Source organism: Perca fluviatilis, chromosome 14 (assembly GCF_010015445.1).
Source record: "Perca fluviatilis chromosome 14, GENO_Pfluv_1.0, whole genome shotgun sequence".
NCBI lineage: Eukaryota > Metazoa > Chordata > Actinopteri > Perciformes > Percidae > Perca > Perca fluviatilis.
Window position 1 is genome coordinate 28183253 of NC_053125.1, and position 138239 is coordinate 28321491.

The following is a 138239-nucleotide window of genomic DNA, read 5'->3' on the forward strand; positions in this document are numbered from 1 at the left end:
TATTTGAATGCCTGTGGGGCTCGAGCCGGGTTCGGTTACTGCTGTGTCAGACGCGAGCCGGGTTCGGACAGAAAAATGCGCCCCTGGGGGGGTAATGTGGAGTTGGAGGGGATATGTGGCACGCATATTTAGCGGATCAGAGAGCCACTTCATCCACGCTTCTGGGACGCGCTGTGGCATGGCTGGTGGATATCAAACATTGATTTGAATGGCAGCGATTGCCCGTGGCGCCTCCTGAACGCAATGCAGACGTGTCTGGTGGAAAATAGGGTTACAAGTTTGTTATAAGTTTTAAAAGATCTGCTGTGAGTAGATTGCAATGACATTGCATTTTTATTCAGGGAACTTCATCGGGCAACTTTTACTGCTTGAATAGTTAAAAAATTAAAATAGACAGATAGTCTTTAAAAGTAGTATTTAATATGACATTTTTTTTGTGATACATGTTTTTATTAATGTACTGAAATGTAAAAGAGGTCTGTGGTGTCCTGGTCACATGTTGAGTGTTTTTATAAATGACGTTTAGGGCCTTATCGTGCACCAAGCGCAATTGACTTTGTACACCGACGCATGTATCAGTCCTATTTTGCACCCGACGCACAGCGGACTTTTCCCTCAACAGACGCACGTCGGTAAATTAGGAAATGTATTTGCGCTCCCGGGGGCGGTTCAGCGAAAAGAGGAGGCGTGTTCAGGCGCAAAAGTTCCCTAGTGCTATTTTGCAGTTTCAGAAAACAGTTCCGCCACAGACCAGGAAAAACCTGGTCTAAAGTCAGTGGTGCGTTATTCAGATGCTATTTTAAGGGCGCATACTTGGCCGTAATGTAGAGTGTGCACACCGTGCATACACTTTGTTTCTCTCATCTCACGGACCCAGCAGGTCCCTTTTTTGCAAACCATACATAAATACAAAGAAAATATGACCTTGTTTTAAAAATCATTTCCATGAATCGTGGATGTGTTGATGACATGAATGAGGAAATATTAGAGGACTTAAGGAGATGTGATGTTGAACTGCATGTGCCGATGCCACTTAACCCAAATGCCCCAGGTGCAGCACGGGAGAGGAGAGACAGAAGAGCTGCATCGTCTATAGTGAGGTCATCCCGGTCTAATGTTAGACTACATTGCAAAAATATCACCATGCATTCATAACCTCGTGATTCAGTGAGAGTGAGCCGGAAAGTACAGTATGTCTTTGTGACATTTCTTTATTTACATTTTGTCAAAAAGAAAAATCAATAGCAAACGTCGGTCTCCTTGGCTGTGAACTGCTCCTGGTGTGCGCCGATGAATGTATTAAGAGCGTGCGCCTAGCAAATCCGCCATTATAATAGCAATCCGCCATGGAACAAGTGCGCCTGCTTTTAAAGGGAATGTGAGATAACGCTCCAATTGTTTTTTTGCACGTTACGCCCAAACCACACCTATGAGTAATGTAGCTACCTAGTAGCTTCTAGACCAACCCATTTTAGATTTGCGTCAGGCGCAAGACTCATTTATCCCGCCGGCATAATAACAACAGCGCCTGAGATCCACCCACAAAGCTACTTGCATTTGGCGTTTGATACTTGCATTTCAGATTGCTAAAACAGGGCCCAAAGTCTCATTTCATTCACAAAGCACATGGCCGGTTACCATGGATACTACAGCTGTCTGTCAGGGCCACCTGAGGGCTGTTTGTGTCGGTGGAGGTTAAAGAGAGAGAGACGGAGACACATCAGAGAAGCTTTATACTTTTGATCGGGTAGGTTCAGTGTACCAAGTAATTCACCCAGTATATTAGTTTTCTAAAAGTACATTGATGTTTAGGTTGATAACTTCAATTATATTATTATATTATTCCCATGCATTGTAACGACCGTACGGCATTTTGCATGTTTTGACAGAAAGTTTGTTAATGGTCCTTTTTGACTGTGAGTTTCTGCATACTGAGGCTAATGTGGCTAGCTATACATTGGAAGTAATATTACTCTGTGTCTATCATGTGTGTATGTTTAATCTCAGTATAGTTTCAATATATTGATGAGACAACAACGTATGTTAAGTGAGTATTCCCGAACGTTAATTAGCTGTCGTTCCATGTGTGTGGACATTCTGTTTGGCGTGCCTTGCTTGCTAGCAAGCACCGATAGTGTACAATGGGATACTGGCGTAGTACATGGAGCCTATGTAACGCAATACATTCTTTAAATTTTGCTTGTGCAGATGCTGTAAATGTGTACACCAAAGCCTGAAAATAATGTTTGGATTTATGTTCCAAAGGTATGTGGCTCCATAATGTAATTAGGTTTTAATAATGTGCTGTAACTTTTTGCACTTAGGCTGCAGTTATGCCATTCTATACGAGAAGTTTAAAAGTTATGATTCAGATAATAGTTTTGTATGATTTTTTCTATTACTGAAAGAGTAATTAGCAGAGAAGCTGTGTACTTTTGATCAGATGCTGTAAATGTGTACACCAAAGCCTGAAGACAATGGGCCTCATTCACCAACCGTTCTTACGAATAAATGTGTTCTTAAACCCTTCCTACGCACTTTTTTACGAAGATACTGGCATTCACTAATGTTTTCTTAACTTGGATTTGTTCTTAGCTAAGAACAAAATCTACGAACACTGAAAAGCACTCTTACGCACATTTGAGTGATGACAATTTGCTCCAAATGATTGGTTACTGCATTTTATTTAATTCTACAGTCGTTTACAATGATAGTATTGTACTGTAATGTATTTCTGATCATTTGTTGATACAAAATCATATTATTCAAAAAAGACACTAACACTGCAATTTACATCAGCAATTAAAATAATTAAATCTTGCGTTATTTGGTGATTGATCGCTATTTATAGGGCCAAAATGCAGTGGTAGAATGTAACAAAGTACAAATTCTTCGTAACTGTACTTAAGTAAATTTTTCACGTATCTGTACTTTACTTAAGTAGACTCAATAGTGCATAGCCTACTTTTGACTTTTACTTTGTTACATTTTGCAGCAATTATCTATACTTTCTACTCCACTACACTTCTACAATGTTCCGTTACATTTTCTGATCAGTTTCTCCCCTGCCAAAACTTCCTGACCATCACACGTTTGTCTCACCCGTAAAGTTTGGTTGCCGTAGATACTGTATATATGGGGCACCGCTGATCCAAGCTGTCTCTGGTGCTCCAGAGCCCTGGCGCAGCGCCGCTGACCCTCGGTAATACAGCCCCGGTAAAAGTGAAAATGAAAACGGACTTTTCTTAGGAACCTTCTTAAGAACATATTTAAGAGAAAACTTAGGAAGATATTGGTGAATGAGGCCCAATGTTTTGATTTATTTTCCAAAGGAAAAATAAAAAGGAAGAAAAATTCAACATTTCGCCTCTGTCCCCCTGATGCTTGACCATCATTACATTAGCACCTCTCTCTCTGTTCATTCCATAGACAGTAAAATCAATGGACAAAGCTACGCCGTAGACTTGCAACGGAGACCAGTGAAGGCTATTAGAAGCACTTTTCCGGTGATGGCTGAGTGTTACTGTGCAGCCTCAACCTGAGCTTGAATCCGTAGATGTGACGTGAGCAACGTGTCTGAAAGTTGTAAGTCTTCTGGTAGCTGTGACAAGAAAAATCTCAATCATTCCCAATTATGCAGAGACGGAGAGCGTAGGTATATGTAAGGAGATAAAATAGGCACAGGCTAATTACTGCTAACTAAAATGCTAGTTAACATTACTAATTAAACTTAAACAGCGAATGCAAGTCGAAACTGCCTTCAAGCTTCTCCTGTACTATACGATATTTCCTCTGCTATGTGACAGCAAGTTGCGTGGTTATGACACGATCGTTTTCACATTAAAACATTTCTTTAGGAATAAACAATGGACTAATAAAGTCTTTAAACACTTCAGATGTAAAGTTATTCACTGTCAAAGTGACACCAAAATGAATGGTAGTCAATGGAATGCTAACAGCAAGTGATGGTTTAGTAGCATCAAAATGACTCCATAGGAGGTACGCTTTGCTAAGGCTGGCTTACCCCTTGGTTCATTCTCTCTCGCTCCACCACTTTGTTTTATCTAACGTTAGTACCACTCTCTCTCTCTCTGTTCTTTCTCTAGTTTGTTCCACCACTTTGTTTTATCTAATGTTAGCACCGCTGCACATGGCGCTCTAGCTAGGATACTCTAGCAGAAGCTGTTGTTATAGAAACAAAATATGTTATAGCAACAAAAGCCCGTCAACAGTGTAACCAGGAAACACATGACTATATAGATCTATAGATTTAAGGAAGGTCACTGAGTGACATTTTTACCCTCTACCGACAGAAATAGGGCTCATAGTTCCTGATGAGCTGCAGTTGAAGAGAAGTTAGAGAAAGACAAACTACTCTCGTCTTGCTGATTCCTCCTGACATGACTCCAGAGATAAAAGGTAATGTCTGAATGTGTTCATGTTGTTGCCGTCCTGTCTACAGATTTAGTGTGAGAGGGTTGGTGGATTAGACACAAAGTTAACAGATAATAATGTTGTAGCTTCGCTCAGTAAAGAGACAATTCAACAACAACCGTATCAGTGGTGGAATGTAACTCAGTACATTTACTCAAGTACTGTACTTAGGTCCAAATGCTGAGGTTATTGTACTTTACTTGAGTCTTTTCTTTTCATGAAACTTTCTACTTCTACTGCGCTACATTTAAGAGAGAAATACTGTACTTTTTATTACATCATACAAAACACATGTAGTTTATAAAATCTGATGTTTTATTATAAATTAAACTAGCCAACAATATGACAGCCTACAAGTCCAGCTGAGATGATTTAGACCATTAAACACACAACTGGTTGGATCCTGTACACTTTCTAAAATGGGAGGATTATTTACTTTTAATACTTTAAGTAAATTTTCCTGATGATACTTACAGACATTCACTGAAGTAACATTTTCAATGCAGGACTTTGACTTGTAAAAGAGTATTTTTGCTGTGTGGTATTAGTACTTTTACTCAAGTACAGGATCTGAATACTTCTTCCACCGCTGATCCTAACATGTGTTTGGATGCTCCAGGTGGAGCTTCATGAACTTTCCTGCATGTGAAACAAAGAGCTCCTCTGGATTGTTTTTTTGTTGTGATAAGTACAACCTGTGATTGTTTGTCATCACTATTTCCTTTGTCCTTTTAGCTCAGGATGTGGAAAAACTGTTAAAACTGAACTGCAACTGAACAGAACAAAATCGTTTTTGATGGAGGATGGACTGACCTCACTCTGCCCGATAATTTGTAAGAAATCTCACCCCTTCAATAATTTCAATAGATATACTTTTCTTTCTTTTTCTGGTTTTCCTTTGTTCATTCAACCGTTGTTTCATGTTGTTCGCGAGTTAGATTAGATTCAGCTTTATTTGCAAGTACTGAGACCACAAAATGGAGTTTAGCATCTAAGCAGAAGTGAAGAGAAAACAGTAAAGTTCAGAGTATAACAGGAAAGGGAAGCTGAATCTGAATGAGCTAAGATATAAACAGTATCCACAAAAAGATATTTAGTGTGTAAGTACAAGTACCGAGTTTATTGTCTTTGATTCTTCAAAAGTGCAATCAATCCTTTTCCTTTCCATCTATCATCTAATTGACCCGAACCATGGGAGCAACTTTGGGTGCAATGGGGGCATTGAGACATTAGCCGCTTTCTGACATGAGGGATTTTTGCATTTCCTAGAACATAACGTTCCTAGAACCCTTTTGTTTGGCATTTTAGGCCTTTATTTGTATAGGACAGCTTAGACTTGAAAGGGGAGAGAGTGAGGGGGAATTACAGGCAGCAAAGGGCCGCAGATCGGAGTCGAACCTGACGCCGCTGCGTCGAGGGGCAAACCTCTATATGGGGTTAGCTCTGGTTAGCTCTACCAGGTGAGCTAACCAGACGCCCCCTAGAACCCTTTTGTTCTTGAGTGCTGACTGGACCAATTTGGGGATTATTAAAGGTGCCCTGCCACACGTATTTCATTACTTTGTGGTGATGTCTGATGTTCTACCGTGGCCTCTGTAAAAAAAATTTGTGGAAAAAATGCCTTGGTTACCTTGTTTCAAGCCATTCTAGCGTGGTATAGAAAGCCTGCAGGACGACTCAGCTAGATTTCTGCCAGTTCTCATTAATATTCAACAAGCTAAGCTGTTTGAATCTGATTGGCTAACAGCTAGCCAATGAGAGCCTGGCTTTCAGAATCCTTTACCCAGCCCAACTGGGCGAGCTCATGAACAGTAATGAGCTCAGGCAACATGATGTCAGACTGACCAGCTTTTGTGAAAGGCCTGATTTCTCTGCTTATTTCTTGTCAGTGGCTAGAGCTGACAGATGAGGAAGCAGTTCATTTTCACATTCACAACATAACACAAACACATATGGACCTAACAGATTTAAAAAAAATACAAGGAAAAAACGGTTTTGTGTGGCAGGGCACCTTATAAAAAAAATTAAAAAACAACATTTTAGGCCTTAACATTTATTTTAAATTACCAGCATTTAAAATTAGCTGAAGTATTGTGTTCTAGGTATGAAAATATTTTAAACAGGTCTTAATTTCCCTTTGACCATGCAACGCTAACTTTAATGTTCATTGAAAGGCCTTTTCTCAGCAAAAGTCTGTTTAAATGCCGAGGGGAGCTGCGTTTGCAATACGCTCGTTTCTTTCCTCTTAGCAGCGATATTCACATCCGCGTGATGCCATTTCAAGTGAGTTAGCAAGTTTGAAGTGTTGCCAGCAACATACCCGATAACTAATGAGAAATTTACAGTTGTATTCTCATTCTGTTATACTAGAAGTGTCAAACTCAACTTTGGAATTACGCAGTCTCATCCTCAAGCTTGGCGAGGGCTTTCCCCTTTCTACTCATGAAACAATTCTCTTCACGCTTCTCATAAAATATGCGCAACACTTTACTCTGGCTTTGCCAACATAGAGACAGAGCACATCATGTCATACTCTGACATACTCTGTGGCCACGCCCACCGGAGGGGAACACAACTCTCCGCTATCCATTGACTTGTATTACATATGTTTTTGTGGTATATAAATATGTCTCTCGTTATTTGTACTTTTACTTAAGCACTGAGATTCAGTACACCACTGCAATGTACAAGTCATCTGGGACTCCAACAACCATCTCAATGCTTCCCAGGAGGTGCACAGGAAGTGTCATGTCCTTATATTTGCGGGGCATTTTCTTAAGCTAATTAGGAACAACTAGCACGCGCTTTCAATTACAAAGACGTGGGATTCATCAATCCTAAGAACATAGGTGCGAACAATTCTGCTGTTTAAGAACACTTTTTTTTGTCTTGTTGGACATCCTCTTGTCATGGAGGGTCAAAATTTGCTGAACCATGTGCTTTATACAGAGGCAACGATCATGCTCCGGATTCACCCATATATAAAACGTTTACAACCCGAAAACAAATTTTATCTTTTATAGAAGAAATTAAATACTCAAAAGAAAAATGTCAGAGAAAAAAAATACCAAACATTTAGTGGAAAAAATGTTCATTTTAAAATGTTTAAAATGTACCGTAGAGTAAAGCTTTCTTCTTTCATCCTCCTCAGATGTGCAGCGTTGAAAGAAAAACTTCTCCACCTCAAAGTTAGATCCCAAACACCATCATGCAATATACAGGAAGTTGGCCTCTGTTCCTTGTTCCTCTTCTGTCTTTCCTGCTTCATTACAACCCCTTACTGGCTTTTTCACTGAAAAACTGCACGATTGACTACTCTGAAGATGCAAATGAGCTGTCGGTTACATGTGAACGGCGCAGCCTCACTGCTATTCCCGACGACATTCCCAGAAATGCATCATCACTGGATCTCAACTCAAACAGCATTTCAAAGATCACCGGGACAGATTTAAAATATTTACCAAAGCTCACCTATGCATCTTTAGGATTTAATTTGATTTCCCACATTGATGATGGAGCTTTTGCAGACTTGGAAAAGTTAAAGGTCCTCTTCCTGTCCAACAATAATCTTACAAAAGTCACAGACAACATGTTTCAAGGACTGTCCAAACTAGTCAAGCTATTTATGGATGTTAACCGTATCAGTTATATCTCCCCTGTGGCCTTTCAGTCCCTGGTCAGCTTAGAGGAATTAGATCTGGGCTCTAATTACCTACAACAAATAGCAGATGTTGCTCCCATCTTTAAACTACCAACTCTAAATAAGTTGTCTCTTGAGAACAACAAGTTCACCTCTTTTCAATCAGACGACCTGCCTTTAAACATCTCAAAAATAAAGACCCTTTATCTGACTATGAATCCTCTGAGAAAGTTCAGTCTTACAAAAGACGTCTTTCCTCATTTGCGGTCTCTTCAGTTGAGTAACTGTAGCAGCAGTGACATGGAATGGGACGTATCAAACAAGACCTTTCTGAGAAACCTAACTAGTTTGTCTCTAGGTGGAAGTTATATTAGCTTTGAGTTGTGCCGCATGGCGCTGCAGACCACTGAGTCACTACAAACACTTTTTCTGACATTGATGAAGGCGAGGATAGATGAAGGTCTCATAGACGTCGCCTGCCAAATTCAATCTCTGAGAACTCTTTATTTAGTGTATAACCACATTGTCAGCGTAGACGACAACCTGCTGAAGTCTTGTTCTCAGATCACTGACCTCAGTTTATCTTCTAACAAGCTGTCCGAAATGTCAGAGCATTCACTCAGATTTAATTCACAGCTCAGGCATCTGGATTTGGGCGGTAACCAACTGTCCAAAGTGCCCCTCGCACTCAGAGGACTCTCCACACTGGAAACCTTGGATCTGAGCTACAACGACATAGCTGAACTCGACTGCAATACATTTCTGAATTTGACAAGATTAACAACACTTAATCTTTACCAAAATCGAATTTCAAAAATTAAAGGATGTGTTTTTCAAAACTTGAATGATTTGATAGAAGTTAATATTGGAGAAAATGCTGTTTTTACTTTTGACAATACCTTCAAGGTTGGCTTGCAGAAACTTGAATCTTTGAATTTAAACAATAATCGTCTCTTACATCTCATGTCAGAAGACTTTAGCAACCTTTCCTCCCTCCGTTCTTTGGATTTAGAAAATTACAAATGTTACAATGTGAATGAAAGGGCTTTCCAAGGACTTGATAATCTTCAAACTCTTATTATTACACCTGGAAATTACAGAAAAGAGATGTTCATAGGACTCGCACAGTTAGAGAATCTGACATTACATCTTACCGCAAAGTGGGAACTGAGAAGTTCTCAACAAAATGATTATTCACCTTTCTCAAATTTACCTAACTTAAAGAAGCTTATACTCAAAGATTACGACATATTTGATGCTCAGGACATTACACAAGATCTGCTCAAGGGCCTGAAATCTTTAGAGTTCTTAACTTCTGACAATTTCTTCAAGAAGTCGTTGCACCCAGACACATTTAAACACACTCCCCGACTGAAGGTTCTTCAGATAATAAACAGCGATCTGTCACATTTAACCCCTGAACTGTTCTGGCAAATTCCAAACTTGCAGAAACTCGATCTCTCCAACAATAAATTGAGATATTTGGATTTCCTCGGCGGGGCGAACCTGCTGACCCTCAGATGGCTAAAACTCATCAGGAATGAGTTGTCGCTCATCAACGAAACGGCCCTCCAATGCCTCCCTGCGTTGACGTACCTGGACCTGAATAATAACCCTTTAACGTGCGAATGCTCCAACATTGGCTTCAACCAATGGGTGCAAAGCAACAACCAGACACAGGTAGTTAATGGCCACCAGTATACTTGTGCCTTTCCTGTGAGCCAAAAGGGGAACAAGTTCCTGGACTTTGATACTAGCTCCTGTTGGATAGACCCTGGCTTCTTCTGCTTCATATTCAGCACTTTTTTCATTCTGTTTACTCTCCTCACATCCTTCATTTACCATTTCCTGAGGTGGCACCTGGCCTACGCCTACTACCTCTTTCTGGCCTTCGTCTACGATAAGAGGAGTAGAAGGAAGGGCTCTCCACACCACTACGATGCTTTTGTCTCCTACAACGTTTACGATGAAGCCTGGGTCTACGAAGAGATGCTTCCAGTGCTGGAGGGGGAGCAAGGATGGAGACTCTGTCTGCACCACAGAGACTTCGAACCAGGTCTTTTTGTAAATAAAGTGTGATTTCATTATTGTTTTATCAACCTGGACCCTACTTTGCATTGCTGTCTGAGTGAAAGCAATGCATGGAATGCATTTTTGTTTTTTAAATTGGTCCCGAATAGAGACAGAGCGCATTCATATGGAGGATATATTTATTCATAATTCAAATTGAAAGTCCAAAGAGAAAATGAAGCAAGAACAAATTAAAAATATTATTTTACTATGCAAAAACTAACTATACTAGGAAAAATAATGCCATAATTGAATTTTAAAAAGAAAAAGGAAACTGAAGTTGAAATGTAAAATGATTTATCTTTTGAATTTTGCATTTGACTTTTCCATCCGGATTTAACATTTGGCTTTTCCCTTTGGATTTAACATGTGGCTTTTCCATTTCAATTTAACATTTGGATTTTTCATTTGGACTTGACAGATGTCAATGTAAGAGGATGACGTGATGGGCTCTGTTTCTATAGAACGAGAACGCTGTTACTGGCAGTGAACCGGGCTGCGATGTGACCCATTAGGACAAATGAAATCCACATCCTCAAGTTCATCCTCTAAAAGTGATATTTTTGCCACTGAACAGGCTGAGAATATTATTCTAAGTGTCTGACAACATTATGGAAAGGATCTCTACAGAGATAGACCTTTTAGTTAAAGAGTAGGACCCTTTTTGTTCAACCAGAAACAGCTCCAAAATCACCATCACCAAACCCACCAGACTCCATGTAAATAATCACTACTTTTAGCGTGTATAGAGCCAGCATATTTTCACATGTAAATGGGTGAATTATGGATTTATTTTAACCAAACCAGAGTGGTGATTGTTGGAACAATGGAAAGACGAACCAAGACGGGCTGATAGTTTTAAATTAAGTGTGTTTTACGACAATAAAATTAACCCTAACTCTAATAAATCAAGTGAGAAGTAGGGTCATTTTCTAATACACTTCTTTAAAATCTGCTGGCCGTTAAAAAGCATGCAGGTTTCAGCCATGGCCTCAATTTTCAGACCTGAAGGCCACTTCCATTTCTTTTTTACAGTTATGGACAAAAGGTAGGAAGGAAGAGTCCTGAACTTGCAAAGACGACGCCTGTTTCTCACGAAAACACAAAACTAATGGTGCATTAGAGAATTAAATAAGTCCTTTTCATTATTCAACTTAGAGCCATGTAGAAAGAGTTACTAGGCAGTTTGTCGGAGCAGCTCCAAGTGGAAAAAAACCTTTTTTATTTAATTCTTGCTAGTGTAAAGGCGGCTGTTGTTTTCACAGGTAAGCCCATCGTAGAAAACATTACAGACGCCATCTACGGCAGCAGGAAGACCATCTGTGTGATCAGCCGACACTACCTGCAGAGCGAGTGGTGCTCCAGAGAGATCCAGATGGCCAGGTAGGCTGCACCACCTCTAAGTCTAGGTACTAGTGATGCTAACTTTGAGTTTCTCTTAACTGATAGTCGACGCTTGTTAAACAATCATTAACCGTTAACCAACAACTAAGAAAGGGAATCAAATTTCATACTTTCCGTGATCCGTGATCAACTACGGACTTGTAGCAGGTGGCACTTTCATGGAACTGTATGTGCGACCAACCCATAAAAGTCTACAGCAGCCTGCAGCGTGCTTGGGTTGTGGCTAGAAGGGATACAGCTACGGCCGGAAGTTATGGAAAATCTCTCAAAATCTATCTCATTAACGTTATAGTAATATAATTTTGCCTAAACTTAACTGTTGTTTTTGGAGCCTAAACTTAAAAGTTGTGGTGGAAGTTTCATGCAGCAGAGTGAGTAAAGAAGTCTTCAATAACAAAAGTTGAGGAAAATTAAACTGTCTTGGAATGTTTTCAAGCAATTACTTTCAAACAGAAACACAACTTTCACAAAACATAAGAGTGCAACGTGGAAGAGTCATAAGTATTATTGCTCGAGAGTGGACAGCTGGTTTTACCGCACTGCTGCAGAGTGCAGAGAAAGAGCTCTCAAAGTACATGCAGAATGTTAGCATCCTTTATACACAGAAAGAGGAAGCACCCACATGGTCATAAGTGGAACCCTTAGAAAATAGGAACCGTCTAAGATAACACAAAAAAAAAATTTTATTTGCTCTTAGTAACCTTTTTCAATACAACAGTGTTTGTGTTCTTGTTTCGAGAAAGCATAATTCATAACTATAACATTTTCCATTACACTGTCATTTTGGCGCTTAAACTTGACTGTCATCTTGGTGCCTAAACTTAATTGTCGTTTTGGAGCCTAAACTTAACTGTTGTTTTGGAGCCTAAACGTAATGTCAGGATGGAGAGAAGCTTTGGCCACAAATGCAGTTCAAACAAAGAATTATTTCAGCCAGGAAAAACACTTCAGGCAGCACACAACACAACATGAACCACACAAACAGAAAGTAAGAATCCGACAAGAGACGAAGACAGAACAGGTCCTAAATGCACCAGGTAACGAGGACTAACGAGGGACAGGTGACACAACAGGTGAAACACATCAGGGCGGGGAAGAACAATCAGAACAGGTGGGAAAACACAAGACAGGAAGCAAAACAAGATAAGACTAGGGAGGAAAACAAGACTTCAAAATAAAACAGGAAACAGATTCTAACAAACGGGACACTTAATTTTCGTTTTAGAGCCTAAACTTAACTGTTGTTTTGGTGCTTAAACTTAACTGTTGTTTTGGTGCTTAAACTTAACTGTCGTTTTGGAGCCTAAACTTAATTCTCGTTTTGGAACCTAAACTTAATTTGGAGCTTATGTCGTGTGTTTTGGTGTCTGCAGCTACCGTCTGTTTGACGAGCAGGATGATGTGCTGATCCTGCTGTTTATGGAGGACATCCCTGCCTGCGAGCTGTCTCTGTACTACCGAATGAGGAGTCTGGTGAAGAGACGCACCTACCTGAGCTGGCCGCAAGCCGGTCAACACACGGGAGTCTTCTGGCAGAACATACGGCGATCTCTGATGACACCTGGAAGTCCTACGGACAACCCAATCAGGGGTTTCTTTCAGAACCAGGAATAAAAAACAAACTGTTTGTTGTTTAAACTGTCACAAATTAATGTGGAGGTGGAGGAGATATCTGGTCCCAGGTATATATAACAAATTTCAAACGGAAATCCCTGCATAAAAAACTGAGGTGTGGGACTTTGAAAGACACAATCAATAATGCATTATGGGAAATGTAAGATCCAGGGCTTTTAGAAGCTTGACCCATACGACAAACTAAAGCCCTGTTTGCATGGAATTAGTGTTACCTGGTGACCACTAGTCATTTGTAATAAAGACGGAGGTTGTCTGTGATCTTAATCTTGTGCAAATCGGCCATGTCTGTAATTTGTAAAGGAATGAATTCCCCTGCAAATGACCTACCATATTTCGCCGAACACCAAGGTCCTGTGGTAACATTAGTTCAAATCTATAGGTCTGTGATTTGGCCGGGATGAACTCCACTTTTTTATCTAACGTTAGTGTAACAGAGTTAAAAATGTAGTGTATTGTTATATATGATTTTCGCCAAAAATGAACAGCCTTGTTTAATATGTGAATGGGAGCCATCCTTGACCATTTGGTGTACTGCAGATCTGCTGCGTGTAGTCTTGCGTTACTTCCCTACCCGATCAGAAAAGCTGTATACTTTTGATCGGGTAGGTTCAGTGTTCAAAGTACTTCACCCAGTATATCGTTTTTTTAAAAGTAAATTGATATTTAGGTTGATAACTTCGATGTATCTCTCGTGTTATGTTATTCCCATGCACTGTAATGACCCTACTGCATTTTGCATGTTTTGACAGAAAGTTTGTTAATGTTTCTTTTTGTGAGTTTCTGCATACTGAGGTTAACGTGGCTAGCCGTCAACTCTGCTAGTCACATCCATACATTGGAGGTAATATTTCTGTGTCTATCATGTGTGGATGTTTAATCTCAGTATAGTTTCAGTATATTGATGAGACAACAGCGTATGTGAGTATTCCCAAACGTTAATTAGTTGTCGTTCCATGCGTGTTGACATTCTGTCTGGCGTGCCTTGCTTGCAAGCACTGATAGTGTACAATGGGATACTGGTGTAGTACATGTAGCCTATGTAACGCAATACATTCTTTAAATTTTGCTTGTGCAGATGCTGTAAATGTGTACACCAAAGCCTGAAGACAATGTTTTGATTTATGTACCAAAGGTATGTGGCTCCATAATGTAATTAGGTTTTAATAATGTGCTGTAACTTTTTGCACTTAGGCTGCAGTTATGCCATTCTATACGAGAAGTTTAAAAGTTATGATTCAGATAATAGTTTTGTATGATTTGTATTTCTATTACTGAAAGAGTAATTAGCAGAGAAGCTATATACTTTTGATCGGATGCTGTAAATGTGTACACCAAAGCCTGAAGACAATGTTTTGATTTATTTTCCAAAAGAAAAATAAAAAGGAAGAAAAATTCAACATTTCGCCTGTAAGTCTTCTGGTAGCTGTGCCAAGAGAAATCTCAATCATTCCCAATTATGCAGAGACGGAGAGCGTAGGTATATGTAAGGAGATAACATAGGCACAGGCTAATTATTGCTAACTAAAATGCTAGTTAACATTACTAATTAAACTTAAACAGCTAATGTAAGTCGAAACTGCCTGCGAGCTTCTCCTGTACTATACGATAATTCCTCTACTATGTGACAGCAAGTCGCGTGGTTATGAAATGATCGTTTTTACATTAAAACATTTCTTTAGGAATAAACAATGGACTAATAAAGTCTTTAAACACTTCAGATGTAAAGTTATTCACTGTCAAAGTGACACCAAAATGAATGGTAGTCAATGGAATGCTAACGGAAGGTGATGGTTTAGTAGCATCAAAATGACTCCATAGGAGGTACGCTTTGCTAAGGCTGGCTTACCCCTTGGTTCATTCTCTCTCACTCCACCACTTTATTTTATCTAACGTTAGCACCTCTCTCTCTCTCTCTCCTTTCTCTAGTTCACTCCACCGCTTTGTTTTATCTAAAGTTAGCACCACTGCACATCGCGCTCTAGCTAGGATACTCGAGCAGAAGCTGTTATAGCAACAAAATACGCTCCAGGATGCTTTTTTGGAACCAAAACGCTGCCAGCTTCTTTCTTTTTTTACTACAAAAGGGCCCTAGTCAGCATTTTCTTGTCAAAAAAGTCGCCAAGTGTGAACATAGCCATAGTTGTCGTAAGTCGGCTGATGGTATTGCTTGCCAACACTAGATGGCAAATGGCCAATTCCTGTTCATGGGTGAACACACATTGCCTCCCACCTACAGAAGGTCGTCTGGCAGTTCTGTAAAAAATGCAATAATTATGTCAATGGTCAGGTTCTTCTTTACATACTGTACTGCCATACTCTACACAGTAACATACTGTAACATGTACTTGATGTGTCTAACTTGTGACTTTCCATCTTTCAGTCCGTCAACAGTGTAACCAGGAAACACATGACTGAGATCCTTAGATTTAAGGAAGGTCACTGAGTGACATTTTCATCCTCTACCGACAGAAATAGGGCTCATAGTTCCTGATGAGCTGCAGTTGAAGAGAAGTTAGAGAAAGACAAACTACTCTCGTCTTGCCGATTCCTCCTGACATGACTCCAGAGATAAAAGGTAACGTCTGAATGTGTTCATGTTGTTGCCGTCCTGTCTACAGATTTAGTGTGAGAGGGTTGGTGGATTAGACACGAAGTTAACAGATAAAAATGTTGTAGCTTCGCTCAGTAAAGAGACAGTTCAACAACAAACGTATCAGTGGCGGAGTGTAACTAAATACATTTACTCCAGTACTAAGTCCAAATGTTGAGGTACTTGTACTTTACTTGAGTCTTTTCTTTTCATGCAACTTTCTACTTCTACTCCGCCACATTTCAGAGAGAAATATTGTACTTTTTATTACACTACCTTCATCACACAAAACACATGTAGTTTATAAAATCTGATGTTTTATCATAAATTAAACTAGCCAACAATATGACGGCCTACAAGTCCAGCTGAGATGATTAGACCATTAAACACACAACTGTTTGGATCCTTTACACTTTCTAAAATGTTGAAGTAACATTTTCAATGCAGGACTTTGACTTGTAAAAGAGTATTTTTGCTGTGTGGTATTAGTACTTTTACTCAAGTACAGGATCTGAATACTTCTTCCACCGCTGATCCTGACATATGTGTTTGGATGCTCCAGGTGGGACGGAGCTTCATGAACTTTCATGAACTTTCCTGCATGTGAAACAAACAAAGAGCTCATCTGCATTGTTGTTTTACGTAAAACCTGTGTCGTCACTATTTCCTTTGTCCTTTTAGCTCAGGAAGTGGGTACACTGTTAAAACTGAACTGAAACTGAACAGAACAAAATCGTCTTTGACGGAGGATGGACTGATCTCATTCTGCCCGTTACTTTGTAAGAAATCTCACTTCTTTCAATAATTTCAATACTACTACAATACTTACAATACTTTTCTTCCTTTTTGTGGTTTTCCTTTGTTCATTCAACCGTTGTTTCATGTTGTTCACCAGTTAGATTAGATTCAGCTTTATTTGCAAGTACTGAGACCACAAAATGGAGTTTAGCATCTAAGCAGAAGTGAAGAGAAAACAGTAAAGTTCAGAGTATAACAGGAAGGGGAAGCTCTGAATGAGCTAAGATATAAAAAGTATCAACAAAAAGATATTTAGTGTGTAAGTACAAGTACCGAGTTTATTGTCTTTGATTCTTCAAAAGTGCAACCAATCATTTTCCTGTGCATCTATCATCTAATTGACCCTAACCATGGGAGCAACTTTGGGTGCAACGGGGAGGGAGGGGGGGGCATTGAGACATTAGCCGCTTTCTGACATGAGGGATTTTTGCATTTCCTAGAACATAACGTTCCTAGAACCCTTTTTTTGTTGTTTGGCATTTTAGGCCTTTATTTGTATAGGACAGCTTAGACTTGAAAGGGGAGAGAGAGAGAGGGAATGACAGGCAGCAAAGGGCCGCAGATCGGAGTCAAACCTCTATATGGGCGCCCACTCTACTAGGTGAGCTAACCAGGCGAACCCTAGAACCATTTTGTTCTTGTGCTCCAATTGGACCAATTTGGGGGATTATTAAAGATGCCCTGCCACATGTATTTCATTACTTTGTGGTAATGTCTGATGTTCTACCGTGGACTCTGGACTCTGAAACATTTTTTTGTGGAAAAAATGCCTTGGTTACCTTGTTTCAAGCCATTCTAGCGCGGTATAGAAAGCCTGCAGGAAGACTCAGCTCGATTTCTGCCAGTTCTCATTAATATTCAACAAGCTAAGCTGATGGAATCTGAGTGGCTAACAGCTAGCCTAATTAGCCTGATTTCTCTGTTTCTTTCTTGTCAGTGTCTAGAGTTGACAGAGGAGGTGGCAGTTTATTTTCACATTCACAGCATAACACAAACACATATAGACCTAACATATTTTTAAAAATACAAGGAAAAAACGGTTTTGTGTTGCAGGGCACCATTTAAAAAGTCAAAAATTTCAAAAACAACATTTTAGGCTTTAATATTATTTTTAAATTACCAGCATTTAAAATTAGCTGAAGTATTGTGTTCTAGGTATGAAAACATTTTAAACTCGGGGTGATCGGGGAGCCCTTGTAAGTCAGCTTGCCCCGAAGCCTTCTAGCCTTGTGTAAAACCAACTCCCGGGTCTGGAATCTGTGGAAACGCAACACCACAGCTCGAGGCCTCTCATCAGGGCCCGGTCTCGGTACTAACGTTCGGTGAGCTCTTTCCAGATCCGGGGCTGAGTCCTGTATTTGTTCGCCAAGAACCTCAGCTAGGAGTTGAGGGAAAAAAAGCTGTCGGTTGAGCACCTTCATTGGGCCTCATTCACCAACTGTTCTTACGAAGAAATGTGTTCTTAAACCCCACTTACGCACATTTTACAAAGATTCTGACATTCACTAATGTTTTATCTTGGATTTGTTCTTAGCTAAGAACAAAATCTACGAACACTAAGAGCACTCTTACGCACATTTGAGTGATGACAGTTTGCTCTAAATAATTGGTTACTGTATTTTATTTAATTCTACATTTGTTTACAATGATAATATTTTATTGTAATGTATTTCTGATCATTTGTTGGTAAAAACACAAACACTGCAATTTACATCAGGAATTAAACTGATTAAATCCTGCGTTATTTGGTGACTGATTGCGCTATTTATAGGGGCAAAATGCAGTGGTAGAATGTACAAATACTTTGTTACTGTACTTAGGTACATTTTCCACATATCTGTACTTCAATTAAGTAGAATCAATAATGCATACTTTTGACTTTTACTTTGTTACATTTTGCAGCAATTTGATACTTTCTACTCCACTAAATTTCTACAACGTTCCCTTACATTTTCTGATCAGTTTTCCCCCATCTTCCTGACCGTCACAAGTTTGTCTCACCAGTGAAGTTTGGTTGCCATAGATACTGTATATATGGGGAATTGCCGATCCTTCATCGGCTTCGAAGCCGGCTTCGGTGCTCCAGAGCCCGGGCGCAGTTCCGCTGACCCTCCGTAATACAGCCTCCGGTAAAAGTGAAAATGTTTGTTTTTCATTATTCCCATTTTTAAATCATAGTTTCCATCTATTTCTCTCCACAGCGTCGTTTACTTCTCCGCCAGGTTGCGTAGGATGCTGTTATATCTTATTTATTTGGCTGGATCTCTCACATCGCCTCCCCATTCCCGCTGCTTAACACACTTTGTTTGCAAATGCTTCCATGGTTATAGAAAATAAAACCGTCTCAAAATAAATCCATGAATAAAACATATTTCCATTATATGCTGGTTAGGATAGGAACTTTTTTTAAAAGGCAGGCCTTGTTTGTGGTAGTTTTTTTTCATTTAAATTGATATGCAAATAACATTAAGAGAATAACTCGTTATGCAAGTACTTTGACTTTAAATACTTAAATACCTCAGATATCTCAGCTAGCCAGTTTTCATGTCCTGGCTCGTGGTGTTAGCAAATGTATCGAAAGATGAAAGACGCTGTTGGTGGTCCAATATAGTAGTCTAGATCCAATATATTAGTCTAGAGTTTGGAAAATGCCATGTTGAATTCGGCATGGAAAGACTTGATCTCGGTTAGAAGCGAGGCCTTGTGCTCAGCTAACATGGCCATTAGGGTGGCTACCACAGTGCACGGCAATGAATCATCGTTCTTCAAGACGTCTTTTTTTATCTTGCTGGACATCCTCTCGTCTTGTAGGGTCAAAATTTGCCGAACCATATGCTTTATACAGAGGTAACGCTCATGCTCCAGATTCACCCATATATAAAACGTTTACAACCCGAAAACAAATTTTATCTTTTATAAAAGAAATGAAATACTGAAAAGAAAAATGTCAAAGAAAAAAAAGACCAAACATTTAGTGGAACATTCATTTTAAAATGTTTAAAATGTACCGTAGAGTAAAGCTTTCTTCTTTCATCCTCCTTAGATGTGCAGCATTGAAAGAAAAACTTCTCCACCTCAGAGTTAGATCCCAAACACCATCATGCAATATACAAGAAGTTGGCCTCTGTTCCTTGTTCCTCTTCTGTCTTTCCTGCTTCATTACAACCCCTTACTGGCTTTTTCACTGAAAAACTGCACAATTGAGTACTCTGAAGATGCGAATGAGCTGTTGGTTACATGTGAATATCGCAGCCTCACTGCTATTCCCGACGACATTCCCAGAAATGCATCATCACTGGATCTCAGCTCAAACAGCATTTCAAAGATCACCAGGAGAGATTTAAAATATTTAACAAAGCTCACTGTTGCAATATTGGACTATAATTTGATTTCCCACATTGATGATGGAGCTTTTGCAGACTTGGAGAAGTTAAAGTTCCTCAACCTGTCCAACAATAATCTTACAAAAGTGACCGACAAAATGTTTCAACGACTGTCCAAACTAGTCAAGCTATCTCTAGAGAGTAACTGTATCAGTTATATCTCCCCTGTGGCCTTTCAGTCCCTGGTCAGCTTAGAGGAATTAGATCTGGGCTCTAATTACCTACAACAAATAACAGATGTTGCTCCCATCTTTAAACTATCAACTTTAAATAAGTTGTCTCTTGAGAACAACACGTTGACCTCTTTTCAATCAGACGACCTGCCTTTAAACATCTCAAAGATAAAGACCCTGTATCTGACTATGAACCCTCTGAGAAAGTTCAGTCTTACAAAAGACATCTTTCCTCATTTGTGGTCTCTCGAGTTAATTAATTGTAGCAGCGACATTGAATGGGACGTATCAAACAAGACCTTTCTGAGAAACCTAACTAGTTTGTTCCTAGGTGGAACTTATATTAGCTTTGAGTCGTGCCGCATGGTGCTGCAGACCACTGAGTCACTACAAACACTTTTTCTGATATCGATGAAGGCGAGGATAGATGAAGGTCTCATAGACGTCGCCTGCCAAATTCCTTCTCTAAGAACTCTTGATTTAGTGTATAACCACATTTTCAGCATAGACGACAACCTGCTGAAGTCTTGTTCTCAGGTCACTGACCTCAGTTTATCTTCTAACAAGCTGTCCAAGATGTCAGAGCATTCACTCAGATCGATTTCACAGCTCAGGTATCTGGTTTTGGGCAATAACGAACTGACCAAAGTGCCCCTCGCACTCACAGGACTCTCCACACTGGAAACCTTGGATCTGAGCTTAAACTACATTACTGAACTCGACTGTAATGCATTCATGAATTTGACAAGATTGACAACGCTACAAAAATTTCATTTCAATAATGAAAGGATGTGTTTTTCAAAACTTGAATGATTTGAAAGAACTTAATATTGGAGAAAATGCTGTTTTTACTTTTGACAATACCTTCAAGGTTGGCTTGCAGAAACTCAAATCTTTGAGTTTATACAATAATCGTCTCTTAAAGCTCATGCCAGAAGACTTTAGAAACCTGTCCTCCCTCCGTTCTTTGGATTTAGAAAATGACAAATGTTACGATGTGAATGAAGGGGCTTTCCAAGGACTTGATAATCTTCAAACTCTTATTATTACACCTCGACATTACAGAAAAGAGATGTTCATAGGACTCGCACAGTTAGAGAATCTGACATTACATCTTACCTCAAAGTGGGAACTGAGAAGTTCTCAACAAAATGATTATTCACCTTTCTCAAATTTACCGAACTTGAAGAAGCTTATACTCAAAGTTTACTACGTATTTCTTGTTGAAGACATTACACAAGATCTGCTCAAGGGCCTTAAATCTTTAGAGATCTTAACTTCTGACAATTTCTTCAGGAAGTCGTTGCACGCAGACACATTTAAACACACTCCCCGACTGAAGGTTCTTCAGATAATAAACAGCGATCTGTCACATTTAACCCCTGAACTGTTCTGGCAAATTCCAAACTTGCAGAAACTCGATCTCTCCAACAATAAATTTAGATATTTGGATTTCCTCGGCGGGGCGAACCTGCTGACCCTCAGATGGCTTAAACTAAACGGGAATGAGTTGTCGGTCATCAACAAAACGGCCCTCCAATGCCTCCCTGCGTTGACGTACCTGGACCTGAATAACAACCCTTTAACGTGCGAATGCTCCAACATTGTCTTCAACCAATGGGTGCAAAGCAACAACCAGACGCAGGTAGTTAATGTCCACCAGTATACTTGTGCCTTTCCTGTGAGCCAAAAGGGGAACAAGTTCCTGGACTTTGACACTAGCTCCTGCTGGATAGACGCTGGCTTCTTCTGCTTCGTATTCAGCACTTTTCTGATTCTGTTTACCCTCCTTGCATCCTTTATTTACCATTTCCTGAGGTGGCAACTTGCCTACGCCTACTACCTCTTTCTGGCCTTCATCTACGATAAGAGGAGGGGAAGGAAGGGCTCTCCTCACCACTACGATGCTTTTGTCTCCTACAATGTTTACGATGAAGCCTGGGTCTACGAGGAGATGCTTCCAGTGCTGGAGGGGGAGCAAGGATGGAGACTCTGTTTGCACCACAGAGACTTCGAACCAGGTCTGTTTGTATTTAAAGGGTGATTTTGTTATTGTTTTCTCAACCTGGAACCTACTTTTTTCCATGCATTGCTGTCTGAGTGACTAATGTGAATTTTCTTTTTGAAATTCGTCCAGGATAGAGACAGAGCACATTTATATAGAGGATATATTTATTCATAATTAAAACTGAAAGTCCAAAGAGAAAACGAATCAAGATCAAATTAAAAATATTATTCTACTACGCTACTAGGAAAAATCATGACATAATTGAATTTAAAAAGAAAAAGGAAACTGTAAAAGCAAAGTTGAAATGTAAAATGATTTATCTTTTGAATTTAACATTTGGCTTTTCCATTTCAATGTAACATTTGCCTTTTCCATTTGCACTTGACAAATGTCCATGTAAGAGTACGACGCAATGGGCTCTGTCTCTATAGAACGAGGATGCAGTAACCGGCAGCAAATGTAACCCTTTAGGACAAATTAAATACACAATCTCAAATTTCTTTGTCTAAAAGTGGTATTTTTGCCACTGACAGGCTCAGGTTATTATTCTAACCCCTGCAGAGATATACCTTTTTGTTAAAGCGTAAGATCCTTTTTGTTCAACCTGAGCAGATTGTGAAAAACTCAGAAAAGTCCGTCTGGCACCAACAACCATGCCACACTCAAAGTTGCTTAGATCAAACTTTCTTTCTCATTCTGACATTCAGTTTGGAGTTCAGGAGATTGTCTAGACCTGGACCACACCCCTAAATGCATTGAAGCAGCTGCAATGTGATTGGTTGATTAGATAATTGCATTAAAGAGAAATGTAACAGGTGTTCCTAATAATCCTTTAGGTGAGTGTATATTGAAATGTAAATGGTGAATTAAGGATTTATTTTAACCAAACCAGAGAGGTTATTGTTGGAACAAGAGAAAGATGAACCAAGACGGGCTGATAGTTTGATTTTGTTTCTGTTGACTTTAAATTAAGTGTTTTTTACGATGATGAGATGTAGAGTCATTTTCTAGTAGACTTCTTTAAAATCTGCTGGCCGTTAAAGAGCATGAAGGTTTCTGCAATGGCCTCACTTTTCAGACCTGAAGGTGACACCTGTTTCTTTTTTACAGTCTATGGACAAAAGATAGGAAGGAAGAGTCCTGAACTTGCAAAGAAGACACCCGTTTCTCAGGAAAACCCAAACCAATGGTTCATTAAAGAATTAAATTAGTCCTTTTCATTATTCAATTTAGAGCCACGTAGAAAGAGTTACTAGGCAGTTTGTCGGGGCAGCTCCTAGTAGAAAAAAAGCCTTTTTAATTGCTGAGGTGCATTGCTAGTCTAAAAGCGGCTGTTGTTTTGACAGGTAAGCCCATCGTAGAAAACATTACAGATGCCATCTACGGCAGCAGGAAGACCATCTGTGTGATCAGCCGAAACTACCTGCAGAGCGAGTGGTGCTCCAGAGAGATCCAGATGGCAAGGTAGGCAGCGCCACCTCTAAGTCTAGGTACTTGTGATGCTAACTTAACAGTTTTTTTTAACTGACAGTCGATGTCATGAATCATTAACCGTTAACTAACAACAAAGAAAGGGAGTACAACTTCATACTTTCCATGATCCGTGGACAACTACGGACTTGTAGCACGCGTCGCTTTCCCAGAACCACATGAACGACTGACCGATATAAGTCTACAACAGCCTGCAGCGTGCATGTCTGAGTCTGCCTGGTTGTAGCTAGAAGGGATACAGCTACAGACAGAAGTTATGTAAAATCTCGCAAAATCTAATTGATTAACATTATAGTAATATAATTTTAACTAAACTTAACTCTCGTTTTGGTGCCTCACCTTAATTGCTGTTTTAGAGCCTAAACTTAACGGTTGTTTGGGTGCCTAAACTTAACTGTGGTTTTGGTGCCTAAACTTAATTGTTGTTTTGGAGCCTTAACTTAATTGTCGTTTTGGTGCCTTAACTTAATTATTGTTTTGGTGCCTCAACTTAATTGTTGTTTTGGTGGCTAAAGTTAACTGTTGTTTGGTGGCTAAATTTAACTGTTGTTTTGGTGCCTCAACTTGACGGTCGTTTGGGTGCCTAAACTTAACTGTTGTTTTGGAGCCTAAACTTAACTGTCATTTTGGAGCCTAAACTTACTTGTCGTTTCAGAGCCTAAACTTAACAGTCGTTTTGGTGCCTAAACTTAGTTGTCGTTTTGGTGCCTCACCTTAATTGCTGTTTTGGTGCCTCAAATTAATTGTTGTTTTGGAGCCTAATCTTAACGGTCGTTTTGGTGCCTAAACTTAATTGTTGTTTTGGAGCCTAAACTTAATTGTCGTTTTGGTGCCTTGGCAGCGCCGCCTCTAAGTCTAGGTACTAGAGATGCTAACTTAGAGGTTTTTTTAACTGACAGTCAATGCTTGTTAACCAATCATTAACCGTTAACTAACAACAAAGAAAGGGAGTCCAACTTCATACTTTCTATGATCCGTCGACAACTACGGACTTGTAGCAGGCGTCCCTTTCCTAGAACCACATGAACGACTGACCGATATAAGTCTACAACAGCCTGCAGCGTGCATGTCTGAGTCTGCCTGGTTGTAGCTAGAAGGGATACAGCTACAGACAGAAGTTATGTAAAATCTCACAAAATCTAATTCAATAATGTTATAGTAATATAATTTTGACTAAACTTAACTCTTGTTTTGATGCCTCAACGTAAATGTCGTTTTTGTGCCTCAACTTACTTGTTGTTTTGGTGCCTAAACTTAATTGTTGTTTTGAAGCCTAAACTTAACTGTCGTTTTGGTGCCTCAACTTAATTGTTGTTTTGGAGCCTAAACTTAACTGTGGTTTTGGTGCCTAAACTTAATTGTTGTTTTGAAGCCTAAACTTAACTGTCGTTTTGGTGCCTCAACTTACTTGTTGTTTTGGTGCCTAAACTTAATTGTTGTTTTGGTGCCTGAACTTAATTGTCGTTTTGGTGCCTCACCTTAATTGCTGTTTTGGAGCCTAAACTTAACGGTCGTTTTGGAGCCTAAACTTAACTGTGGTTTTGGTGCCTAAACTTAATTGTTGTTTTGGAGCCTTAACTTAATTGTCGTTTTGGTGCCTTAACTTAATTATTGTTTTGGTGCCTCATCTTAGTTGTTGTTTTGGTGCCTCAACTTAATTGTTGTTTTGGTGGCTAAAGTTAACTGTTGTTTTGGTGCCTAAATTTAACTGTTGTTTTGGTGCCTAAACTTGACGGTCGTTTGGGTGCCTAAACTTAACTGTGGTTTTGGTGCCTAAACTTAATTGTCGTTTTGGTGCCTAAACTTAATTGTTGTTTTGGTGCCTGAACTTATTTGTCGTTTTGGTGTCTCAACTTAATTGTTGTTTTGGTGCCTAAACTTAATTGTTGTTTTGGAGCCTAAACTTAACTGTCATTTTGGAGCCTAAACTTACTTGTCGTTTCAGAGCCTAAACTTAACAGTCGTTTTGGTGCCTAAACTTAGTTGTCGTTTTGGTGCCTCACCTTAATTGCTGTTTTGGTGCCTCAAATTAATTGTTGTTTTGGAGCCTAAACTTAATGGTCGTTTTGGAGCCTAATCTTAACGGTCGTTTGGGTGCCTAAACTTGACTGTGGTTTTGGTGCCTAAACTTAATTGTCGTTTTGGTGCCTTGGCAGTGCCGCCTCTAAGTCTAGGTACTAGAGATGCTAACTTAGAGGTTTTTTTAACTGACAGTCGATGCTTGTTAACCAATCATTAACCGTTAACTAACAACAAAGAAAGGGAGTCCAACTTCATACTTTCTATGATCCGTCGACAACTACGGACTTGTAGCAGGCGTCCCTTTCCTAGAACCACATGAACGACTGACCGATATAAGTCTAAAACAGCCTGCAGCGTGCATGTCTGAGTCTGCCTGGTTGTAGCTAGAAGGGATACAGCTACAGACAGAAGTTATGTAAAATCTCGCAAAATCTAATTCAATAACGTTATAGTAATATAATTTTTACTAAACTTAACTCTCGTTTTGGTGCCTCAACGTAAATGTCGTTTTTGTGCCTCAACTTACTTGTTGTTTTGGTGCCTAAACTTAATCTGTTGTTTTGAAGCCTAAACTTAACTGTCGTTTTGGTGCCTCAACTTAATTGTTGTTTTGGAGCCTAAACTTAATTGTGGTTTTGGTGCTTAAACTTAATTGTTGTTTTGGTGCCTGAACTTAACTGTCGTTTTGGTGCCTAAACTTAGTTGTCGTTTTGGTGCCTCACCTTAATTGCTGTTTTGGAGCCTAAACTTAAAGGTCGTTTTGGAGCCTAAACTTAACTGTGGTTTTGGTGCCTAAACTTAATTGTTGTTTTGGAGCCTTAACTTAATTGTCGTTTTGGTGCCTTAACTTAATTATTGTTTTGGTGCCTCATCTTAGTTGTTGTTTTGGTGCCTCAACTTAATTGTTGTTTTGGTGGCTAAAGTTAACTGTTGTTTTGGTGCCTAAATTTAACTGTTGTTTTGGTGCCTAAACTTGACGGTCGTTTGGGTGCCTAAACTTAACTGTGGTTTTGGTGCCTAAACTTAATTGTCGTTTTGGTGCCTAAACTTAATTGTTGTTTTGGTGCCTGAACTTAACTGTCGTTTTGGTGCCTAAACTTATTTGTCGTTTTGGTGTCTCAACTTAATTGTTGTTTTGGTGCCTAAACTTAATTGTTGTTTTGGAGCCTAAACTTAACTGTCATTTTGGAGCCTAAACTTACTTGTCGTTTCAGAGCCTAAACTTAAGTCGTTTTGGTGCTTAAACTTAGTTGTCGTTTTGGTGCCTCACCTTAATTGCTGTTTTGGTGCCTCAAATTAATTGTTGTTTTGGAGCCTAAACTTAATGGTCGTTTTGGAGCCTAATCTTAACGGTCGTTTGGGTGCCTAAACTTGACTGTGGTTTTGGTGCCTAAACGTAATTGTCGTTTTGGAGCCTAAACTTAATTGTCGTTTTGGTGCCTTGGCAGTGCCGCCTCTAAGTCTAGTTACTAGATATGCTAACTTAGAGGTTTTTTTAACTGACAGTCGATGCTTGTTAACCAATCATTAACCGTTAACTAACAACAAAGAAAGGGAGTCCAACTTCATACTTTCTATGATCCGTCGACAACTACGGACTTGTAGCACGCGTCCCTTTCCTAGAACCACATGAACGACTGACCGATATAAGTCTACAACAGCCTGCAGCGTGCATGTCTGAGTCTGCCTGGTTGTAGCTAGAAGGGATACAGCTACAGACAGAAGTTATGTAAAATCTCACAAAATCTAATTCAATAATGTTATAGTAATATAATTTTGACTAAACTTAACTCTTGTTTTGATGCCTCAACGTAAATGTCGTTTTTGTGCCTCAACTTACTTGATGTTTTGGTGCCTAAACTTAATTGTTGTTTGAAGCTTAAATTTAATTGGTTGTTTTGGGGGTTTTCTTATTTTTTTTTTTGGAGCCTAAACTTAACTGTGGTTTTGGTCGCCTAAACTTAATTGTTGTTTTGGTGCCTGAACTTAACTGTCGTTTGGTGCCTAAACTTAGTTGTCGTTTTGGTGCCTCACCTTAATTGCTGTTTTGGAGCCTAAACTTAAAGGTCGTTTTGGAGCCTAAACTTAACTGTGGTTGTGGGGCCTAAACTTTTTTGTTGTGTTGGGGTTAACTTAATTGTTTGTGGTGTGTTTTTATTTTTTTTTTTTTGCTTCCTCTTTTTTTTTTTTTTTGTTCCCCCCCCACAATTTTTTTTTTTTTTTTAAAAAAAAACACAAATTCAACCAACCACCCCTCTCCCTTCCAAAACCAAAAAAACCCCACTTTTTTTGCCCCTAATTACTTTTCCTTTTTTAACTTAATTCCCTTATTCACTTTCTTCCCCTCACCTACATTTATTATTGTTTTGGTGCCTCATCTTAGTTGTTGTTTTGGTGCCTCAACTTAATTGTTGTTTTGGTGGCTAAAGTTAACTGTTGTTTTGGTGCCTAAATTTAACTGTTGTTTTGGTGCCTAAACTTGCCGTTCGTTTGGGTGCCTAAACTTAACTGTGGTTTTGGTGCCTAAACTTAACTGTTGTTTTGGTGCCTGAACTTAACTGGCTTTGTCGTTTTGGGCCCCTAAACTTATTTGTCGTTTGGTGTCTCAACTTAATTGTTGTTTTGGTGCCTAAACTTAATTGTTGTTTTGGAGCCTAAACTTAACTGTCATTTTGGAGCCTAAACTTACTTGTCGTTTCAGAGCCTAAACTTAACAGTCGTTTTGGTGCCTAAACTTAGTTGTCGTTTTGGTGCCTCACCTTAATTGCTGTTTTGGTGCCTCAAATTAATTGTTGTTTTTGGAGCCTAAACTTAATGGTCGTTTTGGAGCCTAATCTTAACGGTTGGTTTGGGTGCCTAAACTGGACTGTGGTTTTGGTGCCTAAACTTAATTGTCGTTTTGGAGCCTAAACTTAATTGTCGTTTTGGTGCCTGGGCAGTGCGCTATCTAAGTCTAGGTACTAGAGATGCTAACTTAGAGGTTTTTTAACTGACAGTCGATGCTTGTTAACCAATCATTAACCGTTAACTAACAACAAAGAAAGGGAGTCCAACTTCATACTTTCTATGATCCGTTGACAACTACGGACTTGTAGCAGGCGTCCCTTTCCTAGAACCACATGAACGACTGACCGATATAAGTCTACAACAGCCTGCAGCGTGCATGTCTGAGTCTGCCTGGTTGTAGCTAGAAGGGAACGCTACAGACAGAAGTTATGTAAAATCCTCCGCAAAAATCTAATTCAATAATGTTATAGTAATACAATTTTGACTAAACTTAACTCTTGTTTTGGTGCCTCAACGTAAATGTCGTTTTTGTGCCTCAACTTACTTGTCGTTTTGGTGCCTAAACATAATTGTTGTTTTGAAGCCTAAACTTAACTGTCGTTTTGGTGCCTCAACTTAATTGTTGTTTTGGAGCCTAAACTTAACTGTGGTTTTGGTGCCTAAACTTAATTGTCGTTTTGGAGCCTAAACTTAATTGTCGTTTTGGTGCCTAAACTTAATTGTCGTTTTGGTGCCTAAACTTAGTTGTCGTTTTGGTGCCTCACATTAATTGCTGTTTTGGAGCCTAAACTTAACGGTCGTTTTAGAGCCTAAACTTAACGGTTGTTTGGGTGCCTAAACTTTACTGTGGTTTTGGTGCCTAAACTTAATTGTTGTTTTGGAGCCTTAACTTAATTGTCGTTTTGGTGCCTTAACTTAATTGTTGTTTTGGTGCCTAAACTTAATTGTTGTTTTGGTGCCTGAACTTAACTGTCGTTTTGGTGCCTAAACTTAGTTGTCATTTTGGTGCCTCACCTTAATTGCTGTTTTGGAGCCTAAACTTAACGGTTGTTTTGGAGCCTAAACTTAACGGTCGTTTGGGTGCCTAAACTTAACTGTTGTTTTGGTGCCTAACCCTAACTGTCGTTTTGGTGCCTCATCTTAGTTGTTGTTTTGATGCCTAAACTTAACTGTCATTTTGGAGCCTAAACTTACTGGTCATTTTGGAGCCTAAACTAAATTGTTGTTTCGGAGCCTAAACTTAACAGTCGTTTTGGTGCCTGAACTTAGTTGTCGTTTTGGTGCCTCACCTTAATTGCTGTTTTGGTGCCTCAACTTAATTGTTGTTTTGGAGCCTAAACATAACTGTCGTTTTGGTGCCTCATCTTAGTTGTTGTTTTGATGCCTAAACATAACTGCGCCATAGCTTTATCCCTTGTAACCACACAATGGCCGATTCAACGCGCCAGTTCATGAGGTGACGTGAAGTGCTTATAACTTATTTTGTTTCCAAAACTGATTGGAGCTTATGTCATGTGTTTGGGTGTCTGCAGCTACCGTCTGTTTGACGAGCAGGACGATGTGCTGATCCTGCTGTTTATGGAGGACATCCCTGCCTGCGAGCTGTCTCTGTACTACCGAATGAGGAGTCTGGTGAAGAGACGCACCTACCTGAGCTGGCCGCAAGCCGGTCAACACACAGGAGTCTTCTGGCAGAACATACGGCGAGCTCTGATGACACCTGGAAGTCCCACGGACAACCCAATCAGGGGTTTCTTTCAGAACCAGGAATGAAAAACAAACATTTTTGTTGTTTAAATTGTCACAAATAGTATATGTCAAAAGGGATTTAAATGGGCTCTTCTTACCTGCAAAGGTCATTTGATATAGGGGATGGATACACGAACCGAGGACCAGACTGTTTGAATAGTATTCATACATTCATATTAAAATAGACAGATAGTCTTTAATAGTAGTATTTAATATGAATATGATATCTGATTAGTTTATTGCACATTTTGCCCAAACCACACCTAAGAGTAATGTAGCTACCTAGTAGCTACTAGACCAACCCATTTTAGATTTGCGTCAGGCGCAAGACTTATTTATCCCGCCGGTATAATAGCAACAGCGCCTGAGAGCCGCCCACAAAGCTACTTGCGTTTAGCGTTTGATACTTGCATTTCAGATTGTTAAAATAGGGCCCAAAGTCTCATTTCATTCACAAAGCACATGGCCGGTTACCATGGATACTACAGCTGTCTATCAGGGCCACCTGAGGGCTGTTTGTGTCAGTGGCGGTTAAAGAGAGAGAGACAGAAAGAGAGACAGAGAGAGGGAGGGAAGGAGAGAGAGAGAGAGAGAGACAGAAACATAGAGAGAGAGACAAAGAGAGAGAAAGGGAGAGGGAGAGAGAGACAGAGAGAGAGAGAGAGAGGCAAAATAAATAGAGAATTATATATATTATCATTTTTATTTCTCTATTTTTTTATTTATTTGTATTTTTTATATTAATGTTGAGGGACATGCACAGAATGTTAGAATTAGTTTATCTGCATTTATATCATAATTATCTTGTTTACTTGTATTATTATATCAGATGTATTTACTCCTTGTTGTTGTTTATATGTATGTATATATGTTTGTTCTTATGCTTTGGCAACACAGATGTATTTTTTGTCATGCCAATCAAGTATGGAGCCAGGACAGTGACAGTAACCTGTAGTATTGAAAATAAAAATTGGCATTGAAACAACAAATATTGGAACTGAAAAATGTTGAACTGAAATATAAAACACAAACATCAAAAAGTATTAATCTCACAATGCTATTATTTTATTTCACTTTGACATTTGTTTGGATTATGATAGGTTTTTCAATGCCAATCTACATTTTTTCTTGATGTCTGACTTTTTCAGTGACGTTTTTTTTTACGCTGTCAGGATTTTTACAATGTCACTGGTTTTCAGTTTCAACTTTCTGTCACTGTTTTGGCGTAGGGAGGGGGGCCTGAGAGGAGGGACAAGGGGCGTGGTTTACAGGTAATTTGCATAGGCTACTGGGAGAGACCGCACCTCCACAGGCATCCTCACCGATCCATGTGTTATAACCACACACCACCGCAATGGCTTCCACAAGTTCACCTGGAACCTCCAAATCTATGTAAGTCTGTTTATTTCTGCCATTTTATTTCACGTAGAAGCAGGCTGGTTTACTGTTAACTTTAAATGTAGGCCTAATCTGTGCTGTTTTGACAGAGGTTAGAACTGTTCTCTTAATACATCCATGGTTAGCACACGTCAGCTAACGTGTGGCTAATTATAGATAAGTCTCCCGCCGGGGATGTCAATCTATCTTTTATAATCTAGTATTTATAATAACAGTAATTCCTGTCCTTTAGGAGTCCTTAAGGCCAGTGTTACTGCTGGTGCACGAGGCTTGACTCGCTTGCATCTCTCATTAGCTCCGTCATGGATGTCTTAAGAGAACGAGCTCAGCTAACACTGGCACGGAGCGTTAACGCCCCTCCCCCATAACTATCCTCCAATCACAAGTATAGCTGCTGACTGACAGGTTTCTAGGCAAATCACACAGGCAGAACGCGTTTACTGACATCTCCTAAAACTGGGAAAACACAGTTACTGAAAAACTGCCTTAGCTGAACATAAGTTAACATTATCATGTAAACAGTCCAGTACAATATTTTATAACTGTTAAACTGATATTATCGGTTAAAGGTTTACTTGGACATACATGTATAAACTTGTTTGTAAACAAAAACTAGTATGTCTAAGGTATTTCTGGCTTAAAGGCATAACCTTTACATTTCTCATCCGATTTCACTAAGTTGTGTATAATTACAGGCACCTTCGCCTGGGAGGCAGCTTATGGAGAGACTGCTGAAAAGGCTTCAGGAAGTTCTGCAACGTCAGCCTGTGGATTTTGACTATTTACACTTACACTGTTTTTAGTCATGAAATGGGACTTGTACCCTTTCGCATAGGCCAGTACACATTAACCCTCATATGCATTATCATTGCATTTACTGTAATTTGTTATGAAATAGAGTCAAATTCTTACTTGAATATATGTATTTATTATTCACTGAAAATGTATAGATTTAACTGTTTTGCTGGAGTCCATACTGTAAATGCATGTCATTTCAAAAACTGTTAAGGATTAAAATCAGTACTACATATAAAGTAGTAGTGGTATTTGTCATTTTAAAATAACAAACAAAATGTTTTTCCTGTGTTGTCCTGCCATGTTTATGTGTAAAGAATCACATAGTTAAGTGCAGTCATGCAAAGCTATCCGCCATTGGCTGCCCTCAGTTCTGCCACAGTCTGCGGCCTCAGAGGGCACTGGATGGGTGGTAAAAGTACTCCACTGGCAGACTCTTCTGTCACTCTGTCATGGTCCCCCTCCAAGAAAAGATCTTGTATATCCTGTAATTGACAAGTAATGTTAAAAGACTGAAGTTGCTTTTAGAATACTTCACTAAAAATTACTTTTTTGTAAATTAAATGCACACTTTAGGTGTGCATTTAATTGGTTATGCACATATGGCCATAATAAACACCAAAACAAAATTGAAAAAAAGGTTTAATTGAACATTTTGAAGCTGCACAGGGTCCTGGAGAAGTCTGGTAAAGTGTCAAGGTCCCTCTGGAGGCGTGGTACAAATATATAGTGGGTACAAAATAAATGCAGACTGTTGGAGGGATTTAGCAGGCGACCCTCTTAAAGACTGACTCATCAGTGCACTATTAATATCACTTTAAACCCCCCAAGTGGGCTAGCTGATGTGGTATTAGCTAGCGTTAGCGCTTGTTCAACAGGGAGACTTACTACAATTAGCCACAAGTTAGCTGGTGGTGCTAACTTGTGATTGGAGGATAGTTATGGGGGAGGGGCGTTAACGCTCCATGCCAGTGTTAGCGACAGGTAGAGAGCTGAGCTCGTTCTCTTAAGACATCCATGACCGAGCTAATGAGAGATGCAAGCGAGTCAAGCCTGCGTGCACCAGCAGTAACACTGGCCTTAGGACTCCTAAAGGACAGGAATTACTGTTATTATAAATACTAGATTATAAAAGATAGATTGACATCCCCCGGCGGGGAGACTTATCTATAATTAGCCACACGTTAGCCGGTAGTGCTAACCATGGATGTATTAAGAGAACAGTTCTAACCTCTGTCAAAACAGCACAGATTAGGCCTACATTTAAAGTTAACAGTAAACCAGCCTGCTTCTGATGAAAATAAAATGGCAGAAATAAACAGACTTACATAGATTTGGAGGTTCCAGGTGAACTTGTGGAAGCCATTAGCGGGTGTGTGGTTATAACACATGGATCGGTGAGGATGCCGCGTGTGCAGGGGCGTCTCTCCAGTAGCCTATGCAAAATACCTGTACCAACCACGCCCTTTTGTCCCTCCTCTCAGGCCCCTCCTCCCTTCGAAAACAGTGACAGAAAGTTGAAACTGAAAACCAGTGACATTGTAAAAATCCTGACAGCGTAAAAAAAAACGTCACTGAAAAAGTCAGACATCAAGAAAAATGTAGATTGGCATTGAAAAACCTATCATAATCCAAACAAATGTCAAAGTGAAATAAAATAATAGCACTGTGAGATTAATACTTTTTGATGTTTGTGTTTTATATTTCAGTTCAACATTTTTCAGTTCCAATATTTGTTGTTTCAATGCCAATTTTTATTTTCAATACTACAGGTTACTGTCACTGTCCTGGCTCCATAATCAAGCAACATGAAATTGAAATTGAGAGAGAGAGAGAGAGAGAGAGAGGTTTTAAAAATGTTTTTTCTTTGTTTCATAATGTCTTTCCTACTTTCTTTCTTTCTTTGTTAGTTTATCTCTTTGTTATTTTATATCTTTCTAATTTCCCCGAGAGGGATTAAACATAAACTGTGTGAGTGATGGAGTGTTAATCATTGAAACCCTGGTGTTCATTTTATTCAGTGTATTATTATTATTATTATTATTATTATTATTATTATTATTATTATTGACATTTGTATTCTTGTCTTATTGTTGTAATTTTTAGTTTTGCTCAATACTTTTTTATCTTGGTCATATTTAGTTTGTTTTCATCTGTTTTCATTTTGTTGTGTGGACACTTTTGGCTGTATGAAAAGGTCTATAAATAAAAGTGAGTTGAGTCAAAGTACTTCTTCATTTATTTCTGCTGTTGTTTCTCTCTCTCATCCTGTCCTTGTTTCTTTCTTTCTGTCCTTGGGTCTCATTTATAAAACTGTGCGTAGATTCTATTCCGAAAGATTTTGTGCGCCAAAAAGTCTGAATTTTCGTACGCAAAAACAACATTCTGATTTGTAAGAACTTGCGGTGCACACCGGTAGGCTCTCTTCTTGTTATAAATACTAGAGATGTTCAGATACCGATACCAGTTTTGGTATCAGCTCCGATAGTGCCTAAAACGCTGGTATCGGGAAGTACTGGAGTTTATGCACCAATCCGATACCACGTAATAAAGCCCTAAAGAAAATCTACATTAAAGTAGTCTATTTATGTTCGTTTTCTGTTATAACTGACTGTCAAACTGTCAAACCACTCTCTCTCTCTCTGTTCTTTCTCTAGTTCGCTCCACCGCTTTCTTTTATCTAACGTTAGCACCGCTGCACATAGCGCTCTAGCTAGGATACTCTAGCAGAAGCTGTTGTTATAGCAACAAAATACGTTATAGCAACAAAACACTGCCAGCTTCTTTCTTTTTTTACTACAAAAGGCCCTAGTCAGCATTTTCTTGTCAAAAAAGTCGCCAAGTGTGAACATAGCCGTAGTTGTCGTAAGTCGGCTGATGGTATTGCTTGCCAACACTAGATGGCCAATGGCCAGTTCCTGTTCATGGGTGAACACACATTGCCTCCCACCTACAGAAGGTCGTCTGGCAGTTCTGTACAAAATGCAATAATCATGTCAATGGTCAGGTTCTTCTTTACATACTGTACTGCCATACTCTACACAGTAACATACTGTAACATGTACTTGACGTGTCAAACTTGTGACTTTCTGTCTTTCAGTCCGTCAACAGTGTAACCAGGAAACACATGACTGAGATTTAAGGAAGGTCACTGAGTTACATTTTCATTCCCTACCCGGCCTACAGAAATAGGGCTCGTAGTTCCTGATGAGCTGCAGTTGAAGAGAAGTTAGAGAAACACAAACTACCCTCGTCTTGCTGATTCATGCTGACATGACTCCAGAGATAAAAGGTAACGTCTGAATGTGTTCATGTTGTTGCCGTCCTGTTGTACAGATTTAGTGTGAGAGGGTTGGTGGATTAGACACGAAGTTAACAGATAAAAATGTTGTAGCTTTGCTCAGTAAAGAGACAATTCAACAACAACCGTATCAGTGGTGGAGTGTAACTAAATACATTTACTCAAGTACTGTACTTAAGTCCAAATGTTGAGGTACTTGTACTCTCCTTTAGTCTTTTCTTTTCATGCCACTATCTACTTCTACTCCACTACATTTCAGAGAGAAATATTGTACTTTTTACTCCACTACATTCATATGTTACAGCTTTAGTTACTAGTTGCTTTACACGATTAGATTCCTGCACACAAAACACACGTAGTAAAATCTGATGTTTTATTATGAATTAAACTAGCCAACAATATAACGGCCTACAAGTCCAGCTGAGATGATTTAGACCATTAAACACACAACTGTTTGGATCCTTTATACTTTCTAAAATGGGAGGATTGTTATTTACTTTTAATACTTAAATTACATTTTTCTGATGATACTTACAGACTTTTACTGAAGTAACATTTTCAATGCAGGACTTTGACTTGTAACAGAGTATTGTTACAGTGTGGCATTAGTACTTTTACTCAAGTACAGGATCTGAATACTTCTTCCACCGCTGATCCTAACATATGTGTTTGGATGCTCCAGGTGGGCAGTGCTTCATGAACTTTCCTGCATGTGAAACAAACAAAGAGCTCCTCTGCATTGGGTTGTTTTGTGATACGTAAAACCTGTGATTGTTGGTCGTCACGATTTCTTTTGTCCTTTTAGCTCAGGATGTGGAAAAACTGTTAAAACTGAACTGAAACTGAAAAGAACAAAATCGTCTTTGACGGAGAATGGACTGACCTCACTCTGCCCGATACTTTGTAAGAAATCTCACTTCTTTCGAAAATTTTCCACAAAATGGAGTTTAGCATTTAAGCAGAAGTGAAAGAAAACAGTAGAAGTTCAGAGTATAACAGGAAGGGAAATCTCTAAATGAGCTAAGATATAAACAGTATTAACAAAATATATTTAGTGTGTAAGAACAAGTAAAGGCAGGGAGATAGGAAGCAACAGCAGTAACATGCGTTTTTTTATTTAAATTTTATGTCTACTAAAATCACATGGGAAAAGTAACTACATTTACATACTGTCAATACATTTTTTATTTTAAATCGAGAATCGTTTTTTTTTTTTTATCGAAAATGGATTTTGAATCAAATCTTGACATTTTCTGAATCATGCACCCCTAGTATTTATGTAGTGTTTGTTTGGAAAACAAATTTTGGCCTTAAAATCTTTTTTTTTTAAATTAAAATTTGCCTAAGTATTGTGTTATGGTTTGAATTAATAAATAATAATAAATAAAAATGGCAACGAGGCACCATTAGTGATTCTACCTTTTCTTATTATTACACATCTTTCCTCTGCCATGGGAGTCTTTGGCAGCCCATAGAGAGCCCATAGAACCATACAGTAAAAAGTTGTCAGAAAAAACCACCAATCTAAGTAAATAGGTACAGGGTCCAATTAGGAAGAGGCACAATACATTTGGTGACTTTAGACCTATAGGGGCCGCTGTAATTAGGAGAGTTATGTTTTGGCCTATAACGTTTGATGTGTTTGGAATTAAAACTTACTAGCGGTGTCTGTTAATACGTTGGGAGGTCCTAAGGCCGACACATGCCAATTGTGACGCCAACATAATTGATCCGGCCGCCATATTGAATTTCATCAAAAAGAGTTTTCACAGGTCAGAAAATTTCTCAGATTTTCCGCGAAACTTGGCAAAGATGATCTTCAGACCAAGCTGCACAAACGTTATTCCATTATGTATTGATATTCAAAAGCATATCTCAGGGAGGCTTTCATGTATCAAAACCAATTTCAATACTTGGACTTGGGACCCCATCCTGAGAACGCATTATAAATTTGGAGTCTTTTGATCACTAGGTGGGTGCTATAGGATATGAGTTCAATTGGTTGGTATCGATTGCGATGGGCCATTCACCACCATGCCGTCATTGCTAGCTTTATTGGCCCGTCCTTTCCCTTCTTTTCCACCCCTTCTCCCTTCTTCTTTCTCTCCCCCTCTCTCCTCCCCCCCCCCTTCATCAATTCTTTTTTTTTTTTTTCCGCTTTTTCATTAAGCTTTTTCGCCAGTTATTCCGTGTTTTAGTTTTGTTACTATGCAGTCATTTTTTTCATGAAGAGACATTCATATTCCTGGTACGGTTTGCCGAGTATAAAACGTATTACGGCGACCAACCGTTATCAAGACATTAAAACTATGTCCCGTAGGGGAATTTTTTTAAAAAAGAGGGAAAAATTAATAGAAGGAAAAAAAAAAAAAAAAAAAAAGGGCCTCTGTGCTTGTCTTTGCTTTTAAAAAATGGCTTTAAAAAAAGGGACATGAAGTGGAAGAGGGGGAGGGCGAGGAAAAAAAAAAAAAAAAAAATTTAAAGAGGGAGGGGGGGGGTGAGTTTATCAACCTGTCCAAAAATAATCTTACAAAAGTCACAGACAACATGTTTCAAGGACTGTCCAAACTAGTCAAGCTATTTCTGGATGTTAACCATATCAGTTATATCTCCCCTGTGGCCTTTCAGTCCCTGGTCAGCTTAGAGGAATTAGATCTGGGCTCTAATTACCTACAACAAATAACAGATGTTGCTCCCATCTTTAAACTACCATCTTTAAATGAGTTGTATCTTGAGAACAACACGTTCACCTCTTTTCAATCAGACGACCTTCCTTTAAACATCTCAAACGTAAAGTCCCTGTATCTGACTATGAACCCTCTGAGAATGTTCAGTCTTACAAAAGACGTCTTTCCTCATTTGTGGTCTCTCGAGTTAATTAATTGTAGCAGCGACATTGAATGGGACGTATCAAACAAGACCTTTCTGAGAAACCTAACTAGTTTGTCTCTAGGTGGAACTTATATTAGCTTTGAGTCGTACCGCATGGCGCTGCAGACCACTGAGTCACTACAAAAACTTTTTCTGACATCGATGAAGGCGAGGATAGATGAAGGTCTCATAGATGTCGCCTGCCAAATTCCTTCTCTAAGAACTCTAGATTTAGGGTATAACCACATTGTCAGCGTAGACGACAACCTGCTGCAGTCTTGTTCTCAGGTCACTGACCTCAGTTTATCTTCTAACAAGCTGTCCGAGATGTCAGAGCATTCACTCAGATTTAATTCACAGCTCAGGTATCTGGTTTTGGACCATAACCAACTGTCCAAGGTGCCCCTCGCACTCAGAGGACTCTCCACACTAGAAACCTTGGATCTGAGCTCCAACTACATCACTGAACTTCGGCGCAACGCTTTCCTGAATTTGACAAGATTAACAACGCTTAATCTCTACAAAAATCTCATTTCAAAAATTAAAGGATGTGTTTTTCAAAACTTGAATGATTTGATAAAAGTTAATATTGGAGAAAATGTTGTCTTTACTCTTTGACAATTCACTTTCAAGGTTGGCTTGCAGAAACTCAAATCTTTGAATTTACACAATAATCGTCTCTTAAAGCTCATGCCAGAAGAATTTAGACATCTGTCCTCCCTCCATTCTTTGGATTTAGAAAATCACAAATGTTACGATGTGTATGAAGGTGCTTTCCAAGGACTTGATAATCTTCAAACTCTTATTATTACACCTGGACATTACAGAAAAGAGATGTTCATAGGACTCCGCGCATTAAGAGAATTTGACATTACATCTTACCCCCAGAGTGGGAACTGAGAAGTTCTCAACAAAATGATTATTCACCTTTCTCAAATTTACCTAACTTGAAGAAACTTATACTCAAAGATTACGACACATTTCTTGTTACTGACGTTACACAAGATCTGCTCAAGGGCCTTAAATCTTTAGAGATCTTAACTTCTGACAATTTCTTCAGGGAAGTCGTGACGCAGACACATTTAAACACACTCCCCGACTGAAAGTTCTTAATATAATAAACAGCGATCTGTCACATTTAACCCCGGAACTGTTCTGGCAAATTCCAAACTTGCAGAAACTCGATCTCTCCAACAATAAATTGAGATATTTGGATTTCCCGGCCGGGCGAACCTGCTGAGCCTCAGATGGCTAAAACTCAACGGGAATGAGTTGTCGGTCATCAACGAAACGGCCCTCCAATGCCTCCCTGCGTTGACGTACCTGGACCTGAATAACAACCCTTTAACGTGTGAATGCTCCAACATTGGTTTCAACCAATGGGTGCAAAGCAACAACCAGACGCAGGTAGTTAATGGCCACCAGTATATTTGTTCCTTTCCTGTGAGCGCAAAGGGGAACAAGTTCCTGGACTTTGACACTAGCTCCTGTTGGATAGACGCTGGCTTCTTCTGCTTCATATTCAGCACTTGTCTGGTTCTGTTTACACTCCTCGCATCCTTCATTTACCATTTCTTGAGGTGGCATCTGGCCTTACGCCTACTACCTCTTTCTGGCCTTTGTCTACGATAAGAGGAGGGGAAGGGAAGGGCTCTCCTCACCACTACGATGCTTTTGTCTCCTACAACGTTTACGATGAAGCCTGGGTCTACGAAGAGATGCTTCCAGTGCTGGAGGGGGAGCAAGGATGGAGACTCTGTTTGCACCACAGAGACTTTGAACCAGGTCTGTTTGTATTTAAAGGGTGATTTTGTTATTGTTTTCTCAACATGGACCCTACTTTTTCCATGCATTGCTGTCTGAGTGACTATTGTGAATTTTCTTTTTGAAATTGGTCCAGAATAGAGACAGAGCGCATTGATATGGAGGATATATTTATTCATAATTCAAATTGAAAGTCCAAAGAGAAAACAAAGCAAGATCAAATTAAAAATATTATTTTACTACGCTACAAGGAAAAATTATGCCATAATTGAATTTAAGAAAGAAAAGGGGAAACTGAAAAAGCAAAGTTGAAATGTAAAATGATTCATCTTTTGAATTTAACATTTGGCTTTTCCATTTCGATTTAACATTTGCCTTTTCCATTTGGAATTGACAAATGTCAATGTAAGAGTACAACACGATGGGCTCTGTCTCTATAGACCGAGAATGCTGTAACCCGGCAGCCAATGTAACCCTTTAGGACAAATTAAATCCACATTCTTAAATTTCATTGTCTAAAAGTGATATTTTTGCCACTGACAGGCTCAGATTATTATTCTAATCCCTGCAGAGATATACATTTTTGTTAAAGAGTAAGATCCTTTTTGTTCAACATGAGCAGGTTGTGAAATACTCAGACCAGCCCGTCTGGCACCAACAACCATGCCACGCTCAAAGTTGCTTAGATCACCTCTCTTTCCCATTCTGACATTCAGTTTGGAGTTCAGGAGATTGTCTAGAACTGAACCACACCCCTAAATGCATTGAAGCAGCTGTCATGTGATTGATTGATTAGATAATCGTATAAAGAGAAATGTAACAGGTGTTAATAATCCTTTAGGTGAGTGAATTAAGGATTTATTTTAACCAAACCAGAGTGGTGATTGTTGGAACAAGAGAAAGACGAACTAAGAAGGGCTGATAGTTTGATTTAATTTCTATTAACTTTAAATTAAGAGCTTTTTACGACGATAAAAATGAACCTTAATTCTAATAAATCAAGACCAGGGTTTAAAATGATTAACACTTACTCTCTGTCTCTCTCTCTTTCTTTCTCTCTCTCTCGCTCTCTCTCTCTGTCTTTCTTTGTCTCTCTGTTCTCTCTCTCTCTTTCTCTCTCTCTCTCTAACACCCACCGACACAAACAGCCCTCAGGTGGCCCTGACAGACACCTGTAGTATCCATGGTAACCGGCCATGTACTTTGTGAATGAAATTAGACTAAATGTCATTCAGAAAACCCCTCAACATGTGACCAGGACACCACAGACCTCTGTTACAGTTCAGTACATTAAAGTGCCCATATTATGAAAAAAACACTTTTCTGGTGATTTGGGGTGTTCTTTCGTCTCTGGTGCTTCCACACACATACAAACGTTGAAAAAATCCATCCATGCTGTTTTGAGTGAGATACGGTTTCTGAATGTGTCCTGCTTTCAGTCTCCTGGTGAGCTGTTCAAAATGCGGCCTCGGACTGTGACGTCACAGTCCGAAATGAGCTGGGTAACCACAACCCTTAGCTCGTAGCGTTAGCGCGTTAGCCGGCTAGTGAGAAGTAGGGTAATTTTCTAATGGACTTCTTTAAAATCTGCGTGGCCGTTAAAAAGCATGCAGGTTTTCCAATGGCCTTACTTTTCAGACCTGAAGGCCACGCCCATTTCTTTATTATTATTATTATTATTCAACTTAGAGCACGTAAAGAGTTACGAGGCAGTTTGTCGGAGCAGCTCCTAGTGGAATTAAGGCTTTTTAATTTAATTTCTGAGGTGCCTTGCTAGTCTAAAAGGCGGCTGTTGTTTTCACAGGTAAGCCCATCGTGAAAACATTACAGACGCCATCTACGGCAGCAGGAAGACCATCTGTGTGATCAGCCGACACTACCTGCAGAGCGAGTGGTGCTCCAGAGAGATCCAGATGGCCAGGTAGGCAGCACCCTCCTCTAAGTCTAGGTACTAGTGATGCTAACTTTGAGTTTTTTTAACTGACAGTCGATGCTCGTTAACCGACGTTAACCGTTAACCGACAACAAAGAAAGGGAATCTAACTTCTTACTTTCCTTGAACCGCATGACGACTGACCGATACCAGTCTACAACAGCCTGCAGCGAGGTTAAAAGGAACAGCCAGATTATAAAAAACAAATTAACCGTTTGGCCACCAATTTTTTGGAGCCAAAAATAACTTACTGGTCAAAACTTGGTTTGGTCAAATTATTTATTGCAAATTTTTTGTGCCACTAATTGTTGTTTTGTGGAAATATTTGGGGAAATTAATTTTTTTCTCAAATGGGTCAAATTATTTTTAAAATACTAAAATTACAACACTTAAACAGTTTTGTGCCACTTAATGTTTTGGTGCCCAAATAATTGTTTTTGGAGAATACGGTTTTGGCAAATTAATTGTTGTTTTGGGCAAATAATTGTCGTTTGGTGCTTGGCGCCAGCTAGGTAGAAAATAGAGGTTTAAATCAAGTTAACACATAACCGTACTAACACAAAGAAAGGGACAACTTCATACTTTCTATGACCGACAACGATTGTAGCAGGCGTCCCTTTCCTAGAACCACATGAACGACTGACCGATACCAGTCTACAACAGCCTGCAGCGTGAATGTCTGAGCCTGGCTGATTGTGGCTGGAAGGGATACAGCTACGGACGGAAGTTATGCAAAATCTCGCAAAATCAAATTCATTAACGTTATGGTAATATAATTTTGCCTAAATTTAAGTGTCGATTTGGGGCCTAAACTTAACTGTCGTTTTGGAGGCTAAACTTAATTGTCGTTTCAGAGCCTAAACTTAACTTTCGTTTTGGAGCCTAAATTTAGGTAATGGTTTTGGTGCTTAAACTGTAGCTGCGCCATAGCTGTATCCCTTGTAGCCACACAACGGCCGATTCAACGCGTCAGTTCTCATGACGTGACGTGACGTGCTTATAAATCATCTTGTTCCCAAACTAATTGGAGCTTATGTCGTGTGTTTTGGTGTCTGCAGCTACCGTCTGTTTGACGAGCAGGATGATGTGCTGATCCTGCTGTTGATGGAGGACATCCCTGCCTGCGAGCTGTCTTTGTACTACCGAATGAGGAGTCTGGTGAAGAGACGCACCTACCTGAGCTGGCCGCAAGCCGGTCAACACACGGGAGTCTTCTGGCAGAACATACGGCGAGCTCTGATGACACCTGGAAGTCCCACAGACAACCCCATCAGGGGTTTCTTTCAGAACCAGGAATGAAAAACAAACAATTACAACTAGCAGATTTCAAAAGGGATTTAAATGGGCTCTTCTTCTCTTCCATTTGATATAGGCGATGGATACCCGAACCGAGGACCTGATGGGCCGGGTTCAGACAGATATTTAGAAATAATGTTCGGTTTCGGGTCGGCTCGGTCACATCAGCGCGATAAGGCATTTAACATTTTAAATTTAAAAAAGCTTTTCATGTAGGTGCATGCCTGTGTTAACATGCGCTTGTTCCCCCGTGTGCTCTGACGCAAACGTACATATGTGTCATTACTATGAGAAATAAACAAGATTTTAACTGGGTCGGGCTTGGACAGAAAAATGCGGTCCATCACCACTCTAATTTGTTAGTCCTGGGGGGGTAATGTGGAGTTGGAGGAGATATCTGGCGCGTATCTTTAGAGGATCGGACAGCCGCTTCATGCACGCTTCTGGGACGCGTCTTGGTGCGGCTAGTGGATATCAAACATTGACTTGAATCGCAGCATTTGCCCGCGGCGCCTCCCAAACGCAACACAGACGTATCCGGTGGAAAATAGGGGTACAAGTTTGTCATAAGTTTTAAAAGATCTGTGGGTAGATGCAATGACATTGCATTTTCATTCAGGGAACTTCATCGGGCAACTTTTACTGTTTGAATAGTATTCATACATTCAAATTAAAATAGACAGATAGTCTTTAATAGTAGTATTTAATATGCAACACCTTTTGTGATACATGTTTTCATTAATGTACTGAAATCTGGCAACTTTTACTGTTTGAATAGTATTCATATCAAGGCCCGCTGAGTGCTGTTTGTGTCAGTGGGGGATAAAGAGAGAGAGAAAGAGAGAGAGACAAAGAGAGGGAGAGAGAGAGAGAGGCAAAATAAATAAAGAATTTTATATATTATCATTTTTATTTCTATATTCTTTATTTGTATTCTTTTTATATTAATGTTGATAGACATGCACATAATTTGTTAGTATCTGCATTTATATCATAATTATCCTGTTTACTTGTATTATTAAATCAGATGTATTTACTCCTTGTTGTTTATATGTTTGTTCTTTCACTTTGGCAACACAGATGTATTTTTTGTCATGCCAATCAAGCAACATGAAATTGAAATTGAGAGAGAGAGAGGTTTTAAAAATGTTTTTTCTTTGTTTCATAATGTCTTTCCTACTTTCTTTCTTTCTTTCTTGTTAGTTTATCTCTTTGTTACTTTCATATCTTTCTAATTTAAACATTAACTGTGTGAGTGATGGAGTGTTAACCTTTGAAACCCTGGTGTTCATTTTATTCAGTTTATTACTATTCTTCTTGACATTTATTGTCTTATTGTTGTAATTTTTAGTTTTGCTCAATACATTTTCATCTTGGTCATGTTTAGTTTGTTTGTTTTTATCTGTATCACTTTACGCTGCATGAAAGGTCTATAAATAAGAGTGAGTTGAGTCAAAGTACTTCTTTATTTATTTCTGCCGTTGTTTCTCTCTCTAATCCTTTCTGTCCTTGTTTCTTTCTTTCTGTCCTTGGGTCTAATTCATAAAACTGTGCGTAGATTCTATTCTGAAAGATTTTGTGCGCCTTGATGTCAGAATTTTCGTACGTGAAAACAAAATTCGGATTCATAACACCCTGAGGCGGACACCAGTACGCACTCTTCTCGTTATAAATACAGACATGTGTTACCTTATGCGGTCGTGCACGGGCTAGATGTTAGCCAATCATATTCAAACAGCTTAGCTCGTTGAATATTAATGAGAACTGGCATAAATTGGCATACATTTAGCTTATTCACCGTGTTCATTTCACGGAATTTGGCGATCCGTTGGCGATCCGCGTTCATTTAACGGAATTATTCCGTGGCAGTTTCACGGATTTTGTTGCAATTCCGTGAAAAGGGATTTTGAGTTAAGTGCCCGTGTTCATTTCACGGAATTCTGTGAGATCAGGTTGGTTGTTTTTTGTACACGCTGTGACTCTACAAATCACAACATGTAAATAGGAACATGTTGGCATTGTTTTGTCACTTTTGTCCCAATTCGGAGCAGTAGGATTACTGGAACCATTCACCTGCATGTTATGTGCTGGCCTGCTGCCGCTGGAGCCGTCAGACAGCGTTACAGCGCGCACGAGATGAGAAGGGTATGTATCGACTTGTCTAACTCTGGGGGTTACGGTGAATAAGCTAAATTCCCAATAAGTCGGCGTGTTCCTTTAAGCATTTTGTTAATACGTCAAATATCCACATGTCACTTTTAGCCCAGTCTATATCCTTGACGTTCCACTTGCAGGATTTGCTCTGTTACCGCTGGAAAATCCGCCGGATTTCACTCATTTAGGCCCGATGTCCATTACCTTGGGCTTCCTTGGGGTTGGCGTTCTAACCTCCGGTGGATTTATGAGGACTATGGTTAACTGCTCCTCAGATCTCTGCAGGGTAAATCCAGACAGCTAGCTAGACTATCTATCCGATCTGAGTTTTCTGTGGCACGACTAAAACTACTTTTGAATGGACATTTGTTCCACAAAAATATGTTCCATCCGAGACTATTTAGAATCGGCCCCGCGGCTTTTCTCCGGTGATTAGATAAGATAATTGTGATTGGTTTAAAGAAATGACAATAAAAATGACAATAAACCAGAACACGTTTTCCTCCCATCCCCGAATGCTATGTGGAGCAGCCAGACATGCAGCATGTGTTGTAGGAGGGTCTGGCAAAGCAAGACTACTTTTGGCCGAACTATATATCTGTAAGTTAAGCTAACACAGGTAACGTTGGACATAAGTTGGGTTACTGTGATGATGCTGTAGGATTCCACAGTCTCCCCATGCTGATTTCTCACATCTGTTTCCACTCTTGTCTTCATAAAAGTTCTTTTTTTTGGGTCAGAAGCTTATAAAAACTTACGTTCTGGGGTCTTTACATTGTTGGTAGTGAATATCAGCACACTGCAGACGGAATAGACGAGGAAGAAACTATGCCGCTATGTTGCCAGGCGAGATCAGCCTCAGGGGAAGTGAGCCATTTCAGTCTGTCTCCGGTACTAATTAACAACTTGGCCAGGTAGTACAGTATGGGACTGAGGCCGAGGTTGTAGAGTTGTTTCAACACATCTCTCGGAGTGTTGCTGGACAACCTCGTGAGAGTAGTCTGGTTAGCTTGCCCCGAAGCCTTCAAGCCTCACGTAAAACCAACTCCCGGGTTGGGAATATGTGGTACTGCAACACGGGGGCCCGGTCTCGGGACTAACGTTCGGTGAGCTCTTTCCAGTTCCGGGGCTGAGTCCTGTATTTGTTTGCGAAAAACCTCAGCTAGGAGTTGAGGAAAAAAAGCTGCCGGTTGAGGACCTTCAATGTTCTCAGGGAGGCCGACTATTCTTACGTTATGTCTTCGTTGTCCGTTTTCAAGATCGATGAGTTTAGCTTGTAACTTAGCGTTCACCTTAGATGTCTCATTTAGCTTAGGGAGATAGGATGGTGAGGGAGCTAGCAGGGATAGCATGGTGAGAGAGCTAGTGGGGATTGGATGGTGAGGGAGCTAGTGGGAATAGCATGGTGAGAGAGCTAGTGGGGATTGGATGGTGAGGGACCAGGGGATAGATGGTAGGAGCTGGCGAGGAATAGGAAGCAAATGACAGGACAGAGGGAGCAGACAGGAGGTGAGAGCAGTGGGGTGACAGGATGGTGAGGACAGGATGGCGGTGGAAGTGATAGGACAGCGAGGAGACAGTGGCACAGGAGGGGAGGAGATATTGGAAGGGGAGAGAGGGGGGGATGGTGATGGAGACAGTGAGGATAGGATGGTGAGAGGATAAGTGGAGGAAGGATGGGGAGGAAGATAGGATGTGAGGGAAAAGGGGATAGATGTGAGATAGGATGGTGAGGAGGATAGTGGAGAGGAGGGAGATGGACAGGATGGTGAGGAGATAGTGGATGGTGAGGGAGGATAGTGGACAGGGATGGATGGTGAGGGAGTAGTGGATGGATGGAGAGAGAGGATAGAGGAGAGGAAGGATGGAGGAGAGAGGTGAGGAGAGTGGATGGATGGTGAGGAGAAAGGAGGTGGGAAGGATGGAAATGGGAATAGTGGATGGATGAAGATAGATGGTGGATAGTGGAAGGATAGAGGAGATAAGGATGGTGAGGGAGAAAGTGGATAGGGGGAGGGAGATAGTGGATAGGGAGAGGAGGAGTGGAGGGGAGGGGAGGAAGGATGGTGAGAGGATAGAGGATGGATGGAGGAAAGGAGGGAAATGGAGGGGGGATAGGATGGTGGAGGGAGATATGGATGGTGAGGAAGGATAGAGGGATAGTGGATGGTGGAATGGAGGGAGGAGAGATAGTGAAGGAAGAGGGAAGGATGGTGAGGAAGGAGGGTAGTGGACAGGGATGGTGAGGAGATAGGATGGTGAGGAGGTAGTGGAGGAAGGATGGTGAGGGAACAGGGGATGGATGGTGAGGGAGATAGGATGGAGGGAGTGGGATAGGAAGAGGGAGAGGATGGGAGGGAAGGATGGAGGAGATGGAGGTGGAGGGAGGAGTGGGGAGAGGGATGGAGGGAGATAGGGATGAGGAAGAGTGGATAGGGATGGAGGGAGATAGGGAGAGGGAAGGATGGAAGGAGGGTGGAGAGGGAGGTGGAGGGATGGAAAGGGTGGAGGGAGGGAAGGAATGGATGGAGGTGGAGGTGGAAAGAGGAGGGGGGGGAAGATGGAGGTGGAGGGAGGGAGTGGAGAAGGAGGGAGATGAGAGGAGAGGCAGGAAGATGGGGAGGGAGGGGGGGAAGTGGAAGGTGGGAGATGACAGGAGGGTGGGAGGAGAGAGGAAGGGAGAGTGAGGGAGGGGGGGAGGAGATAAGGAGGAAGAAGTAGAAGGATGGTGGGGGATGGAGAAGGATGGAGATAGATGAAAGAGGAGGAAGGTAGAGAGTGGATAGGATGGTGGAGGGGAGGGAATGGATGGTGGAGGATGGAGGAGAGGACAGGAAGATGGTGAGGGAGGAAAGGACAAGGACAAGGAGCCAGTAAAAGGATAGTGGATAGGATGGAAGGAATGGAGGAGGGGTGGATGGGGAGGAGGAAATGGAGAGGATGGTGGAGGAAGACAGTGGATGTGGGGGAGAGGAGAGGGAGTGGAGGGTGGAGAGAGGAGACAGAGTGGACAAGAAAGTGAGGAAGGATGGTGGAGGAGGGAGGATGGGGAAAGGGAGAGGATGGAAAAGGATGAGGGAGATAGGGGAAGGAGAAGGGAAGACAAGATGGTAGGACAGGAGAGTGGAAGGGAATGGAGGAGAAGAGGAGGGAAATAGTGAGGGGTAGGGGAGGGATAAGGAAAGGAGGAGACAGGGAAGGAAGGTGAAGGAAGGAAGAGTGGATAGAGGAAGAGGGAAGGGAGAGTGAGGAACAGTGGAGGGGTGGATAGGGATGGGAGGAAGACATGGAAGGAGAGGATGGAAGGAGAAGGAGAAAAATGGAGGGGAGGATGAAAGGAAGGGAGGTGGAGGAGGAAGAGGGAAGAGGAGGGTGGGGTGGGGGAGGAAGGAGAGAAGGTAAGGAGGAGAGGTGAGGAGAAGGGGGACATGGGAGAGGGGAGAGGAGGTGGAAAGGAGATAGGGATGAAGGGAATGGAAATGGAATGGAGGGAGGGGATGGGGAGGGGGAGGAATGGAATGGAGAGGGGAGGGGGGAGGAGGAGGAGGTAGAGGAGAGAGGAGGGAGGGAGGGAAGGAAGGAAGGAAGGAAGGGGGGGAGGGAGGGGGGGGAGGGTGGGAGGGGAAGTGGGGAGGGGAGAGGGAAGGGAGGAAGGTAGGGATAGGAGAAGGAAGGAGGGAGGGAAGGGGGGGAGGGGAGAGGGGGGGAAGGAGGATAGAGGGGGAAGAGGAGAAGAGAGGGGGGGAGAGGGAGGGGGGGGGAGTGGAAGGGAGGGAGGGATGGATGGGGAGGAAGGAGGGAGGAGGGGAGGAGGTAAGGGAGGGAGGTGAGGGGTAGAGGGGGATGGATAGGAGGGGAGGGAAATGGAGGGAGGAGGGAAGGGATGGAGGAGGGGAGGGGGATGGGAAGGATGAACAGTGGATGGATGAAGGAGATAGGGAAGTGGATAGGGAATGGTGGATGGACATGGGGATGGTGGATGATTATGAGAGTGATAGGAGGGGAGGATTAGAGAAGGAGGTGGGGACAGATGAGGGGGAGATAGGATGAGGGAGATAGTGGTGATGGGGATGGTGAGGCAGATAGATGGAAGGGATGGTGAGGAGATAGTGGATAGGGATGGGAGGGGAGAGGGATGGTGAGATAGTGGAAGGGATGGGAGGGAGGATAGATGGAAGGAATAGTGGATGGAAGAGGAGATAGGGAGAGGGAGTGGACAGGGAGATAGGGATGGACAGTGGATAGGAGGAAATAGTGGAAGGGACAGGAGGGATAGGATGGTGGAAGGAAGGGAGGAGGAAGGATAGGGAGGTGAGGGAGTGGATGGAGGGAGATGGAATGGTGGAATCTTAGTGGATAGGGACAAATGGAAAGGACAGTGGATGGAGGGGATAGAGGGGGTGGGTGGGGGTCAGGACGCAGTGAGGGAGACAGGGAGGTGAGGGAATGGGGGATAGGAGGAGTGATAGGACTTGAGGGGGGGATAGATGGTTGGAGGGAGGAGGTGGAGAAGGGGAGGAGAGGGAGGAAGGAGGGAGGAAGGGGGGAAGGGATGGAGAGGGGGGAGAGGATTGGAAGGAGAGGAAGGAGGAAGGGAGGAGGGAGGGGAAGGAAAGGAGGGGGGGAGGAAGGAAGAGGGGTGGGAGGGAGGGGGGGGGGGAAGGGAGGGGGGAGAGTGGGAGTGGAAGGAGATGAGGGATGGAAGGGAGGAGGGAGAGAGGGAGGGAGGGAGGGAAGGGAGGGAGGAGAGGGGGAGAGGGATGGGAGGAGGAAGGAGGGAGGGAAGGGATGGATGGTGAGGGAGATGGAGGAAGGGGATGGAATGGTGAGGGAGGGATGGGTGGATAGGAGAAAAAGGAAAGTGGAGAAGGAGGAAGGGAGATAGGGAAGGATAGGATGGAAGGATGGATAGTGAAGAGGGGGAGGAGGGTAGGGAAAGGAGGGAGAGGAGAGGAGGGGGAGGAAGGAGGAGGAAGAGGAGAGGAAAGAGAAAAGAGTGGAGGGAAGAAGGGGGAGGTGGGGAGGGATGAGGGAAAGAATATTGAGGATAGGGAGAGTGGAAGGGATGGAGGGAGGAGATAGGGGGAAGGGGTGGGGGAGGAGATAGAGGAGAAAGGAAGAGGAGGAGGAGGAGGGAGGAGGAGGAGGGGAGGGAGGAAGGGGAAAGGAGGGGGAGGGGGGGGGGGAGAGGGGGAGAGAGGGGAGAAGAAGGAGAAGATGGGAGGGTGGAAGGAAAGGATGGAGGTGGAAGAGGAAAGAGGATGAGGAAGAGAAAGGAAGGGAAGGAGGGAGGAAGGAGGGAAGGGGGAGGGAAGAGGGGAAGAGAAGGAGGAATGGAAGGAGATGGAAGAGTGGAGGAGGAAGGAGAAAGGAGAGGAGGAAAAGGAGGAGGATGAGGGAGAAGGAGGGTGGAGGGAGATGGAAGGAGAGGGAGGGAAAAGGGGAGAAAAGGAAGGGAGGGAGAAGGAAAAGAGGAAGGAAAGAGGGAGGGAGGGGAGGGTGGGAAGGGAGGGGGGGGGGGGGGGGGGGGGGGGGGGGGAGGAGAGGGGAAGAGGGAGGGGGAAGGAGGAGGGGGGAGGGGGATGAGGGGGGGGTGGGGGGGGAGGGAGGGGGAGGGAGGGAGGGGGGGGGGGGGAAAAGGAGAAATGGTGGGGGAGGAGGGTGGAAGGAGAGGGGAAGGGGGGGGGGATGGGAGGGGAGGAAGGGGGAGGTGGTGGATGGGAGGGGGGGGTGGTGGAGGGAGGGGGAGGAAAGGAAAGGATGGAGGGGAGAGTGGAAGGAATGGGAGGGGGTGGAGGGGAGGGAGGAGGAAGGAAAGGAGGGAGGGAGGGAGGGGTATGGAGGGAGGGAGGAGAGGGAAAGGGTGGGGAGGAAGGGGGGGGTGGAGGAGATGGAGGAGGGGAGGAGGGAGGAAGAGGGGGGGGGAAGGGGGGGGAGGGGAGGAAGAGGGGAAAAGGAGGGAAGAGGGGAAGGAAGGAAAGGAGGGAGGGAGAAGGGAGGGGAAGGAGGGAGAGGGTGGAGGGAGGGAGAGGAGAGATAGGTGGGAGGAGGGGTGGAGGTGGAGGTGGGAAGGGAAGGAAGGAAGGAGGGTGGAAAGGAGAGGAAGAAGGGGAAGGATGGTAAGGGGGATAGGATGGAAGGAGGGGATGAGATGGTGGAGGATGTGGATAGGGATGGTGGAGGAGGTGGAAGGGAGGAGAGTGGAGGGATGGAGATAGGAGGGAAGGAGCTGGAAAGGACATATGGGGTATAGGACGGAAGGAACGGGATGGTGGAGGGAGATGGGAGTGCGAAAGGGGCTGAATGGGCGATAGGATGGTGGATGGGAGATGGATGGTGAAGAATGGATGGTAAGGTGAATGGGTGGAGGGAGCTGGTGTGGGATGGGATGGTGTGGGAGATGGGATAGTGGAGCTGACAGGACGGGGTTTAGGATAGTGAAGGAATAGGATGGGAGGGATGGGGGATGTATGGCAAGGGAGCTAGTGTGGGATAGGATGGTGTGGGAGATAGGATGGTGAGGTAGAAAGCGGGGTTTAGGATGGTGAGGGAGATAGGATGGTGAGGGAGCTAGTGGGGGATAGGATGGTGAGGGAGATGGGATGATGAGCGAGGTGAGGGTCCAGACAAAGAATGGGTGGCAGTGAAGGTCAGGGGCCTCGACGGACCAGACCCGGGCAGCAGACGCTGGCTCTGGGGACGTGGAACGTCACCTCTCTGTGGGGGAAGGAGCTGGAACTGGTGCGGGAGGTGGAGCGCTACCGGTTAGATCTGGTGGGGGCTTACCTCTACGCACAGTCCCGGTTCTGGAACTGTACTCCTGGATAGGGGTTGGACTCTTTTCTTCCTCGGAGTTGCTCAGGGTGTGCGCGCCCGGGCGGGTGTGGGGATACTAACAAGCCCCCGGCTGAGCGCCTTCACGTTGGAGTTACCCGGTGGACGAACGAGGGTACTCCCTACGCCTGCGTGGTTGTGGGGGAAACTCTGACTGTTGTTTGTGCATATGCACCAAACAGGAGTTCAAGATGTCGGCCTTCTTGGAGGACCTTGGTGGAGTCCTGCATGGGGGCGCCAGTGGGGGACTCCATTGTTCTGCTGGGGGACTTTCACGCCTACATGGGCAATGATGGAGACACCTGGAGGCGTGATTGGGAGGAAGCGGCCTCCCTGATCTAAACCAGAGTGGTTGTTTGTTGTTGGACTTCTGTGCTAGTCATGGATTGTCTATAACGACCACCATGTTCGAACATAGGGATGCTCATAAGGTGTACCTGGTACCAGAGCACCCTAGGCGCGAAGGTCAATGATCGATTTTATAATCGTTTCATCTGATCTGAGGCGCATGTTTGGACACTCGGGGTGAAGAGAGGGGCAGAGCTGTCAACCCGATCACCATCTGGTGGTGAGTTGGGTCAGGGGGTGGAGGAAGACTCTGGACAGACCTGGTAAGCCCAAATGTGTGCGGGTAATTGGGAGACGTCTGGAGGTGGCCCCTGTCCACCGGACTTTCAACTTGCACACCTCCCGCGGAGGCTACTCGTGCATCCCTGTGGAGGCTGGGGGCATTGAACCAGGAGTGGACATGTTCAAAGTTTCCATTGCTGAAGCTGCGGCGAGGAGCTGTGGTCTTAGGGTCTTAGGTGCCTCCAAAGGCGTGCAACACCGTGGTGGACACCGGTGGTCAGGGAAGCCGTCCGACTGAAGAAGGAGTCTTTCCGGGATATGTTATCCCAGAGGGACTCTGGAGGCAGTTGCAGGGTACCGAAGGGCCGAAGGGCTGCAGCCTCTGCCGTGAAAGAGGCAAAGCAGTGGGTGTGGGAGAAGTTTGGAGAAGACATGGAGAAGGACTTTCGGTCGGCACCAAAGTGCTTCTGGAAAACTGTTCGCCACCTCAGGGAGAGGGGCAGGGGAACCATCCAAGCTGTGTACAGTAAGGATGGGACACTGTTGACCTCAACTGAGGAGGTAATAGGGCGGTGGAAGGAGCATTTTTGAGGAACTCCTGAATCCGACTAATACGCCCTCTATGTTAGAGGCAGAGCTGGAGGATGACGGGGATTGGCGTCGATTTCCGGGCGGAAGTCACTGATGTAGTCAAACAACTCCCACAGTGGCAAAGCCCCAGGGATTGATGAGATCCGTCCAGAAATGCTCAAGGCTCTGGGTGTGGAGGGGCTGTCCTGGTTGACCGTCTCTTCAACATTGCGTGGAAGTCTGGAACAGTGCCAAAGAGGGGCAGAACTGGGGTGGTGGTTCCCCTTTTTAAAAAGGGGGACCAGAGGGTGTGTGCCAATTACAGGGGTATCACACTTCTCAGCCTCCCTGGTAAAGTCTACTCCAAGGTACTGGAAAGGAGGGTTCGGCCGATAGTCGAACCTCAGGTTGAGGAGGAACAATCGCAGTTCCGTCCTGGTGCGTGGAACAACGGACCAGCTCTTCACTCACAAGGATCCTGGAGGGGCCTGGGAGTATGCCTACCGGTCTACATGTGTTTTGTGGATTTGGAGAAGGCGTATGACTGGGTCCCCCGGGAGATACTGTGGGAGGTGCTGCGGGAGTATGGGGGTGAGGGGTCTCTACTCAGGGCCGCCAACTCTGTACGACCAAAGTGAGAGCTGTGGTTCTCGCAGTAAGTCGGACTCGTTTCAGGTGAGGGTTGGCCTCCGCCAGGGGCGCTTTGTCACCAATCCTGTTTGTAATATTTATGGACAGGATATCGCGTCGGCGTCGGGGTGGGGAGGGGTTGCAGTTCGGTGGGCTGGGGATCTCATCGCGTGCTTTTGCAGATGATGTGGTCCTGATGGCATCATCGGCCTGCGACCTTCAGCACTCACTGGATCGGTTCGCAGCGGAGTGTGAAGCGGTTGGGATGAGGATCAGCACCTCTAAATCGGAGGCCATGGTTCTCAGCAGGAAACCGATGGAATGCCTTCTCCAGGTAGGGAATGAGTCCCTTACCCCAAGTGAAGGGAGTTCAAGTACCTTGGGGTTTTGTTCGCGAGTGAGAGGGACAATGGAGCGGGGAGATTGGTCAGAGGGCAGTATGGCCGAGGTGCGGTATTACATTCCATCTATCGCACCGTTGTAACGAAAGAGAGCTGAGCCAGAAGGCAAAGCTCTCGATCTACCGGTCCGTTTTCGTTCCTACCCTCACCTATGGTCATGAAGGCTGGGTCATGACCGAAAGAACGAGATCCAAGGTGCAGCGCCGAAATGGGTTTCCCCAGGAGGGTGGCTGGCGTCTCCCTTAGAGATAGGGTGAGAAGCTCAGTCATCCGTGAGGAGCTCGAGTAGAGCCGCTGCTCCTGCGTCCGAAAGGAGCCAGTTGAGGTGGTTCGGGCATCTGGTGAGGATGCCCCTACGGCGGCCCCTAGGGAGGTGTTCCAGGCACGTCCAGCTGGGAGGAGGCCTCGGGGGAAGACCCAGGACTAGGTGGAGGGATTATATCTCCAACCTGGCCTGGGAAGGCGCCCGGGATCCCCAGTCCGAGCTGGTTAATGTTGCTCGGGGAAAGGGGAAGTTTGGGGTCCCCTGCTGGAGCTGCTCCCCAGAACCCGACACCGGATAAGCGGACGAAGATGGATGGATGGAGGGAAGCTAGTGGGGATAGGATGGTAGGGAGTAGATGGTGAGGTAATATGTTTTTTTGGATGGTGGGGGGATGGGATGGTGAGGGGGATAGGATGGTGAGGTAGATGGGATGGTGAGGGAGCTAGTGTGGGATAGGATGGTGTGGGAGATAGGATGGTGAGGGAGATAGTGGGGGATAGGATGGTGAGGGAGATAGAGTGGGATAGGATGGTGAGGGAGATAGGATTTTGAGGGGGATAGATGGTGTTAGGATGGTGAGGGACATAGAGTGGGATAAGATGGTGAGGGAGATAGGATGGTGAGGGACATAGGGGGGATAGTATGGCAAGGGAGCTAGTGGGGGATAGGATGGTGAGGGAGATAGGATGGAGCGGGAGATATGATGGTGAGTGAGCTAGCTGGGGAAAGGATGGCGAGGGAGCTATTGGGGGATAGGATGGTGTGGGAGATAGGATGGTGAGGTAGATAGGTTGGTGAGGGGAATAGGATGGGGAGGGAGATAGGATGGTGAGGGAGCTAGTGGGGGATAGGATGGTGAGGGAGATCGCTGGGGATAGGATGGCGAGGGAGATGGGATGTTGAGAGAGATGGGATTGTGAGGGAGATACGATAGCGAGGGAGCTAGTGGGGATAGGATGGAGTGGGAAATAGGATGGTGAGGGAGATCGCTGGGGATAGGATGGCGAGGGAGATAGGATGGTGAGGGAGATATTGGGGATAGGATGGCGAGGGAGATAAGATGGTGAGAGAGCCAGTGGGGTATAGGATGGTGAGGGTGATAGGATGGCGAGGGAGATAGCTAGAGATAGGATGGTGAGGGAGATAGGATGGAAAGGGAGCTGGTGGGAGATAGGATGGTGAGGGAGCTAGGATGGTGAGGGAGATAGGATGGTGAGGGAGATGGGATGGTGAGGGAGATAGTGGGGGATAGGATGGTGATGGAAATAGGATGGTGAGGGAGATAGGATGGTGAGGGAGATAGGATGGTGAGGGAGATAGGATGGTGAGGGAGCTAGTGGGCGATAGGATGGCGGGGGAGATAGGATGTTGAGGGTGATAGCTGGGGTATAGGATGGCGAGCCAGCTAGCGCCATGTCTAACTCTAGGTACTAGTGTTGCAAACTTTGAGTTTTCTTTAACTGAAAGTTGAGTTAACTAACTTAATACTTTCCATAGTCCGTGGACAACTACGGACTTGTAGCAGGCGCCACTTTCCTAGAACTGTATGCACGACTGACTGATACAAGTCTACAGCAGCCTGCATGTCTGAGCCTGCCTGGGTTGTGGCTAAACGGGATACAGCTACGGCCCGAAGTTATGTAAAATGTCACAAAATCTAATTCAATAACGTTATAGTAATACCATTTTGCCTAAACTTAATTCTCGTTTTGGTGCCTAAACGTAACAAATGTTTTTGGTGCCTAAACTGTAGCTGCGCCGTAGTTGTATCCTTTGTAGCCACAGGACGGCTGATCCTGCTGTTTATGGAGGACATCCCTGCCCGCGAGCTGTCTTTGTACTACAGAATGAGGAGTCTGGTGAAGAGACGCACCTACCTGAGCTGGCCGCAAGCCGGTCAACACACGGGAGTCTTCTGGCAGAACATACGGCGATCTCTGATGACACCTGGAAGTCCCACGGACAACCCAACCATGAGTTTCTTTCAGAACCAGCCATGAAAAACAAACAGTTTTTTGTCTAAATTGTTGGATTTTTGATATAGGGGATGGATACCCGAACCGAGGACCCGATGGGCCAGGCCGGGGTTGGACAGATATTTATAAATGATGTTCGGGTTCTGGTCGGCTCGGTCACATCAGCGCGATAAGGCATTGAACGTTTTAAATTTAAAAAAGCTTTTCATGTAGGTGCATGTCTGTGTTAACATGCGCTTGTTGCCCCGTGTGCTCTGACGCAAACGAACGTATGTGTCATTAGTATGAGAAAGAAAAACAGATTTGAACTGAGTCGGGCTCGGACATAAATATCTTACTGCTCTGTTGGACGCGAGCCGGGCTTGGACAGAAAAATGCAGCCCGATCACCACTCTAATTTGTTAGTGTTAGACGTGTCCGGTGGAAAATAGGGGTACAAGTTTGTCATAAGTTTTAAAAGATCGTGAGTAGATTGCAATGAAATTTTTTTTTTTATTCAGGGAACTTCATCAGGCAACCTTTACTGTTTGAATAGTGAATAGTGGCCAATTACAATAGACAGATAAAGTTTTTAATCACTCACTTTTTGTGATACATGTTTTTATTAATGTATTGAACTGTAACAGAGGTCTGTGGTGTCCTGGGGTCTCATTTATAAACATGGCTGAAAATGTGCGTACGCCACTTCCCACGCAAAGGTTGTGATTTATAAAAAACAAACTTGACGGGAGAATGTGCGGTCCTCCACGCAAACTCTGAACCTTGCGTACGCACATTTTGGAGACAAAATAGGAATTGGCGACGCAGATGGTGAGGTGGTGAACTGAAGTCAGACTGCAGAAAGTACATGTGGGAATAACGATTAGGCTACTCTTAATATGTTTAAGTATTAATGCCTCACGCACATTATCCATATCCATACCCGTATCATGAAGATTAAATCCAGCAGTGTTATTTGCGCTTATACTGAGTGATAATTGTTCCATAAAAACCTCAAACTCAAATCACAAAACGAAACTCGTTCTTAATATTTAATTGGCGCTGTCTCACCGTCACATTGTCCGTTATGGAGCGCAGGAGGAGGAGATGGCCCGACTGCATGGAATACAGCACGTGTCAAACTCAAGGCCCGCGGGCCAAATCCGGCCCCTTGCAGATTTAGAGCCGGCCCGCATATCAATTTGGGTTCACAATAAGTTTTGGCCTCTGAGACTCAGAATTCCCCCAGAAGCAGAGAGAGAGTTTTCATATTCAGGCTGTGAACAGGTTATTGTTAAAAAACAAAATTATCATTGTTTTGCTTGATTTTCTAAATTCTATGATGGCTAAGGAACTCTTTTTATGACTTTTGTAGGGCTTCATTTGAACAAAAATGCGACAAAAAGTGTACAAAAATGACGGAAAAAGCAACAAATTTACAAAAAGGTGATAATGTCTGAGAAAGACACAAAAAAGTCGGAAAAAAAACAACAAAAATGAGGAAAAAAGCTACCAAAATGTAAAAAGAAAAAGTGACATGCAGTAACAAAAGCATGTCAATAAACTCTCTACATGTCTGGCCCTTGGTGTCATTCTCTTTTTCCAGTGTGGCCCTTAGTGAAAATGAGTTTGACACCCCTGGAATACAGGATAGCATCAAATACCCTACCATTAGATAACTGCAGAACACAGTATACATAACTAAATATCTGTCTTTGAAACTGTGCATATATCATCAAATGTCAAAGTCTGGAAATACAGCCGTTAAGCTCACGCGCAATCGTTATCCTTAATGTCCTCGTTATCGGTCCAAACTTTAATACTGTTCATAACAAAACCTGCATGAAGAAAAGTGTGTTTGCCTATTACATTTCGATTTCAAATTGTATCTCGGGGTGGGGGATACCACTAGTTGATGCTGTGCTTTAGCAAGGTGTTAACAATCACAAATTGTTGTAGGCTAAACATATAAATACTGTGGTGACCCGTGCGTAATGCTGCATGATGGCACTGCTGGCCCTGCAGGAGGACTACGCTAATGGAAGAATCAGGAGAAAAAGAGACTTCAGGGACCATGACGATGACTGGCTAATATGCTGATTTAAATTCCCTAATATAGCTGTAATAGTAATATAGCTGCGCTCTTGGATCTATGTACTGAATTAGGTCCAGTAGAGAGGGCAACGCGCCGGAACCGTGCCATCCCGGTCCAAATACAGGTCCTCGCCACTCTGGGTGAAACCGGCTGTTTCTAGAGGGAAATGTCAGACAGCTAAGTGTTTTTTTTTAAATAAATATTATATATAATCTTCAACTTCATCACGAAGGCTTGTTTGGATATAATATATAGTTCTGTTTAATCTTATTATATAGGCCTACGTCTTGTATATCGAAGCTGTCCCCGAGTGTCGTAATTTCCCTACATTGTGCGACAACAGACCGAAATTTAATTCAATTGGCAGCAATTCCCGAGCGTCTGAGAGTGTGCATACACACAGTTTTATAAATCTGACCCCTGGTCACATGTCGAGGGGTTTTCTGAACGACATTTAGTCTCATTTCATACACAAAGCACATGGCCAGTTACCATGGATACTACAGCTGTCTGTCAGGGCCACCTTAGGGCTGTTTGTGTAGGTGGGGGTTAGAGAGAGAGAGAGAGAGAGAGAGAGAGAGAGAGAGAGAGAAAGAGAAAGAGAAAGAGAAAGAGAGAAGAGAGAAAGAGAGAGAGTGAGAGAAAGAGAGACAGAGAGAGAGAGAGAAAGAGAGACAGAGAGAGAGAGAGAGAGAGAGAGAGTGAGGGAGAGAAAGAGAGAGAGGGAAACAGAGAGAGAGAGAGAGAGAGAGAGAGAGAGAGAGAGAGAGAGAGAGAGAGAAAGAGAGAGACAGAGAGAGTGTTGAAACCCTGGTGTTCATTTTATTCAGTTTATTATTCTTGACATTTATATTCTAGTTTTATTGTAATTTTTAACATGTTTAGTTTTCATCTGTTTTCATTTTGTTGTGTGAACACTTTGGGCTGCATGAAAGGTCTATAAATAAAAGTGAGTTGAGTCAAAGTTGTTATGATGGTGTATGTTTCTGTTTCCTGTTTTATTTTGAGTCTATTTTCTGTCTTGTCTTGTTTTACTTCCCGTATGAAATAGACCCCCCCAGCTCAACCCACTCCCCCCTGCTCTTTGCTTTTGGGTCCTCAAATTCTCTGCATCGTAACAGAACAATCTGACCAAACATGGACCCAGCTGAGAGACGTTTGTTTTCGGAGAAAGTGGCCCAGTTTGACCAGACTGTGGCAAAATTGCTGAACTCCAAACCAAGCCAGTATCCGCCAATCCTGGAGAGGCTTGCCACACAGCAGCGGAGGTTCAAGGAGAGACGCTGGGTGAGTCATTTTATATAGGCTTTTATATAGGCCTCTTTTATATAGGCCTCTTTTATATAGGCCTCTTTTATATAGGCCTAATACTATATCTGAAGTCTCTTTCCCGAAATTTCAAAGCCTTGGTGCAGAATTACAGCCACTAGAGCCAGTCCCACAATGAGCTTTACTTAGGTTGTGCCATTTCTGTGTCTGGAGCTTTAAATGCTATTGAGGAGGAGAGGGGGGGGGGGCAAGGTGGAGGGTGGGAGTGTGGCCTTGACCAACTGCCATGCTTCGCTTGTTTTTTGCAGGCCAAATTCTCTGGGCGGGCTTCGTAATTTTGCGAGCAGGATAACCAAGGCTCGGTTTACGCCAATCGCTGATCCTAACATATGTGTTTGGATGCTCCAGGTGGGATGGAGCTTCATGAACTTTCCTGCATGTGAAACAAACAAAGAGCTACTCTGCATTGGGTTTATTTTGTGATAAGTACAACCTGTGATTGTTGGTCGTCACTATTTCCTTTGTTCTTTTAGCTCAGGATGTGGGTACACTGTTAAAACTGAACTGAAACTGAACAGAACAAAATCGTCTTTGACGGAGGATGGACTGACCCTCACTCTGCCCGATACTTTGTAAGAAATCTCACTTCTTTCAATAATTTCAATAGATATACTTTTCTTTCTTTTTCTGGTTTTCCTTTGTTCATTCAACCGTTGTTTCATGTTGTTCGCGAGTTAGATTAGATTCAGCTTTATTTGTATATAGTACCGAGACCACAAAATGGAGTTTAGCATCTAAGCAGAAGTAAAAAGAAAACCTTAAATTTAAGAGTATAACAGGAAGGGGAAGCTCTGAATGAGCTAAGATATAAACAGTATCAACAAAAAGATATTACTGTGTAAGTACAAGTACCGAGTTTATTGTCTTTGATTCTTCAAAAGTGCAATCAGTCCTTTTCCTGTGCATTTATCATCTAATTGACCCTAACCATGGGAGCAACCATGGGGGGGGCATTGAGACATTAGCCGCTTTCTGACATGAGAGTTTCTTGCAGTTCCTAGAACATAACGTTCCTAGAAAAGATAGCCTAGCGCTGCCTATGGCTGCTGACCTGAAAAACTAAGCTTTTATGAAGACAAAAGTGGATACATATGTGAGGAATCAGCAGCGAATATGGGAAGACTGTGGGATCCTGATACTAAACTAACGTTATGTCTGACGTTACATTTGCCTTAAGCATTTTGTTAATAAGTCAAATATCCAAAAGTCACTTTCAGCCTAGTCTATATCCACAACTTTCTACTTCCAGAATTTGCTCTGTTACCGTTGGAAAATCCGCCAGATTTCACTCATTTAGGCCAGATAGCCGTTACCTTGTTGGCGTTCTAACCTCCGTCTGATTTCTGAGGACTATGGTTAACTGCTCCTCAGATCTCTGAGAGAGGTTTTTTTTTTGTTTGGCATTTTAGGGCTTTATTTGTATAGGACAGCTTAGACTTGAAAGGGGAGAGAGAGAGGGGGAATGACAGGCAGCAAAGGGCCACAGATCAGAGTCGAACCTGCGACCACTGCGTCGAGGAGCAAACCTCAATATGGGCGCCCGCTCTACCAGGTGAGCTCACCAGGCGCCCCCTAGAACCCTTTTGTTCTCGTGTTCCGACTCGACCAATTTGGGGATTATTAAAGGTGCCCTGCCACACGTATTTCATTACTTTGTGGTGATGTCTGTAGGTCTACCATGGACTCTGTAACATTGTTTGTGGAAAAAAATGCCTTGGTTACCTTGTTTCAAGCCATTCTAGCGTGGTATAGAAAGCCTGCAGGAAGACTCGGCTCGATTTCTGCCAGTTCTCATTAATATTCAACGAGCTAAGCTGTTTGAATCTGATTGGCTAACAGCTAGCCAACGAGAGCCTGGCTGTCAGAATCCTTTACCCAGCCCAACTGGGCGAGCTAATGAATAGTAATGAGCTCAGGCAACATGATGTCAGACTGACCAGCTTTTGTGACTGGCCTGATTTCTCTGAATATTTCTGTTCAGTGGCTAGAGCTGACAGAGGAGGTAGCAGTTCATTTTCACATTCACAGCATAACACAAACATATATAGACCTAACATATTAAAAAAAATACAAGGAAAAACGGCATTTGCTGTGTTACCGCTGGAAAATCTGCCAGATTTCACTCATTTAGGCCGGATATCCGTTACCTTGGGCTTCCTTGGTGTTGGCGTTCTAACCTCCGTCTGATTTCTGAGGACTATGGTTAACTGTTCCTCAGATCTCTGCAGGGTAAATCCAGACAGCTAGCTAGAATATTGGTCCAATCTGAGTTTTCTGTTGCACAACTAAAACTACTTTTGAACGTACACATGTTCCACCAAAACAAGTTCCAAGGGAAAAACTTCCACTAATTAACCCTGACAAAGCACACCTGTGAAGGTAAAACCATTTCAGGTGACTACCTCATGAAGCTCATTGAGAGAACACCAAGGGTTTGCAGAGTTATCAAAAAAAGCAAAGGGTGGCTACTTTGAGGAATCTAAAATATAAGACATGTTTTCAGTTATTTCACACTTTTTTGTTAAGTACATAATTCCATATGTGTTCATTCATAGTTTTGATGCCTTCAGTGAGAATCTACAATGTAAATAGTCATGAAAATAAAGAAACACATTGAACGAGAAGGTGTGTCCAAACTTTTGGCCTGTACTGTATATATCTGTAAGTTAAGCTAACACAGGTAATGTTGGACATAAGTTGGGTTAGTGTGATGATGCTGTGGGATCCTAGGGTTGGGTCCAGAAACCCGGTTCCACTATGGTACCGGTTCCTACGCAAACGGTAGTATTCGGACCGGATTAGAACGCCAATTTTGGTTCCTCATTTCGGTTCCGACTGAAATATTTTCCCTCTGTCGCTCCGGACAGCGGCAGCCTCTTTTTTTCTTTCTCCCTTTTCTGCCGAGTGGCGCACGTGCCCGCTCGCGGTGTGAAGCGCGTGTCCGCGCTATTCCCCCGACATGCACTCTACAATCACTGCTGATAGACGCCTTTTTGTACACGCTCTGAAACGGACGTAAAAATATCCCACTTTCTCTGTAGTCTACCGTTAGCTACAGTAAATGACTACTTTTAAAATGGCATATTTTCCCTCTGGGCTCACCAAAACGGACGTGAAAGCATATTAACCATTCACTGACTGCACGTGATCGCTAGTAAACATATTACACTTGCTCTGCTAGTCTATCGTTCAGGACAAGACCCTGTAGCCTGGTGGTGGGGGAGGCGAGACAGCCTCCCCAAATTGTCTGTCCTTTCAAACTCATACCTGTGTGTGTACAGACCTCTTGGACACCGTCTGAGAGAGTTTTCTCCTGTGCAGGACATGCCATAAGTCAGGAGAGGTGTCCTATCTTGCCAGAGAAGGCAAATATGGTCACTTTTCTGCAAAAGAACGGCTAAAGATGGAAGCTGGTTGACATACCAACTCAACATTTATTTTGTTGTTACTTGTTAATAGTGTAACTGTTATTTGTTAAATTATTGTAGCTGTGTGTTAGGTGACTTAGGTTTACTTATTACATATTTAAGTACTTTAAAACATTAATATATTGTTAAATTTAAATCATTTTCAATAAAAAAAAAAAAATCCATAAAAAGCCTTTCTTTTATGTCATTTTTCAGTTTTTCAAGAATCGGTTTAGGAATCGTTTAGGAATCAGAATCGTTTTAAAAGTACCGGTTCGGCATCGGAATCGTAAAAATCCAAACGGTACCCAACCCTACAGTCTCCCCATGCTGATTTCTCACATCTGTTTCCACTCGTCTTCATAAAATCTCTGTTTTTTAGGTCAAAACATAATAAAAACTTAAGTTCTGGGGTCTTTACATTGTTGGTAGTGAATATCAGCACATTGCAGCCAGGCATCGTTCAGTTGTTTGCTAGCAGACGGAATAGACGAGGAAGAAACTATGCTGCTATGTTGCCAGGCGAGATCAGTCCTCCGTGGGTCCCGAACTGTGTCGGTGCTGAGAGGAGATGAAGTCCTGGGAGGCCTAAGGGGAAGTGAGCCGTTTTCAGTCCGTCTCTTATACTAATTAACAACTTGGCCGGGTAGTACAGTATGGGTCTGAGGCCCAGGTTGTAGAGTTGTTTCAACACATCTCGGTATGCGGAGTGTTGCTGGACAACCACGGGAGAATAGTTCTGTGAGCTTGCCCCGAAACTTTCGAGCCTCACGTAAAACCAACTCCCGGGTCTGGAATCTGTGGAACCGCAACACGACAGCTCGAGGCCTCTCATCGGGGCCCGGTCTCGGGGCTAACGTTCGGTGAGCTCTTTCCAGTTCCGGGGCTGAGTCCTGCATTTGTTCGCCAAGAACATCAGCTAGGAGTTAGCTAGCTTAGCCTCCACAGTTTTCATGTCCGGCTCGTGGTGTTAGCAAATGTATCCAATGATGAAAGATGCTGTTGGTGGTCCAATATAGTAGTCTAGATATTGCCTAGTCTTGCCTCAAGTTTGGAAAATGCCGTGTTGAATTCGGCATGGAAAGACTTGATCTCAGTTAGAAGCGAGGCCTTGTGCTCAGCTAACATGGCCGTTAGCGTGGCTACCACGGTGCACAGCAATGAATCATTGTTCTTCAGGATGTCTTTTTTTATCTTGCAGGACATCCCCTCATTGTGGAGGGTCAAAATTTGCTGAACCATGTGCTTTATACAGAGGCAACGCTTATGCTCCGGATTCACACATATACTGTATAAAACGTTTACAACCCAAAAACAAATGTTATCTTTTATAGAAGAAATTAAATACTCAAAAGAAAAATGTCAAAGAAAAAAAAGACCAAACATTTAGTGGAGAAATGTTCATTTTAAAATGTTCAAAATGCACCGTAGAGTAAAGCTTTCTTCTTTCATCCTCCTCAGATGTGCAGCGTTGAAAGAAAAACTTCTCCACCTCAGAGTTAGATCCCAAAGACCATCATGCAATATAAAGGAAGTGGGCCTCTGTTCCTTGTTCCTCTTCTGTCTTTCCTGCTTCATTACAACCCCTCACTGGCTTTTTCACTGAAAAACTGCACGATTGACTACTCTGAAGATGCAAATAAGATGTTGGTTACATGTGAACAGCGCAGCCTCACTGCTATTCCCGACGACATTCCCAGAAATGCAACGATACTGGATCTCTGCTCAAACCGCATTTCAAAGATCACCGGGACAGATTTAAAACATTTACCAAAGCTCACCTGTGCAGATTTGGAATTTAATTTGATTTCGCACATTGATGATGGAGCTTTTGCAGACTTGGAGAAGTTAAAGCTCCTCTTCCTGTCCAGCAATAATCTTACAAAAGTGACAGACAACATGTTTCAAGGACTGTCCGAACTTGTCTCGCTATCTCTGCAGAGTAACCGTATCAGTTATATCTCCCCTGTGGCCTTTCAGTCCCTGGTCAGCTTAGAGGAATTAGATCTGGGCTATAATTACCTACAACAAATCACAGATGTTGCTGCCATCTTTAAACTACCAACTCTAAATGACTTGTTACTTGGGAACAACAAGTTCACATCTTTTCAATCAGATGACCTGCCTTTAAACTTCTCAAACATAAAGTCCCTGTCGCTGAATTTTAACCCTCTGAAAAAGTTCAGTCTTACAAAAGACGTCTTTCCTCATTTGTGGTTTCTCGAGTTGAGTGGGTGTAGCAGCGACATTGAATGGGACGTATCAAACAAGACCTTTCTGAGAAACCTAACTAGTTTGGCCCTAGGTGGAACTTATATTAGCTTTGAGACGTACCGTGCGGTGCTGCAGACCACTGACTCGCTACAAAAACTTTTTCTGACGTCGATGAAGGCGAGGATAGATGAAGGTCTCATAGACGTCGCCTGCCAAATTCCTTCTCTAAGAACTCTTGATTTAGGGTCTAAACAAATTGTCAGTGTAGACAACAACCTGCTGCAGTCTTGTTCTCAGGTCACTGACCTCAGTTTATCTTCTAACAAGCTGTCCGAGATGACAGAGCATTCACTCAGATCGAATTCACAGCTCAGGCATCTGGATTTGGGCAATAACCAACTGTCCAAAGTGCCCCTCGCACTCAGAGGACTCTCCACACTGGAAACCTTGGATCTGAGCTCCAACTACATCGCTGAACTCGACTGCAACGCTTTCCTGAATTTGACAAGATTAACAACACTTAATCTCCATCACAATCTCATTTCAAAAATTAAAGGATGTGTTTTTCAAAACTTGAATGATTTGAAAGAACTTAATATTGAAGAAAATGCTGTTTTTACTTTTTACAATACTTTCAAGCTTGGCTTGCAGAAACTAGAATCTTTGAATTTACAAAATAATGGTCTCACACAGATCATGCCAGAAGACTTTAGCAACCTGGCCTCCCTCCGTTCTTTGTATTTAGAACATGTATATTACGATGTGTATAAAGGCGCTTTCCAAGGACTCGATAATCTTCAAACTCTTAGTATTACACCCAGAAATTACACAAAAGAGATGTTCATAGGACTCGCACAGTTAGAGAATCTGACATTACATTATAGATGGAAACTGAGAAGTTCTCAACAAAATGATTATTCACCTTTCTCAAATTTACCTAACTTGAAGAAGCTTATACTCAAAGTTTACGACACATTATTTGTTCCCGACATTTCACAAGATCTGCTCAAGGGCCTTAAATCTTTAGAGATCTTAACTTCTGACAATTTCTTCAAGAAGTCGTTGCACCCAGACACATTTAAACACACTCCCCAACTGAAGGTTCTTGAGGTAATAAACAGCGATCTGTCACATTTAACCCCTGAACTGTTCTGGCAAATTCCAAACTTGCAGAAACTCGATCTCTCCAACAATAAATTGAGATATTTGGATTTCCTCGGCGGGGCGAACCTGCTGACCCTCAGATGGCTAAAACTCAACGGGAATGAGTTGTCGGTCATCAACGAAACGGCCCTCCAATGCCTCCCTGCTTTGACGTACCTGGACCTGAATAACAACCCTTTAACGTGTGAATGCTCCAACATTGGCTTCAACCAATGGGTGCAAAGCAACAACCAGACGCAGGTAGTTAATGGCCACCAGTATACTTGTGCCTTTCCTGTGAGCCAAAAGGGGAACAAGTTTCTGGACTTTGACACTAGCTCCTGTTGGATAGACCCTGGCTTCTTCTGCTTCATATTCAGCATTTGTCTGGTTCTGTTTACTCTCCTCGCATCCTTCATTTACCATTTCCTGAGGTGGCACCTGGCCTACGCCTACTACCTCTTTCTGGCCTTCGTCTACAATAAGAGGAGGGGAAGGAAGGGCTCTCCTCACCACTACGATGCTTTTGTCTCCTACAACGTTTACGATGAAGCCTGGGTCTATGAAAAGATGCTTCCAGTGCTGGAGGGGGAGCAAGGATGGAGACTCTGTCTGCACCACAGAGATTTCGAACCAGGTCTGTATGTATTTAAAGGGTGATTTCATTTTTGTTTTTCTCAACCTGAGGCCTGTACTACGAAGCAGGATTTGGCGTTAGCGAGCTAACTTCAGGTTCAACCCAGGATTTTCTGTATCACGAAGGTGGATCAGTTGTTATCGGGTTCAATCGCCGTGGTAACTCATGCTGAACGCCTAACCTGGTCGGGAGCAGGTTAAGTTGGAGATCAGAGATCAACCGGTGTAAAAGCACCGCCTACTGACCAATCAATACTCGATTGATAATGGCGTCACCGTTCTTAAAGAAGATCAGGTGGAGCTCGGTGCAGAGAGAGAGAGAGAGAGAGAGAGAGAGAGAGAGAGAGGGGGCGCTCAAAAGTTAAAACATTTAGAGACCGATAACCCCGTTAACATTCCCTAATGGGTATTCTGATGAAATATATATATATTTTAATGGGAGGGAATTACATATCGGCTTCTTGAGCCATGTGTCGCCAATGCACACATCGGTTTGAATTATGTTTTTATATTTTTTATTTGCTCTCACGATCGCTTCCCACTGCCAGGGTTGCAACTGAAATAATAGGCTAAAGCAACGACAGTTTATGGAAAGCACAAGTGTAATTATGGTCAGATCTTGGTCTTGACTGATGGGGAAGTAATAAGCGTTGTGATTTAAACATCTACAGCGTCGGCTATTTTTTTTTTTTGCCAGCTTTCCTTCCTGTTTTAGGAAGCAGCAACTGAATTGCGTTTTCCCTAAAAAATTTTTTTTCTTTTTGAATAATAATTTGCTCTTCTTATATATAACATTGCGTTGAAAAAAGATGCTGGTTGTTAGGTTAGGTGAAGCCGGATAACTGAAAGAGATGTTGATCTTGCTTCGTAGTACAGGCCTCTGTACCCTACTTTTTTCCACGCATTGCTGTCTGAGTGACTAATTTGAAAACATTGTTTTGAAATTGGTCCAGAATAGAGACAGAGTGCATTATATGGAGGATCTATTTATTCAGATGTCAAATTGAAAGTCCAAAGAGAAAACAAAGCAAGATCAATTTAAAAATATTATTTTACTACGCTACTAGGAAAAGTCATGTCATAATTGAATTTAAAAAAGAAAAAGGAAACAAAGTTGAAATGTAAAATTATTTATCTTTTGAATTTAACATTTGGCTTTTCCATTTCGATTTAACATTTGGTTTTTCCACTTCGATTTAAAGGTCCCATGACATGGTGCTCTTTGGATGCTTTTATTAAGACCTTAGTGTTCTCCTAATACTGTATCTGAAGTCTCTTTCCCGGAATTCAGCCTTCCATGCATTGCTTTCTGAGTGACTAATGTGTATTGGTTTTGTGTAAATTGGTTGTGAAAAGAGACAGAGTGCATTTAACGGGGGGGGGGGTTAATTTGTCCTAAAGGGTTACATCGCAGCCTGGTTCGCTACCGGTTACAGCGTTCTCGCTCTATAGAGACAAAGCTCATCACGTCATACTCTGAAAGCCACACCCACCGACGGGGTGAAAACAACTCTCTGTTCTCAATTGATTTGTTTTTGTGAAGGTTTCACCTCGTCAATTTCGTAAGCTTTTTTTAGACATGATTAAATTAATTAAATTAGTCCTTTCATTATTCAGCTTAGAGCCACATAGAAAAAGTTACTAGGCAGTTTGTCGGAGCAGCTCCTAGTGGAAAAAAGCCTTTTTTAATTTAATTTCTGAGGTGCCTTGCTAGTCTAAAAGCGGCTGTTGTTTTCACAGGTAAGCCCATCGTAGAAAACATTACAGACGCCATCTACGGCAGCAGGAAGACCATCTGTGTGATCAGCCGACACTACCTGCAGAGCGAGTGGTGCTCCAGAGAGATCCAGATGGCCAGGTAGGCAGCGCCGTTTTGGAGCCTAAACTTAAAGATGCAGTAGGTTAAACTTAAAAAACTAACTTTCTTTCATATTTGCTGAAATTGACCCTATGTTGCAGTAGAATTACATGAAGCAGGTAATTTAAAAAACAAATCCAGCACCTACAGCCTGTAGTGTGATTTGCAAACAACCACGCTCCCTGTTCAGATGCACCAATCAGGGCCAGGGGTGGGTGTCTAACTGTGTGTCAATCACTGCTCAGGCACACACATTCATTCTCCCTTGTGGGGAGAGGGGCTTAGGAGACCGTTTTGGGCTTTAGCGGAAAGGGGGAGGGACTGAGAAGTTGTTCATGTTCAAGTTCTTTGGCTAAATCCTGGATCTTCAAAATCCTACCTACAGCACCTTTAACTGTCATTTTGCTGCCTAAACTTAACTGTCGTTTTGGTGCCTAAACTTAACTAAGTGTTTTGGAGCCTAAACTTAACTAATTGGTTTGGTGCCTAAACTGTAGCTGTGCCGTAGCTGTATCCCTTGTAGTCACAGGACGGCCGATTCAACGCGCCAGTTCTAATGACGTGACGTACAGCCCTCCGTTGTGAGCGCGGTCTAGCAGAGAGCCAATAAAAAAAAAAAGAGCTTATACCTTATCTTGTTCCCAAACTAATTGGAGCTTATGTCGTGTGTTTTGGTGTCTGCAGCTACCGTCTGTTTGACGAGCAGGACGATGTGCTGATCCTGCTGTTTATGGAGGACATCCCTGCCCGCGAGCTGTCTCTGTACTACCGAATGAGGAGTCTGGTGAAGAGACGCACCTACCTGAGCTGGCCGCAAGCCGGTCAACACACAGGAGTCTTCTGGCAGAACATACGGAGAGCTCTGATGACACCTGGAAGTCCCACAGACAAACCTACCAGGGGTTTCTTTCAGAACCAGGAATGAAAAACAAACAGTTTTTTGTTTAAACGGTCACAAATAGCATATTTCAAAAGGGATTTAAATTGTCTCTTCTTACCTGTAAAAGGTAATTTGATATATGGGATGGATACCCGAACCAAGGACCCGACGGGCGGGTCCGGTTTCGAACAGATATTTAGAAATGATGTTCGGGTTCAGGTCGGCTCGGTCACATCAGTGCGATAAAACATTGAACATTTTAAATTTAAAAAAGCTTTTCATGTAGGTGCACGCCTAAGTTAACGTGTGCTTGTTGCCCTGTGTGCTCTGATGCAAACGTACATGTGTCATTAGTATGAGGAAAAAAAACAAGATTTTAACTGGGTCAGGCTCGGACATAAATATCTTAATGCCTGTCGGACGCGGGCCGGGCTCGGACAGAAAAATGCGGACTGATCACCACTCTAATTTGTTAGTCCTGGGGGGGTAAAATGGAGTTGGAGGGTTTATCTGACACGTATGTTTAGAGGATCGGAAAGCCGCTCCATGCACGCTTTCCGGTGGAAAATAGGGCACAAGTTTTTCAGAAGTTTGAAAAGATCTGTTATGAGTAGATGCAATGACATTGAATTTTCATTCAGGGAACTTCATCGGGCTACTTTTATTGTTTGAATAGTATTCATACATTCAAATTTAAATAGACAGTTTTTAATAGTAGTATTTAATATGAATATGATATCTGATTGTTTTAATGCACATTTTGCCCAAACCACACGTATGAGTAATGTAGCTACCTAGTAGCTACTAGACCAACCCATTTTAGATTTGCGTCAGGCGCAACACTCATTTATCCCGCCAGTATATAGCAACAGCGCCTGCGATCCGCCCACAAAGCTACTTACGTTTGGTGTTTGATACTTGCGTTTCAGATTGTTAAAATAGGGCCCAAAGTCTCATTTCATTCACAAAGCACATGGCCGGTTACCATGGATACTATAGCTGTCTGTCAGGGACACCTGAGGGCTGTTTGTGTCGGTGGGGGTTAAAGAGAGAGAGACAGAAAGAGAGACAGAGAGAGAGAGACAGAAACATAGAGAGAGAGGGAGAGAGAGACAAAGAGACAAAGAGAGAAAGAGAGAGAGGGAGAGAGACAGAGAGAGAGACAGAGAGAGACAGAGAGTGAGAGAGAGAGACAGAGAGTGAGAGAGAGAGAGACAGAGAGAGAGACAGAGAGAGACAGAGAGTGAGAGAGAGATAGAGAGAGGGAGAGAGAGAAAGAGAGAGAGAGAGACAGAGAGACAGAGAGAGAGGCAAAATAAATAGAGAATTATATATTATAATTTTTATTTCTCTATTCTTTTATTTATTTGTATTCTTTTTTATATTAATGTTTCAACCCTTTGAGGGACATGCACAGAATTTGTTAGAATCTGCATTTATATCATAATTATCCTGTTTACTTGTATTATTATATCAGATGTATTTACTCCTTGTTGTTTTTTATATGTATGTATATATGTTTGTTCTTTCACTTTGGCAACACAGATGTATTTAGTGCCATGCCAATCAAGCAACATGAAATTGAGAGAGAGAGAGAGGTTTCAAAATTTTTCTTTCTTTGTTTCATAATGTCTATCCTACTTTCTTTCTTTGTTAGTTTCTCCCTCTGTTATTTTTATATCTTTCTAATTTCCCCGAGAGGAATTAAACATTAACTGTGTGAGTGATGGAGTGTTAATCATTTAAACCCTGGTGTTCATTTTATTCAGTTTATTACTATTCTTCTTAACATTTTTTGTCTTTTTGTTGTAATTTTTTTTTTCTCGCATGTTTAAGTTTGTTGTTTTCATTTTGTTCGTGTGAACACTTTGGGCTGCATGAAAAGTCTATAAATAAAAGTGAGTTGAGTCAAAGTACTTCCTTATTTATTTCTGCCGTTGTTTCTCTCTCTCATCCTTTCTGTCCTTGTTTCTTTCTTTCTGACCTTGGGTCTCATTTATAAAACTGTGCGTAGATTCTATTCTGAATTGTGCGCCAAAAAGTCAGAATTTTCGTACGCAAAAACAAAATTCGGATTTATTATACCTTGCGGCGCACACCGGCACGCACTCTTCTCCTCATAAATACTAGAGATGTTCTGATACCGAGACCAGAGCCTAAACTTAAGAATAATTTTGGAGCCTTTTGCTGCCTAAACTTAACTGTCATTTTGCTGCCTAAACTTAACTGTCATTTTGCTGCCTAAACTTAATTGTTTTGGAGTCTAAACTTAAAGAGTATGCAGGTTAAATGGGGTAATACTGTCTCCGCCTCCTTTGGGGTAAGTAATGGGGTTAGTCAGGGGGGGCTACTCTCACCAGCACTCTTGTACGTGTACATGGATGAGTTATCCAACCAATTGACAAGATGTAAAACAGGCTGTATAATTGGTAACACCTTGGTAAATCACCTCATGTATGCTGATGATTTGGCCATTTTCTCTCCCAGCAGTGCTGGTTTTCAGCTGCTATTGAATATCTGCTCTGAATATGGAGTGAAATATGATGTGTTGTATAATGGTAAAAAGAGTGCTGTCTTGATATGTAGGACAAAAGTGGACAAAGACATTTGTTTTCCAGACTTTTATCTGTCAGGACAAGTGATGAGTGTCTGTAATACAATTAAATATCTGGGTCACTACATTACAGATCAGTTATCTGATGATGAGGATATACTCAGGCAGCGGCGCATATTATATGCCCAAGCTAACATGTTGGTAAGAAAATTCCACATGTGCACGGATGATGTCAAAATGAGTCTGTTTAAAGCTTATTGCACTCCTCTGTATACTGCTCCCTTATGGACTAAGTTCAAAAAGGCAAGCATGCAGAAGCTCAAGGTTGCCTATAATGACTGTATGAGGATACTGCTGAACAAACCCAGGTGCTCTAGTGCAAGTGAGCTGTTCTGTAAAGCAGGGGTCAGCACCTTCCAGGCATTGTTGAGGAGTCTCATCTACAAATTCATTTGTCGCCTGAAAGTCTCCCAAAATAGCATTGTTATGCTATTAGTAAATCCTAGGTTTAGTGCCGTACGATACCAATCATCACTATGAAAACACTGTTCTAAGTGTCTTTTACAGAAATGTAGTATTGTTGATTCTTCTGGGTTTTATTTCGTTGTATATTTTACTATTACTTTTTAAGGTATGTTGTATGTCATGTCTGTCTTTTGAGTGGACCTTGAGTCTGGAATAAAAAGTTGATGATGATGATTAATTGTCGTTTTGCTGCCAAACTTGACTGTCGTTTTGCTGCCTAAACTTAGCTGTTTTGCTGCCTAAACTTAACTGTCGTTTTGGTGCCTAAACTGTAGCTGCTCCGTAGCTGTATCCCTTGTAGCCACCGGACGGCCGATTCAACGCGCCAGTTCTCATGACGTGACGTACAGCCCTCCGTTGTGAGCGCGGTCTAGCAGAGAGCCAATAACAAAAAAAAGAGCTCATACCTTATCTTGTTCCCAAACTACTTGGAGCTTATGTCGTGTGTTTTGGTGTCTCTGCAGCTACCGTCTGTTTGACGAGCAGGACGATGTGCTGATCCTGCTGTTTATGGAGGACATCCCTGCCCGCGAGCTGTCTCTGTACTACCGAATGAGGAGTCTGGTGAAGAGACGCACCTACCTGAGCTGGCCGCAAGCCGGTCAACACACGGGAGTCTTCTGGCAGAACATACGGCGAGCTCTGATGACACCTGGAAGTCCCACGGACAACCCAATCAGGGGTTTCTTTCAGAACCAGGCATGAAAAACAATGTTTAAACGGTCACAAATAGCATATTAAAAATTGACTGGATACTATCGCTGCCTGCCTGTCTGTCTGTCTGAATGCCTCGTGGCTCGCGTGGAAATAGATTGGATTATCACCGTGCAGTTCCACTTTGGCAACACGACTGAAGTTTGGTGTCGCAACGTAATACATCCATGGTTGATGCTCCACGCCCTTGACCGGCAGCTGATTGGACGAATGCATGACGTGGGTCTGGCTACTACCGAATTTTTAAACGACAGTAATGGCGGCCAGTTCGGAATACGAACTAGTAGAACTTCATTTCAGATCGACAAAGGGTCAGTTTGAAAGATTTTCGTCAAATTCTACTGGATAGAAAAAAGTGATGTAGGACACCTACTAAAGGAGTTCTGGTGAAACTGACTGTTTACTGTTCTAAATTAATCTGCTACATTAAAACAAAAAGGAAATGTGAATCTGTTAATTTGAACACTGTGTGCTGCTTCAGTGCCTCGTCCTCTCAACACCACAGGATGGCGCTAACACATGCTATAAGAAGTAAGTTACAGTGCCTTGCGAAAGTATTCGGCCCCCTTGAACGTTTCGACCTTTTGCCACATTTCAGGCCTCAAACATAAAGATATAAAACTGTAATTTTTTGTGAAGAATCAACAACAAGTGGGTCCCAATTATGAAGTGGAACGAAATTCATTGGCTATTTCAAACTTTTTTAACAAATAAAAAACTGAAAAAGTGGGCGTGCAAAATTATTCAGCCCCTTTACTTTCAGTGCAGCAAACTCTCTCCAGAAGTTCAGTGAGGATCTCTGAATGATCCAATGTTGACCTAAATGACTAATGATGATAAATAGAATCCAGCTGTGTGTAATCAAGTCTCCGTATAAATGCACCTGCTCTGTGATAGTCTCAGAGGTCCGTTTAAAGCGCAGAGAGCATCATGAAGAACAAGGAACACACCAGGCAGGTCCGAGATACTGGTGTGGAGAAGTTTAAAGCCGGATTTGGATACAAAAAGATTTCCCAAGCTTTAAACATCCCAAGGAGCACTGTGCAAGCGATAATATTGAAATGGAAGGAGTATCAGACCACTACAAATCTACGAAGACCCGGCCGTCCCTCTAAACTTTCAGCTCATACAATGAGAAGACTGATCAGAGATGCAGTCAAGAGGCCCATGATCACTCTGGATGAACTGCAGAGATCTACAGCTGAGGTGGGAGACTCTGTCCATAGGACAACAATCAGTCGTATACTGCACAAATCTGGCCTTTATGGAAGAGTGGCAAGAAGAAAGCCATTTCTTAAAGATATCCATAAAAAGTGTCGTTTAAAGTTTGCCAAAAGCCACCTGGGAGACACACCAAACATGTGGAAGAAGGTGCTGTGGTCAGATGAAACCCAAATCGAACTTTTGGCAACAATGCAAAACGTTATGTTTGGCGTAAAAGCAACACAGCTCATCACCCTGAACGCACCATCCCCACTGTCAAACATGGTGGTGGCAGCATCATGGTTTGGGCCTGCTTTTCTTCAGCAGGGACAGGGAAGATGGTTAAAATTGATGGGAAGATGGATGGAGCCAAATACAGGACCATTCTGGAAGAAAACCTGATGGAGTCTGCAAAAGACCTGAGACTGGGACGGAGATTTGTCTTCCAACAAGACAATGATCCAAAACATAAAGCAAAATCTACAATGGAATGGTTCACAAATAAACATATCCAGGTGTTAGAATGGCCAAGTCAAAGTCCAGACCTGAATCCAATCGAGAATCTGTGGAAAGAACTGAAAACTGCTGTTCACAAACGCTCTCCATCCAACCTCACTGAGCTCGAGCTGTTTTGGAAGGGAGGAATGGGCAAAAATGGCTCGGTCTCGATGCGCAAAACTGATAGAGACATACCCCAAGCGACTTACAGCTGTAATCGCAGCAAAAGGTGGCGCTACAAAGTATTAACTTAAGGGGGCTGAATAATTTTGCACGCCCAATATTTCAGTTTTTTATTTTTTTAAAAGGTTTGAAATATCCAATGAATTTCGTTCCACTTCATGATTGTGTCCCACTTGTTGTTGATTCTTCACAAAAAATTACAGTTTTATATCTTTATGTTTGAGGCCTGAAATGTGGCAAAAGGTCAAAAAGTTCAAGGGGGCCGAATACTTTCGCAAGGCACTGTATACTGCCCCTCTTAACTGACTTTGTTTCACAGCGAATGACGTTATCTCACATCCCGTTCGCTGTTCAGGTCGCCACTTCAGGCTGCGCCGCTGCAGCCGACAGTAACATTACACATCGCGGATAAAATTGTTCGTAAAAGTCGTTATATTGTTTTGGGGACAATGACATTGCTGGATAGCTAGCTTGTCTTGTTGTTCAACATTCTGTCAGGTTATTTTTACGGATTGCCAACTTACAACAACAATATTATTGACTTCGGATCTTGCTAGCATAGCGTTAGCTTTCTGGCTTGTAGCTGAGCGGACTATTAATATCCATTGACATATATATAATGGACCAACAGACCCCGTTGCTCTGGACGGAGACCAGTGAAGGATATTAGAAGCACTTTTCCGGTAATTCCTCTACTATGTGACAGAATCGTTAGCCTATTATTATAAAAGCGTCTGCTACGGAGCCATAACGTGAGGTACAAGGTAATGGAGCCTTTTATACATTGTCGTGTTTCTTTAGAACTAAACAATGGACAAATAGAGTCTTTAAACGTTTCAGATGTAAAGTTATTCGCTGTCAAGTGGCGCCAAAATGAATGCTAGTCAGTGGAATGCTAACGGGAGGGGATGGCCAGGTAGCAACAAAATGGCCCAATAGGAGGTTCGAGTTCTGAAGCGAAGCTTACCCCCTTGTTAATATCTCCCGTTGCTAAGGGAGGCAAGTCGTATGTAAGGTCCTTCCTATTTCCTGGAGGAGTGAACAAGGTTTGCATTGCATAAGAACCTTATAGGATGGGAATGATTGTTCCAGATATTAGTCAAACCGTCAGGTGTAACCAGGGAGACCGTTATTGTTTGTAAAAACTTTCGATTTCGATTATGAAACCAATTAAAATATAAACTAATGTTTTAAAATATGTTATTTGGCAAGTGACCATGGTATAAGTGGGTTAATGCCCTTCGACTTCGACTTCAGTGCAACCGTCCTTCACTTCGCATCGGCCGGTTCACCACGTTTATTTCACACGTCATCAATGTATTATCAAACACAATCCCACAAGGTACAATTATCATATATAAGCCGCGTGAAATGGGGAACCCCAAATAAGCTACTAAAAGCTTTTTCAGAGGGGTCCTCGCTGTAGTCCATTAATACCTGACAATGGACACCTCGTCGGGCATTAACCCTTACGTAACACACGTTATAATGCTCGCTTAGCTGCTAGCGTGGAACGCCCTCATGCTCTGCTTCTGACTGGCTAGTAGTCCTTACCTAGCTACTGTCAGGGCATGCCCTCATACTCTGCTTCTGACTGGCTAGTAGTCCTTACCTAGCTACTGTCAGGACACACCATCATACTCTGCTTCTGACTGGCTAGTAGTCCTTACCTAGGTACTGTCAGGGCACGCCCTCATACTCTGCTTCTGACTGGCTAGTAGTCCTTACCTAGCTACTGTCAGGGCATGCCCTCATACTCTGCTTCTGACTGGCTAGTAGTCCTTACCTAGCTACTGTCAGGGCACGCCCTCATACTCTGCTTCTGACTGGCTAGTAGTCCTTACCTAGCTACTGTCAGGGCACGCCCTCATACTCTGCTTCTGACTGGCTAGTAGTCCTTAACTAGGTACTGCGCATGTGCGACTCCTAACAAAGATGTAACAGAAGTGAGATACCTCACTCTATAGCTAAAACAGAGAGCTCAACACACAGGGTGAAAAGAGGAGCTGCAGCAATGTGCAGTACAACAAAAATGTGTGTTTTGAAAATTAAACCACATAAACCTATTCTGGTACAACCTCTAAATACAATTATGAACCTGAAAATGAGCACTTTAATGAATTAATCTGCTGTATTGTTCAAAACTTTCTGCATATACAATTTTTTCTCTTTTTGTCCTGGATCCTTTCCTACAGCACTGGAGTAAATGTACGTAGTTACATTTCACCACTGCTGACCACATGTGCTCTTACATCACTTGTGACTTTCCGTCTGTCAGTCCGTCAACAGTGTAACCAGGAAACACATGACTGAGATCTGTAGATTTAAGGAAGGTCACTGAGTGGCATTTTCATTCCCTACCCGGCCTACAGATAAAGGGCTCTTAGTTCCTGATAAGCTGCAGTTGAAGAGAAGTTAGAGAAGACAAACTACTCTCGTCTTGCTGATTCCTCCTGACATGACTCCAGAGATAAAAGGTAACATCTGAATGGGTTCATGTTGTTGCCGTCCTGTTGTACAGATTTGGTGTGAGAGGGTTGGTGGATTAGACACAAAGTTAACAGATAATAATGTTGTAGCTTCGCTCAGTAAAGAGACAATTCAACCTCAACTGTATCAGTGGTGGAATGTAACTCAGTACATTTACTTAAGTACTGTACTTAAGTCAAAATGTTGAGGTACTTGTACTCTCTTTTAGTCTTTTCTTTTCATGCCACTTTCTACTTCTACTCTGCTACATTTCAGAGAGAAATATTGTACTTTTTACTCCACTACATTCATCTGTTACAGCTTTAGTTACTAGTTGCTTTACACGATAAGATTCCTGCACACAAAACACACGTAGTAAAATCTGATGTTTTATTATAAATTAAACTAGCCAACGATATAACGGCCTACAAGTCCAGCTGAGATGATTTAGACCATTAAACACACAACTGTTTGGATCCTGTACACTTTCTAAAATGGGAGGATTGTTATTTAATTTTAATACTTAAATTACATTTTCCTGATGATACTTACAGACTTTTACTGAAGTAACATTTTCAATGCAGGACTTTGACTTGTAACAGAGTATTGTTACAGTGTGGCATTAGTACTTTTACTCAAGTACAGGATCTGAATACTTTTTCCACCGCTGATCCTAACATATGTGTTTGGATGCTCCAGGTCGGCAGAGCTTCATGAACTTTCCCACATGTGCAACAAACAAAGAGCTCCTCTGCATTGGGTTGTTTTGTGATACGTAAAACCTGTGATTGTTGGTCGTCACTATTTCTTTTGTCCTTTTAGCTCAGGATGTGGAAAAACTGTTAAAACTGAACTGAAACTGAAAAGAACAAAATCGTCTTTGACGGAGAATGGACTGACCTCACTCTGCTCGATACTTTGTAAGAAATCTCACTTCTTTCGAAAATTTTCCACAAAATGGAGTTTAGCATTTAAGCAGAAGTGAAAAGAAAACAGTAAAGTTCAGAGTATAACAGGAAGGGGAAGCTCTGAATGAGCTAAGATATAAACAGTATTAACAAAAATATATTTAGTGTGTAAGAACAAGTAAAGGCAGGAGATAGGAAGCAACAGCAGTAACATAGTTTTTTATTTAAATTTTATGTCTACTAAAATCACATGGGAAAAGTAACTACATTTACATACTGTCAATACATTTTTTTTTTTTTTTAAATCGAGAATCGTTTTTTTTTTTTTATCGAAAATGGATTTTGAATCGAATCTTGACATTTTCTGAATCATGCACCCCTATTTATGCAGGGTTTGTTTGGAAAACAAATTTTGGCCTTACAATCTTTTTTAAAATCAAAATTTAAAAGTATTGTGTTATGGTTTGAATTAATAAATAATAATAAATAAAATGGCTACGACGCACCATTAGTGATTCTACCTTTTCTTATTATTACACATCTTTCCTCTGCCATGGGAGTCTTTGGCAGCCCATAGAGAGCCCATAGAACCGTACAGTAAAAAGTTGTCAGAAAAAAACACCAATCTAAGTAAATAGGTACAGGGTCCAATTAGGAAGAAGCACAATACATTTGGTGACTTTAGACCTATAGGGGGCGCTGTAATTAGGAGAGTTATGTTTTGGCCTATAACGTTTGATGTGTTTGGAATTAAAACTTACTAGCGGTGTCTGTTAATATGTTGGGAGGTCCTAAGGCCGACAAATGCCAATTTGTGACGCCAACATAATTGATCCGGCCGTCATATTGGATTTTATCAAAAAAACTAAAGAGTTTTCACAGGTCAGAAAATTTCTCAGATTTTCACAAAACTTGGCAAAGATGATCTTCAGACTAAGCCGCACAAACGTTATTCCATTATGTATTGATATTCAAAAGCATTTGGAAGTGAACTCATATCTCGGGGAGGCTTTCACGTATCAAAACCAATTTCAATACTTTGACTTGGAACCCCATCCTGAGAACGCATAATACATTTGGAGTCTTTTGACCACTAGGTGGGTGCTATAATCACAGGACATAATCTCATATCTGACCAACATTTTAATGTATGAAGTCCAAACTTGGTACAGGTACATGGTAGCTGATTGTGAGGACGTGCAAGGAATGTGGTGTCATTTGGCCTCTATGGGCACTATAACAAAGTAAATGAGCTGATATCTCAGCCATTCTTTATCCAATTGCCATAAATGTTGCTGTGACTGCTTGCTCATGCCATGGCAACGCTAGTTGCTAGTGGACTGCTTGGCCCCCTCATTGCTGCCTACAGCTATATTGCTCATTAAAAAGCTTTTGCTTATTCTGTGGTTAAAGCAAAAGTCTGTTTAAATGCCGAAGGGAGTTGTGACACTTGTTTTCTGTCATTGTAGCAGCGATATTCACATTCACGTGGTGCCGTTTCAAGTGAGTTATCAAGTTTGACGTGTTGCCAGGAATATACCAGATCACTAATAAGCAATGTCAGCACACTACCTTCATTCAGAAAGGCCTACATTTTTAGAAAGGCCTGACCAAGGACTGGGGTTGCAAATTAGCCAATTGGCTAGAAACCTTTTTATGCAACACATCTACTCACATTGTCATGGAGTGACTATGATAATTGTATGTAATAATGTGTGCTGCATTGTCCTTGATAAATAAACTAATAAAAAAAATAAAATAAAAAAATTCGGTTTTGTTCGTTGTTGGGTTGGAACCCCCCATCCCCCCCCAAATATCCAAATAACTTTTAGCCTAATCTACATCCTTGACATTCCACTTCCAGATATCCGTTACCTTGCAAAGCGAGACTACTTTTAGACTAACTATATGTCTGTAAGCTAAGCTAACAGAGGTAACGTCAGACATATCAGATCGTGTCTCTCGCATGTAATTGCAGTTTGCAAACACTGCACAACTAGGTTTGCCAAAATTTTAAAGTTGTTATGAAAGCGTTTATGGATTTACCCATATATAAAACAATTACAACCCAAAAAAGAAATCTTATCTTTTATAGAAGAACTGAAATGCTCAAAAGAAAAATGTCAAAGAAAAAAAGACCAAACATTTACTGGAAAAATTTTCATATTGTCTGTTCAGTTTAAAATGTACCGCAGAGTAAAGCTTTCTTCTTTCATCCTTCTCAGATGTGCAGCATTGAAAGAAAATCTTTTCCACCTCAAAGTTAGATCCCAAACACCATCATGCAATATACAGGAAGTTGGCCTCTGTTCCTTGTTCCTCTTCTGTCTTTCCTGCTTCATTACAACCCCTTACTGGCTTTTTCACTGAAAAACTGCACAATAGACTACTCTGAAGATGTGAATAAGCTGTGGGTTACATGCACACAGCGCAGCCTCACCGCTATTCCCGACGACATACCTAGAAATGCATCATTACTGGATCTCAGCTCAAACAGCATTTCAAATATCACCGGGACAGATTTAAAATATTTACCAAAGCTCGCCTATGCATATTTGGGATTTAATTTGATTTCCCACATTGATGATGGAGCTTTTGCAGACTCGGAGAAGTTAAAGGTCCTCTCTCTGTCCAGCAATAATCTTAAAAAAGTGACAGACAACATGTTTCAAGGACTGTCCAAACTAGTCAAGCTATCTCTGATGAGTAACCGTATCAGTTATATCTCCCCTGTGGCCTTTCAGTCCCTGGTCAGCTTAGAGGAATTAGATCTGGGCTCTAATTACCTACAACAAATAGCAGATGTTGCTCCCATCTTTAAACTACCAACTCTAAATAAGTTGTCTCTTGGGAACAACAAGTTCACCTCTTTTGAATCAGTCGACCTGCATTTAAACGTCTCAAACATAAAGACCGTGCTGCTGACTTTTAACCCTCTGAGAAAGTTCAGTCTTACAAAAGACATCTTTCCTCATTTGTGGTCTCTCGAGTTAATTAAGTGTAGCAGCGACATTGAATGGGACGTATCAAACAATACCTTTCTGAGAACCCTAACTAGTTTGGCCCTAGGTGGAACTTATATTAGCTTTGAGTCGTACCGCATGGCGCTGCAGACCACTGAGTCACTACAAACACTTTTTCTGACGTCGATGAAGGCGAGGATAGATGAAGGTCTCATAGATGTCGCCTGCCAAATTCCTTCTCTAAGAAGTCTTGATTTAGGGTATAACCACATTGTCAGCGTAGACGACAACCTGCTGCAGTCTTGTTCTCAGGTCACTGACCTCAGTTTATCTTCTAACAAGCTGTCCAACATGTCAGAGCATTCACTCAGATCGATTTCACAGCTCAGGTATCTGGTTTTGGGCAATAACCACCTATCCAAAGTGCCCCTCGCAATCAGAGGACTCTCCACACTGGAAACCTTGGATCTGAGATCCAACTACATCACTGAACTCGACTGCAACGCTTTCCTGAATTTAACAAGATTAACAACGCTTAATCTCTACCAAAATCTCATTTCAAAAATTAAAGGATGTGTTTTTCAAAGCTTGAAGGATTTGATAGAAGTTAATATTGCAGAAAATGCGGTTTTTACTTTTGACAATACTTTCAAGGTTGGCTTGCAGAAACTCAAATCTTTGAATTTACACAATAATCGTCTCTTAAAGCTCATGCCAGAAGACTTTAGAAACCTGTCCTCCCTCCGTTCTTTGGATTTAGAAAAAGACACATATTACGATGTGAATGATGGGGCTTTCCAAGGACTTGATAATCTTCAAACTCTTAGTATTACACCTGGACATTACAGAAAAGAGATGTTCATAGGACTTACACAGTTAGAGAATCTGACATTACATCTTACCTCAAAGTGGAAACCGAGAAGTTCTCAACAAAATGATTATTCACCTTTCTCAAATTTACCTAACTTGAAGAAGCTTATACTCAAAGTTTACACCACATTAATTTTCTTCGACATTACACAAGATCTGCTCAAGGGCCTTAAATCTTTAGAGTTCTTAACTTCTGACAATTTCTTCAGGAAGTCGTTGCACCCGGACACATTTAAACACACTCCCCGACTGAAGGTTCTTCAGATAATAAACAGCAATCTGTCACATTTAACCCCTGAACTGTTCTGGCAAATTCCAAACTTGCAGAAACTCGATCTCTCCAACAATAAATTTAGATATTTGGATTTCCTCGGCGGGGCGAACCTGCTGACCCTCAGATGGCTAAAACTCAACGGGAATGAGTTGTCGGTCATCAACGAAACGGCCCTCCAATGCCTCCCTGCGTTGACGTACCTGGACCTGAATAACAACCCTTTAACGTGCGAATGCTCCAACATTGGCTTCAAACAATGGGTGCAAAGCAACAACCAGACGCAGGTAGTTAATGGCCACCAGTATACTTGTGCCTTTCCTGTGAGCCAAAAGGGGAACAAGTTCCTTGACATTGACACTAGCTCCTGTTGTATAGACGCTGGCTTCTTCTGCTTCGTATTCAGCACTTGTCTGGTTCTGTTTACTCTCCTCGCATCCTTCATTTACCATTTCCTGAGGTGGCATCTGACCTACGCCTACTACCTCTTTCTGGCCTTGGTCTACGATAAGAGGAGGGGAAGGAAGGGCTCTCCTCACCACTACGATGCTTTTGTCTCCTACAATGTTTACGATGAAGCCTGGGTCTACGAGGAGATGCTTCCAGTGCTGGAGGGGGAGCAAGGATGGAGACTCTGTCTGCACCACAGAGACTTCGAACCAGGTCTGTTTGTATTTAAAGGGTGATTTCGTTATTGTTTTCTCAACCTGGAGACTACTTTTTGACTAATGTAAAAACATTTTTTTGAAAGTGGTCCAGAAAAGAGACTATTACATGGAGGATATATTTAATCATAATTAAGTGAAGTCCAAAGAGAAAACTAAGCGAGATCAAATTAAAATTATTATTTTACTACGCTCCTAGGAAAGATCATGCCATAATTGAATTTCAAAAAGAAAAGGCAAAGTTAAAATGTAAAATGATTCATCTTTTTAATTTTAAATTTGGTTTTTCCATTTCGATTTAAAAATTGGCTTTTCCATTTAGACTTGACAGATGTCAATGTAAGATTATGACGCGATGGGCTCTGTCTCTATAGAGCAAGAATATATATTTATTCATAATTCAAATTGAAAGTCCAAAGAGAAAATGAATCAAGAATATTATTTTACTATGCAAAAACTAACTATACTAGGAATAATAATGCCATAATTGAATTTTAAAAAGAAAAAGGAAACTGAAAAAGCAAAGTTGAAATGTAAAATGATTTATCTTTTGAATTTTGCATTTGACTTTTCCATCTGGATTTAACATTTGGCTTTTCCCTTTGGATTTAACATGTGGCTTTTCCATTTCAATTTAACATTTGGCTTTTTCATTTGGACTTGACAGATGTCAATGTAAGAGGATGACGTGATGGGCTCTGTTTCTATAGAACGAGAACGCTGTTACCGGCAGCCAACCAGGCTGTGACCCTTTAGGACAAATGAAATCCACATCCTCAATTTCGTCCTCTAAAAGTGATATTAACGTAATTATTCTAAGTGTCTGACAACATTATCAAAATGATCCCTACAGACATTTACAGACCTTTTTGTGAAAGAGTAAGATCCTTTTTGTTCAACCAGAAACAGCTCCAAAATCATCATCACCAAACCCACCAGACTCCATGTAAATAATCAGTACTTTTAGCGTGTATAGAGCCAGCATATTTTCACATGTAAATGGGTGAATTAGGGGTTTATTTTAACCAAACCAGAGTGGTGATTGTTGGAACAGTGGAAAGACGAACCAAGACAAGCTGATCGTTTGATTTAGTTTGACCCTAACTAATAAATAGAGTGAGAAGTAGAGTTATTTTCAAATAGACTTCTTTAAAATCTGCTGGCCATTAAAAAGCATGAATATTTCTGCAATTGCCTCACTTTTCAGACCTGAAGGCCACGTCCATTTATTTTTTACAGTTATGGACAAAAGTTAGGAAGGAAGAGTCCTGAAATTGCAAAGAAAACACCCGTTTCTCAGGAAAACCCAAACCAATACTGCATTAGAGAATTAAATTAGCCCTTTTCATTATTCAACTTAGAGCCACGTAGAAAGAGTTACTAGGCAGTTTGTCGGGGCAGCTCCTAGTAGAAAAAAAGGCTTTTTTATATAATTCCTGAGGTGCCTTGCTAGTCTGAAAGCAACTGTTGTTTTGACAGGTAGGCCCATCGTAGAAAACATTACAGACGCCATCTACGGCAGCAGGAAGACCATCTGTGTGATCAGCCGACACTACCTGCAGAGCGAGTGGTGCTCCAGAGAGATCCAGATGGCCAGGTAGGCAGCACCACCTCTAAGTCTAGGTACTAGTAATGCTAACTTTGAGGATTTTTTTAACTGATAGTCGACGCTCGTTAACCGATCAGTAACCCTTAACCGACAACAAAGTAAGGGAATCCAACTTCATACTTTCCGTGATCCGTGGACATCTACGGACTTGTAGCAGGCAGAACTTTCCTATAACCGCATGCACGACTGACCGATATAAGTCTAACAGCCTGCAGCGTGCATGTCTGGGTCTGCCTGGTTGTGGCTAGAAGGGATACGGACGGAAGTTATGTAAAATCTTGCAAAATCTAATTCATTAACATTATAGTAATATAATAAGTGTCGTTTTAGAACCTAAACTTAACTGTCGTTTTGGAGTCTAAACTTAATTGTCGTTTTGGTGCCTAAAATTAACTGTTGTTTTGGAGCCTAAACTTGACTGTTGTTTTGGAGCCTAACCTTGACTATTGTTTTGGTGCCTAAACTCACCTCTCATTTTTGTGTGTGAACTAAATTTAACTGTGGTTTTGGTGTCTGAATTTAACTATGGTTTTGGAGCCTAAATGTAACTGTCGTTTTGGTGTCAAAACTTAACTGTCATTTTGGAGCCTAACCTTGACTATTGTTTTGGTGCCTAAACTCAACTTTCATTTTAGAGCCTAAACTTAACTCTTGTTTTTATGCGTGAACTGAATTTAACTGTTGTTTTGGTGCCTAAATGTAACGGGGGCGTTTAGAGCCAAAGCTTAACTGTCGTTTTGGAGCGTAAACTAAACTCTCGTTTGGAGCCTAAATTTAACTCTTGTTTTGGTGCCTAATCTTAACTGTTCCGTTTGCTGCCAAAATTAATGGTTGTTTTGGAGCCTGAATTTAAAGGCCGGGTTTGGTGCCCAAACTTAACTGACGTTTTGGAGCCTAAACTACACTGTCGTTTTGGAGGGAAAACTTAACTGTTGTTTTGGAGCCTAAATTTAACTCTTGTTTTGCTGCCAAAATTAATTGTCGTTTTGGTGCCTATACTTAATGGTTGTTTTGGTGCCTAAACTTAACTGTCGCTGTGGTGCCTGAATTAAACTGTCATTTTGGTGGCTAAACTTTACTGTCGTTTTGGTGCCTAAAATTAACTGTTGTTTTGGAGCCTAAACTTGACTGTTGTTTTGGTGCCTAAATTTAACTGTTGTTTTGGTGTCAAAACTTAACTGTCATTTTGGAGCCTAACCTTGACTATTGTTTTGGTGCCTAAACTCACCTCTCGTTTTTGTGTGTGAACTAAATTTAACTGTGGTTTTGGTGTCTGAATTTAACTATGGTTTTGGAGCCTAAATGTAACTGTCGTTTTGGTGTCAAAACTTAACTGTCATTTTGGAGCCTAACCTTGACTATTGTTTTGGTGCCTAAACTCAACTTTCATTTTAGAGCCTAAACTTAACTCTTGTTTTTATGCGTGAACTGAATTTAACTGTTGTTTTGGTGCCTAAATGTAACGGTCGTTTTAGAGCCAAAGCTTAACTGTCGTTTTGGAGCGTAAACTAAACTCTCGTTTTGGAGCCTAAATTTAACTCTTGTTTTGGTGCCTAATCTTAACTGTCGTTTTGCTGCCAAAATTAATGGTTGTTTTGGAGCCTGAATTTAAAGGTCGTTTTGGTGCCCAAACTTAACTGACGTTTTGGAGCCTAAACTACACTGTCGTTTTGGAGGCAAAACTTAACTGTTGTTTTGGAGCCTAAATTTAACTCTTGTTTTGCTGCCAAAATTAATTGTCGTTTTGGTGCCTATACTTAATGGTTGTTTTGGTGCCTAAACTTAACTGTCGCTGTGGTGCCTGAATTAAACTGTCATTTTGGTGGCTAAACTTTACTGTCGTTTTGGTGCCTAAAATTAACTGTTGTTTTGGAGCCTAAACTTGACTGTTGTTTTGGTGCCTAAATTTAACTGTTGTTTTGGTGTCAAAACTTAACTGTCATTTTGGAGCCTAACCTTGACTATTGTTTTGGTGCCTAAACTCACCTCTCGTTTTTGTGTGTGAACTAAATTTAACTGTGGTTTTGGTGTCTGAATTTAACTATGGTTTTGGAGCCTAAATGTAACTGTCGTTTTGGTGTCAAAACTTAACTGTCATTTTGGAGCCTAACCTTGACTATTGTTTTGGTGCCTAAACTCAACTTTCATTTTAGAGCCTAAACTTAACTCTTGTTTTTATGCGTGAACTGAATTTAACTGTTGTTTTGGTGCCTAAATGTAACGGTCGTTTTAGAGCCAAAGCTTAACTGTCGTTTTGGAGCGTAAACTAAACTCTCATTTTGGTGCCTAAACATAACTATGGTTTTGGAGCCTAAAGTTAACTGTTGTTTTGGAGCCTAACCTTGACTATTGTTTTGGTGCCTAAAATTAACTGTCGTTTTGGAGCTTAAACTTAACTCTCATTGGTGCCTAAACATAACTGTTGTTTTGGAGCCTAAAGTTAACTGTTGTTTTGGAGCCTAACCTTGACTATTGTTTTGGTGCCTAAACTCACCTCTCGTTTTTATGCGTGAACTGAATTTAACTGTTGTTTTGGTGCCTAAATGTAACGGTCGTTTTAGAGCCAAAGCTTAACTGTCGTTTTGAAGCGTAAATTAAACTCTCGTTTTGGAGCCTAAATTTAACTCTTGTTTTGGTGCCTAATCTAAACTGTCGTTTTGCTGCCAAAATTAATGGTCGTTTTGGTGCCTAAACTTAATGGTTGTTTTGGTGCCTAAACTTAACTGTCGCTGTGGTGCCTAAACTTAACTGTCGTTTTGGTGCCAGAAACTTAACTGTCGTTTTGGAGCCTAAACTTAACTATCGTTTTGGAGCCTAAACTTAACTGACGTTTTGGAGGCTAAACTTATCTGTTGTTTTAGTGCCTAAACTTAACTGTCGTTTTGGAGGCTAAACTTAACTGTCATTTTGGAGCCTAAAGTTAACTTTCGTTTTGGTGCCTAAACTTAACTGTCGTTTTGGAGCCTGAATTTAACGGTCGTTTTGGTGCCTGAATTTTGGTGCCTAAACTTAACTGTCGTTTTAGAACTTAAACTTAACTCTCGTTTTGGTGCCTAAACTTAAATGTAACTGTTGTTTTGGGGCCTAAACTTAACTGTCGTTTTGGAGCCTAAACTTAACTTTCATGTTAGAGCCTAAACTTGACTGTTGTTTTGGTGCCTAAAGTTAACTGTTGTTTTGGAGCCTAAAGTTTACTGTCGTTCTGCTGCCTAACTTAATTGTCGTTTTGCTGCCAAACTTCATTGTTTTGGAGCCTAAAGTTAACTGTTGTTTTGGTGCCTAAACTGCCAGTTCTCATGACATGACGTTTAGCTATCCATTGTGAGGGCCGTCTAGCAGAGAGCCAATAACAAAAAAAACAACTCATAACTTACCTTGTTCCCAAACTAATTTGGAGCTTATGTCGTGTTTGGTGTCTGCAGCTACCGTCTGTTTGACGAGCAGGACGATGTGCTGATCCTGCTGTTTATGGAGGACATCCCTGCCCGCGAGCTGTCTCTGTACTACCGAATGAGGAGTCTGGTGAAGAGACGCACCTACCTGAGCTGGCCGCAAGCCGGTCAACACACGGGAGTCTTCTGGCAGAACATACGGCGAGCTCTGATGACACCTGGAAGTCCCACGGACAACCCAACCATGAGTTTCTTTCAGATCCAGGAATGAAAAACAAACAGTTTTTTGTTTAAACTGTAACAAATAATAAATTTCAAAAGGGATTTAAATGGGCTCTTCTTACCTGTAAAAAGGTAATTTGATATATGGGATGGATACACAAACCGAGGACCCGATGGGCCGGGCCGGGTTCGGACAGATATTTAGAAATGAGGTTGGGGCTCAGTCACATCAGCGTGATAAGGCATTGAACATTTTAAATTTAAAAAGCTTTTTATGTGCGCTTGTTGCCCCGTGTGCTCTGATGCAAACGTACATGTGTTATTAGTATGAGATAAAAACGAGATTTTAACTGGACATAAATATCTTAATGCCTGTCAGGCTCGGGCCTTGTTCCGTTAATCGGAAAATAGGGGTACAAGTTTGTCATAAGTTTTAAAAGATCTGTTGTGAGTAGATTGAAATGACATTGTATTTTTATTCAAGGAACTTCATCAGGCAACTTTTACTGTTTAAATAGTGAATTGTGGCCAATTAGAATAGACAGATAAAGTATTTCATATGAAACACTTCATCTGTGATACATGTTTTTATTAATGTACTGAACTGTAACAGAGGTCTGTGGTGTCCTGGTCACATGTTGAGGGTTTTTCTGAATGACATTTAGTCTAATTTCATTCACAAAGCACATGGCCGGTTACCATGGATACTACAGCTGTCTGTCAGGGCCACCTGAGGGCTGTTTGTGTAGGTGGGTGTTAGAGAGAGAGAGAGAGACACACAGAGAGAGAGAGACAGACAGAGAGAGAGAGACAGACAGAGAGAGAGAGTGAGAGAGACAGAGAGAGAGAGAGAGAGAGAGAGAGAGAGAGAGAGAGAGAGAAACAAAGACACAGCGAGAGAGAGAAAGACAGAGAGAAAGAGAGAGAGACCGACAGAGAGAGAGAGAGAGAGAGACAGAGAGAGGAGAGAGAGAGAGACACACAGACAGAGAGAGAGAAGTTTCCTTCATAATGTCTTTCCTTGTTTGTTTCTTTCTCTCTTTGTTACTTTTACAGTACAGGCCAAAAGTTTGGACACACCTTCTCATTCAATGTGTTTCTTTATTTTCATTACTATTTACATTGTAGATTCTCACTGAAGGCATCAAAACTATGAATGAACACATTATGGAATTATGTACTTAACAAAAAAGTGTGAAATAACTGAAAACATGTCTTATATTTTAGATTCTTCAAAGTAGCCACCCTTTGCTTTTTTTGATAACTCTGCAAACCCTTGGTGTTCTCTCAATGAGCTTCATGAGGTAGTCACCTGAAATGGTTTTCACTTCACAGGTGTGCTTTGTCAGGGTTAATTAGTGGAATTTGTTCCTTTATTAATAAAAAAGCAAAGGGTGGCTACTTTGAAGAATCTAAAATATAAGACGTTTTCAGTTATTTTACACTTTTTCATAATTCGATATATGTTCATTCATAGTTTTGATGCCTTCAGTGAGAATCTACAATGTAAATAGTCATGAAAAAGAAACGCATTGAATGAGAAGGTGTGTCCAAACTTTTGGCCTGTACTGTATATCTTTCTAATTTCCCCGAGAGGGATTAAACGATAACTGTGTGAGTGATGGACCTGGTTATACGTGTTAATCATTGAAACCCTGGTGGTCATTTTATCCAGTTTATTCTTCTTCTTCTTCTTGAGATTTATATTCTAGTCTTATTGTTGTAACTTTTAGATTTGCTCAATACGTACGTGTTCATCTTGGTCACGTTCAGTTTTCTGTTTTCATTTTGTTGTGTGAACACTTTGGGCTGAGAGGTCTGTAAATAAAAGTGAGTTGAGTCAAAGTACTTCTTTATTCATTTATTTCTACTGTTGTTTCTCTCTCTCCTTTCTTCCTTTATTTCATTCTCTCTTTACTTGTTTCATTCTTTCTGTCCTTGTTTCATTCTTTCTTTACTTCTTTCTTTCGGTCTTTGTTTCTTTACCTTCTTTCCTTCTTTCTTTCTGTCTTTGTTTTTTTTTTTTTTTTTTTTTTTTTTTTTTTTTTTTTTTTTTTTTTTTTTTTTTTTTTTTTTTTTTTTTTTTTTTTTTTTTTTTTTTTTTTTTTTTTTTTTTTTTTTTTTTTTTTTTTTTTTTTTTTTTTTTTTCCTTGTTCACTTTCTTTCTTTATTTCTGTCTCTGGTTGCTTCTTTCTTTCCTTGTCTCTGGTTGCTTCTTTCTTTCCTTGTTTCCTTGTTTCTTTCTTTCTCTCTCTCTCTTTCTTTCTTTCTGTCCGTGTCTCTGGTTGCTTCTTTCTTTCCTTGTTTCTTTCTTTCCTTCTTTCTTTCTTTGTTTCTTTCTGTCCTTGTCTCTGGTTGCTTCTTTCTTTCTTTCTTTCTTTCTTTCTTTCTTTCTTTCCTTGTTTCCTAGTTCATTTGATTCTTGTTTTCTATCTTTCTTGACTAAAAGTACCATCCACGTCCCATCAGATGTCAGTAATCCTCCCAACATGTTTCTATAGTAACTGCAGCCCGACAGACGCATTCAGGGATGAAAGAGTCTCGTCTTTTTTGTCTCTTCAGCCAATCGGACACCTGCCAACAACAGCTGACTCCGTAGTGTCACACAATGTGTTTGTGCTCAGACCAGCAGTCGGTTCTGTTATTTGCTGGATGGACGCGCGGCACAGCGGACAGGGAAGCTGCGTAGTGTAATATTTTAACGAAAAACCTGCGAGACAGTTTGAAGATAAGCAGCTGACGTTGGGACGGCTTCCTGCTGAGAGGCAGCATGTGGGAGGAGAGCTTCGACACCGAGCAGTAAGTCACCGCTTCAAAACAACCGGAGAGACTTTCTGGTTCTGGTCTCACGTTCAGGCAGATTAGTGACAACAGCACGGGCCTATAGCTCTGGGTCTACAAGGGGCGAGATCTCCAACTGTCTAGAGAGGTCCCGGGACATATCTGCATATATCGAGAAAAGTGACAAAAAAATATTATAGAATATATAGAAAACAAACTGGAAAAAAATGTTTTAAAAAAAGGGCTAAAATACTATGTAAAAAAACCTAAAAAAAAAGGCAACAAAAACTCAGAAAAATAAACCTCCAGAAAGGCGACAAAAACGTAGAGAAAAGATAAAATCATGAAAAAGCAACATTAAAACAATTGAAGAAAAAAAAACTGGAAAAAAATGAGAAAAAAAGTTTTAAAAAAGGGCTAAAATACTATGGGAAAAAAAATGAAAAAAGGCAACATAAACCTCTAGAAAGGTGACCAAAAACAGAAAAATGTCCCAAAAAAAACTTGAAAAAAATCAACAAAAACCTTATTTAAAAAAAAAGAAGCAACAAAACATTAAAAAAATGAGATTTTCTTTTTTTTAAAAGGGCTAAAATACAATAGGGAAATAATCTCATAAAAGGCAACAAAAGTTTGGTAAAAATTGTCCAGAAAAAAGTGAGAAAAACAGAAAAAAATAGACAAAAACGCTGAAAGGAGCGTCAAAAACTTTGGAAAAACATTTGAAAAAAAAAATCAGCAAAAAGCAACAGATGTTGGAAAAACTTTCCAAAAAAAGAAAAAGAGGACAAAACACACACAAAAAACTGAAAGAAAGACTCAAAACTCAAGAAAGAAGCAAAAAAAAACTTTGAAAAATAAACCTTCAAAAAACAAAAACCTTGAAAAAAGCAACAAAAACCTCATAAAAAAAAAAAATCAACCAAAACATAAAAAAATGTCCCAAATTCTTGTGTAAATTACGCCTATACGGACAACAGGATGGACAGACAAGCAACACATGCACCACTCGCTCTTCTCATTTCTGGTCAGAGAACTAAAACCCTCGAAGATCCAATTTCAAAATAAAATTCACTTCTCACTTCTGCATTTGGTTTATTGGTCAACGTTTCGGCCGAGCCACGGGTCTTGTTCCCTGGGACCGAAATGTCAACCGATAAACCAAATGCGGATGTGAGAAATGTGTGCAGGAATTTCTTTTTGAACACAGAGTAGTGACAGATATTACATTAAATGGCCTTAATTCGGAGTAACTGCACTCACAAGGAAGGACGATGTCAGAATTTCTCTCAGACTCAACTGATGCAGCAGCCAAGGTACTGACAAGGGCCAGGAGATATGACCACATACAGTCATGTGAAAAAATTAGGACACCCGTGCTAAAGTTGACTAAAAAGAGGAATAAAAAAGTCATCTTTTGAAATTGATCTTAATGCCTTAATTACAAAAATTTGGAAAAATCCAACCTTTAAGGACACCAATTTTCTTTGTGAATGAATAATGTATCGGGAATAAATAAATGATCTTCCTTAAAATACAGGAGGCATAAGTGAGTACACCCCTATGTTAAATTCCCATAGATGTAGGCAGATTTTTATTTTTAAAGGTCAGTTATTTCATGGATCAGGATACTATGCATCCTGATAAAGCTCCCTTGGTCTTTGGAATTAAAATAGCCCCCCCACATCATCACATACCGTTCACCATACCCCCCACATCATCACATACCCTTCACCATACCCCCCACATCATCACATACCGTTCACCATACCCCCACATCATCACATAGCCTTCACCATACCCCCACATCATCACATAGCCTTCACCATACCCCCACATCATCACATACCCTTCACCATACCCCCACATCATCACATACCGTTCACCATACCTAAAGAGTGGCATGGTTTTATGTCGGTTAACCTAATAGCTGGTTTGATTTACATTGAGAGATGATTTTATGGAAAGTACCCCACAAAATTGGTGTCCTTAAAGATTGGATTTTTCTTCATTTTTTTAATTAAGGCATTAAGATCAATTTGCAAAAGATGATTTTTGTATTCTTCTTTTTAGTCAACTTTAGCATGGGTGTCTTAATTTTTTCACATGACTGTAACTCCTGTCTTAACCTCACTCCACTGGCTACCCATACAAGCAAGAACAGATTTTAAAATCCTCCTTTTAACCTAAAAATCGTTGAATGGCCTTGCACCCTCATACCTAGCCGAACTGATTAACCCCTATACCCCGCACAACCACTCCACCCCCTGGGTACCAATCTTTTAGAAATCAAAAAGATATCGGCAGGCCACCTCTGGAATAACCTTCTGTTGTATGTCAGAGTAGCCAGCTCTATCACCACTTTTAAATCAAAACTTATGGACCATCATTATGACTTCCTCTATCTTTTGTTTTTACCCATGTACCACTTTTCATTTCATTTTCATGTACCTATACCTATATATCCACTATGATTTTAATGTATTTTTTTTATTTGTTATCCTAACTTCTACTGAATTCCCTGTTGTACAGTGTTTTGAGACCATGTCTTATGGTGATATTGCACTTGAAATAAAATAAAATTGAATTATACTTAAGAAAAGCTTAAATGAAATGCACATAATATTACGACCTTCTTCCCAAAAAGACAATATTCAGACTGAGCTGTTTACACAGCTAATGAAAGTGAATATTTCACTAATATTCCCGTTTACTTCCAGCCGTGCAAACTAGGATTTTTTCAAAAAGTTTTCCAGCAGTGTCTCCCTCTTTTATTCCTTCAAACACTGGCCCGTTTTGATTATTGGGAGGGTCGTAACCCCCATCCCCCTCCGTAAATTACGCCTATGAATTCGTATATTCTCTGCTGACAAAACTTTGACATAAACTGTGATTGAATCAACATCCTCTGATCTAAACTATTAGTCAAAATAATTCATAATTTCTGCTTTTTTTAAACTAAAAAATGAGGTTTAATGTCATATAAATTAGGTTTATTGACTATGAATTTAAAAAAAGCATTAAAAAAAGCATCAAAACGTCTGAAAAAGCGCCAAAAAAAGTTACATTTCAATTTCAACAACAAGTTCATGGTTCAATTGGCAACCCTAATATAAACTGGAAAAAGATAATGTTATTAAGCTCTCCTACGAACTGGAACTGGGTTAGCAGAATGTGTATTCTTGCTAAATGTATACGGTGTGTGTTTCTGTCTACATGTCGACCAGTGAGGTCGGCTGTAAGCTGGACTACTCGCCAGTGTCCTGGCGGGAATATTTTGACCAGATGGAGGACGTGAGCGTGGGGCCGGCCGACAGCAGAGACGTCTTCAGGATTTATAAAGCGGGAAACGACGGACCGCTGCTGGTTCTGCTCCACGGTGGAGGACACTCGGCTCTGTCCTGGGCCGTCTTCACCGTGAGTATCCAGCTCCAGTCAGCCAACCGATCGCTCGATCGATCGATGGCGACTACGTCCTGATGTCTGTGTTTTTCTGTGTTGCAGACAGCGATCGCCAGCAGAGTGACCTGCAGGGTACTCGCCATGGACCTGAGGGGTCACGGTAAAGAATTTTAGGGAGTTTTTTTAACACCCATAGTTTGTTTGCAGCCTGGCTTTTCCTTAGTCTCATCATACCACAACTAGCCTGGCTCCGCCCTTCTACGTACTTCCGCTCAATTTTCATTTTCCTTCACTACTCCATCTGGGTTTGCGGTATATTCTTGGGTTTTCTCCGGTCAAATCTTTACCGGTCCAATCAGTGAACAGAGGGAGTGGCTGAGAACGATGATGTTGAAGTTGTGTGCTAGTTTGAGTTGTAGTTCCGTAATGGAGAGCGGAGAAAGATGCGAGCGAAGCCATTCGGTGCGTTGTGGCAACACTGCCGAATATCCAGAAGTTAAAGCCCGAGCAAGAACAATCTTTACTGAGCTGTGTTGGTGGCCATGATGTTGTGGCCCTCCTCCCCCACGGGGGTTCAGGAACAGTTTGATTTTCCAGCTCGCTCCGTTAGTGGTGAAGGAGTTGGCTAAGGCTAGCGCTAGCGATGCTAAGCCAACGTCACGATCAAACGTTAGCGATTTGTTAGAGTGGCTCTGGGCAGATCCAATAGTTTTAAACTTCAAGGAAGGTAACACGTGTCAATGGAGAGTGGCCAGACTCTCTGTACAAATGAAATGTACCAGAGTCTGGTAGGACCAGGCTAGTTTTTGTTTTTGTTTGCTGTGGTCTGAATCAATTCATGAGTTCATAAACTTAGAGCGATGTACCCTTCGGATCGGTTTCGTTTCACATGGAGAAACATCCAAGCTTACGAAAGATGCGTCACTAGAAACGCAAGAACGCTCACTCTCCTTATTGGTCAGAAATGTCTTGGGGGCGGGAGCAAGAAAGTAAACACAGGAAGAAGGTCCTGTGTTGTGGACTAGTGCATATTTCCTGCATCTCCATGGTCAAAGCAGCTCATTTCATATAAATAATCAGACATTGCGCATGTTTTGTTCGCTTTTGGAGTGCATCCAAGTGCGACTGATGCATTCACAGCTGCCCAAATGAACCGCACCAAAGGGGGAAAGCAAACTCTGGTGCGATTCAACCAAAGTAAATGAGGCCGGTGTGAAAGACCCCATGTTTTTGGTCATTTAGACAACTTTGGGAGAAATATAGATGCAACAACATACATGCAAAGAAGTTGATTTTGTTGAAGTTGTGTTGGTGTCAGTGGTTCTGAAATGGATTAGTCCATTTGGACGACAGCAGTGATGGGTAAAATAGACTCGCATTCTTGTTTTTTTGACTCTGTCTGAAATGATTCCTTGAGAAACTGGATTAATAAAAATCATAGATGCAAATTCTTTGCATTGAAGCTTCGTTTTATCCATATAACTATTTACAGGGCACTGTGTTTATGTGTCACTGAAGACTATTACTGTTGTAAAACAAGCATACCGTGGACCAAGCTTCTCTGCCACAAAATAGATGAGAAAGGTCTACCTGCTTAAACATTAAATACATTTCGTGCCCTATCTTGCACACGGCGCAGCGCAGCGCAAGGCCAGACTCAAGTGTCTTTGCTAGTTTAAGACCGACGCAGTTGTCAATTTCCCTTCCAGCGCCCGCGTCATTAAAATAACAAATGCACCTGCACCCATGTATGCGCCCATGGGCGTGCTGGTCTTACAGGGAAGTGTGTTCAGGTGCATTCTGGGCGTATTGTTATCTTGAGACAAAAACTGGTCTAAAGTCAATAGCGCAGCATTTCATTGTTATTTTAACAGCAAATAAGTAAAATGCGTCTATTGACTCGTGCACACTATGCTTGTTACACACACATGCAGAAGATTAAAAATAAAAACATAATGGTGCAAATCCTCCATCATAACAGCAATGCTCCAAGGTCCAAACGCGCCTGGCTTTTAAAGGGAATGGGAGATGACACTCTGATTGATTTATTGCACGTTTCGCCCAAAACACACCTATGAATTAATGAAGACACTAAGTACAACCCTTTTGAACCATGCACCCGGCGCACGGACCATTTTTTCCGCCATCAAACTAGCAAAAGTGGATTTGGACATGCCCTAAACACACCTGCATAAGGCGCTTCGCGCCGTGCACTTAAATCGTTAAAATAGGGCCCTTTATCAGTCTCCATGTCTGGTTTTAGTGTAGAGCACTTTGAGTCAAGTCATTATGAGGATTTTTTCTTTTTTTTTTAATCTCTTTTAAGGTGATACCCTGGTCCGCCAATCAGACGACTTCTCAACTCAAACCATGTCCAGGTAACAGCATGCGAAACACAAACACAAATTTCCAGCTTCCATGAATCCTTGTACCTCAAATTAACAACAATCAAGCTCAACAGTGGGGTTTTGAAAGTAAAATTCCCATTCATTTTCTCTATAAGGATTTAGATGATCAGAATAAGATAGAAGTTCAGATATTATGGCCGATACGCTCCGAGTGAAAACCATCCGAGGCAGACTGACTACGAGCTCCGAGGATGTGAAGCGAATGTTTCTGCCTCTGTAGAAGCTAGAAGTCCGTATGAAATCGAGGACTGCCCATTTCTCCGACCTCTCAATAACCCGAAAAATTCCCTTTGGTGGCGAAATTACAAATCCCACTATGGCCACACCAAGACCCGCCCTACTAATCAGCTCGATTGGTTGGTGTTAGGCATTTGACCTCAAGTGGTTAAGGTTAGGTTAGCCGATTGGTCAGGGGATAGGACCTGAACAAATGGGGTTAGGTTACCTTGCGTGAGCATGGACGCCTGTCCGATAAATGCTATTGAAGGGCGGGTCTTGGCGTGGCCTTAGAGGGATTTGTAATATCGCTGGTGTACGTCTGACTACTGGGCTGTAGGACCAAAGGGAATTTTTCAAGTTATTTAGAGGTCAATGGAGACAATGGAGCATCGGAGAAATGACATGGCACCATGAAATCAACCTCATTTTAAGAAAAACACATTATATTCGCATTGTCATGGATACTACACTACCCACAATTCTAATCATAACAGCAATGTCTCTGATTGGAGGAGGTCGTTGTTACCATGGAAAAGTTTACCGCAAACACACGAAACCCACTAGCTGCTACCACTGAAATCTATGATAGTTGATAGTTGCTGTACGAAGTCTTATACCTTTGCCTTCTTTGCGGTTTTTAAAATGTCCTTTTGCGCCAAATCAAACGTTTTCATGGGCCAGATTTATCTCGTAGTTGGTGGGCTTGGTTCCAGGCTTAAAACTCTGTATATCAGCGTTTAATAATACGTAAACGGAGATGGTGAACGGGGAAAATTACTGCCGGAACCAGAGCCGTTCAAAAGGTGGGCGGTCACTGTTAAGCTCTTCGCCCTGCAAACTAAAGAGGGTAGTTCTTGAGTGACTATCTGCTTCTACCACTGTTTGCTCCGCCCCTTTCAGCGATATAGCCAATGTGATTGGAGCCTGCTACGGTGAAGCTCCTCCCCCCATCGTCCTGATTGGCCACGGCGTTGGCGGGGCGATCGCAGTGCATACAGCCAGCAACATGCTGCTACCGACCACTGTGGGCCTGGTGGCTATAGACGTCGTGGAAGGTGAGAACGGGTTTTCATTATTTTTTTTTTTATGTTTACAAATATCTACTTCACTGGGCTTCTTTTTTCTCCTGAAGGCAGTGCAACGGAGGCACTCCATAGCATACAGAACTTCTTGAAAGGAAGACCAAAGTCCTTCAAGTCCATGGACCACGCTATAGAGTGGAGGTGAGCATTTAAGGCCCAATGTAGTTTCGCTCTGCCAGCTCTATCTCCACAGCACTGTGAAGGAAGGTCTGGCTACACCACAGATGCATTCTCAGATGGGGGGGGACACTGGGTAGTTTGCATTTCTTTAAACCAATCACAATCGTCCTGGGCGGCGCTAAGCTCCGGACGCAGCAATGGTGGCTCTGCAAAATAGTCTCGGTAAGGAACTTGTTTTGGGGGAACATTTGCAACCCGCAAAAGTATACGCTCTGTGTGTTGCCATTCTCAAACTCTGTACTCTTCAAACTTTGAGCCATCAGGCTACACTACACTACACAATATCAAGTTTTGAAGAAAATGTGGACGGTGCAACAAGGCAGGCCTGCATGGTTCTTTCGGGGAATGATTGTAAAGATTTACAAATAATATGTTATGGGCATTTCCTGTCTAACTGGGACGTTTTGGGACTGATTGGTGGGATTGTTGTGGACGAAGTACACACAGAGATACACTGGTAAGAGCCAATGAGGTTTAACCATGTATCAGCTAATTTAAATAGGTCACGTTACTGTATTGTGTCAACAGTTAACTTCATTTAATACTGTATGCAGCGTTGTCTTTTGCGGTGTGAAAATGTTCCACCTAAACAAGTTCCTGCCCTATTTCACTGCGTCCGGAGAGTTTTTTTTTTTCTTCTTTCTTTTATTCCAGAACACATCGGTGTTGTAGCCAGACCTTACTCCACAGCGCTGTGGAGATAGAGCTGGCAATGTGAGACTACAGAGCCTTCAACCACTGGCTCCACTCACAAAGCTCAGCTCCAAACTGGACCACCAACAAGTCTTTTTCTTTATCCTTTCAGCGTCAAGAGCGGGCAAATCAGGAACCTGGAAGCTGCCCGAGTCTCAATGGTTGGTCAGATCAAAAGGTAGGCTGGCTCTGATTGGTTAAATTTTTTGTTGAAACTGTATCGTATTTCGTCTCAAATGAAAGCCGGGTCTCAAATACAAGCCAGTGGGGGAAAAAAAAAATACATGGGTGGATGAACAGAGTCCGAAATAAACACTCACCAGTCGCCAAATGCAGGTCAATTTTCCGTTTGGTGAGTAAATCTCAGGTGTTTTCACTTTGGTGAAGCTGCAGCTACTTTCTTCTGCTGTCTGCATGTCGGAGCTTTGCGGGAGCGGGCCGAAACACAAACACTGGCGTGCACACACCGGAATGCCAGCCACCACGTCACTTCTGTTTACTGATAGCTAGCGTTTACCTCAGACTAATTAATTAGCTAGTAAGTGGCGATTTTTGGTAGCCTGGGTAAGCCCTGACGAACTTCCGGCAAATTTAAGATTTGCTCTGCAAGTCAGTCTGGCCGAGAGCCCATTCAAGCCCATTTCCAATTTTTCCAAATCGAGGCACCAATCACAACCGTTGAGCCAATACACGATGAAGATACGGCAAGCAGCTTTTTGTTTACATTCAACATGACGGCCACTGAAGCGCAGCGTCACCCGGATTGTTGGTCTGATTGGTTTTAGGTCTATCCAAATGCGCCCAGAGGCATTTGAGCGGTGTCCATTGGTGACGGCCTCTTTGGAAATGGGCTGTGAATGAACCTTTCCCAGACCCACTCTCAGTTACAACTGAGAAGGGTCTGGTGTCAACCAGGTTAGATTTTTTTGGCAGCCAGCCTTCGAAAAGAAAGCACAATGAAATTAAATGTTAAGCGATCATTAACCGTTGCAAGCAGGAAACGGAGTCTCAGTTCCCCCTGTCCAGGAGGCTCTGACACACTCTCCGCACTCCGTGTCCGCGGACAGCTGTAGGCTTGTACCGGTGTTGATGTTCTGTGCATTGTCGGACACACACAGCCACTTTCCTGAAACCGCTTGCGGGACTGTCACAAGTCCACAGCGGCCCGCGGCACACAAATTTGAGAGTTTACGGTATTTTATATCACATTAGGTTCTGTATTCTTAGATGTAAAGACAAAGAAAAAAAAGATTATCGACAATAAGTCAGGTTTTTGACACCTTTTCTCATTCATTGTGTTTCTTTTTTTTTTCATGACTATTTACATTGTAGATTTCTATCAATAAATGAATGAATTATATAAAAATATTAACAAAAAGTGTGAAAATACGAAACATGTCTTATATTTTAGATTCCTCAAAGTAGCCACCCTTTGCTTTTTGATAACTCTGCAAACCCTTGGTGTTCTCTCAATGAGCTTCATGAGGTAGTCATCTGAAATGGTTTTACCTTCACAGGTGTGCTTTGTCAGGGTTAATTAGTGGAATTTTTTCCCTTATTAATAAAAAAGCAAAGGGTGGGTACTTTGAGGAATCTAAAATATAAGACATGTTTTCAGTTATTTCACACTTTTTGGTTAAGTACATAATTCCATATGTGTTCATTCATAGTTTTGATGCTTTCAGTGAGAATCTACAATGTAAATAGTCATGAAAATAAAAAGGAAACGCATTGAATGAGAATGTGTGTCCAAACTTTTGGCCTGTACTGTATATAACAGATTATTACATCAGAACCAAACTTGACTTTGGCCAACTAAACTCACCCAAACTTGCTTTGTATCATTTCCTTTCTCCTCTCACTTCTGGCTTTATTAGATGTGAGGTGGAGGTGGCCAGCCCGGTGACCGACGTGGTCGTCGAGAGTAACGAAGAGTTCTACGATCAGAAATACGTCAACGACAAAGAAAATGCCGCCTCAGAGGTGAGCCTCAGCGAAGGCAAAAACAACAGCGAGGAACAACTGATGGTAAAGGAATACAATAAGTAATTCAAAGTAAAAATGCAACAAACTAAAATGCCACGTAAAACATATGCAATTCATTCATAACCACGGCACTGTGGAGGCTCCTCTGGCACCACCTACAGCCTATAGTGCGATTTACAAAAATCCACCACTTCCTGTTCAGATGCACCAATCAGGGCTGGGGGGGGGGGGTGTCTAACTGCGTGTCAATCACTGCTCATGCACACGCATTCATTCTCTGTTGTGGGGGGAGGGGCTTAGGAGAGACCGTTTTGGACTTTAGCGGAAATGGTGGGAGGGACTGAGAAGTTGTTGATGTTAAAAAAAAATTGCTAAGTCCTGGATCTTCACAATCCAACCTACAGCACCTTTAAGACTATCAGCTCCACACAACTCTCTCTGTATTTGTCAGCGTGACTATGTTCAGAAGATTGTGTCGTCCGGCGACTTTCCCGCGCAGAACCTCGAGCGAAGATACTGACCTCTTCTGAAGAGTCCATCGTGTTTTTTTTAATCCTCCGTGTCCTCCTTGGCTACTAGCAACGTGGATGCGCCGACAGTTTTGTTGTCATTACTTAGAATTCCTCATGGGGGCGACAGAAACAACGCACTACAGCTTTAAAATAGACCTGAACTTGAACTTTGACTCTCTCACTGTGTGATTGTACTTCATCAAAGTTAACCGGAACATTTTTTGTCGCCTGGAAATGTCTTGTTGTTCAGCGCTCTGCCAACCACGCCAGCTAGCGGTAACTTAAGGGAAAGTTTGCGGATTTTCTGTACTGCCGTACATGCGCCAAATTTTCAGTTTGGTGAGTAAATGGCGATGGCGAGTTAATGTTTGAACCAAAATTCTGTTTTTTTCAGTCTTTATTTTGGTGAAATCGCTAAAAATCTGTTCCTCCGCTGTCTCCACATCAGAGCACGCACAAACACACAAACAATGACGCAAACACACACTGACGCAAACACACACTGACACAAACACACACTGACACAAACACACCCGCACACACCAGACGCCAGCCACCACATCACTTCTGTTTACTGATAGCTAGCGTTTACCTCAGGCTAATTAATTAGCCAGTATGTGGCCATTTTTTGGCAGGAGTCAGCCAGTCTTCCAAAAGAAAGCACGATGAAAACAGAAGATGAACCAGCCGGACTCACAACAACAAACAGAAAGTTTGGTGATGTATGATTAAAAAACAACAACAATTTTATATTTTGACCGGTAAAAAGATGCTTGGCCGATGGATTTTTACATCTACCCGCCAACTTGGCCAGGGCATCAAAAAGTTATTTACTTTTAGGGGAGTAAGAAAAAAAATCGATACACTTGAGTATCGCGATATTTTGCATAGCAATACTATATAGATTTTCAAAAAAGCAATATCGATTTAAAAAAAACTTTTAGTTTTATGTGCAAAAATATTCATGTAAGACAGTGTTTTATGTTTATCTTGTGTTTAAACCCCCTACCGCTAGATGGCTATGCTGAGACGCACCACTAGTGTACTTGCCTAACAGTGTCTAACAGTGTCTAACAGTAACTAACAGTGCCTGGCAGGACCTAACAGGGCCTAACAGTGTCTAACAGTAACTAACAGTGTCTAACAGTGTCCTACAGTGCCTAACAGTGTCTAACAGTGTCTAACAGTAACTAACAGTGCCTGGCAGGACCTAACAGGGCCTAACAGTGTCTAACAGTAACTAACAGTGTCTAACAGTGTCCTACAGTGCCTAACAGTGCCTAACAGTGTCTAACAGTAACTAACAGTGCCTGGCAGGACCTAACAGTGCCTAACAGCGCCTAACAGTGCCTAACAGTGCCTAACAGTGTCTAACAGTGTCTAACAGTAACTAACAGTGTCTAACAGTAACTAACAGTGTCTAACAGTAACTAACAGTGTCTAACAGTAACTAACAGTGTCTAACAGTGTCCTACAGTGCCTAACAGTGCCTAACAGTGTCTAACAGTAACTAACAGTGCCTGGCAGGACCTAACAGTGCCTAACAGCGCCTAACAGTGCCTAACAGTGCCTAACAGTGTCTAACAGTGTCTAACAGTAACTAACAGTGCCAGGCAAGACCTAACAGTACCTAACAGTGCCTAACAGTGTCTAACAGTGTCTAACAGTAACTAACAGTGCCAGGCAAGACCTAACAGGGCCTAACAGTGCCTAACAGTGCCTGACTTTTTGCTAGAAGCTAACAATGTAGCTATGGCTGAACTTTGGCCTACTTTAGCATATAAACATTAGCTCACTAAGAACCTGGGAACCACAATCCCAAACTGGCAGTTTGATTTTCTGTGTACTGAATTGTTTACCTAAAGTAATCTTCTTTGACTTTATGAACATCGTGTCTTTTTTTAAATATTAGAATTTCTAAAATTATACTTAAAAAAGAAATCCCAATATATCGCCTTATGCACATTATCGCAATATATTGCAATATATTGAATCGTAACCATGTATCGTAATACGTATCATATCGCCCAGATTCTTGCCAATACACAGCCCTAGTTACTTTGCCGGTAAATCTCCGCTGGATGACTCGCCTCAGGGGGTGAAAATCGGCAACTTTCCCACTTTAGCGTTTAGCGCCATGAAACCATAAACAACACTGGTTTAGCTGAGTCATCCTCTCCAGCTCCAGCCTCTCTGGTTTAGCTGAGTCATCCTCCCCAGCTCCACCCTCTCTCGTCAAACACTGTCACATTCAAAAAACCAAGATGACGGACAAATTGCCAAACTCGAGGCCTCAAAGCACAATTATTTACAGTCTATAAACCTAAAACAAGCAGACAGTATAACTTGATTTGTTCCAATTCTTTAATTTCCTGTATCTCAAATGCACACGAATGTCTTCGTGTTTTTTTGTTGTTGTCCTATTGTCTGTTTTATTACAAAGATCATTAATGAACCACGGTGTGTATCTATGTTTAAGAGTGTGTACATGTGGCGTATCGACCTGTCAAAGTCAGAGAAGTATTGGGACGGATGGTTTAGAGGAACCTCCAACCTCTTCCTGGCTTGCAACCTGCCCAAACTCCTGCTATTGGCCGGTAGGTATTTCAAAACCTGTATAGTTAGTTTAGTTAGTTTTATTTTATTTCTGCCAAGACACAGCAGGGTTTAACGTTAAAGGTGCAGTAGGTAAGCCTTATGAAACTAACTTTCTGTCATATCTGCTGAAACTGACCCTATGTTCCAGTAGAACTACATGAATCTGGCTCCTCTGGCTCCACCTACAGCCTGTAGTGTGATTTGCAAAAATCCAACTGCTCCCTGTTCAGATGCACCAATCAGGGCCAGGGGGGGGGGGGTGTCTAACTGCGTGTCAATCACTGCTCATGCACACGCATTCATTCTCCCTTGTGGGGGGAGGGGCTTAGGAGACCGTTTTGGGCTTCAGCGGAAATGGGGGCAGGGACTGAGACGTTGTTGATGTTCAAATTCTTTGGCTAAATCCTGGATCTTCACAATCCTACCTACAGCACCTTTAAGGGTCGCCCGATGGCCCGGGGCAAGTAAAACGCCACTTTGGGCGAGTAAATATAACAACCCAGTTGCCCGTTGGTGATATCATCGTATCGTAAATTACATCATCGCTCTCTTGCCGCAGTCGGAGAATGCTTGTTGAATTATTTAAAGCAACACTGGAGAACCTTTCCCGCTTCGGTCCCCCTACAGGTTGGAAGCTGAATTGTCCCATTATGTCTCATTGGAACTACAGATCCGCTACCCGATCTGGCAAGCTTGCGTAGCGCCATTATAGCCGGTAGAGGGCCGCAAATGGCGCTTTTCCATTACATGGTACCTGCTCGACTCACCTCGACTCTACTCGCCTTTTTTGGTTTTCCATTACGAAAAAAAGTCCCTGGTTCCAAGCGAGCTGAGGCGATACCAAAAGGTGAGGTGAAAAGCGACAGAGGGTCCTGAACGAACGCGCCATTTTTAAATAGTTTAGCCAGCTGTGTTTTTTTTTTTGCTGCCTCCAGCTTCATTTGAAACTAAATGTGTCTTCTGGCTGTGGCGACAACAACACACCTTCCACGTTCTGTGTGTGTGTGTCGCGTTAGGTCACGGCAGTTTACTTGCGGCGCCGCAATGACGACCAGCCGCGCTGAGGCCGTACTAAAATCTGCAATGGAAAATGGACATCGCATCAAGTTGAGTCGAGGCGAGCAGGTACCATGTGATGGAAAAACGCCATAAGCGAATGCAGAAGTGCCGTTCACCCTGTTACGAGTTGATGAACCACTGAAACGATTTTGGAAACATTATTTTAAAAAGGTACAAAATGTTCTCTAGTGTTGCTTTAATTAAATGATGATGCTTGACTTTTTTTTTTTCGTCATATTTTTTTACGCTTTGGCGCTTTCAAGGTTCTTGACTTTTGTTCGATATTTTTTTGACATTTTTGTTTACGTTTCTTGACGGGTTGACACTTTTTTCAACCCTTTTTTCTGCACATTTTGACATATTTTTTCAATGTTTTCCCCGCCTATTTTTTTACGCTTTTTGACTTTTCTTTTCGAAGTTCTCAGCGTTTTTCTTTCACACTTTTTTTCCTGACAAAACCTATTTGTATATGGGCCTTAAAAAATTTACTTTGGGCCACCTTGCCCCGACCGGACAAGTGAAAAAAAAAATACTTAACGTTGAACCCTGAACAGACATCTTCCGGTCTCGCGTACATAAATCACGTGGAGAAATAAATGATTAACAAAAACATTACAAACATCTACAGATCATATCGGTAAAGAGCTTTTCTCAAGATAACGTTTATACACGTGTGTTTGGATAAAAAGTACTACGCTTCTGTATGGAGCTGGCGTAAAATATCACCTTGAAAAGATTTTTGATATCAACAATAAGCAGTCATTTTTTTTTTGACATTTCAGTTTCTGTTTCCAGGAATCGACCGGCTGGACAGAGATCTGACTATCGGCCAGATGCAAGGTGAGACGCTGACTCGACCAACACGTTCTCACTCCCGTCGCGTAAAATACGGACAGATTATTTTAGGTGATGTTTCTATGTTTAAAAAAAAGGATCTTACTCTTTAACAAAGGTCTATCTCTGTATGGATTATTTCCATTATGTTGTCAGACACTTAGAACAATAATCTGAGCCTGTCAGCGGTAAAAACAGCACTTTTAGTGGAAGGAAATTGAAGGTGCGCAATCGCCCAATAACTTACATTGTAGCTTGTTTCTCTCGTGATCTCTCTTAATACTGGACCCATGTCAGAGATTGTTGTTACCATCAGTCACTTAGACACAAAAACATAGGAAAATAGGTTGAAAATACCCGAATTTACCCTTTAAGTAAGGGTTTGAATGCAGAACATATATTTTCATCGTGTGACTGATGTAAAGGATCTAAATCCTTCTTCCACCACTAATCCTCGGTACAAAAAACACAACTAAAAGAATTTCTGGCACCAGAAAACAGAAAACTATCAGCTCCAATTGGTTGGAGAAGTTAGAAGGGCTGATGGGAAATGTAGTCTTTGAAAAACAAAATGCCACACATAGAGAAACACCGTGATATTAGGAATATTTTCTTTTCACGGTGTGCTTCTTCACTAAAGGTGAAGGGTGCGCAGAGACGTCTCTCAAGACACACACACACACACACACACACACAGGTGTGTACACACAGATACACACATCTTGAGGCGGCAGCTCCTCTCCAGAGACAGCTGCTCCTGTCAGTCAACAACCACGCTGGAAGTGACAGCACAGGAGTGTGTGTAGCGTAAAAAATGTGTGAGAGGGTGAGTGTGGGACAGACAGTTCACAGAGTGTGTGTATATGTGTGTATATGTGTGTGTGTGTGTGTGTGTGTGTGTGTGTGTGTGTGTGTGTGTGTGTGTGTGTTTACCTGTCTCCCTGTTTGTCTCCAGGTAAATTCATGATGCAGGTGCTGCCACCCTGTGGACACGCGGTGCAAGAAAACAAACCAGACAAAGTAAGAAAACCGTTTACTGTTCATTGTCACTGGTGGAATGTAACTAAATAAAATCCTAAAGATACTTGTACTATACTTGAGTATTTCCATATGTGTACTCCACTACATCTCAGAGGGTAATATTGTACTTTTTTATTCCACTACATTTATCATTAGGGATTTAACGATACACTCAACTCACGATTTAATTCACGTTGACAATTAAGTTAAGTTGACAATATGATTTTCTCAGGATTGTTATAAGAGAATGACATGCAGACAAATGACTATCTATCTATCTATCTATCTATCTATCTATCTATCTATCTATCTATCTATCTATATATATATATATATATATATATTTAAACAACAGATGTTATATCACTAAATTAATACAAAACAACACTTTCAAATACATAAACTAAGAAGACGTAGTGAAGTAAAATCTAAAGTAGGTTACACTCTAGGATGGTAAAAAAATGCATCGCGATCCATTTTTCATCCCATCAGTTGTAATCTTTTCACATTTATATTCATTTTAAACCGATCGTTACATCCCTATTTATAATAATTATCATTTACAAGATAACTTAGTTATTGTGCAGCTCAACTAACACATTATGATGCATTGTTATCAGACAGATGGAATCTACAGATTTCTTTTTACAGTTTTCAGTGACGATCCAGAATTATAAACTGCGAAATGAAGCGGACTGTTTATTTTTTTGTTCGGGGTGGAGATGTGTTAACATTATGAGTTTTATTTTTATTTGTTTTAATTCGTTGCAGATCCTGTCTGGCCCTGACTATTATAGATGAATCTACCAAGCAGTAAAGCAGTTAAAATGGGCTCCACCTTTACCAGCTGCAACATTAAAGTTAAACATTAAAATTATAATCACTGCTTATTTTGTTGCTGTTTTGTCGCCTTCTCCAAAAAAAAATTACATCATTTTTTTGACGTTTTAATCGCCTTTTTCAAAGTTTATTTTTTGGACAATTTATTTCAAGTTTTGTAGCCTTTTTTTTTTTAGAAGTTTTTGTAGCTTTTTATTTGAGAAGTTTTTTAGTTTTTTGTTGCCTTTTTGTGTTTTTTTTCCCCCAAAAGTTGTCGTCGCTTTTTCCGACATTGTTGTCGTTCTTTAAGGTTTTTTTTTTTCACAAATATTTCGAGATTTTTGTAGCTTTTTCCAATCCATGCGGTCATGCCCATGTCCCGGTTCCTCTCTACTGTAGATAGTTGGAGATCTAAACGCCCCCCAAATGTTGAACCCAAAGTTACGCCCTTTGTTCCAGACCGGTGTCTGTCTCAGGAACAAACTCTCTCGCCAGATCTGGCAACACAGAGAAGCCAACGTCAACTAACGTTCATCGTTATGTAGCCTAGCATAAAAAACTAGGGATGCACCGATGCGACTTTTTCAGTCCTGACACCGATGCCTAGGCGTTGTGTATCTGTCTAGACTGATCTCATAAAGTGGCGTATGTACGACAAGCCAATCCGTATGCCGATTTTGCGTGTTATCAAGACACATAATCGCTTTTTAGCGTGTTAATCAACGTTGCTCGGCCGCCATTGACCTACATTACGTGTGAATTGTCGCCGTAGCGAGTAGTATGAAAGGACATAAGTCTGCAGAGGGAGGTTGTTTGAGGTGGTGTATGGGTCAAACACAGGACTTTCACCCAGGAGAGGGTGAAAGTATATTTTGATGCTAAGCACTTTTACTCAAGTACGATTTTGAATTGCAGGACTTTTACTTTCTGTTTTATGGGCCACGGTTTAAAAGATGCTCATCTCTTAAGATTCCTGCTGCCTGAACTGATATATGACTATGTTGTTTTCTTTGTGCAGGTGGCTGAAGCTGTGGCCTCCTTCCTGTTGAGACACAAGTTTGCTGAAGCCAGAAGAGAAACCAGGAGGTAAAAAGATTCAGTCCGCAGTAGCGCTTTCCTTTTCGCATCCAGAAAGCACTAGTCTATATCCACGACGTTCCTCTTCTGGGATCGCTCCGGTGCTGCCGGAGATTCCCCCAGATGTACGTCCCCTTCCTCTTCCTTTGTGTTGGCGTTCTAACCTCCGGTGGATTTAGGAGCAGGGTTCAAAATTTACTTTTTCGTCCACCAGACAAATGGCTAGTGAATGTTCAAATTTTACAAGACACTCAATATATATCCATTGTTTTTTTGGCTGGTGAGTGAAGCAAATCTACCAGCCACTATTTACCAGCATTTGGCTGGTAAATGGTGCTAATTTTCAACCCTGTTTATGAGGACTATTGTTAACTGCTCCTCAGATCTCTGCAGGGTAAATCCAGACAGCTAGCTAGACTATCTGTCCAATCTGAGGTTTCTGTTGCACGATTAAAACTACTTTTGAACATACACGTTCCACCAAAACAAGTTCTTTCGCGAGGCTATTTTGCAGCGGCACCGAGGCTCCGTTCAGCGCTTGGCTCCGTCCATGATGATTGTGATTGGTTTAAAGAAATGCCAATAAACCAGAGCACGTGTTTCTCAGAATGCTGTGTGCACTAAGATAGACTTTATTAATCCCACACTGGGGAAAGTCCTGTGCTACAGCAGCTCAAAAGAAAAATAACACAAATACACATTAAGTAGACATAGGAGGAAAAAAAATATACATAAAGTATAAGATAGAAAAATAGAATTAGTTATAATAATAATAGCCAGACCCTCCTCCGCAGCTCTGTGGAGGAAGGTCTGGGGAGGGAGACTAAGAAAGCACCGATTTACTTATGTATTTTACAAAATAAATGCCTGAAACTAAGAAAAATGTTCTCCATTCTCTCTCCAGCGCCAACTCTTTCACACGATGAGATCTGCAGGTAAGACGTTGTTCAAACACCTACAGTGTAGTACTGATAGTATTCAGATCCTTTACTCAAGGCTACAACTAACGATTATATTCATTGTCGATTAATCTGTTGATTGTTTTCTGGAATAGATTAGTTGTTTGGTTTATAAACCTCAAATCTCTTGTTTTGTCCACAACTCAAAGATATTCAGTTCAATGTCACAGAGGAGAGAAGAAACTAGAAACTATTCATATTTTAACAAGCTGGAAGCAGAGAAGTTCTACTGTTTTTCATAAAAAAATTACATAAACCCATTATCAAAATAGTTGATTTATTTATGATGTATTCAATAGTTGACTACCAGTGTTTCCCCTCAGTGGAAGACTTTGGTGCGTGTATTTGGCAGGGGGTTTGGGCAAATGTTACATTTTAAGTTAAAAAATAAGCAATTTCCCCCGTACATTTTACGTCTCTTTTTGTGTCTCTTTGTAGTGGTGTTGTGTCTCTTTTTGATCAGTTTTGTTTCCCTTTTTTTTTTGAGTCTCTGGTCATTTGGCATCCCTTTGTGGTAGTTTTGCGTCACTTTGCACCATTATTATCACCGTATCTGTGTCTAAAACGTTAGAAAAACTAGAGCAGATAATAAATGAATTACAGTCAAAAAGCTTAATGACAAAACGTAAAGCTGAAGAAGCCCAACTACAGACATTAGATCTGAGAAAAGTCTTTTATTTACATCTACTTGGCTCGGGGTGTTGCACCTAAACTTTACAGGGGCAGAGAAAAGAGAAAAGCCTGACAACTAATTGATTAATCTTTACAGCTGTACCTTTACTTTAAGTAGAAGTACAACGGTATTATTAGGAAAATTAAGCCGTAAAAGTACTCAAAGCTGAAAAAAATCAGTGTTTCATGGACATGATTTGCAGACAAAATATGAACTTTCTGACCAACTACAAGTTTACATACTGTAGCAATATTTTTCTTGGTAACTACTTCAGGCCTTAATGTTTGTTTTGAGAGAATACTGCAGGTTCTCACTTTTTAAACACTTTCTCTCTCTCTCTCAGGTTTTCTGTCAGACCAGCAAAAGAGGAGCTCTGAGATTCAGAGACCTTCACAGACCTCCCGTTTTTTATTCTTCATCCTCCTCCTTTTATCAGATGCAGCTGACGTCTCTAGTCAACACGTTCTCACTCCCATTGCGTCAAAAAGCGACGCTTGGGCAGGTGCCTTTGGCGTTTGTTATGGACGCAAAAAGTCTCCTTTAGAGTAATATTTAGACGCGCTCTGTCGGGACTAATGGCGCCACTATTTGATGCACTGGGTCGGGATGTACGTTTAACTGACGTCCCGCACGACAACGGGACAGTTAGGTTTAGGAAAAGGTCGTGGGTGTGTGGTTATAAAATGTACGTTCGGTCTTTCATACTACTCGTTAGGGGTGTGCAAAAAAATCTATTCATATTTGAATCGTGATTCAAGCTCTACCGATTCAAAATCGATTCATAGAATTACAAAAATCATTTCCTATTTATTGTATGTCTAGTACTGCAATCACAAGATAGGTAGGTAGATAGATAGATAGATAGATAGATAGATAGATAGATAGATAGATAGATAGATAGATAGATAGATAGATAGATAGATAGATAGATATAGAAACTTTATTGATCCCCAAGGGGAAATTCAAGGTCCCAGTAGCTTAAAGACATCACACACAACATACATATACATCATAAACAGGATGATAAAATAACAAATCCACATGAATAATATGGACAATAAAAGTTACTAAATAAACTAAATGTACTAAGGGATGTATAAGACAGATATATGGGAAAAGTAACTACATTTACATACTGTGAATCGTTTTTTTAAAATCAAGAATCGTTTTTGAATCGAAAATCGATATTGAATCGAATCGTGAGCCTAAATATCGGAATCGAATCTTGACATTTTCTGAATCGTACACCTCTACTATTAGTTACTGCTGCTGCTCTGCCCGGTGCATCCCATACAGACGCTAAAGGGTGATTTTTGCGTCGGTATCTGACGCTGAGAGCCACAGACCAATCGTAAGTATTTTACAAGTTGGGAGTGAGAACGGGTTGCTCTAGTTTAAACCTTGAAAGCTTGACTGTAAATCTAACAGTAGCTATGAACCATTTGTGATTGCCTGTTGTTGTGTAGTTTCTGTTCTGTTCCAATTAATACTGAGTCAAGTCAAAAAAAAGTGCTGCATTACAGATAACCAGAAGTAGGCCTACATTTGCTTTGACTTCCTCTCTCTGCCCTGAACAAATCCCAAATGCATGTTGTTGACTATTGTAGGAATATTTTATTTAGAGTATGTGTGGATGTGCTAGTTGCAATAGAGCTGTGTGCAGTGAAATTGAGGAAGTGATTAAAGGTACTCCGGGTGAACTCTTGATGCACAAAAGGTTAAGTTTAAAGCATGAAAATAGTGTAGGCTTCATACGGCATAAAAGTGCATTTTTAAAGGTTACAAGAACAAGGAGAGGAAGTTACAGTTATACCACAAACAGGCCCCAAACCCTAATGTGTGTGGTGTATGAAGATAGCAGTTTCTGCCTAGAGACAGAGGAGGACACCGGCCTGCAAGAAGAGGATAAGAACACAGGGATAGGGCAGAACGGGGCTCACAACTTGACAGAGTCTTTGCTGACCTGAGCTCCGTACACTCGTGTCTGAAGCTAGGGAAACTTAGTGTCATTTGTGAACCCACATATGTTTTGTAAACTTAACTGCTGGACTTAGTAAACTTGGCTTGATTTGAATCTATTGTCTCAGATTTGCTCTTTGAGTTCTGGTGTCATAAGTCTCATCAACAGACGCACAGGAATTAGTGTGGATAGAGTAACTGGAGTCAGATACTTAGGCCTTTGGGCCTTATTGTCTTTTTTGGTAAATATTCCCTTCACTACAAGGTACCAAAGGCGATAGGCTGGTAGCCCACATCTTCCCTGAGCCTAATCCCCAGAAAATATTTTTAAAAAGCCATTTAATGTTAATGATGACAAAACATAAGAAATAGTCAAAAGTTAAATTGAGATACTCAGTCCAAACCATGAGATACTTAGTGTACTAACGTTACTAACTTGTGATATGCTGAGTAACAATCATATGGTAGTAAGTCAAAATCACGACACAACAGTCAATAAAACTATGACTTACAAGTTCAAAATGATGGGACAGTAAACTTTGACTAAGTAAATAAAAAATTTTGACACAAAGCCAAAAATATAAATTCAAATGTTGACACACTAAGTCAATATCTCGTTATCCTTTCTTGCCAACGGTAATTAGCCTCCATACGGGGCCCTATGGTCCCACAGCCCTATGTTCTCACAGCTCTACGTTCCCTCAGCCCAATGGCCCCACAGTCTAATGGCCCCACAGTCTAATGGTCCCACAGCCCTATGTTCCCACAGCCCTATGTTCCCACAGCCCTATGTTCCCACAGCCCTATGGTCCCACAGCCCTATGTTCCCACAGCCCTATGTTCCCACAGCCCTATGGTCCCACAGCCCTATGGTCCCACAGCCCTATGTTCCCACAGCCCTATGTTCCCACAGCCCTATGTTCCCACAGCCCTATGGTCCCACAGCCCTATGGTCCCACAGCCCTATGTTCCCACAGCCCTATGTTCCCACAGCCCTATGTTCCCACAGCCCTATGGTCCCACAGCCCTATGTTCCCACAGCCCTATGGTCCCACAGCCCTATGGTCCCACAGCCCTATGGTCCCACAGCCCTATGTTCCCACAGCCCTATGGTCCCACAGCCCTATGTTCCCACAGCCCTATGGTCCCACAGCCCTATGGTCCCACAGCCCTACGTTCCCACAGGCCTATGTTCCCACAGTCCAATGGTCCCACAGCCCTATGGTCCCACAGCCCAATGGTCCCACATTTCTAAGAATTTTATTTTCACTGAAAATTAGGCCCTATGTAGTTCTTGCATTGAATCAAGATGTGTTTTATTGTCTCCGAGTCTCCACACTCACATTTTCCATCCAGGTGTTTCCCAATCAGAGCCAGCCCACTCTCCTGCTGAACCGAGTCTACGAAACCATTACAACTTCAAGACAAACAGGCGTCGTCATTAAGGCCAAACAGTTTTGCTAGCAAGTCAAGTTTTTCTACCAGAGATTTAAGCTGGACTGCCTGGCTGTGCTATTAAGATAATAGTATTACTAACTGCTAACTAGCTAGCTGAAATTTAAATTAGTATAATGACCTACATCACATTTTCATTTTATTAATTTTAGTACGTGATTTTCTACCAGTTTTAAACTTGACTTTGTGACTGTGCGGAATTCATAAGCTAGCAACTAATTAACTCACTAACGTTACCACTTAAGCTAACAGTAACTGCTAACTAGCTTGCTGCTGAAAATTAGCAATGATCTTGCTAATGTTACGTAAAAAATGACATTTGAATAGTTTAAGCTTTATGGCATTAGATAAAATACTTACATGTGACTTGTTAGCGGTCTTTCATCTTATTTTCTTCACAAAAGGCAGTTGGTGAACAGAAGTGACACTAAAACTCAGGTACAACATCGCCAGACAGCAAAAATAAAATAAAATCTACCCGCTCAAAGATAATATGAAGATAGAGTATGTAACTTAATTTACAAATGACTTTCAGTTGAATGTGAATGTAAGGTTTTCACTGTGTGGCCATTAACACATGGAGTGAAACATGCTAACGTAACGTTAACGGTAGAGCCTGGGCTAACAGTATGTTCACTGCTGCTTCCTCCAGCTAGTTTGTTCTGTTATTACTAATTGGGGATTATGAAAATTAATTTTTTTCTCTCTCTATTTCTGTGTTAAAGGTCCCATGGCATGAAAATTTCACTTTATGGAGGTTTTTTTTAACATTAATATGCGTTCCCCCAGCCTGCCTATGGTCCCCCAGTGGCTAGAAATGGTGATAGGTGTAAACCGAGCCCTGGGTATCCTGCTCTGTCTTTGAGAAAATGAAAGCTCAGATGGGCCGATCTGGAATCTTCTCCTTATGAGGTCATAAGGAGGAAGGTTACCTCCTCTTTCTCTGCTTTGCCCGCCCAGAGAATTTGGCCCGCCCATGAGAGAGAGACATCATGGCTTTCAAACGAGCAAAGTGGCAGTTGGTCAAGGCCACACCCCCACCCTCCACCTTGCCCCCCCTCTCTCCTCCTCAATAGCTACAGACACAGAAATGGTACATACTAAGGAAAGCTCATTGTGGGACTGGCTCTAGTGGCTGTAATTCTGCACCAAGGCTGAATTTCGGGAAAGAGACTTCAGATACAGTAATAGGGGACCACTAAGGTCTATATAAAAGAGACTTCAGATACAGTATTCGGGAACCACTAAGGCCTATATAAAAGAGACTTCAGATACAGTATTAGAGGACCACTAAGGCCTATATAATGGAGACTTCGGATACAGTATTAGGGGACCACTAAGGTCTATATAAAAGAGACTTCAGATACAGTATTAGGGGACCACTAAGGTCTATATAAAAGAGACTTCAGATACAGTATTAGAGGACCACTAAGGCCTATATAAAAGAGACTTCCGATACAGTATTAGGGGACCACTAAGGTCTATATAAAAGCATCCAAAGAGCACCATGTAATGGGACCTTTAAGACATTCTTGGATGTTACCATTATTTACATACAGCATGTAGCAGCAGCGCTCCCCAACAGTGTCATTAAAGTTAGATGAACGTTTGTTGTTCAGTATTAAATATACGGTGATTCGTCAGGTGTTTTTGTTTGTGTGTGTCTTTGATTTGTTTTCTTCACCAAGTTTCTTCAGGAAGTGATGTGTTTCACATTTTCTTTATTAGAAAAAAAATAAACAATTCATAGTTAGCATTAGCAACGATAAACCACCGTGGAACAAAGAAAGAGTTTTGTGCCATCTTCAAAAACTTACCGAGGTACTTTAAATACACAAAAGAAATTGGAGATCTTCGTGGCCAGGTTGGCTTGGTTGGTGGAGCGGGCGCACATGTGTAGAAGTTTACTCTTCGACGCAGCGGCCGCGGGTTCAACTCCGACCTGCGGTCCTTTGCTGCATGTCACTCCACCTCTCTCTCCCCCCTTTCATGTCTTCATCTGTCCTGTGGAAATAAAGGCCTAATATATGCCCCAAAAAATAATCTTTAACCCTCATGTTGTCCTCGTTCTCAAAACTTCTATATCAGAAATATGGGTTTCTTTTTAACCAAATTACTCAAGAAATTAAGTACAATTGCAAGTACTCGATCACTACTTTCATTGAATTGTGGGTATTACATTTTATAGCATTTAAAAAAAATTTAAAATGGTTTCAAAACGTGACTAAACTTTGACATCCTGTCTGTGATTCTGCAACAACATACTGTACGTTCCTGTAATATTAGTCAGAATCATTCATCATTTCAAAATTAGGTCTAAAATCTCCTAGAAATGAGATTTATTGAGCATAAAGTCCAAAAATACGTGTAAAACTACTGGTAATAAGTTGGTGTTAGTGAAAACTAGCATCGAAAACGTGGGAAGAAAGTGACAAAAATGTCAGCAAAATGTGTCAAAAACATAAATAAATAAAAAAAACAGTCAAAAAGTGTCCATTTTGACACAGAAGGACAACAAGTGCATGGCCGAGCAGAAGACAACAAAAGGGTTAAAAAAAAAGAAATTGGAGATCTTCGTAGTTACGAGAGAAGATGCCATAATAACAACTTCTGTGTCAATAACTAGTATCAGAGTATCCTTGTAACTAGACAATGGCGTAACAACAGAAAACACAAAGACATCGACAGGTTGTACCTGTCGGTACACGATCTGTTCTGCCTCCGCGATCTGTCCCGATGATCATCATGTTTTACCGAGGATACGGCACTGCACGAGCTAATTCGGCTAACCGCTAGCTGAGACAGCATGTAATAACTTTAAAAGACCCTCAAAATAAAACCTGAAAATAACCGTTAAAATATGTAACAGCTGTTGCGTCAGTTCTACTTTACTAATTTGCGCTCATTTAAAATACAATCACTCAATACTTGTCTTTATTGTTATTACTGTAAAGTCTTAATGTAGCTGTAGCTGCTTTTCCCCAGTGTTTAGTTTGAGTTAACGTTATTTTAGACTGAATCAAGCTGTCAGCTAGCGGTTAGCCGAATTAGCGGTTAACTAAACTAAGGTTAGCTTCCCGGTGGAGGCTAGCGTGGAACAGATCGTGCAGTGCCGTATCCTCTGTTAAAATGTGATTATCATGTGCGCCTGCACGAACATCTTGTGCATGCGCAGGACGGATCGTGCAGGCAGCACAGATCACGTACCGACAGTACCGTCTTGCTTAAAAGTGCCCTGCCATACAAAACTATTTTTCCTTGCATTTTTTGAAACACGTTAGGTCCATATGTGTTTGTGTTATGTGGTGAATGTGAAAATGAACTGCTACCTCCTCTGTCAGCTCTAGCCACTGAACAGAAATAAATAGTTGCGCTGGGTAAAGGATTCTGACAGCCAGGCTCTCGTTGGCTAGCTGTTAGCCAATCAGATTCAAACAGCTTAGCTTGTTGAATATTAATGAGAACTGGCAGAAATCGAGCCGAGTCTTCCTGCAGGCTTTCTATACCACGCCAGAATGGCTTGAAACAAGGTAACCAAGACATTTCATCCACAAATAATGTTACAGAGTCCATGGTAGAACTTCAGACATCACCACATAGTAATGGAATACGTGTGGCAGGGCACCTTTAATGTCAAGTTGTAAAGACAAAGGACATCTCAGCCAATGCTAACTTTGCATTAAAAGTTTCGTAATTTACCCAATGACAACAGTCACGAACACTCAAAATGACTCCTTATGTTCATGACAGATGCCGTAACAACGACAGTGTCATGTCAGTCTTATGAACACCCCTTTTAAATAAAGTGTTACCACAATGTCTAACAGACGTGACACACAAACACCAAGCTGGAGTAAAAAAACAAACTCTTGCATTAAAACTTTATTTAAATTCTGTCCTGAATCAGAACACGTGCAACAACTGAAACACAGAAACAACGTGGCGTCACTCCGCCTTGTATTTACACGTGTGTACGTAACGTAGGTATTTTTGTGTTTGCGTGCACAGGACAACGACACAAACAGACGCTCTCTGTAAAACAATTAATATCGTAGAAACACACAACAACACTTCACACCCTGTTGTCACACCAGCAGACACCACAGACGCATCCGAAACGTCTCAACTTTCACCGTCTCTCTGGAAGGATCCGAAAATGTTTGTTTCGTTCTTGTTTCAGGTTTCGCTTCTTCGCTGATGATGAACTCGTCTACAGCTGTGATTAAATCAAGGGCGTAACTTTGGGTTCAACATTTGGGAGGGGGGTTGAGATCTCCAACTATCTGGGGAGGTCCCGGGACATGTCTGCATGTATCGAGGAAAGGGACAAAAAAAAAAAAATGTATTATAATAATTAAAAAAATAAATAAATAAATCGAAATTGAAATTATTTTGGGGGGGAAAAAATGCCAAAAACGCTCCAAAAAAATAAATTAAAAACTCCACAAAGGCGACAGACGTTAAGTTGTCCAAAAAGACCTCGAAAAAAGCTACAAAAACTTCAGAAAAAAAAACCAAAACATTGAAAAAATCTAAAAAAATTAAATAAAATCGGAAAAGGCCCAGTTTTGATTATTGTTGTAACCCTCATTAAATCCCCACCATAAATTACGCCAATGGATTTAACGCTAACGAAACACTAGAAGAGTATAGATGAAATTGATTCAAATCAACCTAAAAAAATCAGGCTTCCGGTCAATTTCGTTGTTTGTTCTTCAGGCTACTTTCTCCAACAGTAAAGCTGCTTTCGTGGCGAGAAATCAGAACATTTGGAAGATTAAAATGAAATGATCCGAGTGGGATTACGTGGCTCAGGATTGACCTGCTTCAGGAGATCAGAAGACTACAACGCACATAACAATATATGGCAAAATATATGGCAGTCGGTCTACAAATGCTTACTGCAGTTTTGTACTTCAAAATGCACCAGGAAACATTTTCCAGATCCTTTTTTTTTTTTCCAATCCAATTTGCAGAGTTTTCAACACCATCTCACAAAAACAATCATTTCCAAAACATTGAACAACTTGAGGAAAAATGAGTGAAAACTGAAGAAGAAATAGTGGTAAACGAACCAAAAAACTGACGTGGGAAAGACAACAAGAAAGCGGAAAGAATATATATATATATATAGGGAGGAGAGCAAAGAAAAGCATGAACAGTGAAAAAGCAAAAGTTGTAAAAGGCAAGAAGAGACGTTTCCAGAACCTTCCAGAGAAACAGAATTAAAGTGCATCAACAAAAAAGGCTGAGCAGCCAATCAAAACACAGCATCCAGGGATAACAGCCAATGGGCTGCGAGGGAGGAAACAAAGAACCAATCAGACGTCATAACTGGCAGTTGGCACGAAGGTCCCAATTCTTTTGAAGACATTTGCTTCGTGAAAGATATATTTTTTTACGATAGCGATACAATTTTCCAAAATGACACGAGGAGAACAGCTGCATTTTGTCATAAAACTTAAAACAGGGCTGGGTATCGCTCGAAACTTCCGATATTATGTACGATAAAAGTGCTGAAGCGATACGTAACTTTTGGTGCAGAAACCAAAAGCAATAGGTTTGTTTTATGCATGAACTCCAGCATTGAGAACATTTTTTGTGAACACAGTCAGTTAAAAAGTGTCGATCTCCGAATGCATCGTTTTGAACTTGTCTCGTGATTTCGACCTACTACCGTATAATTGTAATTATGACCTCATAAGGAGAAGATTCCTGATCGGCCCATCTGAGCTTCCATTTTCTCAAAGGCAGAGCAGGATACCCAGGGCTCGGTTTACACCTATCACCATTTCTAGCCACTGCGGGCCCATAGGCAGGCTGGGGGAACTCATATTAACGTTAAAAAACCTCATAAAGTGACATTTTCATGCCATGGGACCTTTAACAATCTGCCTGGGGACAATAGATGAAAATTAGCTATGGTGCTAACTCTAGCATATTTACATTGTGCACTTGTACTGATGTCCATTAATATACACTGTCCCTATCTAAATTAACAATTAAATGAAATAAAAACAATATTGACCTTGTGGTTGAAAAAGGAGCCTCGTGTAAGAATGACATTTCCTCCAATGGAGTCCGTGCATTCGCATTCGGAGATCGACGCTTTCCGACTAGCAAGGTGATGGGCGAGCGGAAAACCCAACAGCTGAAGTGAGTTTATTAATCTCTAACCTTTCTTTTTAGTAATCTCTGTGAACACAATGTTCTCAATGCTGGAGTTCATGTGTAGAGCCCCTGGTGATACTTGGAGCAAAGTCTCATGTTGTGTCGAGCCTTCTTAGTGGTTTAAAAATGTTGATTTTGATGCGATCATAGGAGTGCCCCTAGCACTCCCACTCAAAAGGCTATTTGACTGAAAACGAAAATACGGTCAATCTTAAAAGTGGCATTTCCGTTCTAATTCTGCTTTTAAAAACCAAAGTTTGACTCTGGTACATTCACAAAAATACCCAAGGTTGCATTTTGGCGAGAGTTTCGTGTTGAACAAAAAAAAAAAAATAACCTGAAAAAAACTTTGATTCAAATCAACCAAAGACTTTGACACAAATCACGATTATTAACCACCTCCATTTCTTGTTCCTACGGACACGTTTCGGCTGATAAGAAAAGCAGTATTTGGGGTTTCGATACCCACCGAACACGAACGTGGGACCAACGTGCCACCGCAGGCTCAGTCTCTACAAAGAAGAACAAGATTGATTGATTCGAGTTTGATTCACTTTCACTTCTGTTTGCGGCAGAAACTGCAGTCACATAAAAAACTAAAAAAAATAAACGAGACGAAACAGCGCAAATGTGACACGCAGATAAATTCATACAAAATAAAGCTTACAACACAAAGCAAGTGACTTTAATTAAAACATTGTTCACCGAATATTGGCCGAGACAAGGCGTACAAATCCACCATCTTCATATAATACAGAACATTCGTTCTCCACCCGGTTCACCGCAACGCTAGTAAATCAACTAGCGTTCGTCATAAATCTCGGTAACAGGCTGAACTCCGAGGAGGGGACTGTGACGAGGGAGGAAAATAGGAAGAAAAATACTTGTGAAAATGAAGTGATTAGTTTGACCGGAAACACCAACACAAGTACTGCTTGTGGTTACACTTTACTTTAACTTTTCTACATAAGACTGACATGACACTGTCATGAACGTGTCATAAAACATTATAAACAAGTCATAAACGTTTATGACATAACTCTTTTTTTAGTAAGTGTCATTCGGTTTTGTCATGACACGTTATGGTTATGGTTAGGATTAGGGTCAGGGTTCATGTGTCATGACTGTGTCATGTGAGTGTCATGTATTCATGACAGTGTCATGTCACTCTTATGTAGAAAACTTAAAGTGTTACCCTGCTTGTTAAGGCTGTTTTATTGTTTTTCTGCGTCAACTCCACGCTGCAGCTACGGCGTCGTTCTGCGTCGTGGTTGAGCGCGTTTCTTTGCATTTCACCACCAGGACGTTAGGGGTGGTTGGGGGGGGGGTCAATCGCAAAACTCTTTGTTTACTTTGTGTGTTGGTGTGTGTCTCGAGCCGGCATGTGTGCGTTAGGGCTTTGACTCCGAACTTCGTTATTCGAAAATCATTCGAACATTTAAAAAGAAAAGAATGATATTCGAACGAATATTAGCCAGCCCTTAATATTCTAACCTGTTATGGGCATTATCTTTTGTAAATGCGTTTGCTTGTAAACGTTTTCAGTTCAGATTCCGGAGGCTTTTTCACGCATTTCAAAATGTAACTCCAGTCGCAGCGACGCACGCCTCTCGGCCGTGGCTCGGTAGCGTTGCGTTCCCCCTCTAATTCTCAAAGAAGGCTGGCTCGCCCAGGGGCCAGGCCAGCTCGCCGCTGTTTCTCCTACCTACACCGGCCCCCGCACCCTGCCCCTTCTCCCCTGTCTACCTGCTGCTGCACATGAGGAGAGAGCACAGAGGGGTGGAGGGGGGGGGCACAGAGGGGAGGGTAGGGCTGCTCCTCAGTCAACCAACAGGAGAGAGAGGTGACCGTTTTGGCCACAAAACATTATTAATAAATATTCTAATATATTTGAATATTAATAAACAAACGGACTTTGAATATGATTTTTGGGCAAAAGTCAAAGCCCTAGTGTGTGTGTCTTTGTGTGTGTGTGTGTGTGTGTTGATAGAGCGAAGGAGAAAGTGAGAGAGTGACGGCGATTAGCTTCGGAGCGAGTAGCGTCTCTCGAGTCATAGTGAGAGAACCAAAAAGCAGCCACGGCGTAGATTTTACGCAGAAGTATAAAACAGCCTTTACTCTGGAAATCTGGTCACCAAGACTTTCATTACAAAAACCTGACGTCAATCCCGTTAGGTCGTCTGGTGTTTTAAATTTACTGCAAGTCCAGGATCCCAAAAAAAAAAAACAACCAATGCTATGTACAGGACAAAGGTGTTAAAAAAAAGGTCATGGATAAACTTAAAAGGTTTGGTTTTATGTCCTGAATTCAGTTTCAGATGTCAAATGTTGTCATTTGATGCTTTGTAATTTAATATCAGCAATGAAATTTGCTGTATTTTCCAGTTGGGCTAATGGGAAAAAGGTTTAAAAACAGATGTGCGTGCCAAACGAGAGAAAAGGGAAATAAAGAGTACAGCACTGGTTCAATTTGACTTTTCTGAAACCAAGATTTTCATTACACAAGCCTGATGTAAGTCCTGTTCCATTGTCCTCTAATTTTTTGCATGAACAATGCAATGTACACGTACAAAGATGTACAAAATGTCATGAATACACTTAAATGAAAAATTAAATGTCCTGAATTCAGTTTCAGAAGTTATTTTATACACTTTGTAAGGCTATGTTCACACTTGGCGTCTTTTTGACAAGAAAAAGTCGACTAGAGAGCCTTTGTTGCTATAACAACAGCTGATGTATCGTAGCTAGAGTGCTATGTGCAGAGGTGCTAACGTTAGATAAAACAAAGTGGTGGAACGGGCTAGAGAAAGAACGAGAGAGAGAGAGAGAGAGAGAGAGAGAGAGAGAGAGAGAGAGAGAGAGAGGTGCTGGAAGCTTAAAAAAAGATGCAAAGTGTGAACATAGCTTAATTTAATATCAGCAATTTAACTGGTCATATTTCCCATTTGGGCTAATGGGGAAAAGGTTTTTAAAAACAGAAATTTGAGCCAAAAAAAAAAAAAAAAAAAAAAAGAGAGAGAGAGTGGGAAATGAAAAGTACAGCATTAGTCCTCCAGCTTTCACTCCGGTTCAATTCTCTCATTTCGTCCGGCGACATAAACAAGCAAATCCCAAATTTTTATACGGAGAAACTTACAATAGTTTGGATTCATATCATCAAAGGTCCTTTGCGTACTGTATGTCTGTACAAGTACACAAATAATCAACACTTAAATCTGCCCGATTAATACTCAATGCACGCTGAGAATCACAAGGCTCTGTGTGTGTGTGTGTGTGTGTGTGTGTGTGTGTGTGTGTCTGTGTCTGTGTCTGTGTGTGTGTGTGTCTGTCTGTGTGTGTGTGTGTGTGTGTGTGTGTGTGTGTCTGTCTGTGTCTGTGTGTGTGTGTCTGTCTGTGTGTGTGTGTCTGTGTCTGTGTGTGTGTGTGTCTGTCTGTGTGTGTGTGTGTGTGTGTGTGTGTGTGGGGAAAATCAGTCTCTGCTACTGTGTGTCTTCGTTACAAAAATAAACGTCTCCTCTGGTATCAAAATAGACGACAATCTTTATCTTTCTCTCTGTCTCTCTATCTCTATCTCTCTGCGCCCGGCAACGCCACGACGCGAACACAGGCTGCACAACAACGCCACATGGCGTAGTGAACGTGTGGAATATACATTTTATATTTACATGCTCGGCATCCAGAGGGAACTCAACTCAGTCGGTCTACAGCTCTGAATGTATTTCTACGTCTCTGGGCCTTTTTTTTTTTTTTTTTTTTAAATAGTCTTTCACAGCTTGTTTTGGTGGCATTTAAATTTTAAACTCTTGAGATAAATGGGAATGTCAGCTAACACCTACACACAGCAGGGGTTTGAAAAACACTTCTTAGAGCCCATGCACACTGGCTGCGTGGCGCACGCGCGAAAACGCGTGCATGCTAGCAATAGGACCGACACGCAAACGTGTTGGAAGCGTTCCCAGGCAAAATATAATTAGGAAAAGATGTTTATATGTCGTTTTGACACAAATACATTTTAATAAGTTCCATTTGGAGGTTTGAAAGTCTCGAGGTTTTGACATAAATGCAGATACATGTACAGTACAGGCCAAAAGTTTGGACACACCTTCTCATTCAATGTGTTTCTTTATTTTCATGACTATTTACATAGATTCTAATAACATAAATATGGAATTATGTACTTAACAAAATATCTTATATTTTAGATTCCTCAAAGTAGCCACCCTTTGCTTTTTTTGATAACTCTGCAAACCCTTGGTGTTCTCTCAACGAGCTTCATGAGGTAGTCACCTGAAATGGTTTTACCTTCACAGGTGTGCTTTGTCAGGGTTAATTAGTGGAAGTTTTTCCCTTATTAATAAAAAAGCAAAGGGTGGCTACTTTGAGGAATCTAAAATATAAGACATGTTTTCAGTTATTTCACACTTTTTCGTTAAGTACATAATTCCATATGTGTTCATTCATAGTTTTGATGCCTTCAGTGAGAATCTACAATGTAAATAGTCATGAAAATAAAAAGGAAACGCATTGAATGAGAAGGTGTGTCCAAACTTTTGGCCTGTACTGTAAATGTAATTTAAAAAAAATAATAAATAATTATCGATTTTCTAATATTGCACCTGTCAATCCAGAACGAAATATTCTGGAGCCTATTTTGCCGTCAGTACTGCAGACGTTGTCGCTATTATTTCGTTTTTATCAATGGGAGATATCCATGTGAAGCGTTTCCAGGCAAAACAGAATACGAAAAGATGTTTATATGTCATTTTGACACAAATGCATATTAATGAATGACATTTTGATGTTTGAAAGTCTCTAGGTTTTGACAAAAATGCAGATATATAAATGTAATTAAAAAAAAAGAAACAATTATCTATTTTGCCGTCAATACTGCCGACAGATGTCGCTATTATTTCAATTTATCAACGGGAAACATACATGTGTACAGAGAAGGCTAGCAGCAGCAGCAGCGCCGCGTCAGACACGTTTCTGGTGTGCAAAGACGTAGAGAACGCCACGCCAACAGGAACGCCACGCTCCACGCCACGCAGCCAGTGTTGCAGGAGGCCTTAGGTCCGCTAGAGTTCAGAGAAAAGATCTGATCCTTGATTGTCAGGGTTCAAGGTGGAAGGTAAGGGCTTATATAAAAAAAAAGGCAGCGTGAGGCCGTGGCGATGGACACATCGTGGTCAGGCAGACGGACAGATGGACGGTCAAACAGAACAAGGCAACGCTACATACGGCCACGATGGAAGACCGATGACGAGGAAAGTCTTTAACGTCATCGGGCCTTTGGCCAGGCAGACACTGCACGGACAACGCCCGAGTTTAACCCCCAAATTGGCCACCCACCAACTCTTAAGGATTGGACCAAATTTCTACGATATCGACCGATTCAGAGGCACCGATTACGACAATCGGTTTATTCGCCCGAGCTGCTAACGAACGATCCGGTAGGGCTGCGCGATGGATCCAACTGTAATCATCGATTGCGACTTTGGTTTTCGATTATTTTTGCACATTACGCTCTGCGAGGGAAATCTTATTTCGTCTCGTGTTCAAACCGGGAAAAAGTACGAAGGGAAATGTCACAGTTCAGGGCGTTTTCACTGTTGATTTGTTGTTGTTGTTTGTTTTTTTTTAAACTTCGATAAATGCAACATCTTTCCAAAAGTCAATGAGTAATCTCGTTAAATAATCAGGACAGTAAATCGATTCTATAACCGAGCAGCCCTACGATCTGGCCGTCAAGACGCTCAAGCTGAATTGCTCGTATTTCCGAATTCGCGTTATGAACTGCACCAAGCTCCTTTTAAATATTACTCGAGTAACGAGACTGAAACTGCTGCGATATAAAACTGAACTTCGTTGCAGAGCAGCTTCTAACTTTCCGTTCATCGTCCAATCGCACAATGCCGCCTTTCTCCCTTTTTGTCAACGCTGTTGAAGACATGTTCGTCACGTTTAGATAAACCTTTATTGGAAATCGTCACAACTGGACAAAAACGGACAGAGGTGCTTTTAAAAAAGGTGCTTTTTAGGCTACAATTTTTTTTGTCACATACAGCAAACATCTCCTCACTATCCGCTAGCCTGCCTGTCCCCTGAACACACTGTGTAGACAACCCAACCCCCCCCCCCCAACCTGCACCACCAAACATAACAAACGGTGTTCCAGCCAATAACAAGACAAGAAGGACCGACTAGTGCGCGCATGCACGTAAGGGAGGGGTACGGGATGAGGAGGGAGGGAGGGGCGAGCTAGCCTCCGTTGCGTTCGTTCACCCAACTTCGTTTAGAGCACCTTTAATTACCTCCAGAGGGAGCTCTGTGTCCAGGCCCGTCCATTGTTTAGCGTACACGAACACGAGCGTAAAAGGAAAGCAACTTGAAAACCAATAAAAACATGCAGTGTCTGCCCGGCGTCACGGAAGTTTTTTTTTTTAAACTAGGAAACTAGAAACTATTTAAGGAGAAATAATGGCAGCATCATGGCGGCATTTCTCTCCCCAAACGCTCCGTACGTTAAGACCCACGCTGCAAGACCTGTCGCTACTTTTAAGACCTTCTACTTATTTCCATCTGTGCTGTACAGCCACTAATATTTGTTGTATTGAAATTCTACATTTTATCAACTTATCGACTTATTTATTTTTTATACCTTATGTTATTCTGTACAACCCCCGCAAACAGTCAACAGCATTTCTTGGTGTCTTGGTTTTCCCAGACACACACACACAGGAATATAGGAACCCAGTGTGGAAACGCTCAATGGTGTCTTAAGCCCCCCCCCCACCAACCCACTCCCAACGTCGACTTCAAGGCAGCGCTGCGACCGCTGACTTCAAGGCTCCTAACCAGGGTTCAAAATGAACTCTTTCGTCCACCAGCCAAGTGGCTAGTCAATGTTCAAATTTCACCGGCCACTCAGTAGAGTACCATTGGATTTTACCAGCATTTGGCTGGTAGATGGTGCTAATTTGGAACCCTGCACCTAAACCTAACCACTGCCTAATCCTAGTGCCTTCCAGGCAGCGAAAAACTTTTTCCCCCAGTATGGCCACGCCAAGACCCGCCCTTCAATAGCGTTCACACGCTACTATTGGCCAGGCGTCCATGCTTACATGTACAGGTCCTATCCCCCTGACCAATCCCCTAACCCTAACCTTAACCACTCGAGGTGAAATGCCTAAGCCCGACCAATCAAACTGCTTCGTAGGGCGGGTCTTGGCGTGCCCATAGTGGGATTCATAATTTTGTTGGAGGTTGGGGGTGGGGCTTAAAACACCAAAAGCACTGTGGAAACACAGCCACGGACAGAAAACATCCAAACCAAATACTGTCATTACTACTGTACTGGAAAGATTAAAAAAAAAAAAGGAGCCTTGAATTATATACCGACAGGCAAAAATAAAAAATAAAGAGAAAAACTAAAAGAATACTGTGTGTAGTTGCTATTAAATACTGCAGTCAAACTGTAACTGTAATACTGCCACGACGAGTCCAAAGTTGTTGTTTTTTTTTAGCACAAACTTAAAATTAAAATAAAATAACCTGCCCAGAGAAGCTGGTGTGTCATTTCCAAAAAAAATAAATGAAAAGTCAGTCACTTACAGACGTCACACGAATCAACAAACAGCCAAATTAAAATGAGCTTTAAGTCACCAGAGATTTAAATCGTCCCAAGAACCCAGACCAGGAAAAACCTGTAACCGGTGAAAACCAGGTAACAGAATAATCCACAACGCTGCCGAGTCAAGAGCGCTCCTTTACTGAAAAGGTAAAAAATACGCAAAAAATTCCCCCCTGGCCAGGATCTCTCACAGAAAACATCTTGAAGTTGTTGCTCTTCAAAAAATTGGCGGAGAATATTGACCCTTTTTCTTTCGAAGAGCGAGTCATCGTCATCTTTTTTTTTTGGCAGCTGACTTACTCAGGTTGTTGTACCCTGTTATCGTCCTCGTGTAAAATCCCATCCGACTTCTGGAGAATCCACCGAAAGTCTGGAGGCAAATGTCGATGTCGCGACAAGTTCTACAATGTTTTTTTTGGAAAAATACGAAGGTCTGGATTTATATTTGAACTTCTTTCGGTCACAGGTGGAGGGGTGGGGGGGCGACCCGATGGGTTCGGCCCGGGAAAGACGTAAACAGGAGTCTGTTTCTAAAGAAACAGAATGAAATGTGGGTCAGGTGAAGCGACCGACAACAGGCCGGTAGACTGAGCTATTTCCCAGTTCAACGTTGGGAAAAAAAAAAAAAGCACTCAAGGGTTTGACCTCGCAAGAAGCGTCCAAGAGGGAGCCTAAAAACTAAGCCAAACCAGATTAAACCGAAACACCACACACACACACACACACACACACACACACACACACACACACACAAAACACACAGACACGAGACAGACACAACACAGAGACAGAGAGACACACACACACACAGAGAGATAACACACACACACAGACACACACACAGACAGACACACAACCACCCCACACAGAATAGAACACACACACAGACAGACAGAGACAGACACACACACACACACACACAACACAACACACACACACAGAGAGACACACACACACTCGAAGTTTCTAAATTAAAAACTAATTTAAATCTCTTGTCGGATTCCCAAACTGTCCCTAATTTACAAAAAAACATTCTTACTTTAAAACAAACACACACACACACACACACGCACACGAACACACACACACACACACACACACGCACGCACACGCACACACACGTTGATCGTTAGAAGTCCAGACCCGGCTTCTAGCTCGGCTCGAGTCCAGCGTTCAACAGACCGGTTGATTTGGTTTAGCTAAGTTCTACATCACACGAGGTCCGAAGAGAGGAGGGAGAAAAAAAAAACCCTGCAGTCCAACAATGGCGCTGGTTCTGGCTTTTAAGCTTCCACTTGGAACCAGTTAAAACCAGAACCAGGTCCCCCGGAGGGGTCGCGCTCTTAGTCTTAGTGCAGCCTGGTTTTGGTTCTGGTGTGTGCCTCCTCTCAGGACTTGTCCCCGAGATGAGACCGCTCTGTGGACCCCTCCTCGTCTGAGAGACCCGTTTCCACGGTGATGACCAGGGACGCAACCGAGGCGCTGCTCGCCATTGGCTGCAGCTCGCCTGGAAGAGAAGGGAGAGAATATCGCGGTTAAGGCGGACGACTCACAAGACAAGACCAGTCACTTCTTACGTATGAAATGAAATGGAACCGAAGCTTCGCTGCAACCCAAATTAATACAGTATATTTATTCACCTCTATTCACACACAATCAGGCATATTTCTTTCTAAATGTATTTTATAGGATTTCCTCCTATTAATAATAACTATTTTTATTAACCTTAATATTCATATTTATTATAATAATAATATTTATAATCCAGTAAACTGCATTATTATATGCTCTGTAGCACTTTTGAGATTGCTGAAATGTAAAGTGCACTACAAATAAAATTTATTATTATTATTATTATTATTATTATTATTATTTTCAGTTAGCCTAGAAATCTAGACGCACCCTAGTGGCAGCAAATTTATTTTGCAGCCAGGGTCAGTCTAGGCACTCTCCGTTGGCTTGCGAGCTGGAAAAACCAAATTTTGGTCAGTGGCCAATCACATCGTGTATAGAGTCGGTGGGCGGGGCTTATGGCTGCTGCTGCTGCTGCTGAACAGCGGTCTTCTGGAAGACTTGGAGTTCAGCTTTTCTTTGAGAAAAGAACAAAGAACGGGACAGAAGTCATTCTTAAAAAAGGAAGATGTGTTCGCAGTTTTGCAGACCGGATACGGCAAAAGTTTAACCTATCAACTAGCTTCGCCTCCTCCTTCGTTGCTCCGATTGGTTGTAGCGCTATCCTGTTACGTGCAGAGGGGAAATTTGAAAGACAACCGTTGATCCCGCCCCCTCTCGGACTGAGCCCTGACCAACGGTGAGCTCCCAGACCCCAACATCTGGATGTGGGTCTGGCTTGTCGGGCTAATATTCAGTTGTGATTGAACTGTATTTTCTGAGGAACTAATAGGGCACTTAACATCTGTACAACAGGTCTACTACACCACCGCGGTGATGTTTTTTGGTGGAGCTGTTCGTTCAATAGTCGACTCGGAAGAAAGCGAACGTTTCGACAATAACCTCCATCAACACGACAGTATGTGGAGTTATACTGGGCGGGCCCAATAACCTCTGAGTAGTTCTACTTGTTGTTAAATTGCAACGTGAGCGTCAGCAGGATACCGAAAATAACATAAAAGGAAGCATGAAACAGGTTTTGTTAACGTGGCTTTAATTACAGCGACAAGGCAAGGCAGCTTTATTCATAACGCGCATTTCAGCGATTCAAAGCGCTAAATAAGAGCCATTAAAAACATGATGGAAACAGCTCAATAGACAACGAGAGACTGAAATAAAAAAGGATAAAAGTGCAGTGTAGCAGAAACACCACTAGGTGTCAGTATGACGCCACCTATCAGCGTTTGTTACCTCAGTCTCTGTGTGTATGTTGTATATGTGTTTGTGTATATGTTTTTGTGTCCGTTACATGTGTAACCCATGTGTGTTTGTTACCTGTGTGTGTGTTTGTTACTTTGTGTCTGTCTGAGATATATATATATATATATATATATATATATATATATATATATATATATATATATATATATTATATATATATATATATATATATATATATGTGTGTGTGTGTGTGTTACCTGTGTGTCTCTGTGTATACCGGTGTGTGTCCCCGGTTACCGTGTGTGTGTGTCCCATGTGTTTACGTGTGTTACCTGTGTGTGTGTCTCTGTGTGTTACCTGTGTGTGTGTTCCATGTGTAAGCCACGTGTGTGTGTCTCCATGTGTTACCTGTGTGTGTGTCTCCATGTGTTACCTGTGTGTGTGTGTGTGTTAATGTGTGTGTCTCCATGTGTTACCTGTGTGTGTGTCTCCATGTGTTACCTGTGTGTGTGTCTCCATGTGTTACCTGTGTGTGTGTCTCCATGTGTTACCTGTGTGTTCCGTTGTTACCTGTGTGTGTGTATGTGTTACCTGTGTGTCCTGTGTGTTACCTGTGTGTGTGTTCTGTGTGTTACCCTGTGTCCGCTGTTACCTGTGTGTCTCTGTGTGTTACCTGTGTCTCTGTGTGTTACCTGTGTGTCTCTGTGTGTTACCTGTGTGTGTGTTACCCATGTATGTTTCTCCATGTGTTACCTGTGTGTGTTCCGTGGTTACCTTGTTTTCGTGTGTTACCTGTGTGTGTTCCGTGGATACCTGTGTGTGTGTGTTTGTGTTACCTGTGTGTTTGTTCCGTGTGTTACCTTGTGTTTGTTCCGTGTGTTACCTGTGTGTTTGTCTGCGTTGTTACCTGTGTGGTTTATCCTGTTACCCATGTTCTCGTGTTACCTGTGTGTGTGTCTGTGTGTGTTACCCGTGTGTGTTTCCTTGTTACCTGTGTGTGTCTCCGTGTGTTACCTGTGTGTGTGTCTCCGTGTGTTACCTGTGTGTGTGTCTCTGTGTGTTACCTATGTGTGTGTGTGTGTTACCTGTGTGTGTCTGTGTGTTACCTGTGTGTGTCTCCATGTGTTACCTGTGTGTGTGTCCGTATGTTACCTGTGTGTCCCGTTGTTACCCTGTGTCTCGTTGTTACCTGTGTGTTTCCTGTGTGTGTTACCTGTGTGTGTGTCTCCATGTGTTACCTGTGTGTGTCTCTGTGTGTTACCTGTGTGTGTGTTACCCATGTGTGTGTCTCCTAGTGTGTCTCCATGTGTTACCTGTGTTACCTGTGTGTGTTACCTGTGTGTGTCTCCGTGTGTTACCTGTGTGTGTGTCTGTGTGTTACCTGTGTGTCTCTGTGTGTTACCTGTGTCTCCGTGTGTTACCTGTGTGTCTCTGTGTGTTACCTGTGTCTCTGTGTGTTACCTGTGTCTCCATGTGTTACCTGTGTGTGTGTCTCCGTGTGTTACCTGTGTGTGTGTTACCCATGTGTGTGTCTCCTAGTGTGTCTCCATGTGTTACCTGTGTTACCTGTGTGTGTTACCTGTGTGTGTCTCTGTGTGTTACCTGTGTGTGTGTTCCTGTGTGTGTTACCTGTGTGTCTCTGTGTGTTACCTGTGTGTCTCCGTGTGTTACCTGTGTGTGTGTCTCTGTGTGTTACCTGTGTGTCTCTGTGTGTTACCTGTGTGTCTCTGTGTGTTACCTGTGTGTGTGTCTCTGTGTGTTACCTGTGTGTCTCCGTGTGTTACCTGTGTGTGTGTGTGTTACCTGTGTGTCTCTGTGTGTTACCTGTGTGTCTCGTGTGTTACCTGTGTGTGTGTCTCCGTGTGTTACCTGTGTGTGTGTTACCCATGTGTGTGTCTCCATGTGTTACCTGTGTGTGTCTCCATGTGTTACCTGTGTGTGTTACTCTGTGTGTTACCCTGTGTGTGTCTCCATGTGTTACCTGTGTGTGTCCGGTGTTACCTGTGTGTGTTACCTGTGTGTGTGTCTCCATGTGTTACCTTGTGTGTCCGTGTGTTACCTGTGTGTGTGATACCTGTGTGTGTGTTACCCATTGTGTCTCCTAGTGTGTCTCCATGTGTTACCTGTGTGTGTGTCCGTGTGTTACCTGTGTTACCTGTGTGTGTGTCTCCATGTGTTAGCTCGTGTGTGTGTCTCCATGTGTTACCTGTGTGTGTGTTCCGTGTAGTGCCTGTGTGTGTGTGTCCGTGGTGGCCGTCAGAGGGCTGTCTCTCAGCGTGTCGGGGTCCTGGTAGTCCTGAGGGAGTCCCACCCGCCGCACCCCAGGGTCCAGCACCACCGCCGAGTCAACGTCGCTGAGCACGCCGTCGCTGGACGCCCCGGAAACCACGGCCTCCAGGGCCAGCGCCCCGACCCCCCCCACACCCCCCCCACCCAGCGCCAGGTCGTAGTCCAGCGGCAGGTCGTCCAGGCAGTCTGCGTTCAGCTGGAGACAGACAGAGAGACACTACTAAACATCAGAGCAAAACAGACAGAGAAAGAGAAACCGAGAGAGAGAAAGAGAGAGACAGAGAGAGAGAGAGAGACAGACACAGACACAGAGAGAGAGAGAGACACAGAGAGAGAGAGAGAGAGAGAGAGAGACAGAGACAGAGAGAGAGACAGACAGAGACACAGAGACAGACAGAGAGAGAGAGAGACAGAGAGAGAGAGAGACACAGAGAGAGAGAGAGAGAGAGACAGAGACACAGAGAGAGAGACAGAGACACAGAGAGAGAGACAGAGACACAGAGAGAGAGAGACAGACAGAGAGAGAGAGAGACAGACAGAGAGAGAGACAGAGAGAGAGAGAGACAGACACACTACTAAACATCAAAGAAAAACAGACAGAGAAAGAGAAACCGAGAGAGAGAAAGAGAGAGAGAGAGAGAGACAGACAGAGAGAGAGAGAGACAGAAAGAGAGAGAGACAGAGAGAGAGAGAGAGAGACAGAGAGAGACAGACAGAGAGAGAGACAGACAGAGACAGAGACAGACAGAGAGAGAGAGAGACAGAGAGAGACAGAGAGAGAGACAGACACACTACTAAACATCAAAGAAAAATGGATTGTTACCGAGCCCTAAACCGAGAGCACACAGTAGCTGAATACTTGAGCTCCATACGTGACCACAGACTCAGAAAGACTCACAGGGCCTTCTTATCTCTCACCCAGCGCAGCGAAAAGCCCTTACAGGGAGGTGTGTTCAGGTGCATTCTGGGCGTGCTGGTCTTACAGGGAGGTGTGTTCAGGTGCATTCTGGGCGTGCTGGTCTTACAGGGAGGTGTGTTCAGGTGCATTCTGGGCGTGCTGGTCTTACAGGGAGGTGTGTTCAGGTGCATTCTGGGTGTGCTGGTCTCACAGGGAGGTGTGTTCAGGTGCATTCTGGGTGTGCTGGTCTTACAGGGAGGTGTGTTCAGGTGCATTCTGGGGTGCTGGTCTTACAGGGAGGTGTGTTCAGGTGCATTCTGGGCGTGTTGGTCTTACAGGGAGGTGTGTTCAGGTGCATTCTGGGCGTGCTGGTCTTACAGGGAGGTGTGTTCAGGTGCATTCTGGGCGTGCTAGTCTTACAGGGAGGTGTGTTCAGGTGCATTCTGGGTGTGCTGGTCTTACAGGGAGGTGTGTTCAGGTAGCGGGAAGTGATCGCGCCATTGACAAACAAAAACCTGGTCTAAAGTCAATAACGCAGCATTTCATTGTTATTTTAACAGAGCATTAGTAAAATGCAGTGTTCAGTGTGTTCAGGGGACAGGCAGCTAGCAGATAGTGAGGAGATGTTTGCTGTATGTGACAAAAAAAAAAAAAAATGTGTAGCCTAAAAACCGTATGACATCACTTAGAGCACCTTCAATACTACGAAATAATTTAAGACCTTTGTAGACGAAATGTAACACTTTTAAGACCTAAGACTTTTTTTTTTAAGACTTTCAAGACTTAGTGTGAACCCTGGAAATTAAAGTCGTAAATTTACAAGAAAAAAACCCCCGTGGCTATTCTCGGAGATTAAAGCGGCGTGCGTCTGTGGCGTGGTGAGGCGATGTGGCGCGTCCTCAGTTGTGGAGGCTGCGACCGTTTGCCGTTTCAACGTAAGATGGAAAACCTATCCTAGGACTCACGGCGATGCCGAGGGCTTTGAGGATGTTCATTCGTGTGCATGCGGTGTTCAAACCACCGATCACTTGAGACTCTTGTGGTACAAATTGCAGGAGAAGAAGAAGGAAAAGGGGCAAGAAATGAGACGCCATCTTTACTCATCTGTTCACTAACGCTTCGAGCCGAGAGTCATAGAGAAAATGATTCTGCGCGGGGGTTTCGTGTTCGTGCAGGGTTGTAAAAAAAAGGCAAGAAAAAACGCTTTTAATTATTTTATTACATGAACATGGGAATTTCTTATTTATTTGAATCTTAATTGAACTTTTAATTTTGGAAGATTGTGCTGAGATGTACATGTTCTTATTTATCGGTTAATTTAATTTGATTATGTATGTATGTATGTATGTACAGTGCCTTGCGAAAGTATTCGGCCCCCTTGAACGTTTCGACCTTTTGCCACATTTCAGGCCTCAAACATAAAGATATAAAACTGTAATTTTTTGTGAAGAATCAACAACAAGTGGGTCCCAATTATGAAGGGAAACGAAATTCATTGGCTATTTCAAACTTTTTAACAAATAAAAACTGAAAAAGTGGACGTGCATAATTATTCAGCCCCTTTACTTTCAGTGCAGCAAACTCTCTCCAGAAGTTCAGTGAGGATCTCTGAATGATCCAATGTTGACCTAAATGACTAATGATGATAAATAGAATCCAGCTGTGTGTAATCAATCGTTCGTATAAATGCACCTGCTCTGTGATAGTCTCAGAGGTCCGGGAAGCGCTAGCGAGAGCATCATGAAGAACAAGGAACACACCAGGCAGGTCCGGATATTGTTGTTGAGAAGTTTAAAGCCGGATTTGGATACAAAAAGATTTCCCAAGCTTTAAACATCCCAAGGAGCACTGTGCAAGCGATAATATTGAAATGGAAGGAGTATCAGACCACTACAAATCTACGAAGACCCGGCCGTCCCTCTAAACTTTCAGCTCATACAATGAGAAGACCGATCAGAGATGCAGCCAAGAGGCCCATGATAACTCTGGATGAACTGCAGAGATCTACAGCTGAGGTGGGAGACTCTGTCCATAGGGACAACAATCAGTCGATACCGCACAAATCTGGCCTTTATGGAAGAGTGGCAAGAAGAAAGCCATTTCTTAAAGATAAATCCATAAAAGTGTCGGTAAAGTTTGGCAAAAGCCACCTGGGAGACACACCAAACATGTGGAAGAAGGTGCTGTGGTCAGATGAAACCAAAATCGAAACATTTTGGCAACAATGCAAAACATGTTTGGCGGTAAAAGCAACACAGCTCATCAACCCTGAACACACCATCCCCACTGTCAAACATGGTGGTGGCAGCATCATGGTTTGGGCCTGCTTTTCTTCTTCAGCAGGGACAGGGAAGATGGTTAAAATTGATGGGAAGATGGATGGAGCCAAATACAGGACCATTCTGGAAGAAAACCTGATGGAGTCTGCAAAAGACCTGAGACTGGGACGGAGATTTGTCTTCCAACAAGACAATGATCCAAAAACATAAAGCAAAATCTACAATGGAATGGTTCACAAATAAACATATCCAGGTGTTAGAATGCGGCCAAGTCAAAGTCCAGACCTGAACCAATCGAGAATCTGTGGAAAGAACTGAAAACTGCTGTTCACAAACGCTCTCCATCCAACCTCACTGAGCCTCGAGCTGTTTTGGCAAGGAGGAATGGGCAAAAATGTCAGTCTCTCGATGTGGAAAACTGATAGATACATACCGCCAGCACTTACAGCTGTAATCGTGAGCAAAGGTGGCGCTAGCAAGTATTAACTTAAAGGGGCTGAATAATTTTGCACCCAATATTTCAGTTTTTTATTTGTTTAAAAGGTTTGAAATATCCAATAAATTTCATTCCACTTCATGATTGTGTCCAATTTGTTGTTGATTCTTCACAAAAAATTACAGTTTTATATCTTTATGTTTGAGGCCTGAAATGTGGCAAAGGTAGAAAAGTTCAAGGGGGCCAAAACTTTTCAAAGGAACTGTACATACACACATATACATAACATATATATATATATATATATATATATATATATATATATATATATATATATATATATATATATATATATATACACACACACATACCTACATACATACACACACACATACCTACATATATATTTATTAGAAAAGAAAGACACTGAAGAAATTTGACTCTAAAATCTAGAAACTA

The 138239-nt window shown here is 41.8% G+C and overlaps 5 protein-coding genes, 1 long non-coding RNA gene and 1 pseudogene across 15 annotated transcripts in view; 6 read left to right on the plus strand and 1 right to left on the minus strand.

Annotated features, from left to right (window-relative positions):
* Positions 1-7591: 7591 nt before the first annotated feature.
* Positions 7592-14393, plus strand: LOC120572278 (toll-like receptor 13). The gene is made up of 3 exons (XM_039821516.1): positions 7592-10130; positions 11410-11527; positions 12922-14393. Exons 1-3 carry the CDS (start codon positions 7643-7645, stop codon positions 13160-13162), a joined length of 2847 nt encoding a protein of 948 aa, XP_039677450.1. The 5' UTR covers positions 7592-7642; the 3' UTR covers positions 13163-14393.
* Positions 14394-15670: 1277 nt separating this feature from the next.
* LOC120572283 (toll-like receptor 13) lies at positions 15671-30780 on the plus strand. 3 transcript variants are annotated; one of them, XM_039821529.1, is made up of 5 exons: positions 15695-15758; positions 16455-16552; positions 22065-22148; positions 23482-23599; positions 29968-30780. In XM_039821529.1, exons 3-5 carry the CDS (start codon positions 22082-22084, stop codon positions 30206-30208), a joined length of 426 nt encoding a protein of 141 aa, XP_039677463.1. In that variant the 5' UTR covers positions 15695-15758; positions 16455-16552; positions 22065-22081; the 3' UTR covers positions 30209-30780. The 3 variants fall into 3 exon arrangements, with proteins under 3 accessions (XP_039677461.1, XP_039677463.1, XP_039677460.1); XM_039821527.1 differs by lacking the exon at positions 16455-16552 and having other exon boundaries at positions 15671-15758; XM_039821526.1 differs by lacking the exons at positions 22065-22148; positions 23482-23599; positions 29968-30780 and adding an exon at positions 19615-21029.
* A 666-nt stretch (positions 30781-31446) lies between these two features.
* Positions 31447-32616, plus strand: LOC120572289. Its single transcript, XR_005641414.1, has 2 exons — positions 31447-31576; positions 32278-32616. It is a non-coding gene; the product is annotated as an uncharacterized LOC120572289 (long non-coding RNA).
* Positions 32617-35649: 3033 nt separating this feature from the next.
* Positions 35650-90402, plus strand: LOC120572279 (toll-like receptor 13). Of its 5 annotated transcripts, none has more exons than XM_039821517.1 (5): positions 78534-78637; positions 79452-79549; positions 81763-84304; positions 85786-85903; positions 89338-90402. In XM_039821517.1, the coding sequence occupies exons 3-5, from the start codon at positions 81820-81822 to the stop codon at positions 89576-89578; spliced, it is 2844 nt and encodes a 947-aa protein (XP_039677451.1). In that variant the 5' UTR covers positions 78534-78637; positions 79452-79549; positions 81763-81819; the 3' UTR covers positions 89579-90402. The 5 variants fall into 5 exon arrangements, with proteins under 5 accessions (XP_039677453.1, XP_039677455.1, XP_039677452.1 ...); XM_039821522.1 differs by having other exon boundaries at positions 84221-84304; XM_039821519.1 differs by lacking the exons at positions 78534-78637; positions 79452-79549 and adding an exon at positions 35650-35669.
* Positions 38664-70837, plus strand: LOC120572576 (annotated as a pseudogene).
* A 1743-nt stretch (positions 90403-92145) lies between the features above and the next one.
* On the plus strand, positions 92146-112730 carry LOC120572284 (protein phosphatase methylesterase 1-like). 4 transcript variants are annotated; one of them, XM_039821530.1, is made up of 15 exons: positions 92146-92328; positions 95538-95727; positions 95815-95872; positions 98039-98090; positions 99240-99394; positions 99472-99562; positions 100407-100472; positions 102172-102322; positions 103428-103514; positions 105272-105389; positions 107245-107289; positions 108239-108303; positions 110141-110208; positions 111104-111134; positions 112175-112730. In XM_039821530.1, exons 1-14 carry the CDS (start codon positions 92300-92302, stop codon positions 111123-111125), a joined length of 1197 nt encoding a protein of 398 aa, XP_039677464.1. In that variant the 5' UTR covers positions 92146-92299; the 3' UTR covers positions 111126-111134; positions 112175-112730. The 4 variants fall into 4 exon arrangements, with proteins under 4 accessions (XP_039677464.1, XP_039677466.1, XP_039677467.1 ...); XM_039821532.1 differs by lacking the exon at positions 103428-103514 and having other exon boundaries at positions 95529-95727; positions 102172-102277; XM_039821533.1 differs by lacking the exon at positions 103428-103514 and having other exon boundaries at positions 102172-102277.
* Positions 112731-130380: 17650 nt separating this feature from the next.
* The window catches only part of LOC120572577 (RING finger protein 150-like), a 33123-nt gene continuing 25264 nt past the window's right edge, over positions 130381-138239 (minus strand). The window contains exons 4-7 of the mRNA XM_039821900.1: positions 137700-137710; positions 136031-136101; positions 134114-134363; positions 130381-130556 (exon numbers count right to left, since the gene is read on the minus strand). Of these exons, the coding sequence (XP_039677834.1) occupies positions 130435-130556; positions 134114-134363; positions 136031-136101; positions 137700-137710 (454 nt within the window). The 3' untranslated portion in view covers positions 130381-130434. The remainder of the gene's footprint in view (positions 130557-134113; positions 134364-136030; positions 136102-137699; positions 137711-138239) is intronic.

Bases quoted from the DNA above. Each gene is read 5' to 3' on its own strand.
- LOC120572278 (XM_039821516.1), top strand. From the start codon at position 7,643: ATGCAATATACAGGAAGTTGGCCTCTGTTCCTTGTTCCTCTTCTGTCT. The intron at 10,131-11,409 runs GTCTTTTTGTAA...TTGTTTTCACAG, and splicing joins CCACAGAGACTTCGAACCAG to GTAAGCCCATCGTAGAAAAC. The intron at 11,528-12,921 runs GTAGGCTGCACC...TGGTGTCTGCAG, and splicing joins AGAGAGATCCAGATGGCCAG to CTACCGTCTGTTTGACGAGC.
- LOC120572283 (XM_039821526.1), top strand. From the start codon at position 19,672: ATGCAATATACAAGAAGTTGGCCTCTGTTCCTTGTTCCTCTTCTGTCT.
- LOC120572279 (XM_039821519.1), top strand. From the start codon at position 81,820: ATGCAATATACAGGAAGTTGGCCTCTGTTCCTTGTTCCTCTTCTGTCT. The intron at 84,305-85,785 runs GTCTGTTTGTAT...TTGTTTTGACAG, and splicing joins CCACAGAGACTTCGAACCAG to GTAGGCCCATCGTAGAAAAC. The intron at 85,904-89,337 runs GTAGGCAGCACC...TGGTGTCTGCAG, and splicing joins AGAGAGATCCAGATGGCCAG to CTACCGTCTGTTTGACGAGC.
- LOC120572284 (XM_039821530.1), top strand. From the start codon at position 92,300: ATGTGGGAGGAGAGCTTCGACACCGAGCA. The intron at 99,395-99,471 runs GTGAGAACGGGT...TTTCTCCTGAAG, and splicing joins GGCTATAGACGTCGTGGAAG to GCAGTGCAACGGAGGCACTC. The intron at 107,290-108,238 runs GTGAGACGCTGA...GTTTGTCTCCAG, and splicing joins GACTATCGGCCAGATGCAAG to GTAAATTCATGATGCAGGTG.